We start from the raw sequence: 140646 nt of genomic DNA on the forward strand, positions 1-140646 counted from the left end.
AAGAATGAGGCCTGAGAGGTCATCTCCTCTGAGAGAGGGCTTGTGGGCTTTAGAGTGACCTCAGAGAGCCACCCCCCTCTGCCGGGCTCCCTCCCAGGAACTTAATAGCATTTCATTTAGCCCCTACCACAGCCCTATAGGGCAGAGGTTTCATTCCTATTTTATAGATGGGGAAACTGAGGCTCAGAGAGGTCCTGTATCACACATCCAGTAAGGAGCCATCTTGTTAAGCTCTGGGCCCGAAATTGATTAGGGCCCATCAAGGAGAGGGGCCCTGCATCCTTGGGGCTGGACTTCTGGCTGCACTGGCAGAGGGTGAGTGGCCTGGGACTGGGGCGACAGGGCATGGCTTCTCCTTCCCAAGGAGCTCTTGGTCAGATAGATGGTGTCCTTCCCTCCCTCAAGGAGCCCTCCCTTCTTGAGATGAGGGAGACAAGGAATTGGTGGGAATGCTACAGACAAGTGATTCTACAACGGGAAAGAGCAAGAGGTCCCTACGTATCCCGGTTTTGGGGGTGCAGAGTGGTTCTAGAGGGGAGTGCTACCCTTCACCCTAATCCTAACCCTAACCCTTAAAATAAAAAAGGACTGACTATGCTACATACATTTTTTAATGGAAGTATAGTTGATTTACAATATTGTGTTAGTTTCAGGTGTACAGCAATGTGATTTTTTAATGTATTTTTTTCAGATTATTTTCCATTATAGGTTATTACAAGTTATTGAATATAGTTCCCTGTGTTATTCAGCAAATCCTACTTGCTTATCTCTGACTGTACTGAATATTAGCTGGGATTTGGAGCAATCAGAACTCTCACACGCTGCTGGGGGGGGGGGTATACGTTTACAGAGCCGACTTGGAAAACTGTTTGTCAGGGTCTACTAACTCTAAGCATACGCATATCCTGCGACCCAGCAATCCCGTCGCTTGATTTCCGCCCAAGAAGAACAAGTGCTATGTTCACCTAAAGACAGAGGTGGGAAGGCTCACAGCAGCTTTACTCCAAATAGCCCCAAACTAGAAACCACCCAAACGTCCATCCGTGGTAGAATGGACAAGTACATTGTAACATGTTCCTAGCATGTAATATTACCCAGCAAAGAAGAAGAACAGAGTGCCGCCACACTCAACTACATGGATGCAGCATCTCTTACAGATAGGATTGAGCAAAAGAAGTAAAAAACGTACTGTCTGATTCCGTGTACATGAGGCTAGAAAGGAATGCATGGTGAGAAAAGTCAGAACCTGATCACCTTTGGGAGGTGTCTCTGAATGGGGTCACCAGGGAGCCTTCTGTGTGTGGGAAATGAGCTGGGTGTGGAGTACCCTGAGGTATGCATGCATAGAACTTCGTTGAGCCATGCACAGAATATTTGCTGAACGTACATTATCCCTTAATGCAAAGTCAAAACAAACAAAGGAAGAAGGAGACTGCTACCAGAGCCAAGATCTGGAGGATAAGTAAGTGCTAGCTAGCAAGAAGGGGACCAGTGTCCCTGGAGGTGGAACCAGCATGTGCAAAGGCCCAGAGGCAGGAGTGCATGGTGTTGCTTCTCATCGTGGCTCTGGGCTCATCTGACGATGCTCCTGCCCCTTGCTTCTCTTTCTACTTTCTACTCACTTGAAGGCCGCCACTGTGGAAGAAACAGGGGGGCAGAACTCGCTTCAATGGCTCACTTCTCAGATCAATATTTGACTGTTCCATCTTCGGGTTGTTGAGGAAGAGGCTGGAGCCGGAGCAGGACGGATGGGACTTGGAGTTAAAAGTTGTGTTCAAAGCTCAACTCTGCCAGGAACTGTGTGTTTTGGGGTAGGCCCTTCACCCCCTAAGCCTCAGGCTCCCCATCTGTAAGACGGGTCTTTAACATGTAGAGTTTCAGTGACAGAGTCAGGGTAGAGAAGGTGTTTAACAGATGCCAGTCATGTGGAAATGAAGGAATAAGGCCTGAAAGCAAGGGCCTCCCCAGATTTGTGGCTCCCCCTAAAATGATCCAGCGTGACCCTGCTTAGGCTTCTGCAACCCTCAGCCTTGACTTCCTGCTTCGTGGAGCTCAAACCACTCCCTAGAACGGTGCCTGGCAGGGTGCTGAGGAATGTAGACTCATGACAGCTGGTGCTTAGTATATATGTCAGGTGCTACTTTCAGCTCGGTGGACTTGTTTCATCCTCACGGTAACCCCATGAACGACTACCATCCCATTTTACAGAGGGAGAAACTGAGGCACAGAGCAGTTGAGTAACTTGCCCACAGTCACACAGTTAATTGATTGAGCCTGGACCTGCATCCCCTGCTCGTAACCACACTGCCATACAGCCCAGCTGGCCTTCCTGAGAGAGGCCTTCGGAGGCCTGGGGAAGGTGCTGGAAGCAACCAGAGCTCCTCCAAGGCTGCTGACCAAGATCAGGGAAGTCCACGCAGCCAGGACACTCTGGCGCCCTGACATTGGTGAAACCCACGCCCTTTACGAGGAAGGCAAACCCACCCAGAATAATTGTTGAGCCAACAGGCAGCTTAAGCCGCCTGTAAGCCTGCAGATGTCCAGGAGGGATGAGGCTGGGAAACATGCTGCCGAAGTCACCCTTTCTGCCAGCTTTTTTTTTTTTTTGACTGTTTTTATTGTCATTATTGTTTTTGGGGAGGTGAGATGGGCCATCTCAAGAATTTCCCTGTGCCTTGTAAAGGATTAATTTTCACCTGTAGCATCATGTGGGACTAATAACCACTCCCTTTCCTCTGTGCCATCATGTTTTATTGCTTTCTTCCATTGCACCATGAAGAAACCTGATGGGAATATTCTAGAAGCTGCAGCCTGGGGTGTGGGGATGCGGGACTCAGGGGGAGGGCAGTTCATTCTCCCTGGCAGCAGGACTGGGCTCAGATGCCAGAGAGGGCCACTGGGTGTGGGATCATGGGAGACGCTTATGTTTTTCCTCTGCTTCTTAAGACATTTATAGGCTTTTCACACTGGCATAAGCAAAAAGAATGAAAAAAAAATTATGATGATAATAGCTAATATTTATTGAGCATTTACTTCATGCTGACTTTTTATGCCTTAACTCATTTAACCCTTACAACCACCCTCCGGGGTAACTACTCTTATTAGTCCTATTTCCAGATGAGGAACTGATATGCAGAAAAGTAAATAAGGTAATGAAAAATTCAAACTACCGAAATTTTGAAAGAGATTGACAATAGAAAGGAAGGCCCTCCCAATGCCACAATGTGGATGAACTTCAAAAACATGATGCTTAGTGAAAGAAGTCAGACACGAGGGATCACATATTGTATGATTCCATTTATAGGGAATGTCCACAAAAGGCAAATCTAAAGAGACAGAAAGTAGATTAGTGGTTGCCCGGGGCAGGAGGTGGAAACAGGGAGTTATAGTAAAAGGCGTGAGAGATCATACCGGGAGAGGTGACATATTCTAAAACTGATTTATAGTGATAGCTGTGCAACTTGGTTAATGTACTAAAAACTGTTGAAGTGGGTGAATTGTATGATATGTAAAAAAATGCCTCAATAAAGTTGTCAAACCAAGAAATATAATTAAAATGTGAAAATCTAACCCGTATTGAACACCTCTTAGGCACTTTACAGGATTTTTTTCCAGTGCCAACAGCTCATTCGGTTGTTTACCTCAGTTCATCTTTGTTGAGCACCTATTATGTGCCAGGCACCATGCCAGAACATGGGGGTACAGTGGTGAACTGGACCTGGTTCTTGTTCAAGATCCCTGCCCTGCTGGAAATCACGGTCTAGCAGGTGTTGGGGGTTAGGGCAGGGGTGGGGTTGGAGATGACAATGAAAAAGCCAGCGATGGCAAGAGAGTGTATCTGGGGCTGTCATGTTGTAGGCATGGGGCTGGTATAGCCCAGAGGAAGCAACCCCATTCAGACCTGGCAGGTGCTGGGAGAACTGGGAGGCTGGGACCTGACCTGAAGGATGAGGGGGTAGTTAGCTGGTGAAATGGCAGAGGGCTAGAGGGGGGAAAATTAAAGTTGTTTGACTATTCACTCATTCATTCTTATGTTCATTCATTCAGGAACTGTTAATTGAGAGCCTGCCAGGGGCCTGGCACTTTGACAGGGCAGGTGGCAGAGGCAGAGGGTCTAAGGGCCTTGTGGGTGAAGTCATACCCATTTCACTGATGGGCCTCAGAGAGGTAAAGTGACTTGCCAGTTTACACAGCTGGAGCAGAGATACAAACCTAAGCCAACTTTTGTTCAAAAGCCCATCTCTGGAAGAAGAGGCCAGGCAGGTCAGACACACCGCTGTGAATCTGAGGGCCATGGGTAGGTATCCTGCTAAGAAAAACCATCCTTGATCAGCAAGTGGAGGCTGGCATCCTTCCTGGGGATATTCCTTTGTCTGTTGGAACAACCCCTCCGCCCACCTGGTGAGGACCCATCTGTAGCCCCTTTGGATTATTGATGGGGGAGGTGAGGGTACCCAGGGCTGAAGGGAAGGGACCACTGATTTCACTGTCTGGCTTGGAGTGGTACTGAGCATTGGAGAGGGAGTGGGGGCCAGAATTCCAGACAAGGCTTTGCCACTAATTATCTGGGGCTAGTCCCCACCCCTCTCTGGGCCTCAATTCTCTTGTCTCTAAAATAGGAGCATTGGTCTTGCTGCACTCTGACCTCTGTCTGGCTGACATTGATGACCACAACTTCCGGCTATAGAAGTCTCCGGAACTATATGGGCTGGAGGAAGGATGACCAGCTCATCCCAGTTTGCCTGGAACTTCCTGGGTTTTAGCATCGAAAGCCCCACATCAAGGAAAACTCCTCGATCCTGGGCAAATGGGGACAGTTGGTCACTCTAGCTGCCAAGGGTATTAGGCTGGCATTCCCCTCTCATCTTGCCCACAAAGAGCAAGATACATAGCATCTCGCTTTTGCACCTGTGTGGCCACAGAACTACTTTCTAGCCATTTTGTTTGTACAAAGCATATTTCTAGGACTCAGTTGAAAAGCCCTCCAAGTCCAGGTACCGCTTCGTCCATTTCCTTCGGATCTCCTGGCCTTGCTCAGCCACCTCTTCCCGGTCAGGCTTCCCTCCTCTGCACTTCGTCCCCCATCTCAGGATGGTCCGTTGGGTTGTCTGTCTCCATTAGCTGCCCCAGGGCTCCTGGAGCTGCATTGCTCACGGCTGTTTCTCTAGTGTTAGGGCAGGGTCTGTGCTAAAGCAGGAGCTCACAAAATAATCTTGGAATGTCTGGATCTCTCCAGGCCCAGGACAGGGCTGGGTGCCTCCCACTCCACCCTGCCCCTCCAGGAGGGCTTCACACTCCAATTCCAGGGCAATGCTGTTGGCAGGACAGATCCCTCAGAGGAAAGAGAGCAGGGAACCACTCCCCAGGTGTGGCTTCTTAACCCTTTCTGTGGGTTAAGGCCCCTTAGGCATCTGGTGAAGCCTGTGGATCCACCTCATAATCATTTTTTTTAGTTTTAATTTTATTTATTTATTATTTTTGGCTGCGTTGGGTCTTCGTTGCTGCCTGCGGGCTTTCTCTAGTTGTGTCGACATGCTTCTCATTGCGGTGGCTTCTTTTGTTGTGGAGCACGGGCTCCAGGCATGCAGGCATCAGTAGTTGCGGTGCAGGGGCTCAGTAGCTGTGGCTTGTGGGCCCTAGAGCGCAGGCTCAGTAGTTGTAGCGCCCGGGCCTAGCTGCTCTGCAGCATGTGGGATCTTCCCGGACCAGGGCTCGAACCCGTGTCCCCTGCATTGGCAGGCAGATTCTTAACCGCTGCGCCATCAGGGAAGCCCACCTCATAATAATTAAAAAAAAATTGCATTCGGACAACAGTGAAAACAATTTTACTAAAATACAACTATCAAAGTACTAAAAATTTTTGTCATATAGTACTATGTGTTAATACATTAAGTAAGATTTAGTGGTGAGTCGAATACGATCTTAATTTCAGAGTGTGGTAGCTTAAGTGATACTTTGAGATATATAGAAACTGAAGGTGATGTGAAAATGCCTGTGATTTCTATTAGTGACAGAATCACAGGGACTTCTACTTGTTGCCTGCATTCATGATCAAGGGAAATGCTGAATGTCATTTAGGGGTTAGTGAAAATAAAGATATAATTTTTGTCCATGGCATGGACCTCTCACAATTCTATCCTCATCCCCCCCCCAGGGTCCGTGAACTCCTGTTTTAAGGCAAAGGGTTTTGATTCTTTAGGTTAGATACACAAGAAAATCACCAAGAGAGGAGAGAACAAAGAGTGAAGAGCTGTGACCACATCGGGTTGGGTTAAAAAGAGAAATGTTTCAAGACAGGTGAGTTTCAGCTCGGAGTGTTGGAAAGGTGAGCCTATTTTCGGAAGGGAGCAAGGAACTGGGGTTGAGGGAAGGAAACCTGGGGAGGGTTTGCTTCTGTGACTGAATCAAAAACAGCCGACTAACATCACAGCCATGACCTCACCCCAGAGCATGCCTGTGTCTCCTTTGTGTCTCTTCTGTCACTGAGGTACCCTGTGAGACAGGGTACCTGCCTGCAAGCTTACACACAAAGAAATGGAACAAACACAAAAGTTAATAACAAGACAAAAATTAAATTGCAATTCAAAAAATGCAGCCTGAAGAATGTGGAACATGCCACATATCTGGTTATGTGCTCACAGTGCAAGCCGCAGGCGTCCAAAGTTGCAGGTTATCTCCCCTCTGAGGTATTTTTTTTTTAAACATCTTTACTGGAGTATAATTGCTTTACAATGGTGTTCGTTTCTGCTTTATAACAAAGTGAACCAGCTATACATATACATATATCCCCATATCTCTTCCCTCTTGCGTCTCCCTCCCTCCCACCCCCCCATCCCACCTCTCTAGGTGGTCACAAAGCACCGAGCTGATCTCCCTGTGCTATGCAGCTGCTTCCCACTAGCCATCTATTTTACGTTTGGTAGTGTATATATGTCCATGCCACTCTCTCACTTCGTCACAGCTTACCCTTCCCCCTCCCCATATCCTCAAGTCCATTCTCTAGTAGGTCTGTGTCTTTATTCCCGTCTTACCCCTAGGTTCTTCATGACCTTTTTTTTCTTAGATTCCATATATATGTGTTCGCATACGGTATTTGTTTTTCTCTTTCTGATTTACTTCACTCTATGACAGACTCTAGGTCCATTCACCTCACTACAAATATCTCAATTTCATTTCTTTTTTATGGCTGAGTAATATTCCATTGTATATATGTGCCACATCTTCTTTATCCATTCACCCAATGATGGACACTTAGGTTGCTTCCATGTCCTGGCTATTGTAAATAGAGCTGCAGTGAACATTTTGGTATATGACTCTTTTTGAATGATGGTTTTCTCAGGGTATATGCCCAGGAGTGGGATTGCTGGGTAGTATGGTAGTTCTATTTTTAGTTTTTTAAGGGACCTCCATACTGTTCTCCATAGTGGCTGTATCAATTTACATTCCCACCAGCAGTGCAAGAGGGTTCCCTTTTCTCCACACCCTCTCCAGCATTTATTGTTTCTAGATTTTTTGATGATGGCCTTCTGAGGTTTGTGGTGAGGATCCAACAGGGAAATGGACAAGAGGCCAGCAGCATCGGTAGGCGGGTTAGAGCATGTGTTTGGGGATGGATCACTGTTCCTCTGGTCTCAGTGACCTGCGTAAAATCGGGATAATAACTATGGCACCTGACATATACTTAGCACTCAATAATGGGAACTACTATTAGCGTTCAAAAAATAACCATAGATGTTTGCAAACTGGTTTAAGAGACACCAGGAGACTGGAGAACTTTGTCTTTACGGTGGTAAATCTGAAAACAGATTTGAATGAATGAGTGAATGAATGAATGGATGAATGCGTCCTCTGGTGGGCTCCGCCCTCTGTACCTGTTCTGCCCTCAAGCTGCCCCCCAAGCAGTTCGATGACCCGCTCTGGGGTCAGCTGCATCTCGGCGTATGAGTGTGCGGTGGTGGGGAGGTGGTCATTCAGGGCAGGGGAGCGGCAGCAGCCCAGGCTGAGCTTGCGGGTGTCACATTCCGGGAGGGTCTTCGCTCAGTCTCCCCACTCCTGTCCCCACCATCCGTGCGGCGCATCTTTGGACCCGAGGACCAGCAGGCTCGGCATTGGCGAGGCCAATCTCGGGACGACGAGGCCCGCAGTTAGAGGAGCGCTCCCGGGTCCACCGCGTGGGGGACCTGCCGCTGGAAACGCTGCCTTATCCTGGGAAGGTCGAACTAGGCCGCCCCAGGCTGGAGTGGGGGTGCGCTGCGGATGCACTTTCGGAGGCTCTGGTCCCCCGGCTCTTCCAGGCCGAGGTCTCCCTCACCCCGTGGTAGTCTGGGGCCGGGGAGTTGGGGCGGGGTGGAAGAGAAGCGGGGTCTCCTTGACAGAGGACGTGGGGGAGGGGACTTCCTAAAAGGGGAAACGAGCGCTGCCGAGGCTGCTTGTCCCTTTAAGAGGCCGGGCTGGCTCTGCGGCGGTTCCACCTAACCGCGTGCCTGGTGCAGCTCTGCGGTCTGTGTCCCCGGGCATAGAATCGAGCCGGGCTGGATGGCAGGACCCGGCGCAGGGGAGGGAGTGGTCCAGCCCGGAGCTGGGCGGAGCCAAAGCTGCAGACAGCAAGTCCACCGACCCGAGAAAACGGTGGAGCCCGGGAATGGGAGGAGCCACGGGGCCGTGGGCGGGGCCCGGCGCTGCGGGCCTCGGGGACCCTGCCTCCAGCTTCGGGAGCGCCGCAGAGGAGGGCGGGGTGGGCGGGGCGAGCTTGGGAGCTGGGCCTGTGTCTGCAGTGGGCGGGGCCCGCCGCAGAGGGGCAGTGCAGGCTGAGAGTCCTCTGCGCGCTAATACCGCGGCGCCTCCACAGCGTCTCTGACAGCCCCAGCGCCGGGACCAGCGATCCTCGATACCTCGCGCAAGCCGCCGCGGCCTCCACCGCGGCCAGAGTCCAGTCCCTCGCCTCGGCGCCCACATCCGGGGGCGGTTCGGCTCGCCGTCTCTGCGGAGGCCGCATCTGGCACGCATCTGGAACCGCCCGGCCGGTCGCGCTGGATCCTGCGCCCTCCCTGGCCCGGCCGCGCCGGGAGCCCTGCCCGGAGCTGGAGCCGCACTTGGAACCGCGGGCCCGGGTACCTGAGCCGCGCAGCCGGCGCATGGTGAACTCGCTGATATTCGGGGAGATGGCCTTGGCCTTCGGCTGCCCGCCGAGCGGCGCTGGGGGGACCTGCCCCGGCGCGGGTGGCGGCGGCGGGGCCGGGCCAGGGCCATCGCCGGTGACGGCGGCGCTGCGGGACGACCTGGGCTCCAACATCCACCTACTGAAGGGGCTCAACGTGCGCTTCCGCTGCTTCCTGGCCAAGGTGCACGAGCTGGAGCGGCGCAACCGGCTGCTGGAGAAGCAGCTGGAGCAGCAACAGAGCGAGCGCGAGCGGAGGCTGCGCTACAAGACCTTCTCCCGCGAGCAGGCCGTGCAGACCGGGCCCGAGCTGCTGCAGCCACCCGCGCCCGGCGGCGGTCACGGCAGCGGCGCGGCGGCCGGAGCCAACGCCAACGCCGCGGCCCTGGGCGGCCTGCCCCCCGGCGGCGGCTTGCAGCCGCAGCACTACGGCCGGCTGCCCGGGACCATCTGGAGCTACACGCAGGTGCGGCGCACGGGCGGCGGCGGCGTGGAGACCGTGCAGGGCCCCGGCGTGTCGTGGGTGCACCCCGACGGCGTGGGCGTGCAGATCGACACCATCACGCCCGAGATCCGTGCGCTCTACAACGTGCTGGCCAAGGTGAAGCGCGAGCGCGACGAGTACAAGCGGAGGTGAGTGGGGCCCAGCTCCTGCCCCCGCACTCCCTGCCGGGGGTGGGGGGTCTTCCCTGTCTCCGCGGCCAAGGAATGTGTGCGTTCGGGAGGGGCCGGGGGCGGCAGCTGGTCCTGGCAGGTGGGCTGGAAGCTCTGTTTGCAGAACGCCCTACACACGCTTGGAAAACTCAGTTATCTAGTTCCAAGAATGGGAGCGGGCGCTAACTATGGTGGGGGACACCTCCGCTCCGTCACTGGACCAGGCACATTGTTTTCTAGGTGACATAATGACCATTGGTGTTTTACGTGATCTCATCTAATCCTCATGGCAACGCAAAGTGTGGGGCATTCATATCCTCATTTTGTAGATGAGAAAACCGAGGCACAGAGATGCAAGTGACTTGCCTAGGATGGCTTGGCTAATAGGTGGTGAACTACTACCTGGCTAGTCTTTCTTCTAGCTTAGGTATTTTCCCAAGGATGTAGGAGGTGGGCTCTCCTCTGTTAATGGGTGAAAAGAAATAACTCTTAAGTAATCCACTGGCTTCTTGTTCCTTGAATTAAAAAGTCATGTGTTTAAGAATGGTTGGATCTGTCCACTGAGGCCAGGATCTGCTGTCTTGCTCCAGCTCTGTGAGGTCCAGCTGGCTGGGCTGGATAACCAGACCTACATCAGACTGGCCACGAGCTTTTAGAAACAGCTACCTTCACCTCTCTTCTCCCCACCCCCAATTCTCATGGTTTTTTGGACCCCAACAAACTCAGCCCTAAAGGCCCACAGAAGGAGATAACCTTAGTTTGGAAGACTGGACACTGAATGGATCCTGACCACTGTCTCTGGCTGGAGTGTGGCGCAGACTGCCTGCTGAACTGGCTAGCACATTCCTGCTCAGCCCAGATTCCCTAGCTGGGAAACTGACATTGCTTCCTGCCTGCAACCTGGCTGACAGTATTGTCAAATCGGCCTTCTGATAAGAGGAGAGGGGTCTGTCTGTAGCATCTCAGGCCTGGATGGGGACAGGGCCCTCCGCTGTCCCAGGCATGGGCAACTCTGCATTGGGAGCTGTGGCTCTGAACCTCAGGGCTTGGAGGATGCACTGAGAAGCATCTTTCCTCCATTCCTCGAGTTCCAGTGCTCACATGAGCACAGAGAGCTGGGCATGGGTCTCCTTCCTTTTCTTCTACTGGCAGGCTGGCCACTGGGTGGGATTCAAGTACCAGCTCCATTACCTGCCCGTGAGAACCACTGGCTGAACCAAGTGGTCGCTGAACCAACCACCCGGAAGCCTGTTTACTTATCAGAGAAATGGGAATAATAAAATCCATCCACAGTTGCACAAGGGGTGAGTAGGCTGGTGATGCTTTTTGGAAGGTATAAAGTAATCAACTTGACATTCTTAAAGATGATCGGCTTTGTCAAGCTGTCAGGGAGCAGTTGCCTGGAGTCTCAGGTCTCTCATGCAGGGCTTGGCTTCCTGGGGGGTAGGTCTTGGACCCTGCGGGGAGCAAGCTCCTCTTCTGGGCTGGTTGTTTCTCCTGAGGACTTGAGAGTGGCCTGGTGCTTCGCCACGGGGAGGCGACCTCTCTGCCCCTAGTGGGCAGCTTCCTTGGGGTGGGGCAGAGAAACAGGCACTTGCTTTCGATGGTGGATGGTGAAACTCAGAGGGATGGGCCCTTCTGTCTGCCACTGTTGATTGTGTCGTCACGCCCCAGGCTTGTGCTGTGTCTGTTTTGTTATGTGTGTGCTTTTTGGACCTGGCTACTAAGGAGATGAAAAAACTGTGCCCCAAATCTTAGAGGGAGATGGGTTGGCATTGAGCAATGCCCTGTTCAAGTTGCACTCAGGGTGCGGGGTGTGATGTCAGCTCCTGGCACTGGGCTGGAGTGACATGGGTGCTGCTGAGACAGGTGGAGTGTGGGTGTCTCTCTTCCCGCCCTTCTGGGGCGTGTGTGTACCTTCTCTTCCCCCATTTTTTCCCTTTTTTTTTGTGAATTGGGGAGACACATCTTTTCTGAAGTTGATTCAGGGCTCAAGCTGGATTTTTTTCAAAGCAAGTTTACTCCCTTCTTTGAGCCTCAGTTTCCCTATCTATAAAAGTGAGAGGAGGGTGGTCTAGAACTGTCCTTGAAGCCCCTGGCTGCCTCAGAGATGCCTTAGGCAGTTCCTTGAATATTAAAGAAAAGTTAATATTTAAAAAATGTTAAAATGGTCATAAAAGTGTGCTCAGTCACTTTTAAGTTCTTACTGTTAACTCACGGAAGGCTACTTAACGTTGATTTGTTAGTACTTGGCCTCAAGTTAGAGCCTTGCCCTGCCTTCTCTCTGGCGGAAGAGTACTCTGAGATTACAAAGCAAACTGCTTAAAGCTGGTCCCGTTTGTAGCTACTAATCTGTATGAGTCAGGATTTTCTTGATACTCTGCAGTCAAAACCAGAGATAGAATTAAAGCGAAGGTGGACCTGTCATCCATAATCCCAGTTCTAAATGTTAATGGATCAAAAGAGCCTCATCAACCTCATGGATTGAATTTAGAATAGGTAACTGTTATATCGTTAAGCCTACAATATAAATGTACACAAGTAACATTCTGTTTTTACTTGTTTCTGTATTGGGGTTTATCATAAGAATTTTCTTTGGGGAAGAGGGCAGGCATATGATCAGCTTTTTGAAAAGCTTAAGAACCACTGGGTTAGATGATCTCAAAGGGTCTTCCCAGCCTTGACAATATATAAATCTGAGTTTGAGCTCCCAGCGCACTTCTGATCTCCTGTTCATAAGAGAATGCGGCCAAGGTGTCTACCTGGGCTCTTGGCCACTGAAGGCTTCAGATCCTTCCAGGATGTCTAGCATGGAGCCCCAAGCAGTGACCAACAGAAGGAAAGGAAAGGTTCCAGGGTCTCCTCGGGTCCACCTAGAGGAACTCGCAGCCTTGGAGATGTTCTTTCTGCTTCTCCAAAGGGCAACCTGGGTTGTGTAGCTCAGTGTTCTCCAAGCTGGGGACTTTTGGGGTTCCACCTCCATGAACTGTGGCCATATTCATGTACCACCATCCATATTATTACTTATGTAAAATATTTTATATAGCCTTATGGGGTATAATTTAGATATAAAATTCTCCCATTTTCCGTGTACAAGTCAATGATTTTTAGCCAGTCCACTGAGTTGTGCAACTATCAGCACAATCCAGTTTTAGAACACTTGCATCATCTCAAAAGGATCCTTTCTGCCCTTTGGCAGTGAATACCTGTTCCCACCCCAGACCAGGCACCACTGATATGCTTTCTAGTTCTATAGATTTGCCTTTCCTGGGCATTTCATATAAATGGAATCATACAGTGTGTAGTCTTTTGTGTCTGGCTTCTTTCACTTAGGTGATGCTTGTGCGGTCCACCCGTGCTATAGCTTATATCAGCAGTACATTTCTTTATAATGCTGAATACTATTCCACTGTATGGGTAGACCACATTTTGTGTATCCATTCACATACATAGTCAATGAAATGTAAATTTAAAAAGTCACCCGTGTGCTACGTCCCATCATCTTGTGTGCTGTCAGTGCTACAGGAGCCGTGCTTTGGGAACACCAACCCAAACCAGAGCCCCTGGCCGGGGGTGACTGGGCCCTGGCCCCGATCACTCCTGCTTTGGTTTCCTTTTGGTCCAATCAGCGCTGAGCTCTTTACCGTGAGGGAAATGTGGTCACTGAAACTGTAGCCGACAAGGTTGTCAAGCATTGATTTGAAAACCAAAACAAACATCTCTACCCTGTCACCATGCAGTGCCACCAAAATATCCTGTTCTGAGTTTGCAAGCTTGGGGGACTTTCCCTGGGAGATTCCTACTGAAGCTAGATAAACTTTAGACAGGCAGGGAGTTTTCTAAATGGGCATCCTAGAGACCCAGACTCCAGGTCTGGCTCTACCATTAGGCGCTGTGTGACCTCAGGCCAATTCCTGCCCTCTCTGAGCCTTAGGTCCCCCACCTATACACAACAGGTTTCCTTTAGGTGACCCCTGCCAGCTCGCTCTACATTTCGGTCTGTGACTTGGAGGGCCCCAGTTCAGGGCTGCTCTTTCTGCCTCCTGAGATGACAGTGTGGCCTTTCTCTGTTCCGGGCCTCCCCCTCTCCTGCCTCAGGCCCCGTGTGGTTTGGAACCAGCTGGGTTTGTTGCCTCCCCTTGCAAGTTGCTGAGTGTCTGTGCCCCTGACTCCAGTCAGCCTGAAAGTCTTGGTTTGTTTTCCTTGGAGCTTTGTTTGAGAGCCAGGATGACCACAGTGATCATTTAGCCTAGTGGGTTTCAAGTGGACTCTTTGGAGCCCTGGAGCCTAGAAGAGGGTGTCTTGGGGTGATTCTGGGGACAGTCCGGGGGGCTGACCACCTAGGATTCAGCCAACAAGAAAGAAATCGCTGATTCAGCTTGAATACTTTCTTTTTAGAGTTGGGGAAACTGAGGCCCAGAGGGAGCTGACCCACAAAGCCGAGCCAGGCAGAACTTTTGTCTGCCATTGAGAGCTTTCTTCCCTGCCCTGAGGTGATGCCCGCATCATTTGCCTTCCACTGGGGCTTGGCAGAATTCTCTCCACCTTTTTGTGTGTCTGCCTTTAAGCATTTTTTAAAAAGCCACTTTCAGGGATAGGCGGGACTTTTGTCACAGCTATTTCTGATCATGAGCAGGAAGCGGCTGGGCTGTTGGCCCGAATGGAGGGCTCCAAAAAGGGCTGGTGGGTGAGCCAGCTGGAGCGTCCCTTGCCTTTTCCCATCATGCGCTGGGAGGCCTTTGAGCAGGTGGGTGCTGGCCCCTAAGTGTCCCAAAGCCACAAGACTGCCCCGGAAAGCTGGTCAGAGGGCTTCGTTCCCTGCCACTTCCATTGTTTCCGAAGCTGCTGATATGGATTCTTTATTTCTGATTTTGCCTGGGAGGCAGCCTGGGATGGTGGAAAAAGGGGTTGAATCCTGGTTCTGCCACTTTCTGTGTGACTGTGGGCAATTGCTTGGCCTCTCTGAGCTGCCTGAGCCACTGCTTTCTATAAAAGAGGGAGAATAACTCCCCTAGGGGTCGGAAAGGAGTAAATAAGCTCATGTGTTAAGGCACATGAAGCTCCCGGGACGTCCCCCATCCCAGAGCCCTTCCCCCCGCCCCAGTCCGCCCCTGCAATATCTGTTCCCTTCATTTACAAGGATTTCTCAGCACAGCGCTGGACTGCCTGACACATCCATTTCAGGACCCATCGTCGCTCTCTGTCCCGTGGAAGGCGCCAGAGATGGTGCTGGGGGTAGAGGAAGAAAAGGCTACTTCTTTGTCCAGCATCTAAAGAGGCTGTTCTTCCTACTCTTAGTGGTTGATTTGTGCCTCCGGGAATCTCTGGCCACCCTCTGCCCTTTCTCCCAACCTCCTTTAAAAGAAACACCGCCCCCACCCCGCCGCCCCCAACCCCGCCCTGCCTTCATTTAGCTCCTCAGTATTCCAAGTCTCTTGGGTTAGGCTGGCAGACTCTTTGGGAACAAATTTGGGAGGGCTTTTCAGAGCCTCAAGCTAGAAGGAGGGGAATGAGGTCCCAGAAAAGCAAAGGAAACAGGAAGCAGGAAGCAGGGATACAGCTGACACTGAAGATTCCTTCTCCCAGGAATTTGAGGCGGGGCTTTTGCCTTGGCCACCGGATACAGGCCCCTGGGCCCCACCAGCTTACACACACACACACACACACACACACACACACACACACACGCACGCACGCACGCACGCACGCACGAGCGCGGTCTCAGGCTCTCTCTCCAAGCCTGTGTCTGTATCCCCACACGTGTCGGTATTTGAAAGACATAGAAGGGTAGACCCAGAATTTGCACACATCCTTTGCTGCTGAGAGGTGCGTGGACTTCCAAGGGAATTGATTTGAACCATGCCATGTGTCAGTGATACCGGAGGCTGCGGACTTTGCATGTGGAGTCCTGGCTTTCGATCACATTGATGAGATGCAACTGGGTTGGCGCTCCGCTTTTATTTCCCAGGTCGTAGATGGCAGGAGGCCCACGACAGGGAAGGAGGCAGCCCTGTTGTTCCCTCAGGATCAGGATATGTTGCTCTCCCCTGACTTTTTTTGCATCAGGCATTCCTGAGCACCCACTGCCTCCCCATCACAGGACCGTACACCCTGAATTGAAATTGCCTGGGATGTATCTGCCCCCTCCACTGACTGCAAGCTCTGAGGGGGCCGGCTCCGGGTGTGTCTTCTTCGCCTTGTACACAGAGAACCCATCCAGGGCCTGGGCAGAGTCCGTGCCGAGCAAGTATTTGTGCAGTGAGGGGAGCTCTGTGCCCGGCTGCTGCGTGCTGGTAGGCCTCAGTGAGGCTGGGTTGACACAATAACTGACACGCATGGACTCTACATCCGGCGGACTCGCAGCTTGTGGAGGGCAGGGTCTGGACCTGGAGTCAGGAGACCCGCGCTCTGGTCCTGACACATCAGTTCAACAAGTTTGAATGAATACCTGTCTCCTGGTGCCACATGCTGGGCCGCCAGTGCAGGAGTTAAAAGCTGAACGAGCTTGGGCTATCACTTTGCCTCTCGGAGACTCAGTTTCCTCATCTGGAAAAGGGGGATGCTGAGGTCTGTGTCTCAACATTGTGAGAGCAGTAAATGGGCTCACGGAGCTACAGTGCACTGTAGGTGGTGAAGTTCCAAGAGTTACACAGCCAGATTTCACAGGGCAGAAGGGGTGAGCAGTGCTGGCTTTGTGAAGCGGGCAGAAGTCAAGAACGGGGCTTCGACCTGGAGAGAGGGTAGTCCGTGACCTTGCTGGCAGCATCTGGGGGTTGTGAAGCCTCTTGGCAGGACTGGTGCTTAGAAGAGGTACTTAGAAGATTCCAGGCCAGGTGGGAGGCTGGTGAAGATTTCTGATGCTGCCGCCTGCCTGCCAGGGCAGTGCCCTCCCAACCCCAGTGGGCACCCGTGCTTGGCTTCCTGGGCAGGATGTAGTTTCTTGCTCTAGTTCTTGGTACAAGAGTAGTTGTCACCCAATACTAAATCTGGCAAATGCCTCAGGTTCCCTTGAGGGCCTGTGGCCTGGCTGAGCCCCCTGGGGTGTAGCAGGGGGCACTTAGAGCCCTGTGGAGTCCAGGTCGTGGTCCTGGCTTGCCTGGGGTGTGAGATAAGCTTCCTGTTGCCCACCTGGGAATGGGGACACTGGGAAGATGGGCTCGCCCAGTGCCCTAGGGACACTGTTGTCTCTATAACTTTATTGGAGCGATCTGGAATCTGTGCATATCATTGAATCTCTTGCACCTTGATGCGTTGCTCTATAAAATGGGGATGAGTTTTCTTATGCGTTCTGCTTCCCAAGGTTGTTATAAGAATCACTTGAGGGGCTTCCCTGGTGGTGCAGTGGTTGAGAATCTGCCTGCCAGTGCAGGGGACACAGGTTCGATCCCTGGTCCGGGAACATCCCACATGCCGCGGAGCAACTAAGCCCGTGCGCCACAACTACTGAGCCTGTGCTCTAGAGCCTGTGAGCCACAACTACTGAGCCTGCGTGCCACAACTACTGAAGCCCTGCGAGCCTAGAGCCCGTGCTCTGCAACAAGAGAAGCCACCGTGATAACAAGCCCGCACACCGCAAGTAGGGAAAGCCCGTGCGCAGCAACAAAGAAAGACCCAACACAGCCAAAAATAAATAATAAAATAAAATAAATAAATTTTAAAAATAATAATAAAATAAAATACATCATAGTGAGTTCATAGCCACCATTAATTGAGTACCTACTACGTGCTAAGCTCTGTGATGAATTCTTTAAATAAGTGAGGCTTAATTATTAGAGCATTCTAAGAGGTAGGATTGATTCTGTTCATTTTACAGATGAGAGCTTCAGAAGGGTGAAAAACTCTGCCCCAGATCTCCCAGTGAGTCCAGCCTGGGTCTCCAGACCCCAAGTTCAGTGCTCTGCCCGGCGGAGACGCAGGCTGGCTTCGTCTCATGTGGCCTGGAGGCTGGTGAAGCTGGCACAGGGTGGAGGAAGCAGGCGAGAGGCAGGCTGAGGCGTGGGTTTCCCCGGCGCCTGCGCCTGTCACAATATTGCCGGGTCCGGGTGGCGAAACAGGAGGTGGCCACCATGCAGGGAAGACTTCCTGCTGTGACTTTAGAGTAATTATTTCTGGCGAAGCCAATGAATCACTGGCAACACAGGCAGATGAGCCTCCTGGGCCGCCATAGAGGGCGGGTCAGCCCCCCTGATCTCTGAGGACTGAGCTCTGGGGAGGGGGAGTTCCTGGGTTGGCAAATCTAGGCTGGGAGACCTGGGGCTGAGGGTGGGGGGAGGGGTGGCGAGCTAGGAACAGAATCGTTACCTGTCAGGCACTTTCCACGTGATCTGATTTAAACCTTGTGACAGCCCTGCACGATGGAAACCGAGGCTCAGAGGAAAATTAACTTGCCCCAAGTCACATAGCAAAGCCAGGACTGGATGTGGGTCTCCGACTCTAAGTTTCGACGCTCCTTTTGTCATGCCCAGCGCCTGAGCACTCCCAGGGCAGTGGTCAGGGGCTCTCACTGCCGGATGACGAGCAGGAGAGAGCAGTGGACGTTCTGGTGGCTGGAGGGAAGCTGGCCTCCACCCTGGGCTCAGGTCTGACTTTCGCTTTGGGCTGCTGCTGTGAACTTTGCCCGGGTTTAGGGAACTTGTTACCGTCATTCTGTGCCTCTGGTTGGGGAAGATGAGCTTGCTGGGTGTGGGTGTCTGAGAAACCAAGGTTCTGTTCTCTGGACAGTGGCTGGGCACCCACCGTGTGCCAGGCCCCATGCTGGGCACCGGTGTGAAGCAGACACAGCCCCTGCCCTCAGGAGCTCGGTGTCTGGGGACACAGACAAATGGGACAGTGTCACGTGACAAGTACCTGCCCAAATAGTGCCTATGCATACTAGAGGCACAATACATAGTAATTAATTTAAAAAATATTTATATACCACGTACCCTTTGCCAGGCTCCATTCAAAACAGTTTACGAATATTTTATTTATATGACCTCATGACAACTCTATCACATCTCCCCTAGATCCCAAGTCAAAGGACAAAAACCTTTGGACCTAAACAGCTCGGAGCAGAGCGTTTGTGTGGAACCTGGAAGCTGGGGAGAGAGGAGTCCAAGAGTGTTTCCACTGCTTCTCAGCTCTGTGACCTTGAGAGAGTCCTTGCTTTCTTATCTGCAAAATGGGGATGGATAGGCATATTGCATGGGTGGCATGAGAAAGGGACTGAGGTGACGGCCCTCAGACACTGGCAGCTGCTGTGATGATGTTTTAAATTAATTTTTATTGGAGTATAGTTGCTTTACAATGTTGTGTTAGTTTCTGCTGTACGGCAAAGTAAATCAGCTATACGTATACGTATATCCCCTCTTTTTTGGATTTCCTTCCCATTTAGGTCACCACAGAGCCTTGAGTACAGTTCCCCGTGCTGTACAGTAGGTTCTCATAGTTACCTATTTTATACATAGTGGTGTATATGTGTGCCATGATGATTCTTCAGTGAGACTGGGGGTCCTGGGGAGAGGAGCAAGGGGGCACTCCGGTGGCACTGGGGCCCTGGCCTGGGCTGCGCTGGGTCGGGGCTGTCTCCAGGGCGGCTCTGAGATGCTTGCTCAGCGCTCTCTGGCCTGCGTGCTCTGACTTCAGGATGTGCAGGTGCACACAGCCCCCTGCCCATCTGCTTCGCGATGGAGAGACACCCCCACAGTGGAGACACTGCCTTCCACCCTCTTAATTGGCATTTTTATTACTTGGGTTATTTAAGGAGTTTCTTGGCTCGCTGCCACCTGTTTGCCATCTAGGGGGAGGGGAAGAGCTGGGTCTAAGTGGACCTTGTGAAATTCCCCCAGCAGACAGGCCTCTCTCTGGGCAGAGTCGGTACATCTTCCCCGGGGCCCACTGGCACCCCCGTTTTGTCCCCGCCTGCTGTGGTTAATGGGCAGAAGGCCATCCGGGGGCAGGGTGTGGGTGGAAACTGAGACTGGAATAGATGTGAGGAAAGCTTGTTGCAAAGTCAGAACACTGGACCAGAGAGAGAGAGCCTTGGAGCACTAGGTGGGACCCTGGTGGGACCCTGTAGTGCCTGAAATCCAGGGATTCTGGAAGACAGCTGAGCCAGCTTAGGGCCAGTCAAGGAAGGCTTCCTGGAGGAGACATCAGCTGAGATGTGTTTTGAAGGTCCAGTACGAGTGGAAGAGAAGGGGGAAGGGTGCTGCCGGTAGAGAGAACAGCTCGTGCAAAGACCTGTAGCTGACATTGCCATGCTGGTGCACAACCCAGGCCCGGGCTGGAGTCAGGACACAGCCAGAACCTGGCCTGCTCTTTCTTCTCCCCCATCCTGGCCTACCTCCCTCCTCATGGCCTTCTTGGCTCTCTTTTGCTGTCTCTCCTCCTCTCTCCTTTCCCTCTTGCCCTTCTTTCTTGTTCTGGTCTCTGTTCCCTATGGCTGGAGGCAGGGGAGGGCTGTGAGGGGTCTCTGTCCCCCACCCCCGCCCAATGCCAGGCTTTGGTGGGGGGCTCTTTGTTTGCTGCTGGGGCTTTGTGAGTCCGTGCGTGAGCCCGTGGGCGCACACGTGTGCGCGTGTGTCTGTGAGTATGGGGCTGAGAGCCTCTTTCTACCCCCTGTGGACTTGGAGGCCCCGGGGTCAGGACCCCACCTCTGTCCACTGTGCAGACCCCTTGTACTATGGGCCTGGGGTCTTGACATCAGGTTGGGGGACACGGGAGGTTGCCTGGTGAGAGGGATAGCTGCCAGGTTAGAGGTCAATGCCGTCATGGGGGCCTCAGCCTCCCCCGCCCCCATCAAGGTCTGGGCCTGTGATTAGACACCGGTCGGGGAGTGAGCTGGGGAGGCTAGGCTGCTCACCTTACCTCTCCCGCCTGACTGCCCCACCTGCCCCTTCTCCCTCACACCTGTGCCTTCCTCATACCCCCTGGTGGGCCCAGAGGGTTTGAGACTCTCTCTGAGGTCATTTAATCCATCCCCCTGCTTCTAGGAGACGTTGTTCCCCTGTCATCCCAGATGACTAAATGTGCCCGGTGTCTTTTGAAGAAGACCTTCTGAGAGTTCGTCCCTCAGTGTTTTATCTTTTTCTCTCTACCCCCACCCACATCCCCATGACCATTTTACAGATGAGAAAACTGAGGCCCAGAGAAGGAGAGCAGCTCCCTTGAGGTCACACAGCACACTAGGGGCTAGAACCCAGGTCCCCTAAACAGGGTTCCTTTGAAACCCTTGGGCTAAGGGATCCTTCTGGAGGCTGCTGGTCCTTTAAGGAGGGCTTTGGAAAACTTCCAGAGGCCAGAGAACGTAGAGTGAAGAGGCCTCGGAGCCTGTCAAAGTGGAGCCCACACCGAGCCCTGCCCCTTGGCCAGACATCCGGGTCCTCAGTACTGCAGATGAGGCTCTCCTGGCCTACAAAAGAGACATCTGAAGTCACCTTGGGTTTGTCTCCTCATAACAGGAGGCAGTTTCCTGAGCTCGGCCTGGCGTTGGCGTCTTGGGGTGTTGACTGACTGACCGACTGTCCCGGTCTGCCAGCCGTGTGCTCAGCTGTGCATTTCTCTGTGCCTTGGTTTCCTCTTGTATAAAATGGGATGACGAGACCCACAGGGCTGTTGATGAGCCTGGCCCACTGAGGGGGCCATTCCCATCCCCTTTTCTCTGGGGTGAGCCCTGGAGTTGGACGTCTGAGGACTTTGCCCACAGTGAGGAGTTGGGTGAACCACAAAGGCCGATCCCCCAGTCTTTACAAAGACCATGTTTCTTGAGACCCCAGCCTGGGGCTGGGCCCTAACAAATAGTATGTTTGGATCTGTACACAGTTTTATTATGGAAAGTCTTAATATTACATTGCAACTGGTTTGACACTTGCCTTTAAAGAAAGTATTGATGTTTAAAACATCAGAACTTATTCAGGTTGGGAAAACTGGGGTCAGAGCTCACCAGGCTACTGACAGAGCCACGATTAACCTGATGCTGCGTTCAGAGAAGCTCCAACGTGTAGGTTTTTCCTTTTGGGGCCTTAAGGCATAATACATCCGTGGGGAATTAAAATGAAATTATTTGTTCACTCTTCCTCGGTTGCTTTGTCAGCCTGCGATCGGGGCCTTCACTTGGGTGGGAGCTCTGATCCTGGAGTGAGATCGCCTGGGTTCCCATCACCACCCCAGGGATGGGTGTAAAATGGGGATGACATCTGTAAAATGTCTGTAAAATGGGGATGCCAACCTTAGCTCACGGGTTGTAAAGAGGCTTCAGTGCGGGCTTCCCTGGTGGCACAGTGGTTGAGAGTCCATCTGCTGATGCAGGGGACATGGGTTCGTGCCCCAGTCCGGGAAGATCCCACATGCCGCGGAGCGGCTGGGCCCGTGAGCCATGGCCGCTGAGCCTGCGAGTCCGGAGCCTGTGCTCCGCAACGGGAGAGGCCTCAGCAGTGAGAGGCCCGCGTACCGCAAAAAAAAAAAAAAAAAAAGACGGTAGCAAGAGGCTTCAGTGCGATGGTGCACGCCGAGGGCTGAGCGTGGTGCTGGCCCCTGAGCTGTTATTGCTCTGTCCCTTCTGTCCCAGCCTGGCCCTCACCAGCCCCCAAGGCCCCACACAGTGAGAACTGCCTCTTCCCTCCCCGTTCCGGCTGCACAGTGGCCTTTGTGTTCAGAGCACTTCCTTTCCCCAGCAGAGCTGCCTACTTGGCTGGCAAGGAGGAGGTCACATCCCCTGTCCTCCCCAGCAGACCGTCAGCGCAGGGTCACGGGTAGGGCAAGACCTAGTATTCGAGGCTGTGGCCGGCACAGTGTGGCAGCTGGAGCCTGTGGCTTCCAGTGGCCTTGCTGGAGAGTGGTCTTGAATGGGGAGTCAGTCTGTGTCCCTGCCTCCCTGGGGAGGGGCCCCGTAAGTCCCAGCATCCTTGTGCGGATACGGAGGCAGCCTTGGGACCCGTCCCTGGCCTGAGGTCTCACTGTGAAGCAGGAGCAGAGCTGGGAATTGAACCTGAATCTGGTGGACTCTTCCAGAATAATTCTGGCCACACTCCCAGGCTCAGGTTGAGGCATGGCCTGCACGTTCCTGGCGCTGGCCCTTGGGCTGAGATACAGGAGTTCAAGTCCTATCTTACACCTCAGGGATCACCGGGGCAGCTCTTCCTCCTGAAGGCCATGGGAATATGGCTCCCGGGTTCTTGTCCACCCCACTGACTGTCTCTGCGAGGCCTTGTGGGTGAAGCACCCGCTCCCAGACCTTGGCAGAGAGGTGACGTTGAAGGCTGTCCTGGCATTGTTTTTCCAGAGTTGATGTCAAGGCAGCTGGTTTAGGGTTTCGCCTCTGAGACAAAGGCTGCTTTGTAGCTTCTGCTGGGTTTGAGTCCAGGCATATCACCCTCCCGAGGTGGGAAACGAGGTGGAAGGGATTGCAGAGAAACTCCGGGAGGCTTCACTCACCCTCAGCTCCTCCAGGAAGGAAGCCAGGATCTCATAACCCCATTATACTCCTCTCACCGTTCCCCAAGCACATCCCATGTGCCTGATGCTGTTCAAAACTTCACGGATGTTTTGAACTGCACAAGACTCTTGAAGGATAGCTGTGGCTAATGCCCACTGTACAGATGAGGAAAGAGTCTTGGCAGGTGAAATGACTTGTTACTTGCCATGGCCAGAAAGTGGCAGAGCTGGCATGTGAACTTGGGTCTTAAAAGATCGTCACTGGGTTTCCATCACTGTCCAGTCTCATTTCAAACCCAGCTTTGGGAGGGTGCTTCAGGAGGTTGGGGCGCCCCAGGGGAAGGCTGGAGCCGGTAGGTCTCATGGCTTTTGGGATCCGTAGCTTCTCTTCTCAGGATTCAGAGTTGGGTCACGGCGCTTGGAGCATGTGTTGCATATTCAAGAATGTGTGTGTGGGTTTGAGCACAAGTTAGAGAAGGGGGTTGGACGCTGGAAGGTCTAGAGTCACGGGAAGGTGATTCCAGGGAGCCCTTGAGGGCAAGTGTAAGGAATCATCCCAGGGGACACCTAGGACCTTCCGCTCTTCTTTTTCAGGAATTACTCCGCTTGATCTTTCATTCATCCATCCACCCATCCATCCATCCACTCATCCACCCATCAGTTTTAGGGTGCTTGTGCTTGGCCCTATGCTTGGGCCCTGGGGATGATGCAGCATGGACTGCAAAGGCCGACTCCTATCCCTAGGGAGCTCGCCAAATGACTGTGAAATCAGAGCTGCAAGAGTCCTTAGAGATGTTTGATTTCTCCCCCAGCCCACACTTTTCAGAGGGGTAGTGACTTGCTAAAGGTTACACAGCAAGTTGGTGGAAAACCTAGGACTCAGAGCCAGGTCTGTGGGTCCCAGCCCCACGTTCTTGCCTCTCTGCTGTGCTGACAGACGGCTCCACTCCTGGCTGGCAGCCCTCTCACCTGGCCCTTCCTTCCTTGGCTATTTTGATGTGTTCTCGGGCTTTTCTGGAGTCCTCTGCAGCCTCTCTCCTGAGAGAGAGATCCAGAGATCCTGGTTGGACCAGCATACAGGCTCCAGGCTGGAGCTGGGCCTGGCTGTGCTGTACCCTGAGATGACACCATTGTCTACTTGGAATGTCAGGTTGGCTGGGCACCCGAGTGCAGAGACTCTGAGGCCCTGCTTTGCTTGTGGACTCCAGCTTGCTGTCCCCAGAGGGTCTCCAGAGGTCATCTGTTCCTCCCTCGCCTTGAGGGTAGGACCTCTGCAAATCCCACTTAAAGGTTTTACTGCCTGGGAAGGACATTCCAGGGCCTTCTAGCATCCTTACAGGCTTTTCCATTGGGAAATGCTTCCTGGTCTCTAGCCATAATCCCATGCGCTGCATTTCCCCTTGCTTAGCCTTCCATTGAGTAGGGGAATGGGTGGGCACTGCCTGGTGAAGACCCTTCCTGAGTTCTCCAGGCAGCATCAGTCCCCCACCGAATCTCAGAAGCTTACCTTCTTCCTGCCTGAAGTTCCCTTTGACTCATATACATGCTGTCCTTGGGACATGCTTTTTGTGTAGAAAGGATCTGGCTGGTCCCTCTAGGATTCCACAAGTTCCTGGGGGAGCCGGGGTCAGGGCAGGGGGAGGAGGTACATTCCTTCTCCTGGAGTCATGGAGCCCTCTGAGTCGGAAGTGGCCCTGGAGCCCAGGGATCACCCTGGCCCCACCTTTCCTGGTGAGGAAACTGAGGCCCAGAGAGGTGGAGCAGCATGTCTGCGGCCATTCAGGCAGCCTTCACAGGGCAGCACTGTTTCTGGGCTTTGGGTCGGGGAGTGGGTTTTCCAGCCTGAAAGAGGTAGCTGGTAGCCTTCAGACCTGGCAGTCCCTGCCCAGACGGGTGTCCTGGAAGCGAGGCAGCTGGCTTCATTGTGCTCCGCAGCCAGGAACCAGTACCCGCCCTGCTCACTCTCTGCGCTGGCAGATTCCCGGCGGGCCAGGCCTCCCCTCAGAGCCGGGCGGTGGCACCTCCTCCACTCCCACCTGCTCCGTGGTTCCCTCTCACCCCACTGCCTCGATGACTCCCTTTTGGCCCCTGGGAGGCCTCTCACCTCCAAGGGTGGAGGGCAGGAGGCCTGAGTGTTACGACAGTAATTAAGTTGCCAGGGGGATGCTAGCTCCCGTGCTGGGGCAGGAAGGGGTTAAGCAACTCTGTCTGCCGGGGCAGGACTCCCAGCTGGTGTCCTGGCCCCTCAGGCCAACCAGGCCATCTGGCTTGGCAGACTTCACACCAAGTTTCATCTGTCCCAAGGCAAAGTCACCGGGAGGAAGCCGCCTGCTGCCTTTGTGGGCCTGCTGGGGTGGGCGGGGACCAGCCGTCTGTCCCTAGGAGGCCAGGCAGGTTGGGAAAGGGCCCACCACTGGCAGGATGCCCCGGGGGGTGGCTGGTGGAGGGAGAGCCTGAGCTCCCAGGGATGGTCAGAGCTTGCTTGTGCAGATGGGTCCCTGGATGGGCTGGAACGCAGGCAGAGCGGGACTTGCACCCAGGCCCTGCGGCCCTGCTTGCTGCGGCTTCAGCCCACAAGCTCATCCATTCATCCAGTGCATAAATACCAGTTGAGGGCCTGCATGTGCTGGGTACTTGGTATCCAGGTCTCCCAGACAGCGCCCCAGTCCCAGTGGGGGGGGGAGAGGGACCCAGAGAATGAAGCCTCTGAGGGGCAAAATGGCACATCTCAGCCAAGCCCAGGACCCTGGACCCTGGACCAACCCCCTAGCCCCAGCAGCTGCGAGTGGGAAAGGTGAGCAAAGTAACATGAGATGCTCGGTACTCATGCTCTTGTATAACCTTCACAACCCAGTGCGGTAGGTACTGTTGTTACCCCATTTTACAGATGAGGAAACTGAGACTCAGAGAGGTAAAGTCACTTTTACCAGGTCACCAGCTGGGGCATGGCCATGGCTGAGTCTGTCTCTCTGACTTGCAAATCTTTTGAGATAAAGGGGCAGCAGTGGGGCTGTGTGAGTGGCCTTACCCTTTCCCGCAGGCTTCTCCTCTGGTCCCTCTGTCTTGGACCATCTCCTTTTTGGCTTCTTGCTGAGTCCAGCCCAGGGATTGTGTGGCTGGAGGACCGAGTCTCAGGGGGAGAGAGGCCCCGATTGGGTTGGAGTTGAGAAGGGAATCTGTGCTGGTCCCTTGGCGGGGCTGGGGCTGGTGATCCTCTGCCTCCTCCCTCCTAGGCTGGGCACCTGACAGGATCCAGGCAGCTTGGGGATCTTTAGTGTCTGCAGGATGCCCTGCCCATCTGAGGGTCCTCGGGGCTCGGCCAGGCCTAGGAGAACCTCACTTCAGTGACCCCTCTGTTGGGGCCTAGTGGGGCCCAGGGTAGGGCCTCTGTGCTTCGCGCTTACAGTTTGGAGGTGATGCCACTTGGGGTCCATTCTGACCCCCAGGAGACTGAGGTACACGCTCCCTGACCTTCTCCACCATGACGCCACCTGGCACAGAGAAAGGGGCCTAGGCTTTGGGGTCAGGGAGACCCGTGTTCTACTGCAGCATCTGCGGCTCCATATGGAGAGCAGAGGCAGGCGAGTCTGATGGTTATGAGTCTGGGCTCTGGAGCCAGACTGCCTGGCTTTAAGTCCTGGCTCCACCACTTCTGAGCTCTGTGACCTTGCACACGTCGCTTCACTTCCCCGGGCCTCAGTTTCCCCATCTGTAAAATGGGCATAATAATAGCACCTACCTCATAAGGCTGTTGTGAGGATTAAATGAATTGATAGTGCCTATCATATCCTAACATTTCATATTGTTAACTATTATGATTAGGGAACCTGGACAAGTCTCCTTACCTCTGTGAGCCTCCGTTTCCCCATTGGCAGAATAGGGGTGAGGAAACTAGAAGCTCCAATAAGGTTCTCTGCCAGGGGTGTTACTGTTGCAGAAGGTTCTCTGGGAGTCGGCTATTTTTGACCTCTCTCTCCTCTAGAGGCGTACCCCAGCCCTGTGGATGGATGGGAGGAACGCTGTGTGGGTGCGCGCGCACGTGAGTGTGCGTGTGCCCGTGCGCGCGTGTGTGTGCGTGTGCGTGTGCGCGTGCGCGTGCGTGTGTGTGTGTGTGTGTGTGTGTGTGTGTGAAGTGCCCTTCCCACTGGTTCACATCATGTTGAATGTCAGGCCTGCATGGTGGCAGGAGGCCGGTATTAAGTCATGAGTCCATCCCCTTGAGCTGTGTGTAGTCACTAATCCCGCTCGGTGCGGGTGGCTGGGGTCTAATTACCTGTCCCGGCTGTGCCTGCAGCCTTCCCGGCCAGTGATGACTCTGAGGGCGCTCCGCCTGCAGGTGGTGCCTGCCGTGACCCATCCCTGGTGCACCAGCTGCACGTGTAGTCGGTTCCTGGGGTCCTTGTCACTCTTCCCTCCCGCCTTCCTGGTGATTGCGCAGGACCGTCCTCCTTCCCTCAGCAGCGGCACCGCAGGAAACACACAGGCTCTGGGTTCCAGTCCCTGCTGTGCCGCTGCCTGGCTGTGTGACCTTGGACGCGTCACCTCACCCCTCTGAGCTTCGGGCTTCTCATTTACAAATGGCCTGGGCTTCTGAGGTCCTAGGGGCCCACGTTCTGTGATTTTTTTTTTCCCCCATTACGCCTGGAGCCTGATGTGCTTGCCAGTCCTCATTTAATCCAAGAGGGGGGTCATTCTCCCCCATTGCACAGATGAGGAGACTGAGGCACAGAGAGGTGACCTGCTCAGGGCTGCGGGGCCTTGGTTTAAACCCAGGATGAGGTGTGTGCCAACCCTTGCCTGGTGGGGTCTGCTTGGTTACCCCTCATTGGTCCAGGCGTGCTTAGCTCGGAGTGACATGGCTGTGGAGGGGAGATGGCGTTGAGCTGCAGACCCGCAGTGCCGTGCGCTTACCTGCAGGGCGGCACGGTCACTTGAAATAAACAACAGAGAGATCCAAAGCGCACATTAGGTTTCCAAAATAGCCTTGGGAGTTGCTGTTTTTCCTCAGAGCTATAAACATATCCTTGGGTGGGGCTCCCCCAGCCTCCTGGGCACAGACCCCCTGGGCCTCCAGCTTCTTGGTCTGGTGTCCAGACCCCCTCCTGGCTTCTGGATTTGAACAAGAGATGGAGTCCCAGAGGCTGAGAGCTGCTGACGCCAGGGATGGGGGTTGGGTGAAGGGTCCCCGGGGGCTCGGCCAGGCCTGGGCAGAGAGGCTAAGTCCTGGGGATGGAGAGCTGTGAGCGCTAACGTGCGCATCGGGGACCCCACGGGAGGTAGGCGCAGGCGTCAAGGTGAGGGAAGGGGATTGTTGGAGGAGAGTAGAAGAGCTGGCAGGGACTGTGGAGGTTGTCTGGGAAACCGAGGCTGACTGGGAGGGGCGGGGTGGGCAGAGAGGTCATGTCCAAGGCCACACAGTAAGCTGGTGCTACACTGGCTCCAGATGGGGTCTCCCAAGGAAGGCCCTGGAGGGGACATTCCATGGGCCCTTTATCCAGCGAGCATTTATTTGGTGCCTACTGCGTACCAGGATCTATATACTGCACTCTGGAGTTGCAGCTGGGAGCCAGAGATGGGTCTCATCTTACAAGGGCTGAGTTAAGTAGAGGAAACGAACAGGTGAACAGATAACCTCAGTAGCAAGTGACCAGTGCCTTTGGAGTACACAAGAGGGGCGTTTGACCCTGACTGAGGAGCCAGGGAAGGCTTCCTGGAGGAGGGGGTATACAGACTGAGGCCTGAAGTTGGCATAAGCTTCAGAAAAAGCTTCAGAGAAAGAAATGACAAAGTGGCGTGTAGAGGGAGCCTTCCAGGCAGAGTATACAGCACAGGCAAAGGCTTGGAGGTGTGATGCAGCGTGTCAGGCCTGGGTCTGGAGGTGCCCTGGGGGATGCTGTTTTATCTTGTCCCACCCTAGCACGTGGCCACTTGCTCCAGGGCTCATCACACACCAGGTGGGAATGTCTACCCTTTTGGAAGAGAGGTGATGGGGCCCATTTCTCATATAAGCCTGATCGCCCAGCCCTTGCTCCTTGGGGAAGGCAGAGTGCCACCCAATGAGGGCGAGGAAGGACAGTATTTATGGTGGGGTCTTCCTCCACCCATGGGAGAGGCAGCCTTTTGACTAATGGGGAAACTGAGGCACAAAACAATGTTGCTGCTGAGCTGGAGTCAGGACCCAGGGACCCTGCTTTTCCTTGGCGCCCTTGGCTCCCTTGCTGAGCCCCATGAGAGTACAGCTGTGTCACACCCAGCGCTTTTGAGGGGCACAGAAGCCTTTTCCATGTCCATACCCTTCAGACAGCAACCCACTCCATGGAGGTAACTAGACAAATATGCAGATATGTATGTACTAAGATCCTCTTCGCAGTGTTGATTAGATCGCCAGGACTTGGGAATGACAGTGCAGGACCCATTAGATCAGTGGTGCCACGGCCACCCGCTGTATCACCTGCTGGGAAGGATGCTAGCTATGTGTTGTTAAGTGGGAAAAGCACACTTGAAAATTGCACATGGTCTGATCCCATTTTCACTATTAAAAGATCTCATACGAGAACAAAAAATCTCAAAAGAAAGCATTGGGAAGGATGTGCAGCAAGTGTTAATGGCGATTCTCTCAGGAATGGAGGATTGGGTGGGTTTTTAAGTTCTTTTTTTGTTTGTTTGGCTTACCTGATTTTTTTTTTTTTCTGTTTCTTGTGTAATCGTAAAATACTCAGGCAATTTAAAATAAGGGGAAAACGAATGGGTATTTCTGTCTTAATGGCTTTCGTTTTTTTGACTAGGAGATACATTACATGATTCGAAATTTAAACGATACGGAAGAAATTTGGATGCATGCTACAGCATGGATGAACCTTGGGGACATTATGCCAAGTGCAATAAGCCAGTCACCAAAAGACAAGTACTGTGTGATTTCACTTATATGAGGAACCTAGAGTAGTCAGATTCCTGGAGACAGAAAGTATATAGAATGGTGGTTGCCAGGGGCAGGCGGGGAGGGGGAATGGGAAGTTACTGTTTAATGGGGACAGAGTTTCAGTTTTGCAAGATGAAGAATTCTGGAGATGGGTGGGGTTTACGTAAGAGCGTAAACATACTTAATGCCACTGAACTGTACACTTAAAAATGGTTAAAATGACAAGTTTTATATTATGAGAATTTTACTACAATTTAGAAAATGGTACAGAAGGGGCCAGAATGACGAGGCTCCCTCCCACCCTGTCCCCAGCCTCAAGGCTGTCCCTCTGGAGGCAACCACTGTTTTCAGTGTCGCGGTAGGCGCCCAGATCTTCTAGCCCTGTTGGGTTGGGGGATTGAGGACCCAAGGCTGGGGGCTGGGGCGGAGGTCCTGCCTGGGGAAAGCCCCGGAACTCGCTGTCTCTCTCGCAGTGGGAAGAGAGTGCTCTTAATTCAGTCCTGTGCTTCTAAGTGGGCACTTGGGAAATGTTTGTTGAATCTGTCGTGGGGGAAAGAAGATGGAATCTAAGCCAACAGCCAGAGGGGTTGGGCTGTGGTGGACGCTGAGGCTGCTGGGCTGGGCATCCCAGAAACACCCCACACTCACTCACTGGGGCATCCTTGGTGCCGGCTCTCATGCCAGCGCTGGAGTGTGCACTGGATTGGGCATGTGGGAGGTGAGACATCCTCCTGAGATGAGACAAGCCTCCAGAGACTTGTTTGACGGCCCCATGTGTCACCAGGCGTTGAGAGCAGGGAGTCTGGTTTGGTACCCGGGGATGCTGCCTGGTGCCCGGGGCCCTGACCATCCACTCAGCAGAGCTGCCACCCCAAGCTGAGCTGCCCATTCTCCATGGCAGGAGAGACAACATAAAGACCACGTTCCGTGGCTAATCAGTGTCCACCTATTGAGCGTTTACTAGGAGCTGAGCTCTGGGCTAAGCGCAGAACGGATGCTGACTCCTTTAATACACCAGCCCCACAAGGCAGGTGCTTCCACTGGCCCCGACCTTAAAGATGGGAATCAGGAGCACAGGAGCTTCGGTGCTTTGCCGTAGCCATGTAGGGGTGGGACGGGTGGCAGGGTTGTGGGCAGGTGTGTCTTGGCCAGTGGAGGTGGAACGCTAGGGCCTTTCTCCACCTGGGTTCTAGGGCCCAGGAAGTGAGTAAACAGGGAGAGCAAATGCCCTGGCTAAGCGGCTCTCTTCCAAGTCAGTGACTGTGACCCCAGGGGTGCACATTGGTGCTGACCCCGGCAGGGTAATTTGGGGGTGTTTCCTGAGCAGCGTGTGGACCTGGAGCAAGTCATTCACCTGGGCCTCAGTTTTCTCACCCGTAAAGTGGGAAGGATAACGCCTGGTTCACAGAGCTATGGTCAGAGTAAAGTGACTAGACTAGCACAAAATAAGCATTTTACAGTGAAAGCAAGTCCTCCCTTTCTCCAGAAGAGCAGAGTCTGATGAGAGAGGCAGAGAAGTGAATGTTTACAGCACCTGGATGCCGTGAGGAAGGCATGTACTGGGGCTGGAAATACTAGGATGGGTGTAGTGACTCATCCTGGGGAAGTCCTGAGGGGCTTCCTGGAGGAGGTGATGAAGGTGTCGCAAGCCTAGACGAGGTTGGAAATGGTGTCCCAGAAACTTCACGGTGGCCTGCATTTTGGGACACAGATTCCTCCTCACCATGAGATGCTCATTGAGCCACTTTCCTTCTCGGAGCAGCCTGCTTGGTGGGGGACAGTGCCCACTTGGGTGTGGTTTCTAGACAGAAGCACTGGAAAGATGGCAACCTAACCCTCCCCCCTCCCCACCCAGAGTTCTGGGTTACCGGCATCCACAGAGCTACCGGGTCTCCAAAGGGGGGCTTTCAATAAATGACACCAAAGTGGGAGTGATGCTGGGGACCTGGGCAGATATGGACACTGGGTAACTGGAAGGGAATACTGGTGTAAACAGCTGGAACCTCAGACTGGCATTGGGACAGGTGACCAGGGGCACCTCTGGGCCTGGGAGGATGGCTCTCAGTGCCTCGTGCCCGCTGGGGCGGCCCTATAAGAACAGCTGGGCTCTGGCTGGCGGGACCCCTCCTGCCTCAGTCTCATCTGCTGTCATGGCGGCCCTTGTCAGGACAGACTTCAAAGCCTGAGCACGTGCCCATTCGTTCTCGGGGCACGTCTGGGGGCATGGAGGGCAGAAGCAGGACACTTGGTGGGTTTTGCTGGCAGTGGACTCGGCGGTGTCAGCATCTGGCTCCCTTGGCCACCCCCACCCCCCTGTGCCCCTGGTCCCCCAGCCAGGTGACGGTGGCATCTAACTCTTTCTCATCATCCTCGTCAACATGATGGTTATGGCAGCATAGAGGCTGTGGGGTCAGCCAGTCCTGGGTTCAGGTCTGGCCCTGTCACTTGCAGTGTGGTCCAGGACCATTGTCTCGGTGTCTCTGACCACCTGCCGTTGGGAGATCACGGGGGTGAGAATAATGTCCCTGACTGCACCTGTCATGCACAAGTCCACCGACTATTTGCAAAAACCCCTGTGAGATGGGTGGTCTTCCCGAGGTTCAGAGAGGGCTGGCAGCTTGCACCAGGTCACAGAGCTGCGAGATGTACAGCTGGCCTTTGACCCCAGGACCGTGTGGCTCCAGAGCCCCTGCCCATCCCTCCACTACACACACTGGTTTGGACCCAAAGGCCGATGTCCCAGCTGGCTTTGACACTCCGTGGTTTATCAGATAGCTTTGCTGTCAGCATGGGGTGTTTGTCCAGGCCCTGTGGAAATTGTTTTCTGGCCTGGCTGGGTGGGCCCTTCCAATTTATACAGTTTGACACCGTTGCATTAAGAACGGGAAAGTGATGCTAGAGGAGGGGAAAGGACTTGCCCAAGATCGCACAGCAAGGTAGGGGCAGAGACAGGACCAGATACGGGGCTGCCTGAGGGGGTGTGGATCTGGGGAATGTGGGCCAGGGACAGGCTTGCCAGTCTCTCCCTGCCTCCTCTCTCAAGGCCTGGTGGCTCCCCGCGGAGAGCCCCAGAGGCCAGCCAGCTGTCCTGTAAAGGGTACCCGTGGTCACTGAAACAGGTAGGGAGAGTGAGGATGTCTCCATGCAGCTCAGCCCCCCTGTCCATTGGCCAGGCTTGCGATCACCAACTTGCTGGGAAAATTCATTCGCCACCTCTCTCAGTTGCTTCTAGATCCCCAGAGGGTCAGGGCAGGATGGAGGAGTGTCCCTGCTCAGGTGGTCCGGGCCTTATACACCCACCTGTCCCTGCCTCCCCCAGATAGGCGTAGGCAGGGCAATGCCAGTGATGAGAATGGCTGTCCAGCAAGGGCGCCTGTGTACCTTCGCTCGAGCTCGTTTAATGTCCACGAGCCCTACAAGGTAGGATTGCTGCCCCCATTTCACAGAGGAGGAAACTGAGGTTTCTAGCTAGTGGTAAGCAGGCCTCCCGGGGACCACACAGTGGCAGACGGCTTTCTCAGTTTGCTGCCCTTCTCAGTGGGGCTGGTGGAGACTCCTGTAGCCTTTGATTCTGTCAGGCCCGAGCAGCTCGTGGCAAGTGCTGCAGAGCCAATCGCGGAATGAGTGAGTGGACAGACGTCGAGTCGGTGCATGCTGCCCTCCCAGCCCCTGCCTGCTGGTCCCTGGTGACGAGGGCAGGACCCAGCGGCCTGACGCTGTTACCCAGGGTATCTCTGGATGGCGGTGACGTCCCTGAGGCTGTCTCCTCGTTCAGGCTCCAAGGAAGGGCCACATCCGGGGTCTGCACATCATATCCAGAGGGACTCTTCGAGATCATATGACAGACGGGGAGACTGAGGCCCAGGTGGAGAAGGGTCTTGCTTGGGTCATGCAGTGAATTAGCAACAGAGCCGGGACTTGAACCGGGATCTCCTGCCCCCTCGCCCAGAACCCTCTCCTCCACTGGGTGCTTCCCCATGGACCCTAGACCCCCCCCACCCACCCCGAGTATCCTTGCACAGACCTCTCTGCTGGGATCCCTGGAGGCGCCCGGTGTTTCAGGTTGAGAGCAAGTCCGTGTGCGTGCGTGCGTGCGTGCGTGTGTGTGTGTGTGTGGTGGCAGCATGCTGGGAGAGGTGCACACTTGATATGGTGGCTGCTCAGCCCGGCCCATCACCAGCTCGCAGCCTGTGCTCTGGCCTGCCCGGGCCGTTCCTGCCTGCCTGTAATGGAATCAGCTGCCCTGGTTAAGTGTTCACATTAAATTAATACCTCCTCTGCAGAGACAGTCAGCTGGCATTTAATTTGTGTTTCCTTCTGAGCAGCAAAGTACAGCTGGGCAGCTGGGCCTCTGATCTGCACGCCTGGGAGGAGGTCCCTTCCCCGGATGAGGGGGGGCTGCGTGCCGATGGTAGTAGCACCACAGTCCACAGGGAGGGGGCCGGGAGGTACCCGTGAGAGCGGGGCTTGGGGGATGGAGGGCCTCTCCGCTCACAGGCTGGGCGGCCCGGCCCTCCGTTTACTGGAGAGAGAAGATACAGCAAAGCAGATGAGAGGAGGCAGTCAGGAGATGAGGCTCCATGTATTTCAGCGTTGGGCTGCCCGGGAGGAGGATCTCCCTCAGAGAAAAGTGGGTTCTCATCATGTATCCCTGGCTCCACCCCACTTCCACTGCCCTTTTGCTCAGCTGGATTTTTTTTTTTTCTGCCACAAACATGAATTGTTTGTGATTTTCAACAAGGGTGGTGGCGTGGAATGAGGAAATTGACCCAGATGTGATTTTTGTTTTTGTTTTTGTTTTTTTTTTTTTGTTTTTTTTTTGCGGTATGCGGGCCTCTCACTGTTGTGGCCTCTCCCATTGCGGAGCACAGGCTCCGGACGCGCAGGCCTAGCGGCCGTGGCTCACGGGCTTAGTTGCTCCGCAGCATGTGGGATCTTCCCGGACCAGGGCACGAACCCGTGTCTCCTGCATCGGCAGGCGGATTCTCAACCACTTTGCCACCAGGGAAGCCCCCAGATGTGATTTTTAAGCTCTCTAGGGGTGCTCAGCAGAAGCTAAGGGGTGGGGGCCCGCCGAGTGCCCACTCTGACCTGTTACCCATCGGCTTCTGCAAAACTGCATTTTGAAGGGTCCCCCTGGTCTGCTTCATCCTCCAGCTCGATGTTAAGTCTAGAGAAGGACCTGCCAGTCAGGGCGCCAGCTCAGCCCCAGCTCTGCCGCGAGGGTGGGGCAAGGCACGTCCACGCGGGGAGGGGAAAGGCACCTCTGCATCTGTGGGTGGGCTGGCACAGAAGCCAGGGGCAGCGCAGAGCCCCGGGGACAGGTGGGCGGAGTGGCTCCAGCACACCGCCTGGCAGCCTGCCGCCGGCTGTGCTGCTGTGGGGTGAGCTCCACGTGCCCGGGTGAAAATTGCCCTCCGCCCACCTGCCCTCCGCCAGAGGCAAGGGCCATGCTTGGCCCAGAATGCAGTTTTCCACTGACAGCTCTGGCCTAGCCTCACCTGAGTTTGCTTTCCATCACCTGAGTGGGTCGGCCTGGGCGTGCTGGCGGCTGACCTTCCCTGGAAAGGTGTGGACCGTTCTTGTGAGGCCCTCCCAGCTCTCTGTGGTCTGGCCACTGGAGCCAGCTGTGGGATTCTGCAGTTTGAATTGAGCCTCGGAGCCTCAGTTGTCTGCTGTGTGCCAGAGGTGGGACTGGGTGTTTTCACCCACACCACCCCACGTCATGTAGTTCTCACAACCCACCCTCGAAAGGGGTGGTGTGCTTCCCATATCACAGATGAGGCAGCTGAGGCCCAGAGAGGGTAATTGACTTTCTCAAAGGCACACAGCTGGGAAGCGGCAGGGGCGGTATTCGAACCCAGTCTCTTGCTGCCCAGGAGTCTCTAGGACTGTCTCTTCAGAAGCCCCAGGGCTATCCCAGGAGCCTAAGTTGTTTTCCTGCACTTTCCTCCGGAGCTAGAGCCCCGGAGCCTCTTTCTGTGAGTGCACAGGAAGTGACAAATCTGTGAGTCAGTCCCGCTCCAGTGACTTCAGCTTGGCTTTCCGCCCCTTAGTAGGCCAGGCTTTGTGGCCCCTTTCCGGTGGGTCTGTGTGTCGTCCTGAGCTGATGGGGGAGGGGAGACACTGGCCCTGAGTGTTAGCTGGGGGTGGGGACTGGCATTGAAGCTGCCAATCCCCTCCCCCCAGTGGCTTGCTGAGACTTCTCGTCCATCACGTGGTCCAGCGGTGGCTCCTCAGGAATGCGGGGAGACCACATCTGGCCTCCCCCTCCAGGCCACACCTCTCACACATGTGCTGCTTCTGCTGAGATGGTGGCTGAGCCCCGCCGAGATCTCAGCAGCGGTGTAGGGCCGGGGAGTCATTTCCTCTCCCCGTTCATTGCCCCGACATCCCTGTTTTCCCATCCCATCCCGGGCCCGGAGCTGTGGGAAGTGAGAGAGGCAAGCTTTCTCCTTCTCCCTGCCCGCTTCCTGCCCTGGCCCGCCCTCCCGCCGGCCTGGCCTCTCCCAGGGGAGGCTCAGGAGCCGAGTGGACGGAGCAGCCGAGTCCCCAAGCTGGGGCTGTGCAGATCGAGGCTGTCCAAGGGGCCCTGGCTGGGGAGGGGCAAGCAGTGGGGCTGAGGAGTGATTGCTGCTTGGATCATTCATTCATTCAACAAATCCATTCAGTAGCCGTTTGACTCCTTACCAAGTGTGGGTGGGTTTAGGTGCAGGGGCAACAGCAGTGAGCACGGAAATGGTAATTAGAACCAGTGCTCCGGCTGGGGGAGTGGGCAGACCCCCAGCTTGAGACCCGACTCCTCCGATGACTTGTATGGTGGCAGCCCACCTGTGCCCCTTTTCCCACCTAGAACAGGTGTCTCCCCCATGTTTCCTCTGTGCTCCAACAGGCCAGGGCACCTGGCCTGGGCACCAGGGTGCTACCTGTACCCACATTCACATTCCCGATTTGTGGGCTCCCCAGTCAGAGCCCCTGCTTGTCCTTTGCATTGGCACAGAGGCCCTCCAGGACTAACCCTTGTCCAGCACTGCCGTGGTGTGGATCACACCCAGTGGCTTTGCACGCTGGTTAAGCAGAGGGATTGGAGTGCCTGAGTCCAGGGGCAGGAGGCTGGGCTGGGGCCGGGAGATGGGCCCTGGGTTCCAGTCCAGCCAGAACCAGCCCGTGACTGGGGGCCAGTCACGTGACCGTCAGAGAGTGTGGGAACAGAATGGCTTTTCTGGAGCGAGCCTGGGGTATGCTGGGCTCACACTGTGTCTCATTTACCGGTGGAGAGATCGAGGCTCCGAGTGGGGGAGGCAGAGCCGGGGTTCAGCCTGGTGTCCTTCCACCTCGCTCCTCATGAGCGCTGCTTGGGCTGGGGGAGGGGAGGACACTCTGCTGTCCACTCCCTGGGTGACCTGCACCTCAGTTTCCTTATCTGTACACTCAGAGGCGTGGTCTTGGGGAACTCTGGTCCCCTATTCAGCCTTCGCTTCTGGAGATTCTCCGAGTCTCTTGTTTCTGTAAAATAGAAACACCACCCCCTCCTTGCTGGCTGTGTGATTTTGGGGGGAGGTGCTTCATGCTTTTGGACTTTAGCTTCTTCATCAACGACATGGAGATAATAATAACCCGACTTAGAGGTTACTGTGAAACGAAAATGAGGCTCTGCCTGTGAAGCCCCTGAGGACGGCGCCGGGCACACCGTAAGCACTCAGTCCGTGTTAGCTGCCCTGTCACACCGTCATCATCACGAGCATCCGTATGAACGGTAGTAGCAGCAGCAGCCGCAGTATCACCACCACCATCACCCATCCCACCTGCTTCAGCATCCCTAGACTGAGGGCATTTTGAGGAGCTGGCATGCGTACAAGGCTGTTGTTGAAGGGTGTCTGCAGACGGGGGTAGAGTGAGAGGCTGCTGGGGGGAGAGGCTGGGGGCGAGAGAAGGCCCCTGTGATGTGGTTGGGGCTCGAGCTAGATCTGGGGCCGGAGCACTCTTTGGAGGTGGAGAAGATGGAGGGTGGTCCATCGCTGTCTCTGGCATCGTGGGCCGGCTCTTTGGGTGAGAGCCATGCTTGACGAGATGCCACAGCCAAGCCGCCTGGGAAAGATGGCATCCTGAGGTCTGCTGCCACAAGCCTGAGCTCAAGGAGGGAAAGCGATGGAGGCGGCTGCGGAGACTCAGAGAAGAGATGACATTTGAGACAAGCCTGGGAGAGTGGATAGGTTTCAAGAGGCTGAACAGGAGGGAGGGAAAGGGGAATCAAGTGACCTCTGATTCTCTGTTTTCTCATCTGCAAAATGGGGACCATCCGTAGGGGAGGATTAAGTGATATTTTATCTTGTTTTGATTATTAATTAATTAATTAATTAATTAGTTTATGGCCGCGTTGGGTCTTCGTTGCTGCGCACGGGCTTTCTCTAGTTGCGGCGAGCAGGGGCTACTCTTCGTTGCGGTGTGCGGGCTTCTCAACGCAGTGGCTTCCTTTTGCTGCAGAGCACCAGCTCTAGGAGCGCGGGCTTCAGTAGTTGTGGCACACGGGTTCAGTAGTTGTGGTGCACGGGCTTAGTTGCTCCGCGACATGTGGGGTCTTCCCGGACTGGGGAACGAACCCATGTCCCCTGCATTGGCGGGCAGATTCTTAACCACTGTGCCACCAAGGGTGTCCCTTATCTTTTATATGTATATGAAGGTGCAACATGGTATATACCACCCAGAAGGTGACCAATAAATGTCCCTCTCTCCACTCCCTACGAGAGAAAAGAATCTGGGGACTTCCCTGGTGGCGCCCACCACCAGGGAAGCCCGCGCACCCCAATGAGGAGTAGCCCCCGCTCGCCACAACTAGAGAAAGCCCGTGCACAGCAGCAAAGACCTAATGCAGCCAAACATTAAAAAATAATAAAAATAAATTTTAAAAAAAGAGAAAAGAATTTGGAAGTTTTATGAGCTGGTGGGCCAGGGCGGGCAGGGGTGGATCTAAGTGACTCAGGCTGTCTTGGCCTTGCCTAGAGCTGTCTTTGTGCACTGGGCCTTCATTTTCCCACCTGTAAAATGGGTAGGAGGTTTCTCTGCAGCTTCACAGCCCACTGTGTGAGCTCCTGTGCTCAGCAGTGGGCCGCACGTGAAAGTCAGGAGGGCAAAGGTTTAAAGGACATGACATCCACCAGCCCCTGACCCATAGTAGGTGTGTCCCCTCTTGGTGGCAGCTGGCTACTCCCTGGTCTTCCTGCTGGCCTGTCTTTGCTTATGTTGGTCCTGCTGCCTGAAACTTCCATCCTGCTGAAACCTTACTCCTGTGGGCAGATCCAGATCAGGAGAGGGGGCCGTGCCTGGGAAGCAGGTTTTGGAATGTCAGAGCCCACAACTTGGTTGACCAGCTTTTGGTTAAGCTGCATGCTCCCTCTCTCTGGGCTGAGTTGAAGTAAATGCAGGGCATCTGGGGCGCCTTAAGAAACATCGCTCATCCATCCTTTCACCCCAGTCACCAGAGCAGCTGAAGGGCAAAGATTTTCTGCACTGTCAACACTGAAGCCGGCAAAGCCAAGCTTTCCCGCTGAGGCTGGGAGGGGAGGTCAGCGTAGGCAGCAGGTTCGGTCTGTCAAGCCAGCTGCTGTCAACACACAGGGCTCCTTCTTGGGTCTCCTGGGGGCAGGTGCACCGGCTGCCCACCCATCCAGCTCTGGTAATAAAAGGCCCGTGAAGTCATTTGTGCAAGCTCATCTGGGGTGCAGCTTAGAGAGGCGAGGGGGCCACCGGAGTGCCTTCTGCAGGGGAGCTCATTAGAAATGAGCCCCACCCCAGACCTGCTGAATCTGGTTCTGCACGTGAACAAGCTCCCTGGGTGATTCCCATGCATATCACAGTTGGAAACTGGATGCTTTTAGAGCATGAGCTTGGCTTGAGTCCCATCCTTGCTTACTAGCTGTGTGACCCTGGACAAGTTACCTCACCTCTCTGATCTACAAAATGGGTTTGGGGAAAATTTCTTTACCCGAGAGTGTTAATAATTTGCATGAAAGCCAATAAGATGTGTACAAGGCACTGAGCCCAGTGCGTGGGACAGACTGTGCTCGCCAGTCAGTGGCTGCTGCTACTACAGCTAATGTGTCTGGAGATCCAAAGATGTGGCTTAAGTTCTCGCTCTGAGTTGACTTGAGACAAGTTGCTTTCCTTTGCTGGGCCTCATTTTTCCCATCTGTTCAAAGGGTCTGTTGACCCCTGCCCCACCTTCCTCGCAAGAAGTTTGCTTAAAGGAAAAGTGAGGAGGGGCTGGGCCTTATCCCCAAAAGCCCGTCTTGAAAATGGGTGTGTGGGGGAGAGATGTCCCTGGGTGCCCGCATCTTCAACCCTCACTACCCCTTCCTCTGCTGCCCCTGGTGTTGCTGCAAGATGCGGTGGTGAGGCTGGCCTCAGGAGCCAGGCTGCAGTCAGCGCCACACAGGGCTCACCCTTGTCCCTGCGCTGTTCAGCGGCTTTGGAATTGAGCCCCCTGCCCCCCTCAGGGCAGCGTGGCCAGTAGAGATGATTCAGCTCGGGACCTGTGTTCTGGGCCTTGGCCTCCCTTAAGGGGAGCCCCAGATGCCCCATGCTGCTGGGCGAGGTGAGGGCAGCCTTGAACTTCTCCCCACCTGGGATTCCTGTTCCCCACCCTGGGCCTGGGGCTGGACTCAGTTTTCCTATTTGTACAACGAGGGTGTTCAGTGAGATGATCCCGCCTGGGTTAGACCCTTAGATTCTCTTGCTGCCCCTCCTTAGCTTCCTCTGTGTTCCTCATCCCTGCCAGGACCCCTGTCGCAGCCCCACTGCCCACTGGGTTCTGAACTCTGCAGCCCACAGAAGATGTAGGCCTGGCTGCCACCACTGGGGGCTGGTAAAGACCGAAGGCAAGGGGGGATGGGGGGTGAGTGGCGAGTGCGTCCTCTGGGAGCCCTGGCCGGGGCCGTCGTGTCTTGTGTGGGAAAGAGGAGGAATTTTCCTCTGTGTGTGCAAACAGTATCCGTTTTCTCTTGTTTCCAAAAGCTGGTGACGTAACCCACTCTTCAGCCATCCCTCCCCTCTGGCCTATTTTTAGCTGGCCCTGACAGCATCCTAAAAGGCTTCCAGACCTGCCTGCTCTGAGGCCATGTAGGGAGGCAGCCGTAGGGTGAAGAAAGAGAGAAACTCCTGGTCGGTCTGTCCCAGGATGGGGGAGGGGGAGAAGGACCTGTCCCTCTGGGGAAGGAGGGGCATCTGGGTGGGGAGTGGGTTAGGGCTCTGATGGGTCCTGGGTCTACAGGAAGCCTGGCAGGGTTACAAGCACTCAATCTGGAGTCTCCAGCCTGGGTTTGAGTCCTTCCTGGCCCCACCTGTCCTGACCCTGACCTTGGGTACCTGACTCTTCCTTGCTTTTGCTTCACCTGTAACGTGGGGATCATGGTGGCACCTAGGCTAGAGGGTTGTTTTGAGGATTGAATTATGTCACGTAGAATGGTGCCTGCAGCAAAGTAAGCACTCAGTTAAGGTGGGCTGGTATTGCTGTGGTAACTCTAATTAATATCATCCCATCCTGCCTCCGGTTAACGCTGGGGGTACACTCAGAGGCCCCATGTGCCTTCTCCCCTTTGTCCTTTCCCGTTCAACTTCAGCCCACGTATACACAAACGAGATGACATATGTAACGCCCCTGGAATAGAGCCTGGCACTTAATAAGCATTAAATAAGTGAGAGTTATATTTATATATATATATATTTTTTTCGGTACGTGGGCCTCACACTGTTGTGGCCTCTCCCGTGTGGAGCACAGGCTCTGGACGCGCAGGCTCAGCGGCCATGGCTCACGGGCCCAGCCGCTCTGCGGCATGTGGGATCTTCCCGGACCGGGGCACGAACCTGTGTCCCCTGCATCGGCAGGCAGACTCTCAACCACTGCGCCACTAGGGAAGCCCTATATTTTGTTTTAATGTAATGAAACGGACCTGGGTTTGAAGTCCAGCCCCACCCACTAACTAGCTGTGTGTCTTTTTTTTTTTATATATATATAATTTAATTTTATTGGAGTATAGTTGATTTACAATGTTGGGTTATCTCAGGCGTACAGCAAAGTGATTCAGTTATACGTATATTCATTCTTTTTTTAAAAAATAAATTTATTTATTCATTTATTTATTTTTGGCTGCACTGGGTCTTCCTTGCTGCACGTGGGCTTTCTCTAATTACAGAGAGCCAGGGCTACTCTTCGCGGCGGCGCGCGGGCTTCTTATTGTGGTGGCTTCTCTTGTTGTGGAGCATGGGCTCTAGGAGCACGGGCTTCAGTAGTTGTGGCACACGGGCTCAGTAGTTGTGGCTCATGGACTCTAGAGCACAGGCTCAGTAGTTGTGGCGCACGGGCTTTGTTGCTCCGCGGCACGTGGGATCTTCCCGGACCAGGGCTCGAACCCGTTTCCCCTGCAATGGCAGGTGGATTCTTAACCACTGAACCACCAGGGAAGTCCCGCTGTGTGTCTTTGGGCAAGGCATTTAACCTCTCTGAGCCTCAATTTCCTCATCTGTAAGATAGGGATGATAACAGCTAGGTAGGAGATGTCTTTGTTGGTTAGGGTAGGTTGTAGGACAAATTGACTCCGAGATTGCAATGGTTGGCACAGTAAAATTTGTTTCTTGTGGTTGCAGAGGAGAGCCTGAAAGGGGTGCTGGCTGCAGCCTTGCTCCTGAGAGCAGCCTCAGTACCATGTCTTACAAGAACGGAAGGAGCAGTAGCATTTGTACAGTGCTTTACAGTTTGTGGGGGGCTGGTGGTCCCTCCTGTCGCCATCTCCCAGTGGTGCTGTGCTCATGCCTGGAGCCTGGCACCCGTCACCACCACCTGGTATCATGGGTCACCTGGCTGCCCCACACATCTAGCTCCCTAGACTGGGAGTTCCCGAGGGGCAGGCAAGGATAGAGTCGCTGCTGCCCCTTCCTTGCCCAGCCCGGGGACGGGCCCAGGGTGGGTGCTGGCATAGTGTCTGAGGCTGGACTGGCCTGGGGAGGCCAGCCTCTGACCACCTGTCCCTCTTGGCTCTTGCAGATGGGAGGAGGAGCTCGCCAAGCGCATGAACCTACAGACCATGGTGGACACGCTGCAGGAGGTGAGAGGTCCCGACCAGGAGAGGCTCGCGGGAGAACCACGTGGCCAAGGGGGCAAAGCCGGGGGCAGTTCCCAGCACAGCCTCTGTGCTTTGCTACCTGCTGCTGCCTCAGTCTCTCCTCGATGGAGCCGGAGGCCTCCCCCGCCTCCCCTCCTTCGGGGCTGGGAAGGTACCAGCGCAAGAATTGCAGAAAAGCTTGGGCACAGGAATCCTGGTGCTGCCCCTGGCGCGCAGGAACAGACTCGGGGCTGAGTGCCGTGCAGAGGGTGGGTGGGCACATCATCAGGTGGGCTCCCAGCCGTGGCAGGTGCTCAGCTGCGGGCATGAGGACATTCCTTTGCTCTTCTGGCTCTGAGCCCTGCTTCTCACTTGCCTGCTGTGTACGCCGGGCAACAGACTTTACCTTCTCGGCCTCTGTTTTCCTCTCAGCCAAATGGGCACAAGAATGGCGACCCCATGAGAAGGCATGGAAAGCTCTTTAATTGGCTTCTGATATTTAAAGTATTGATCCTCTAAATAAATAAATAATTAATAACCCAAAAGAAAGAAAGAAAGAAAGAAAATAAACACTGATCTTCTAAGGAAGTTAGAGAGAGATGAAAATAATCTCAGTATGCAGAAGGAGAAGGATGAACGTCCCCCCACCCCGCTTTCTTTTATAAGAAAAGTACTTTTTGCTTTACACACGTAACATGCTCATGGTCAAATACCTGGAAAATTCAGAAAAACACAGAGAAGAAAATAAAACTCACCTCCAGTTCTCCCCCCTCCACTGTTGATAACTTGGTGTGTGACCTTCTGGTCTTTTCTGGGCAGACACACACAAGCCCGAGGTGTGCGTGTTTGGTTAGGTTGGCATGTGTGACATTGCCATTCTGGAGTTCGGAGATGGTCAGATATTTTGGCAGTTTCATGTGAATTGACCTCCTACTGGGATCCTTTTTACATCCACTTTTTCTCTTAATGTCTGCCGTGGATTTTTCCATACAATAAATAATCCCTGGAGAAGTGTTTTAGGCTGAGCGATGCCCTGTGCTGAGGGAGGGCCAAGTGGGGACCCAGACTGGGACGAGGTCCTTGGCACCCCTTCCTTCCCTGGCACAAAGGCACCCGGCTTGGTTGGATGTCAGGTGTCCGGGGCTCTGGACCCAGGTGTCCATCCCCTCTCCTCCAACAGGGAGACCAGCCCCACTAAAACCTCCCCCATCTCCATTCCCCCGTAGGCAGCGCAGGAGGCAGAAGCCATCCAGGAGGAGATGAACGAGAAGATTGAGCGTCTCAAGGCCGAGCTGGTGGTGTTTAAGGGGCTCATGAGTGATGTAAGTGCCACCGACCGCCACCCGCAGGCATCCTGACTTCCCCCCACAGCCATCATGCAAAACGCTTCATTCACTCCGAGGCTCCAGAGCTCGGCTTCTAGTTAGAATCCTGGCTGGCTGCGTTTGACCCGTGAGGATGACGGATGCATCGGAGACCAGGCCCCCCCCCCTCCCTGCCCCCTCCCCACTTCCGCTTCCCTTGGTCTGAGTAGAGATGCATTAATCCGCTGCTTTAACCCATCCTGCCCTCCCTGGGGCTCTTCTGATGGTCTGTGCGTGTTTGCTCCACCTCCTGCCAGCTCACCATGGTGAGGGCGAGCGGTGGCCATGGGCCTCTGTGTCTGGGCGCAGTGGCGGCCAACCGCAGGTTGAAGGAGACCCCGGGTCTGATCTGCGCCGGCCTGAGAGGCTCCCCGGGTCAGCGACCTTCAGCAGGGTTTGCTTTGTAACGTCCGGACAGGCTGGTGTGCGTATCCTTGGGGCGATCGGAGCCCCTCTGAGTAACCGTGGACAGGGGCAGCTGATGGCAGCAAGGGCCTTCTTCCTACTGGGGACCTGGTTTCCTGCCACCTTCAAGCAGCGGGTAGTATGTAGAGAGAGTCTCCACAAAGGAGAAGGAGCCCAGTACAGGTGACTCAGCCTGGAGCAGTTCTGGCCCCGAGAGGCGTGGAGCTGGGGTGGCTGGAAGAGGCCATGTGGCTTCCCCTCACCGGGGTCCAGTGGACCCCCCATCCTAGGCAGCCCCAACCATCAGCCGTGGGAGGAATCTCCGTGTGGGAGACAGGTGGAGCAGGCCTGGTGGGAAAGCAGGGGGGTCTTTCAGCAGTGGGACTTGTCTTTCTTTTTTCTCTGCTCTGACAAACACTGACGCTGTATCTGCTGAGAGGATGCCTTCCAGCCCTTAGGGTGACCAGCAAACACACTGTCCACTCGGCGCCGAAGCCCTAGGCTCCCACAGTCCCTCCGCCCCCTGCCCTGAACCCGAGCAGCTGGCTCGACCCTTCAAATGCAGAAAAGGCTCAAGGACCCCCCCGGACTGCGGGGCCTCCCGCCCGACACCTGGGGGTCTGTCTCCCCACCCCTCCGTCCAGCCGGAGCCTGGGAGCGCCTCCCCACCCCCATGCTTGCTCCATCCCTCGCTCACGTAACCCCCTGCTGTCCTCCCTGCAGCCCATGACAGACCTGGACACAAAGATCCAAGAAAAGGCCATGAAGGTGGACATGGACATCTGCCGCCGAATCGATATCACGGCCAAGCTGTGCGATGTCGCACAGCAGCGGAACTCGGAAGACGTGTCCAAGATCTTCCAGGTGACTAGGGCTGCCCTGCTCACCAGCTGCCACTCTCGGCCGCCCACCGCCCTCCACCCCTGCCTGGCCACCCAACCCCCGTTTTCCTCGCACCCTGCCCACGCCCCTTCCCCCCCGAGGTAGCGTTTGCCCAACCCTCTGGCCTCCCCAGGAAAACGTAGAATCAGGGACGCACAGACTCATAGGCACGTCTGACTCCATCATCAAGGCTGACCGCTTCATCCTAAGGCTGAGGACGCCGCTCACCCGGGCGGGGTGGTGGGCGTGACAGGCTCCAGGACGGACGTGGCAGAGCTGGGAGTAGGACTCAGGTCTCTGGACCCCCCAGGGCTCGGTCCATCCGTCCACCCTGGGTCCACTGCCCTGCTTCCCGCCTCTTCCTCTGGAAGCCGGAGCTGCGTACAAATGCCATGGTCGGGGAGCCCTGGCCAGGCTATGGGAGCACTGGGTGAGCTGGCCTGAGGCCCTGGTCCACAAGCCTCAGAATTCAGAAGAGGAGCTGTTGACTGTTGACTCTTTTTCAGTCCCACATTGAGACTCACTCCATACCCCCCCTCCCCCCTCCAACCAGCGAGGGACGGGGTGTGTCCCAAGCGAAGGCGATGGGTTAGCACTGGCGAATGTCCTCCAGGGAGGGCTTGGGGGCTGGTCCAGCTGCCCAAAGGGCGTGCGTCATTCTCTGAAGGCTGCTGCTTGAGTTTTGGGTTGTGGTTTGGCTTTTGCTTGAGCCCAGGGCAGTATGGTGTGTTGTCGCTTTAAGTATGTGACTCTGGATGTAGTGGGGTGAGGTCTGGGCTTCCCTGGGGCCCATTTTCCACCTCGTGCCTTCTCGCTGCCCCTTTGTGGAGAAGCAAGGGACCATTTCAGCCTTCGTCTGGTTTGTCGTGTCTTGTCTGCTTGGAGTGGAGGGAGCTTGTTGAACCTGGGGCTGCCTGCCTGTCAACTTTGCATGTGAGCCGGATTACTCCGGGGAGCGTGGAGCAGTCTGTGCCTCTGTAAGGGGTTCTCCGTCTCTCTGGCTGCCTCCGAGACATACCGGGCCACTCAGTGCCCCAGTCTGGCCTGCTCTTCTCCCCAAATGATGGGGCTGCCTCTCTGGTGAAGGGGTGAGCTGAGCTAGCCCAACCACCAGGCCTCCCAGGGCAGGGAAGGGTCCAGGCCATCTGTTCCTCCACCCTGCATGTCTCCCCACCTCACGCTTCCTGCGAACGCCGCCTGCTTCTTAGAGGACCCGGCCTCTTTCCAAGCAGTGGCTGCCCCAGCCATGCTCCATCCATCCTATGGGACGCCGGCTCCCTTCCCAGTCCACCCCGCCCTCCATCCCAGCAGAGCCTCCCAGTGACCTTGATCTTTTCCTTTCCGGGTCAGGTGGTCCCCAAAAAGAAAGAGCGTAAGGTGGCTTCGGATGATGACATCTCTGAGCAGGACGGGGAGGTGAACCGGTTCTCAGATGACGAGGTCGGCTCCATGAACATCACAGACGAGATGAAACGCATGTTTAACCAGCTGTGAGTATCCCAGCTGCCTGGGGGCTCCTCTCCGTTTCCCCAGGTTGGGCAGGGCAGGGGTGGCAAACCGGTGACCTGGGCCGGAAGTAGCCTGCAGATGTTTTGTTTGGCCAGCACGGTGCTCTGAAAGAATTTGGATCCGGGGTTTCACATTTTCAGAAAGGGTCCAATTGGTAATGGTGGTCATATTTGTGGGCAATTCTTTTTTTTTTTTTTTTTTAATTGAGATAATTGGGCTTCCCTGGTGGCGCAGTGGTTGGGAGTCTGCCTGCCGATGCAGGGGACGCGGGTTCGTGTCCCGGTCCGGGAGGATCCCACGTGCCGCGGAGCGGCTGGGCCCGTGAGCCATGGCCGCTGAGCCTGCGCGTCCGGAGCCTGTGCTCCGCAACAGGAGAGGCCGCAGCGGGTGGGAGGCCCGCTGCTGTACGGGTCAGTGGCAGAGTTGGGCTGGGTATAGTCAGTGGTGGGCTGGAGCTGGCTTGTACCGGCTTGTGGAAGCTGATAGTATGTCTGTCCGCCCACTCCAGGTTTAGCGATGGCACATTAGTAGCTTAGTATTTGCCACGATGGGAAATGGTCAGGTGCCACCAGTGTGGGCAGCCCTCTCCCACCCCTGTGGACGGCTGATTTACTAGAACCTGGCTGCGTACAGCCATCTGGGGAAGGGATGCATTGTAGCCTTGGTGCACCCAGTGCTATACTTGCAATCCTGATCCATCTTTGGCTCTAATCCGTAGAGTATCCCGGTGTGGGCTTGGGGAGGGTCGGGGTGCAGCTGTGGGCATTGGCTGACTCACCTAAGGGCCTTGAGTCAGAGAGCAGGCTGGGACTGGGTCTCTGGAGTCCACCTTTCCCCCTGCCCCACTGGCCTGCTCTTGCCTGCTCTCTCCCCTGAGCCCTGAGAACTCAGCTTTTGCGCAGGACTGCAGTCCTCCTTCTCCACCCCTACCTCCCCCACCCCTTGCGTCTGAGTCTCGGGGCCCAGCACACTTTCTGGCCTGATGTCTGTTCTCTGGAGTCCTGAGTTTCCAGCAGCAGGGCTGGCTGGATTCGAGTGCTTGCCTCTGATGAGCCATCACCGACCTTCCAGGCCCCCCCAGGAGGGCACCTCCTATCAGCAGGTGCTCCTGCCATCATACTCATTTCAAAAGCCAGGGGCACAGGCCTCTCCTAACGCGTCCTACGATGCTTGGGGCTGGCCTCGCTGCCCAGCCCCTTCATTGCACAGATGAGGCTCAGCGAGGGCTGGGCAAGTCAGGACAGAGCCGGGCCCCTGACTCCCGGTCCAGCACTGTTTTCATGCTCAGAAGAGATTTCCCTCTTCTGTTTCCTTGCCACACCATCCCCACCCTGGTGACTTGTCAGGAAGACGGGAATCGGACCTGGGTGGGATGGGTTTGCCCAGCACTTAGCTATACTTGCTGTTCCCTTGAAACACCATTGAGATGGGGCTGTGTTTGGGGCTTTGCTGTCTTGACGGTGACAAGGAGATTCCTAGACTCTCGATTCATGTTTCACCATCTCCCCCCCGCCACCCAGTTCTCAGAGTCTCATCTTTCGCTGATGAGAGGGGCTTTGGAAGAGGACCCCTGGTCGGGTCTAGGTTTTCTGAACGTTGCTGTGGGCGTTTCTGAGTGTAGGGCAGGGTTGTATATGCCCCGGAGAAACAGGCTGGGTTCATTTGGTTGAATTAAAGGGCTTCTTTGAAGAAACTGTTGTCCCTGGTTTTCATAAAGTCACCAGGAATCCATAGGCTGCCCAGGAAGTGGGGTGAGCTAAAAAGCTGTCCAATGCTGCTAAAATGGGCACCTGAGCGTTGACAGGTCTGAACTGGGTTCAGTATCCAATTAGGTTGATCTGGTTGTAAAGTTGCCTAGTTCAAAAAAAAAAAACGGCCAACCACTGATCACCCCTCCACTCTTGTAGTTCTAGCCAAGGCCACGCAGACGGCACCAGGGCGGGGCCCTGGCCCCCTCCCACTGACATCTCCGCGGGCTTCGGGGGCTGAGACCCAAAGCAGAGCCCCCACTGCCCCGGGCCAGCTCCTCTGAACTCCTTGAATAATGCACCCGTGTCAGGGCTGTTTTGTTTTGATCAAAATCAGTTGCTTGGGCTTCAGGCCGAGGAGAAGGGGAGAAATTTGCTACTTTCTCTGCACGGTGGCCAGCCCTCCTGCTCAGCCCTGCCATCCAGATCTGGGGGGAGGGGGGCGCCTCTTCCGAGCCCTTTCTCTTGTGCAGGCAGCTTCCTATCCTTTCTAGTTCCCCATTACTCAGCTGGGGTTTCCTTCTTGTCCCAGCCTCTGGGAAGGAAGTGAGGTCAGCAGTCTAGTATGTGAGGTGGCGATGGGTCGAGGAGGACGCTTGACACAGGGGCTCGCCCCGGAGCTGTCTTGCTGGTGGGGGCGGGGGGGTGGGCAGCGCCTCACCCTGCAGCCCTGCCCCAGCTCTGGTCCCTGGATGCAGGGAGCCACCTGCAGGCTCCCACAGGAACCGCTTCTTGGTGGGGAACCTGGCTCCCGGGGGTTCTCTTGGGCTCTGCCCAGTGGCTCCAGCCTGGTCCATTGTCAGCAGGTTGGGAGCAGTGCCCTGTAGGATCCAGAAAGTAGTTGAAGGATTGAGCGTGGGCAGTGGGGAGAGCCCTGGGATGGGAATCAGGACTTGGGACCCACATCTTCCTCTGCAGCTGATTCACCGGCTCAAGCAATTTAACTCCTGCAGGCCTCAGCCTTCCCATCTGAATAATGGGCATATTGGGCTGAATGGTTTTTAAGGTCCCCTCCGGTTGGGGTAACCAGTACACCTCCAGAACCCCTTCAGTCCCAGGCACACCTGTATGGTCCATCACCCTACTTCCAGTTCTAGTGAATAGGGAAGCCCAGAAATCACTCAGGCTTTGCATTCAAATCTGATTTCCAGCATGTATTATTCTAGAAGTCCACTTAATCCCTCTGAGCCTCAATTTCCTTACCTGTAAAATGGGACTAACAATCATGCTCACCTCACAGGATTGTTGTGAGGATGGAATGAATTGCATTTTAACGCATGTGTGGTGGCCTGTCCCGTGCCCAGCACATAATAGGTGCTTGGTGATGTTTTGATGGGCAGGAAAAAGCTGTAGGAAACAGAAAGATCTGGCTTTCAGCCCTAGGTTCTTTTTTTTTTTTTTTTAATTTTTATCAGAGTCTAGTTGATTTACAATGTTGTGTTAGTTTCAGGTACACAGCGAAGTGAATCTGTTATACATATACATACATCCACTCTTTTAGATTCTTTTCCCATATAGGCCATTACGAAGTATTGAGTAGAGTTCCCTGTGCTATACAGTAGGTTCCTATTAATTACCTATTTTATATATAGTAGTGTGTATATGTCAATCCCAATCTTCCAATTTATCTCTCCCTCCCTTACCCCCTGGTAACCATAGTTTGTTTTCTACATCTGTGACTCTATTTCTGTTTTGTAGATAAGTCCATTTGTACCCTTTTTTTTTATATTCCACATATAAGCGATATCATAGGATATTTGTCTTTCTCTGACTTACTTCACTCAGTATGACAATCTCTAGGTCCATCCATGTTGCTACACATGGTGTATGCTACACATTATTATAATTATTATAATGCTACACATATAATCATAATTATATAATTATATTAATTATAATTATATAATATAATTATATATATAATTATATAATTATAATTATATAATTATATTATATAATTATAATGCTACACATTATTTTTTTCTTTTTTATCCACCCTAGTTTCTGGTACAGCCTAGCTTAGTGTGGCTTTGGACAAGTGAATTATTCTTTCTGAGCTGCAGTTTCCTCATCTGTAAAATGGGAATAATAATAATACCCACCTTTCCAAGTTGCAGAAAAGGTTATATGAATCACCTCAGGCATAGCAGGGGCTCCAGGAATGAGTTATTAAATGAAAGGAAAACAGTCACAAGATTGGACTCGGGAGGAAAATATCTTTAGTCTCCATTAATGAAAGCCTAGTATCTTTAGGCATATACATTTTAAATTGTATTAATAATATGTAAATACACTCTGCATTTGAAAAGAGTTAAACTCCAAGGAGAAGGCATGTGTCCCCTTTGGCCGCCGCCCCTGCCTTTTTGGATGGCCACCTGGCAGGAGCCCAATCATCAGGGCGGTGTCCCTTGCTCTCCCCTGTCCAGGCCCCTGGAGCCTGGCTCTGTTCACTCATGCCCTCCTGTGTCCCCTCCGACAGGCGGGAGACCTTTGATTTTGACGATGACTGTGACAGCCTGACGTGGGAGGAGAACGAAGACACACTTCTGCTCTGGGAGGACTTCACTAACTGCAATCCGAGCATTGACCTGCAGGGCGAGGTGAGCTGGGCATGGCTTCTTAGAGGCTGGGAGGTAGGCTCCGGGAGCACTTCCTTTCCACGATCCCGCATCCCCCACTCTTTCCCTGCAGCCCTCACCACCCAGCTAAGTTGTCCCCTCTGTTCTGTTTCCCCAGCAAGAGGAAAACCTGGGCAACTTGATCCATGAGACTGAATCCTTCTTCAAGACGAGAGACAAGGAGTACCAGGAGACCATAGGCCAGATCGAGGTGAGGCGTTAGCTTGTTCACATCACCCGGTTGTGACCCCCGAGACTCACGGTGATTAGGTGCCTCTGTGGACAGGGGCTTGGGGAGCGAGGCAGACACAGGATCAGAAGTCAGGACATCTGCTGATTCCCTGCCTAGTGCTGGGCAAGTCACACCCCTCTTAGGGCCTCAGTTTCCTAATCTGTGAAATGGGGGTGGTGATCCATGTTTGCCCCAGGGAGGTTTTTTTTTTTTTAAGTTATTGACTGAGATGATGATCTCAAAATAATGAGAACCGACATTTGAGTGACATCAAGCGACACTGGGCACTCACTGAGCCCTTTAAAAATACACCCTCCCTGGTATCTGCATACCCTACGTATGTACCTAGAAGGACCTGGGTGCCTCCACGCTATGCAGTAGGTACTGTGTGCCCCATTTTACAGAGGAGGAGATGAGGTTAAAAGAGACCAAGTGACTTGCCCAAGGCCCCCCAGCCAGGAAGCAGCCTGTAAGCCCAGTTCTCCCAGCTCTGGAGCCTGTGTGCTGGGCCACATCTATCAGTGAGAGTCGCTGCTGTTGTCACGCTGGAGAGAGAGAAGGCCAGCTCCTTTCCTGGGGGATGTATCACTGGGTAGAGGAGAAGGGTCAGAAACACGAGAGACTTCAGGACTTTTCTAATCCAGTCCACATAAAGGACTGCAGGGATGCTGGACAGGGTGGAGTTGCTAGGGCTGCCCCAGTGGTTGCTAAGCAACCATTCACCTTCCATCAGAAGTGGTTCTAGGGGCCCTGCACCAGTATGTAGAGAGCAGAGGGCAGAGGGAGGGCCCCGAGGGCGTGGTGTCCTGGGGTGGCCCCGATGCTGCCACCACCACTGAGGACGGGCGGTTGCTGAGTGGTCTGCTATGAGGGAGGATGACTTCGCCTACCCTTTGTGCCATATTGGTTCCTCTCAGCTGGAGCTGGCCACGGCCAAGAGCGACATGAACCGACACTTGCATGAGTACATGGAGATGTGTAGCATGAAGCGGGGCCTGGACGTGCAGATGGAGACCTGCCGCCGGCTCATCAAAGGCTCCGCAGACAGGTACCCGGCCTTGTCCTCCCTGGCAATGCGGTGGTGGCATCCTTGGGGTGGTGGCGGGATTTGTGGGGCTGCAACTTAAAGCCTGGTGGTTTCACCTGCCCAGGCCATTGGTCCATCCGTCCATCCACCTGTCCATGCATCCGATGACTTACACATCGAATCTCACGTGACTGCTCACAACAGCCCTGCCCCCATTGATTCGACAGCTACTGTTGAAGGCTTGCTCTGTGCAAAGCCGTGGGGATACAGTGATGAGCAGAACATGCGCAGCCCTGGCCCTCCTGGAGCCCGCGCCCCACTTCCTGCTGAGCTGGTGGGTGGGGGTGGTGGCCGGGGCTCACATGTCATCTTAGGAAGCCATTTTCCTTCCTTTCCCATCTTCCAACCCAAGGCCATATGGGTCTGTCCCCGGGAGACTGACATGCCTCAGGCCTCTTTTATTTGCTGGGGGACACCAGAACCAAGACAGAGCCCCTGCCCTCAAGGTACATGCAGCCTTTCGGGGAAGACAGACATGCTAATAATAAAACGAGATAATACACATAAAATGCTTGGCATGAAGCAAAGATATATGAATTATCATTGTTCCTCTTATCATGACGATATTCTTGCAGGCCGTTGTTTGGGCTGTAAGAGAGGGAGAGGCAGGGGGGAGTTGCGTGTGTGTGGCCCTGGGCTTATTAGCATGTCACCTTTAGCTCACTGATTCCCAGAAGCCACTGTTGTTATTTCCATTGTTTGGATGGAGGAGCGGCCGTAGGCAGGGAAAATAGCTTTTGCACCAGGCCCCCCAGCTCAGCAGCGATAAAGTGAGAATTCAGAACCAGTGCTATTAACCACTGTCCCGTGTGGCCTCTCTTTGGGCTCTGAGTTAATTGTCCAAATGTGTGTTAGGTGATGGGAGTGTAAAAACTGACCTTGACCCGTGGTTTCTGCCCCCAAGGCGCTCTCAGCACCAAGCAATTACAGAGGTGGGTGCAGGGCGTCCCAATAGGTCTCTATAGCCATGTTCAGCTCTGGGCTTTGAAGATTCTAAGGCAAGTGGTGCAAGGGCGGGCCTCGGGGCAGGATCCCCGTCTGAGGCTAGGTTTTCCAGGAATGGCTGCTCCATCTTTCCAGCTCTTTGAATCCCTTCAGAGGTCCTCAGGCTGCCCTCTGATGTCCCCCATTCTCTTGTGCCTTCCAGGAATTCACCGTCCCCTAGCTCCATGGCCAGCAGCGACTCAGGAAGTACAGATGAGATCCAGGATGAGTTTGAGCGGGAGGCGGATGTGGAGCCCATGGTCAGCTGATGACTGAGGTCCCCCAGCCCGTGCCTGGTGGTCTTGGTGACGGGGCCTCTGCCCGCCTCTCCCCACGGGGCCAGGAAGTGGGGCTCCAGGCCTCGCCACGCAGACTTCCTATGCCCTCCCTTCTCTGGAGGCCCCAAGGGACCGCTGCTTCCTTTCTTCCACCCACTACCAACCAGTGCCCCTTCTCCATCCACCCACCCAAGGAATGGTGCTGTCAATTTCTATTGTTCTCCACATTACAAATGCAGACTTCTGTCCGGACGATGCAGTGTTAACTGTGCCTTTTCCCTTAAGCTGAGCCACTTTGAGCTCCAAAGAATTATTCCTAGCAGGTGTTTTTATACAAAACTCTAAGGTGAGGGCAGGGGGCCCCTGGCGTGGTACAATGCCATTTTTCTACCCTCCCACCTGCTCCTCTGATTGGCCATAAGCTCTGCCCCCCCTCCTCTGCTGGAGTTGGACTTGGGATGGCCCACCTCCCCCCAGGAAGGAGCTGTTTGCCTTTGTGAGCTTTCCAGGCCTGGGTGGGGGAATTCCTGAGGGTTTTCCACTTACTGAAAGAGAGAGAAGATGGAAGGAGGGAGGGAAGACAAATTTTTCTTTTCTTTCTGGATCGAGTGGCAAAGCAGAGGGACAAGGCACTGTGGGGGAAGGCGGAACCTCACTGTGTTTAAACTACTATGCAAAAAACAAAACAACAAAAAAAGCAGCTTGCCTTATACCATTGTGGAAGGTAGGCCCTCTCCTAGATCCCTGGTTTTCCCCTGGAGCTGGGAGGGAGGCAGAAGCTAGGGCGATCTCTCTCGCAACCTCTGAGGGTGAGCGCTGACTTGGGAGGGAGTTGGGTCAAGGTCATTCGCGAGGCCTGGGCCCCATAAGGCCCTCGGCCACCTGACTGCTTGCTTTCTTGGGACCTCTGTGGGTTGGGGTTGGGGAGCGGGTCTTTTATTGCCCTGATGACTTGATGTTTTCCCCAGCCACCAGTAAGGGGTTATAGATCTGTAATTTCTCTGTGAGAAAGTCTGGAGGGGGCCAGGCCTGGTATCTACCCCCGCCCCCCCCACCTCGGAGCTGGGTCGGTACTGCCCGCCGCCATCTTGGTTCTCCACTGTGCCGCAGTGGCCCTCTCTTTGGCCACTGGCAGGCATTGGGAAGGGGAGGGGAGGGAGCCAGCGGGGGCTGCTGGCAGAGAGGAGGTGGTGAGAGTAGGAGCTCGAGTGAGAGCCGTCCTTGCTCTGCTCATGGACATAAGCTCACCTTTTTCCATAATTCACTGACTGACCAGTTGGGGAGTTCAGCTGAGCCATATCTCCCCAGACTTGAGAGGGCCTGAGTCAAAGGGCACTGTGTGGCGGCCACCCCCAGATCTCAGCTTGGAGCCAGCAGAGCCAGCTTTGCTCGTTTTTTAAATTTCTTTTTGGACCCACTACTGTGGGTGCGATTGCCGATTTTTGTTTTTGTTGGCCCAGGAGCTCCCCCTGGAGGTCAGAGGAGCAAAATGTGCCCAAGGACCAGAGCTCCTTGCTACCCACTGCTTGTGTCTGCAGGCAGAGGGGGAAGTCTGGCCTTGTGTAGGATCAGGAGCCCTGTCTTTCCTCCCAGGGTACCAGTGATCTGTAAGGACCTCCTCTCTCTTCCATTTCCCCCCACCTGTTTTGCAGTCTTAAAATCATTGTACATAATATTCATATTATATAAATAAAAAAATAAATATATATATATATATATATGGAGAGAGAGGAGATTGTTAGTGATTGTGTGTAATTTTATTTATCAGAACTTGGTGGCCTTTATTGTGAGTTTTTTCCTTTGTTGTTGTTGTTGTTGTTGTGGAGGAACCTCCTGCTGTTTCCCTGTGAAAGTCTGGCTGAAAGTCTTCCATTCCCAGAATCTCTTATTAGCCAAATAGTCCTTGTTGGGTACGTGGAGGGACGAGGTTTCGGAGGAGAGATCACCCCTTCCCCTCCTCCTCACTGACCCTTGTTCTCAAGGTTACAGGGTTCAAACATATCAGATTATTATTGTCATTGTTGTTTTAGTTTTAGTTTTATTTTAACCAAAGTTTATCAGAGCCAGTTGGGCTTGGACCTCAGCTGCTGAAAAGATTTTCCGTTTCTAGGAGGCCGGGAAACTGGCCGCCTCTCGGGCCTCCTCTGCCCAGGGTGAGGGAGGCATTGAATTCCGTGGACAGGTAGGCAGAGTGGAGGCCTGCCCCGGGTTTTTCCTCAAGGTGGTGGGAGGGTGACAGACCTGTCTTTAGAGTTAAGACAGTTAGGCAACAATGTAAGTATTTGGGGGTAACTAAGGTTACCATGGTGATTGCTGTCCAATGGTATTATTTTTGCTTTCCCCCTTGGATGCATAGGATGATATTTGTCTTTGGGGACTAGCGTACTCTGAATTCATCTGGGGAGTATGCAAATGGCAGGAGCCAGAGTCAGATGCTGGCCAGAAAGATCCATCTTGCTGGTTTTCAATAGCTGTTCTCGCTGGGGAGCAAGGACTCGGGGCTGGTGGATGGGGGGACAGCAAGAGTGTTAGTGACCTGCCTTCAGGGTGCGGTCCTGGTTTTGGCCTGGCTGCCTCCCTCCCCACCAAGTTCTTTTTTGAGTTAGTTGCCAGTGGGCCTCGCTTGTACCCTTGCCATGGGCCCACAGCTTGCCGAGAAAGACCCCAACGCTTGCTGGGGCAGCACCAGGTCCAGTTGGGATGAACTGGTCCATCCTTTGTAAAGATGTAAATACTTAATTTTGGTTTTCTATTTCTCAGCCCAGTGTCATATTGACATTGGTATTTTAGAATTGGTCTCAGATGGGCTCTCCTGTGCTGCCCTCTCTCACTCTCCTATTTTGGGGGGTTTTATAAAAAGAGAGGATTGGGGAGGGACAGGGAGAGTAGCTTCCTTTGGGCTCCCTGGTTGTGGGAGCGTGCGCGCGCGCGCGCGCGCACACACACACACACACACACACACACACACACACACACACTTCTCTGAGACTCTGAACAGGGAAAAAAATGATTGGCAAGTAAACACATTTTGTTTTCTTGTGGCAGTGTGTCTAGAGGTCTCTGATGGGCCTGTCCATCATGGATTTAGCTCTGTGGATGTAGCTCAGATGACCTGTGGAGAATCAAACCACTTTGGCTTGGGATGGGAGAGAGGGTGTGGGGCAGGGGATCATATAAAGTGTAACTTAAGCTAAATGTAATCAATTTATAAAGCAAGAGACTCTCATCTATTTTTATGAAAGTTTTTTTAAATCTAGGGTAGGCAGTTATGGTAGCCCAGCATTTTTCTGTGGACAAGATGCATGTTGCTGCTGGATTTAATATAATCAGTACCCCTCACCTGTCTCCGCATCCTCACCACATACTCATCCACACCCACGAGCGGCTTCAGCAGAGTTCAGGTCACCCCTCACCTCATTTCCTTGTCCCTTGATCCCCCAGCTCCTTGGTCCTTGGAAGTCCAGGGGGGTGGGCACTTGTGGGAGTGGGTGGGCCGTGGGGAATTCAGAACGGAGGTGGGTGGTGGGAGGGAAAGGGGGCACTAGGTAGGGGACAAGCTCTGCTTCAGAGGGTGGGCTCCGATTCGTTGCTCAGACTCTGGTCTGCCAAGATCCATTGCCAAGTCAGCTGTATTTGGAGAGAGCTGAGAAGCAGTAGGGTGTGGGTGGCAATGGGCTGTTGGTTCAGGGAACCCACAGCTTCCTTGGGGCCTGGGCCTCAGTGGGTCCAAGGGTGTCAGGCAGCTGGAGCAGGAGTGCAAATGCCATGAGATGCCTATAGCCCAGCCCTGGCTGAGCCAACCCCAGGCCAAGGCCTGGGATGTAGTCCTTGCTGTGCTCTTCCAGGGACCTGGATGAGGAACTAGGGTGCTGGGAGCTTCCTGGGTCCTCCACCTTGAGACACTAAGCTCTGGTTCTAGAAGGGCCCTCTCCTAGAGTGGGGAGTCTGGAAGCAGCCAGGTGGGTGTCGGTAAAGGCAGATTCTCTCTGGAAGGGAATTTTCCATGAGTGGAAGGAAGATTTCCAGGCAGGGTGGGCTGCGTGTGAGTCTCAGGCTAAATCCCTCACCATTCCCTCTGCCAAAGCCCTCAAAGAGATGAGGCAAAGGCAACCCCACCCACAGACCCCTTTGTGGACATTTTAGCATCTACCTGATTTTTAGCCCCATCCAGGGAGACTTTCTATCCCGAAGTCCCATCCCACCCCACTGTCGCTGTTTGTCTGCCAGCTGGGTCTAGCGTCAAGGGGAAGGGGGGGTTTATATTCACTGAAAGACTACTGATCCTACCGGAAACCAACCTGTTTACTGTACTGTTGTAAATATCATGCCCTTTATATCCTGTATATTGGCTTCTTTTAAATAAAGTGAAATGTCTTAGAATTGATAGTGCCTTTTTTTTTTTTTTTTTTTTTTTGCGGTATGCGGGCCTCTCACTGTTGTGGCCTCTCCCGTTGCGGAGCACAGGCTCCGGACGTGCAGGCTCAGTGGCCATGGCTCACGGGCTCAGCCGCTCCGCGGCATGTGGGATCTTCCCGGACCGGGGCACGAACCCGTGTCTCCTGCATCGGCAGGCGGATTCTCAACCACTGCGCCACCAGGGAAGCCCAGATGGTGCCTTTTTTAAAAAATTAAGGATAAAATAAATTAAGGATAAAGAGGTGATGGGGAGGGGCAAGAGGACGGTGGGCCACATAACCACTAAAATAATTAGCTGATTAGTGATCAAATAGGGAAATTTCACATCACCTGTTATATTTGCATCTCACAATAAAACCTTCAGAAGTAGTTAAAGCAGGAATTATTATACATATTTTACAGAAGGGGAAGAGAGCCAGAGAGATCACAGACTGAATAACTGGCATAGCCTGGTTTGGAGTTGAGGTCCTATTTTAATCACTTCGACCCCATTTCATAAACCTCCTCACAGTACCCTTGAAAGGCTACCTCCTAGGCTCTGGATTTGACACTGTCCAATATTCTAGTTTCTTTCTGTTAATGGCTGAATTCAGGGAGACATTGACCGTGTGAACTGGGCCCATGACTAGGGTTTTCTTCAAGGATGAAGAAAAACAGCCACTACCAATTCCAATTAACTTTTTACCATCTCTAAGACTTGTGCTTAACGTACAAATGGCTCTCCGAATCTGCAAGTTTCTCATCCTTGGATAGGGAAGGCTGACTGTACTGTGCCATCTTATGTAAGAGACTTGAGCATCATGGATTTGGTATCTGTGGGGGCTCCTGGAACCAATGCCCCACCAAGACCGAGGGACGACTGTAGTTTCCTTTCCCACTCCCCACTCTGTTTAAATTCTCCAAAGTGCCTTAAAGAGTGTGCCCTCCTGGAGAGAGGAGTAGCATGATATAATGAGGGTGTTCTAAGGTCGGTATTATTACCCCCACTTTACAGACTTGGAAACTGAAGCCAAGGAAAAATTACGTATTTCGCCCTTGTCATAGGGAGAAACCATGATCAGCAGCTGAACTCTGACTCCTAAGCAAGTTCTCGGTATACGCTGCTGGAGGAAATATAAACAGATATATTAGAAGAGAGCGTTAGAAAAGCTATAACAGTACTTTAGGAATCGAATGGGTCCCTAAGATTCCCTCCTCTGGAAGACTTCAGAATCTGAGTTTTAAATAACGTTCACGTGCTCATCATGCAGAAAACTTCCCCCAAAATTCAAATTTTGGTGCGGGGCGCAAAAATAAAGCACAGGAGCAACTGGTTCCGCGTTCATAGGCTTTGAAGGAAAGCCTGAGCATAGACTGGCTCCGGTTTTATCTTTTATTGATGGTAATCTGCAAAGAAGCAGGCTGATTTATCTAAGCGCTAGGCCTCAGGAAGCTGGGTGGCCCCGCGCCAGGCCGGGAGGTGGAGGGCGGCTGAGTCCCAACCAGGAGGCTAGAGCCAGGAGCAGCAGGCTCATTCCAGGGGCTGCAGCCCCCGAGTTGAGGTAGGGGGCTGGCCGCTATGCGGCCCTACACGGTCGAATAGTCTGGCAGCCACTGGCCACGGACAGCGAGAGTGGTAGGGCCAGCTGCACCTGACTGGCAGACCCGCTGTCCTTCCGCGCCGCCTCACACGTGTCCCATTCCCGCTCTCTTATTGGCTGCTTCAGCCCCTCTATCCCGGCCTAAGAAGGCTGTTACATGACCGACCCTCTGATTGGTCCAGGAGCTTCCATGTATCATTCTGATTGGTCGATGGAGCTCACTCCCTTTTGCCCTCGGCCCCCTTTGGAGGGCGACTGGGTCATACCATAAAGAGAGGAGGGGGAAGTGTGTACATTTCAAGGCTTCTCTTTTGGGCAGTGTTTCCCTATGTCAAATAACGTCCTTTATCATTCCCTAAAAGTGGAATTATTTTATTAGCAGAAGGTGAGTACAGAGGCGTTTCGGTTGAGCCTGGCTTGGAGGACGGCTGGGGTGACATGTTCCCCCCGCCAGCCGAGGTGGTGCGCTCAGGGCGGGGCAGCGCAGTAGAGCCGCTCCGGGGGCGAACGGTCCAGCGAACAGTAGGGCCGAAAGATCAAGATGCTGCTGCCGCCGCCGGCTCTCCGCCGCGCCCTGCTGGCTCGCCCGTGGAGGGCTGCCGGGTGAGTGAGCACCGGGCCTGGGGAGACCCCTTGCGGCGCCTGCTGGCCCGGGGTCCCGGGAGTCGCTGGGCGCTCCCTCGTCCCCGAGCCGGACTCCCTCCCTGCCAGACCCTCGCCGGGTTTTCCGGGGGCTCCCCTCCGCCGGGGGGTCACTTCCTCTGATGCCGCCCGACCCCCACGCAGGCCTTCCTCCCATTGCTTTCCCCCCGTCTCCCAAAGGTCTTCCTTCAGCTAGGGGGACCCCCTTCCCGAATCCTGCGGCGGGGTGGGGTGCCTCGGTGCCCTGTTGGCTCCCACGCTTGGAAAGTAGCCGCTTAATCACTCGTCCTTCTGATACTGGATCTTCGAAATTTGCCCACCGCCGGAGTGCAGTGCCTTCCTCCCAGGGCACCTCTGTTTTTAGCACACCCCGCTTCTCACCTCCCCACCCTCGGTCTCACATTCAGGACCCTCCCTGGGTCTTCCCCCTCTTCTGTCTACCGGCATTTCTATTTCTCTCTTTTCTCCTTCCCCTTTTTTCAAGTTGTTTGGGCAGCAAAAAGGACTCCTTTCTTCTGACAGCCAGAAGGAGTGAGTAGAATGTGCCAAACCTGTGCTACGCACTTGGGGTAGGTGCCTTATTGCGATGATTAATAAATAAGTTGCTACATGTAAAGTGCATTGAACAATGCCTGGCACATAGGCAGAGCCCAGTTACTATTAATCATGACCATCATTATCACTCTTATTTAAACTTCTCCTGTGGGTAGCTATTATTCCAAATTACAGATGAAGAAACCAAGGTGCAGTTTCAGAGTGGAGCTGCCCTGCAAACCCAGATTTGCAAACCCCTGCACTGTGGAGTTGGGTTCCTGGACCCTTGCCCACTCAGCGACAAGTATTCTCAGAGCCCCTTTCTGCCTCTGGGCTTGGTAGAGAAGGTAGGTAACACACAGTTCCTGCCCCAGAGGGGCTCACAGTCTGGTGAGGCTGCACCCCTATGGACCTGTGTTTCTGTCCACCTCCCTTTCAGAGCTGGGCAGCTCCTGCCCCCAGTGTTTGCCTGACCTCTGGGACTCACCAGTTACATCTCGCCTGCTGAGCTATGCCCTTTCTGAGTTAATCAGTGTCCTAAGGGATGGTGCAGGGGTGCCTTGGGCACGGATGAGTCCCAGCACTGCTGTGTATTCTCTGTGGTGGAGTGGGATAGGGAAGAGGACATGGACAAGAAGGGCTCTTTTTCCAAACTGAGGACGGGGGCCATGCTCACTACACCCTCAGCGTGGTGCCATTTGCAGGCCTCTCCCTGCACTCTGAGACCATCCCTCTCAGACCCTAGATGGAAGCCACATAGATTCACCTGTTTACTGAGTACCTACCGGGTGCACGTGCTTTGCTAAACACTGCAGGGGCGGGTACCCAGGGGATTTACACGTGGATGGGAGCCTTCCAAGAGTTTTCAGTGTAATGGGGAAGAAAGCCTTAAACATTAAAAAAAAAAAAACCAAAACAAACCCTCTAATATCTGGTAGAAAGAAATCCCTATTCTGAAAAAAAAAAAAAATGCTCATAACAGCAATAGTTATCAAGCAATCAAGTACCATAGGCCTGATTGTGCAGATAAGCCCTGTATTATTACCATTTTACAGATGGGAAACTTATCGGCCTGTTAAGACAAATGTGAGACTAAAATCGCAGTCAGTCTGACTCCAGACTCATGCTCTTAATTACAAAGCCTCCTGAGTGGAGAAAAAGCATTTTGCAATCAGAGAAAGCGTTTTGCAACCAGATCTGCCGGTTCAGGTTACTTCTTCAGATACAGCAGCTGGCCCGCTGCCCCAGACCAGGTTTCCAACCTCGGCAGTATTGACATTTGAGTCTGATAATCCTTTGCTGTGGGAGGTGCCCTATGCATTGCAGCATGTTTAGCAGCATCCCTGGCCTCCACCCACCAGATGCCATCGCATCCCCCAGCCGTGACAACAAAATAGTGTCTCCAGACATTGCCAAATGTCACCTGGGGGGCAAAATCACTCCTAGTTGAGAGCCATGGTTCTAGAAGAACAGTTTTGGTGTTTGGTCACTTGTTTATTTAGTCGACAGATACTTAGAACACTCCTGTGGCATGCCATGTCTGCATTTATGGAGAAACAGCTTTAGGACATTTTTAGTGATATCTCTCAGTGTCCTGTACGTGAAGCGGAGAAAAACCATGTCTAGGGGAAGTGAGATGGGTGATGTTCTGCAGTGTTTCCCTTTCTGCCTGGAGTGCCAGGAATCTCAACCAGTTTTTAAACATACTCTTGATTGTGCATTTCCTTTTTATTTAATTAGCAGGTGTCCATTGTACAAAGTACAGATAAAGCAAAAAAGGGTTACAAAAAATCACCTGGCAGCTCACCACACAGAAGTAACCACTGCTGTCACTTTGATTACTAGCCTTTTAATATTCCAGGAATATATGTGCTTTAGAAAAACAACATAAAAATGGGCTCCCCTGCAAATCCTTTTTTTTTTTTTTTTTTTTGTGGTACGCGGGCCTCTCACTGTTGTGGCCTCTCCCGTTGCGGAGCACAGGCTCCAGACGCGCAGGCCCAGTGGCCATGGCTCACGGGCCCAGCCACTCCGCGGCACGTGGGATCCTCCCGGACCCGGGGCACGAACCCGTGTCCCCTGCATCGGCAGGCGGACTCTCAACCACTGCGCCACCAGGGAAGCCCCAAATCCATTTTTGTAGCTTGCTTTTTCACTTGAGACTTATCTACCTTATTATATGTCCCCAGGGCCTAGAACTGTGACTGCCACCTGGTAAGCCCTCAGCAAACATTTGGTGAATGAAAGAATGACTCCTTACTTGCCACCAGAGATTTATCACAACCAGTCTGGGAGACAATCATGACAAACACCTGGCCTTTACGGATGGCCCAGGGATGGTCACTACAGGCTACTATTTACCTTTTATGTGGATGATGTTACTTAGCTCCTCAGCAACCTATGATGTGGGTGTTACTATCCCCACTTCACGGATTAAACAGCTGAGGCCTGTGGAAGTTAAGGAAAACTTGTCCAAGGCCTTCAGCTGGTCAACACCAGACCTCCCACTTGATTGCCTTTTGTCTCCTTTGGCCCTGACCTGCCTGCCCTTTTCTCTATTTCATTAACTTTGTCATGGGTGTCCTCTGTAAATTCTCTTTGGAAAGAGCCAAGATGTACATTTATGTATAAATTTAATAAATAAAAGAACTAACCCGGGCTCATAGGAAGCTCACAATAAATGTTAATTTTTGTCCCTTACCTACTCTTTTTTTTTTTTTTTTTTGGCGGTACGCAGGCCTCTCGCTGTTGTGGCCTCTCCCGCTGCGGAGCACAGGCTCTGGACGCGCAGGCTCAGCGGCCATGGCTCACGGGCCCAGCCGCTCCGCGGCATGTGGGATCTTCCCAGACCGGGGCCTGAACCTGCGTCACCAGGGAAGCCCCCCTTACATACTCTTGTATCAGACCTCGCTGGGTGCCGGGGTCCAGAGGTGACTCCAGTTCAGCACCCCCTGACCCCCAGTGTCAGGGGGCTTGCGGGCTGGAATTCTCCTGCAGAAATCCTGGTAAATTTGGACCCCTCTCAGCCCACCAGCCTGTCTAATTTTCCCAATTTCAAAATACCCCAGTGCTTGTCCCAGGCTGCCCGCCCCTGGGATGGGCAGAGGCTGTGCTGGGCGGGGGCCTGGTACCTCCCAGCATTCCCTGGACATACTCTGCCCTTTCACTCCTCCAGGCGGTGGCCAGGGCAGTGCCTCTTGCCTGGAATGTCCTCCCCTGGTGAACCCATGCTCACCCAGCACTTTGTGGCCTCGCCAAGGCAGCTCTCCTTTGGCCCTTCAGTGCCCTGTCTGTAAAATGGGAATAATCCTATTGACAGGCATGTAGTACAAGGATTAGAGATGACGTGACAAGTGGCTTGGTGGGGGCCTGGGACTCAGTGTGCGCTCTGTGAATAAATTGAGTAAAAGAAAAAGTAGAACCTACAGTGATCATAGTACTTGCTCCTAAAGGTATCAAAATCCTCACTCAGGCAGCATTTGGCATCAGCACACGGACCCGGGGGAACTTGGCTTCCGGTGCCCAGCACCTGGCTCAGCACACAGCAGGTGCTGAACAGTTGCCGTTGGAATGGCCCACAGGACAGCCTGGGGTGGATCCTGGCTCTACCTCTTAGCAGCTGTGTGGCCCTGGGCAGGTTGCTCGACCTCTCTGTGCTGCCTCTTGTTCCCAGGTGGAAAAGAAAGATCATAGTCGCTACCATGTGGAATTGTCTTGGAGAATAAAGGAAGTCATATGCGAAAAGCACTTTGAAGAGTGGCCAGCACCTAGAAAACGTAATGTGTTGCTTCAAGCATTATTTTGATCCCCTCCCCCACTAGCGGGCATTGTTATGCAGTGAAAGCCCTGAGCTTCACTCCCCACCTCAGGGTGGCCTCTTTGCTCAGGTGAGAAAAGAGGAGGTGCCAGCTGGGCGGTGAGGAGGATGAACCTGTCCCATCAGCTGGTCAAAGGTGTCTGAGATGCTCCCCATGCTTCTGCCAAAGCGTGTCTCCTAAGTGAGGAAACCTGGGTTCAGATTCTGCGCCGTCACTCCACCAGCTGTGACCATGAGCCCTTAATCTCTGAACGTCAGCTTCCTCCCTGTACAATAGAGGTAAGAAGAGTGTGCAGGGTAATATAGTTGTCGGGTGGATTCAATAAGGTCATCACTTAGCACTATGTCAGGCATGCCATAAATGCTTCAGAAAAGTTCTTTTGAAGTTTTCCAGGGCAGCTCATCCTGGGCTTCAGGCCCCTCCCTTCTGGCCCTGCCCTGGGCTCTGTACTTTCTCTCGGCTCACCTCCATCACTGGTCCCTTATCTCAGTGATAAGGAGGATTGGTCTTATCAGGTCCCAGATAACAGCCGAAAAAGCCTGGAAGCTGAACGAAGCAAAGGCAATTTCCTTTCTAGTCCTCTCCTTGGCCTTGGCTGCCCTGACCCCAGCCGCTGGGGACCTGCTTGCAGCAAAAGAACATTGGCCTGGGAGTCCCGTCCGTCCCGGGGGCCTGGTGTCCACTTGTGTGTTAATTGTTTTAAAGGTATTTCTCATATGCTTACTGTGGTCTGGGCAGTGTGGGAGCACAGACAGTCAGAGCTCTGCAGTGAGGGTTGTCACCTGTGAGATGATCTGATAGGGGTCCCATCCAGGCAGGGCGAGGCTGGTATCCCCTGCAGAGGGAGATGGGGGTGGGGTGGAGTGGGGAGACCAGGGTGTCAGGATTGCAGCAGATGAGGTGGGAGGGGGTGGGGGTGATGGGAAATGAGTCTGGAGGCCTCAGTAAGGATTCTGATTCTTTTCTTTTTTTGGCCGCACCATGTGGCATGCGGGATCTTAGTTCCCTAACCAGGGATTGAACCTGTGCCCCCTGCAGTGGAAGTGCGGGGTCCTAACCACGGGACCACCAGGGAAGTCCCAGGATTCTGATTCCTTATTGTAGAAGAAATGGGAAGCCACTAAGTAATGAGCTGAGCACTTACCCTCCGTCTCTCTGTATTGATCATGTTTTCATGTTAAGACTATGAAAACCAGTAGCTGCTACCTTTTGAGCTTCTGCCGTGGGTGGGACGCAGGACTAAGTTTATTCCAGCAGTTTTGAGAGGAGCTTGGAGTCAGTGCAGCCGGAATGACTGTTGTAGTTGTCCAGGCAAAAGCTGATGGTGCCTTGGACCAGGGTGGAGGCCGAGGGGTGGCCTGGGAGCTCAGCCCCTGGCAGCTCAGCCCCTCGCAGCAGCCCCCTCAGTTTTCCCCTTTGTAAATTTCAGAGCTTGCAGGCTCTAAACTTCACCCATCGCAGGCCTTGTTTTGGTGTTGCAGGCTTTTTAGCTCAGATCCTGGTACCTGCTGAGGATGGGGAGGGGCAGCTGGGGTCTCAGGCCCAGGCCGTGAAGTCCCCAGGTGAGCAGAAGGGGACCCCCGGGTTGTTAGGGGAAACTGAGTCAAATTCAGGCACTGCCTTATGCTTCTTTCCTGAAGCGGGAGGGCTGAGAGCCGCCGTAAGAAGGTTGGGTCGGATTCACCTCTGTGTCCCAGAGCCAGGCACCTGCCAGGTGTGTTGAACACACGGTTTGGGTGAGCCGTTTGACCTCATCTGACCTATGTCTGCATCCTTGCCGTGAGGGATAGATATGTGCTGACTGACTGACTGAATGAATGAATGGGGCCTCGCAGATCCTTGTAGAGGCCGCAAGTCCTGTGAGTGGGTCACGCTGCCTTTCCCTGAGCCAGTGGAAGGGTGCTCATGTTATCCCAAAGGGCACATGAGCCAAAAAAAAAAAAAAAAAAAAAAAAGTTTGTCAGGCATCCTTGGATTATTTTTCGCTCTAGTTGACTCAGGCTGAACTTTGAACTAGTCTCTGTTCCCTGAGCTACGTTCGGACTTAGGGACGTATGGACAGTGGGGCCAGGGCCTGGAGACTTTCCAGGCAGAGGGAAAGCCGTGGGGGCATGTGATCCTGAGGTCACAGTGGACCTCTGCCCTGGGGAAGGTAGGTGGAGACCTGTAGGATTTCTGTTTCTGACCTTGCTTGGGAGGGAACAGGGAGAGGAGGGCTGGTAGCTGCTACCTTTTGAACTTCTGCCCTGGTGGGACACGGGGCTACGTTTATTCCAGCAGTGTTTACTGAGCCCCCAGGCCAGCCCCTGACCCTCAGGGGTGTCTGGGAACCAGTTTGTCTTTGAAAGCCTGGCCTGGTGGAGTAAACATTCTGGAAGACCTTTACAGTTTCTTAGGAAAACCTAAGAGCAGGAAGGGTGAGGAGAGGCAAGCCTTGTCATCCTTACAATGACCCTGTGAGGAACATGGTGTCACTCATTCTTCAGGTGAGGAAACAGAGGCCTGCGGAGTTTGTAATAATGTGCTGAGGTCTCGAGCAGGTGTGGGGGTCCGTCCAGGCTCTGTCTGCTTCCAGAGCCTTTGCTTTTCACACCCGCCAGGATTTGGGGTCAAGAGAAGGCTTGGGTGGCCCCGCTTCTGGCTCCCAGCCCAGCACGCAGCGGCTCTCTCCTGGCTTGAAGAGAACCAGGTGATATCTGATTCACTGCTTTGTGGTGGTGTGCTGCTACTGAGGCCCAGAGAGAGGCATCTGGAACCTTCCAGATGGTGGGGGGTGGAGGAGTAGACGCCACCCTCCCGTTTCCTGCCGGGCTGTTGAGACCTGTGGCCACTGAAATGTTCTGGCCTCTCCATTCTTCCCCACTGCTGTAGGTGGGAGGGGGCCGTGTGGATTTTCAGTTTGGGGGCACACGTGTAGCTTTGCTTTATTATTTCTTCAGATCTCCAGAATAACCCGGGTGATGGGTGTCTCCGTGTTATACCGAGGAATCTAGTTGAAGGTCACACAGCTCCACAGAGGGCCGAGGAGCCTCACATTTCTTCCTCTGTTTGGGGAAGGGTGGGGCCTGAGGCTTGCTGGCTTCCTTGGGTGTGGTGGGCAGGGTTGGGGTGGACCTGGAGGGAGGGGCAGGAGAGAGCGCCCCAGGGCTCCGGCCCTGCTCCCTCCCCATCCGTTTCCTCCCCTTCCACTGCACAGGCCCCTTTCTGCTCTTCCTGACTCATGTTCCCTGCTCTGGGCCTTTCCCTTTGCTTGTCCCTCTGTCTGGAATGCTCTTTCCAGCTCTTCTCAGACCTTGTTCAGGTCTCTGGCAGAGGTCATCTCCTCCGAGAGGCCGTCCCTGACCACCCCCGCTGAAGCAGCCCTGTCCTTCCCGGTCCTCATTTTCCTGTCCCCTTTGTCACCTCTGTGTTCCTTTCCTACCCGCGTCCCCCACTGGAGGTCAGCTGCATGCAGCCACAGGCCTTGCTGTCTTGATCACCACTGTGTCTCCAGAAAAGGAGCAGGTGCCCAGTAACCTTGTAGAATTAATGAAGGACCCGCTCTCACGGCCCCTGGTTTTGTGTCCTTCCTCCTGGCCTCCCAGGCTGGGTCTTCGAGCCCCCAGACCCGGTCTCAGTGAGAAAAAAAAAAAAGTGCCCAGTACTCGTAGCCGTTTTGTTTGGATCTCTTGGGCATAAACAACCTCGCAGAAACCCAGCCTCAGACAAGGTCACCGGAGGCCATGATGAAATGGACAGAACAGGCCCTCTTTATAGTTTTGTCTAAGCACAGAGGTCACCATGCCACCCACAAAGTACCAGGCATCCCCCACCACCTCGCCGAGTGAGGAACTGCTACTCTTTCACCCCACCGTAGAATTGCTGAGCTTCCTGATCCAGAGCCAGCCCCAGCTGCCTAAACCCTCCCCAAATTACCCCTCTATAACCCCAATCCTATGACAGGTTCTTTCCAACACCTTCATCCTGGAGGTGCTATGGACCCCCAGGTGCGTGTCCTCCCTACCTCGGCGACCAGTTATCTGTTGACACCAGGGGGAGATACGTCTGGGTTTTTCTGGATTCAAATCCAGGTTTCTCTTGATCTTGATCTTGACCTAGTCCTTTTACTTTTAGGATCACAATTACCTTCTGTCACCGTGCCACGGGCGAGGCCTTTCGGATGCCAGGATGGTGTTATCAAATCTGATGTGCCCCCTGAGCCCTAGGTGGGCTTTGTCCTCATTACTGTCCTCATTTACAGATGGGGAAACTGAGGCCTGGAGGGGAAGTCCCACCCCTGGGGTTCCTCCAGCTCTGGAATGACTGACTCTTTTGTCTTTTTTTTTGTTTTTGAAAAATTTTAAGGCTGTATTTATAACTCTTTTCATTTAAGTATATGTTATTTTGTTTGTGTACCATTTTTACCAGTATTAAGACAATAGAATACTGTGTGACTTACTTGGGATCACTTGTGAACAATAATTCTTCATTAACAAAAAAATTTTTTAATTGAAGTATTGTTGATTTACAATGGTGTGTTAATTTCTGCTGTACAGCAAAGTGATTCAGTTATACATATATATACTTTCTTTTTTTAAATATTCTTTTCCATTTGGCTTATCACAGGATATTGAATATAGTTCCCTGTGCTCTACAGTAGGACCTTGCTATTGTTTATGCATACGGTAGCTCGCATCTGCTAATCCCAACCTCCCACTACATCCCTCCCTCAACCCCCTCCCCCTTGGCAACCACGAGTCTGTTCTCTACGTCCGTGAGTGGAATGACTGACTCTTACCCACCTGACCTCCCACCTTGGGACCCCCAGATACATTCGGGGTGGGGGCCACTGGTGGGCACTCATCAGTGAGGTCATACAGGTTAAGACTGCATGGGGTCTGCAGAACAAGGAGTTCTTGGAGCTCAGTACCCAGGAATCAGACCCCATACCCCAACAGCAGCTCTCCCTGTGTCTGTAAACAGAGCTCAGAGCACTCCTCCAAGTTCACGGCCCACCTCTTGGCCCTTCTTGCCCACCCGGAGCTCAGCTCTTTGTGCCAAGGGAGTCTCAGCTGTTTCACATTCTGATGACACTGAGCTCTGGAATGCTCTGACTTTCCTGCTTAGAGAAAGAAGTAACTTGGGTCTGTTTGGAAGAAAGTCTGCATTGTGGGGAAGTAAATGGAGAATAAGCCTTCTCTATGTGCAAAACACTAAGCCATGGCTTTGCACCTATGAATTTAAACTTCAGGCAACCAGGGACTTCTCTGGTGGTCCAGTGGTTAGGACTCTGCGCTTCCATTGCAGGGGGCACAGGTTCGACCCCTGGTCGCAGAACTAAGATCCCATGGGATGTGCAGTGCGGCCGGGAAACAAAACAAAACAAACGAAAACAAAAAAACTTCAGGCAACCATGTGAGTTTCTATGATTATTCTCACTTGCTAGGTGGAGAAACATGCCCGAGGACACAGAGTGGCAGGATCTGGACTTGAACTTGGGTTTTGGATCCCAAGGCTGGTTCTTGTCCCCCAGTTCTATAGTTGTCCTGGATTTCAAGAGGCTGGGCCAACCTAGGAGCCCCTGTCAGAGACAGAAGGGCTGGGGCTGGTGGTGGCCGCTGCTCACCTGTCCACCTCTGTTCCCCACCCTCGCTCCCCAGGCTGTGTTGGAAGCACGTCTCCTCCCTGAAGGTGGCCAATGAGCCCGTCTTGGCATTCACGCAGGGCAGCCCTGAGCGAGATGCACTGCAGAAGGTAATGGGAGGGTGGGGAGCACCCAGTGGTGTAGGGCCCGGGGCAGAGACGGCCTTCAGCAGCCCCCATCATACCTCTCCGTGCCGACAGCCACACACGCCCTCCTGCCCCTGCTCCCAGCCCCGGGAGGAAACTGGGAATCTGGGGAGAGCTGTGCATCTGGAGGGGGGTGGGGGACCTGGGAACAGTAGGGTGGCAACCTGGGTCTCTTTGGGGTGCCAGGTCAGGGGTCATAAGTCCACAGATATTTTATGCCTAAACACATTTTCCCGGGAATTCCCTGGCAGTCCAGTGGTTAGGACTCTGCGCCTTCACCGCCGAGGGCGTGGGTTCAGTCCCTGGTCGGGGAACTTAGATCCCACAAGCTGCAAAGCCGCAAGGTGTGGCCAAAAAAAAAAGAATTCTCCCATTAATTGCCAGTGTTCTAAAATTGTGAGATTTCACATAAATTTCAGACACACATTTTTAAATCTTTTCTCTAATGGGAAGACCTGGCAATACTGGCCTTACCTTCCTGCAGGACAGGAAGTGACAGTGTGGGAGCTGAGTCTGCCCCCGCCTCTGGGAAGCAAGCACAGCGTCTCTGACCACAGACCCCGCCCAGCCCCCTCCTCATTTCTATTCCTCCTTGGGCATCCGCGTTGGCAGACTCTGCATCGGTGTTTTAGGCGGGCAGTAGAGGGGAAGGAATTGCTCATCTGACCTCTCCTCCTCTCCCCAGGCCTTGAAGGAGCTGAAGGGCCAGACGGAAGCCGTCCCGTGCGTGGTGGGGGACGAGGAGGTGTGGACTTCGGACGTGCGGTACCAGGTGTCTGTAAGTCCAGTGGGCGGACAGGGCTCAGCCTCTCCCCTGAATCTGGGGTCTGTCTCTCGGGCAGCACATAAGCATGCAACATGGGGTCTGTGCCTCCAAAAGGACGTAGAGTCCCTGCAAGATTTTGAATTCCGTGCACTGGTATAAATCTTCCAAAGGCAGTCTTAGGGGACTCTCGTAAAAGGTGCCAACATCGCGCCTGCCAAGAAGAAGTTAAAAACAGCAGCTGCCCCCAGCTTTGCCATCGCTTTGGAAAAGTTGACCCACTCGCCAGCCTAGGGAGTAGGAAGCAAGGATAGAATCAAAGAATCCTTCTGTTAACAGATACACACTACTATATATACAGTAGATAAGCAGCAAGGATTCACTGTCTAACACAGGGAACAATATTCGATGTCTTGTAATAGCCTGTAATGGAAAATAACCTGAAAAAAAATACGTATAACTGAATCACTTTGCTGTACACATGAAACTAACACAATATTGTAAATCAACTATACTTAAAAAAAAAAAAAAAAGATAATCCTTCCAAAGAAAGACAGTCACCAAAGTCCTGGTCTGTATTTGGGAACCAGTGGTCTAGCTGACAATGAGCTCAGCAGAGGTAAGCACCCAGGGCGTGGCCGGGTGTCACCTCCTCCTAGAAGCCCTCCTGTTGGAGCCCAGACTCCATCTACAGACACATCTGTTGAGACTCTGTCCCCTCTGCACAAGCTCCTCCCTCAGTCCCTGCCACCCCCTTTGGAGGCTGGAAGAGCAGGAGGTTAGCTGCCCATTTTACAGATCAGGGGAGAAGCTCAGAGACAATCAGTGACCCTCCTGGGGTGGCACAGTTAGATACGAACAGGGATGATGGATGCAGTTTCCCCAGAACCATATCCCCTTGATTTTGATTCAAATGAATTCATTCACACCCTGACTATTTCTAAAGGGGCTTTCAAAGCAGAGTGTTAATTAGCATATGGCAGCAAGATAATGTTCCTGCTGTGACCTGCTGGTCACAAAATCCTGAGGCCCTAGGCACTTGCTGGAGATGGCCACAGACTTGCCTTTAGGCCTCCTGGTCTACAGTGGAGAGGAGAACACATCACTTACCCTAGTCAGAGTGTTGCTGAAATAAATCCCCCACTGTGTGGTAGGAGAACCACAGCCATTTCTTTTCTTTTTTTTTTTTTTTAACATCTTTATTGGAGTATAATTGTTTTACAATAGTGTGTTAGTTTTCCCTCTACAACAAACTGAATCAGTTATACATACACACATGCTCCCACATCTCCTCCCTCTTGCATCACCCTCTCTCCCACCCTCCCTATCCCACCCCCCCAGGCGGTCACAAAGCACAGAGGTGATCTCCCTGTGCTATGCAGCAGCTTCCCACCAGCTATCTAATTTACATTTGGTAGTGTGTATATGTCCCTGCCACTCCCCCACTTCGTCACAGCCCACCCCTCCCCCTCCCCATATCCTCAAGTCCATGCTCGAGTAAGTCTGTGTTTTATTCCCGTCCTACCACTAATCTCTTCATGACATTTTTTTCCCTTAGAGTCCATATATATGTGTTAGCATACGGTATTTGTTTTTCTCCTTCTGACTTACTTCACTCTGTATGACAGACTCCAGGTCCATCCACCTCACTACAAATAACTCAGTTTCATTTCTTTTTATGGCTGAGTAATATTCCATTGTATATATGTGCCACATCTTCTTTATCCATTCATCTACTGATGGACACTTAGGTTGCTTCCATGTCCTGGCTATTGTAAATAGAGCAGCAATGAACATTGTGGTACATGAGTCTTTCTGAATGATGGTTTTCTCAGGGTATATGCCCAGTAGTGGGATTGCACAGCCATTTCTGATACTGGACCCAGAGAAAAATTTCTCCTGGAAGTGTCAGAAGGACACAGTGATGTGACAAATCCCCACAAGAATCACACATCTCATGCACGGATGTTTCGTGGGGCTGCTTCTCACACACTGTCGTGCGGGCTGAGGATGTCATCAAAGCCCAGTGCCTGAGGATGCCCAGAGGTCGCCCTGCAGGCCCCATGTCCACTGCTGGGGTGAGTTTTCCATCCAGAGCTCAGGTTGCAAATCGATAGCTGGTAGCTTTGTTTCCAAAACCTAAACATGGGGCGATTTCATGTACAAATTCAAATGTCTGGCTTCTCTTGAGAGAAGGAAGATGTGGCCACACAAGTGGCCTTCCTGTGAGCCCGCCTGTGGGGTGACCCTCTAGTGGCTCCAGTCCCCAGCCTAGCCCTCTCCACTCCTCCCTCTTGCCTCTCAGAGCCAGAGCAGTAGCTGTCTGCATGTCCCTCCTGCATTCTCTTTAAGTCTTTCTCACAGCAGGGATTTTGCTGGATAATGGGACAGCGATAAGACAGCCTGCCTTTCCTAGCAAGTCGCTGGGAGGCATCTAGTCTGGCTTGACAGTTAAGAAATGGCACCCATACTGGTGCCTCAACTGTCAGTCTGTTCAAGAGTGAGAGTGACATTCTTTGGTGACAGTTGGGGATCTTGACCAGGACTCACGGCTGAATGGAAGTCTGCGGTGCTTCCCCACAAGGTGGCCTGAGGGTGAACCCCTGGGTCTGCTCCAACCCCAGGCAGAGGCACCACCCCATCCCTTTTTATCCCTTGTTATGGCCATGACAATTTTAGCCCAGAAGGGCTTAAAGCAAATATGCATCTTGGCTATGAACAAAAGGGAAGTGTATGTGTGTCTTTGTGTATGTACACATATATATATACGGTTTTTGTTTATTTATTTATTTTATTTATTTGTTTTTGGCTGTGTTGGGTCTTTGTTGCTGCACGCGGGCTTCCTCTAGTTGCAGCGAGGGGGGACTACTCTTCTTTGCAGTGCAGGCTTCTCACTGCGGTGGCTTCTCTCATTGCGGAGCACGGGCTCTAGGCGCGTGGGCTTTGGTAGTTGCGACACGCGGGCTCAGTAGTTGTGGCTCATGGGCTCTAGAGCACAGGCTCAGTAGTTGTGGCGCACGGGCTTAGCTGCTCCGCAGCATGTGGTGTCTTCCCGGACCAGGGCCCGAACCCATGTCCCCGGCATTGGCAGGCGGATTCTTAACCACTGCGCCACCAGGGAAGCCCCACGTGTGGTTCTTGTTGGCTGTGGTTAAGAGCCTCTTCCAAGAGCCCAGGAAGCCGTCGGAGGGGGTTAAGGAGGGTGAGACTCTCTGAAAAAGCCCATTGCTCACTGGAATACTTTCTGATTTCAGGATAGAGGAGGGATTAGGAGTGTGGGCTTGGCAGAAGAAGTGAGTCCAGACATAGATGTTTGGAGGGCCAGGTGCCCGTGGGCAGCCAGGGAGCTGGGATGGGAAGGTGGGTGGAGGGCCACGATGAGGAGTCCACAGCAGGTGGGGGGGCCTGGGAGTCCGGGGAAGGCGTCGCTTGGAACAAAGCACTGAGGATTCCATGCGAGGTAGAGAGGCGCAGTGGCGTCTGGGTGCGGGGGCGGCGTCTGCTGAAATTGATGAGCTCCTCGCCTGCCCCCATGCGGTGAGCCAGGGCAGCCTTTGAACTCATGTGGTGCTGCTCCCTGAGGGATGCTGGGTCCAGGGATGGGCACCTGACCCCAGCTGGGCCAATTGGAATTACCTGTCCTGGAAACTTGGAACCGACAACAAGCATCTTTCTCTGCGGGGCTGGGAGCTGTGGGGAGGGCATTGAACACCTCCCCACAGAGGACAAGAGAAACTAAGGAAGCGGGTCTGTTGAAAGATGCAGGCCACCAGCTCTCAGGAACAGAGGCAAAGGAGAAGGAGCCTCAGGGTTTTCAGGCTGTGGGCCTCTCGAATCTTCCTAAGACCCAGCTGCGTCCCACCCTAGTCACCACGAGGAGGCCCCTTTCTGCCCACTTGCTGGTTATGTATCTTTGAGCTGCTTGACCTCTTTGTGCCTCAGCTTTCTCATATGTAAAATGGGGGTAACAATCACGCCACGGAGGGATGTTGTCAGGGTTCAATGGATTAATCCGTGTCAAACACTTGGCGCCTGCACGCAGGAAACTGACTAATGTTAGCTTGACGGTAACTATCACTGTTCCTTAACCAGGGGCCTGCAGCTAGTTCATGTAAAAAGGAGCTAGTTAAAAAGAAGTGAGAGACAGAACTGTTTTTTTGTTTGTTTGTTTTGTTTTGTTTTTTTGCGGTACGCGGGCCTCTCACTGTTGTGCCCTCTCCCGCCGCGGAGCACAGGCTCCGGACGCGCAGGCTCAGCGGCCATGGCTCACGGGCCCAGCCGCTCCCTCCGCGGCGTGTGGGATCTTCCCGGACCGGGGCACGAACCCGCGTCCCCCGCATCGGCAGGCGGACTCTCAACCACTGAGCCATCGGGGAAGCCCCAGAACTGTTTTTAACCGCTGGAAGTTGTTCACTACCTTGTGAAGAGACTTTCTGCTAATCCACCCGGGTTCTCACGCAGGTGCCACGTGGGGTTTTGTGATATCACTGGGTCCTGTCCACAGTCAAGAAAGATCCTGAGGGGTCCACACAGCATCTTCTGTTATTCCTGATGGAGTTCTCCACAAGGCGGTTTAGGGGCTAACGGTGGGCTAGGGCGGAAGCTGGGCTTCAAGCGCCATCATGACATTGGCCTAAGAAACTCGCCTGCTTGGAGTTCATGAAGCCGGGAACTGGCATGTGCTTTGGACGGATCAGGAAACTCACAGGTCTTTGATTTAGGGGAGTGAAGGGCTGGCCCTTTTGCAAATGGGCTGAGCACACATCTGTCCAGATGGAGCCCTGAGCAGCATGTGCAGGGTTGAGGGGGGTGGGGTGCCCAGGGCCCCTACTCTGAGGGTTCCGAAGATGGCCTGGGGCAGGGGTCACCCACAGAAACATCCTAGGGCCCCTGCAGCTGGATCAGCAACCAGAGGGCCCACACCTGGAGTGTCGACACAGCCTGGGGTTTGCAGGCTCTGCTGTGTGCCAGGTGTCAGCCCAGAGCGGCCCCCACGGCCTCGCTCACTGGGTCTCTGTAACCGCCCAGAGCCCAACCTCACCTGCAGCTCCGCCGGCCTCCGTGGCCACTGCAGCACCCGAATATTTTTCCAGACACTGGGATTTTGATAACCCCCTGGTGGGCACTTCTGGTTTTCATTTCCCATACCGCCTCACTGACCTGGCCACGTGTCATCCTTGGAGTCCTGGCATTTGGGGCCGTGGCGGCGTGAGGGCAGGAGCTCTGTTACCGGGATGTATTGCTGACTTGGGGTGTCCGCAGTCCACTGGGATTGGATGTGCTGAATAGAATGTCCCGGGTCCCCAGCTTCTCGGCCCCTGAGGGTCACAGGCCAATCTCAGGTATAGACAGGATACAGGTGACCATGCCGGGGTGGGGGTGGGGCACTTTGCACTCAGACCAGACCAGTGCTGCCCAGTAGAACTTTCTGAGATGATGGTGGAAATGTTCTGAATCTGCTCTGTTCTCTTCGGCAGCCACCAGCCCCATGTGGTTATTGAGCACATGAAACCTGGCTTGTGCCATTAGACAGGAAGGCTCTAAACAGTCCATTGGAAGACTTACAGGTGGCGAAGTGCTGATAATTATGGTGTAATAAATAGGTTGGGAAAGAAGTGGTGTTTCCCCTGCCTTGTTGCCCAGGCTGACGTTCAGCACTGCTGGGTTCTGTTTGTAAACATCTGTTGGGGTTCATCCCTTTTAGACACGTTAATCTGGGTCCCAAGCATGGGGCTCGAGAAGCAGTTGCTCTGTTCCTTTAGGGCCTTGTAGGGGGGGTGGTGAGAGAAATCCTGAGTGTTTCACAACGCAGTGCATCGCCTAGGGCCTCCCGTGGTGACAGCCCACCACCGAGCCTCAGACCAGACCCAGGTGTAAGGGCAGGAGCTATGCTGGAGGACTTTTCACCTGTGACCCCATTTTGGTCCTCCTCTCCATGCTTTCCCTGATGGGGAGACTTGGAGAAGGAAAGTCAGTTTACAGAAAGCTGCACAGCTAGTAGGGGGCAGAGCCGGCATTCGAACCTGTGTCTGACCAAAACATCCATGCTTTCCCTCAAAGACTGTTCTGTTCATACCTTTCTCCTGCACCGTGAACCCTCCAGAGCTCATCAGACAGCAGGTGCCCCTGTAACTCTCAAGGTGGAGAGGTCAGCGTGGGCCCGGGCAATTGGAGAAGGCATCCTGGGATTGGAGGGCAGAGAGCAAGTGGGCTGCAATGCCAGCTCTGAGCCCGGCTCCATCCCCACCTGCCCTGGCACCTCCCTCCTGGACAGTGACCTCACTCTTCTCTCTTTCAGCCCTTTGACCATGGACACAAGGTGGCCAAGTTCTGCTATGCAGACAAGGTGAGTCCCTGGCGACTTTGGGGTTGGGGTGCTACCCCGTCTTGTCCGGTTAGTTGCTGCCATGGGAGCAGAGGTCAGTCACTGCTCCCCTCCCGGGCCATGGAGGGTCGGGGCGTCCGGGGTGCGGCTGGCACTGAGGGCGTCCCCGGGCACGTGTCTTTGACTGGGCCAGGCGTGCCAGGGTTAACTTGTGCCTAATGAGAGCTGCTTTGGCCAGGGCTGGGACATCCCCACACATGCCCCTTGTGAGGCTACCCTGATTTAGGGAGGGGGAGGGGATTCTGGAAGGCTGAGTCAGGGAAATTGGAGGCATCATGCATGGAAAGCCAGGCAGAGAATTGGCATCAGGGAGGGCCAGCGAGAGGCCACGGGGTCAAGGCGCTGGTGTCACGTGGTGATGAGGGCAGTTGGCAGCTGGGATGTCAGCGGCAGGTGTCTGTCTCTGACTGCAGTTCTGGCCTGGCAAGGGCAAGGTCAGGCCCGGATCTCAAGGGCTGGAGGCTCTGGACAGCGTGTTCAGGAGCACCAGCCCCCAGGAGTAAGTGGAGGCCCTGATGAGACCATGAGAGAGAATGGAGCAAGTCCTTGGCATGTTGCCCTACCTGGCAGGCCCCTTGGACTCCTCCAGACTGTAGCAGGGCAGGCTCGGAGCCTGGGGCAACCCAGCTGGCCGTGGGGCAGAGCGTCTGCCGCTGCAGTGGGAGGGGGCTGAGGGCCGAGAGAGCCAGGGGTCTTCCCCGGGTGAAGAGTGACCTCCCGATCTCTCCTCCCTCCCTTGCTCCTCTGGGACCCTTCCTGCTGCAGGAGGAAGCCCCCAACCTTTCCCTCTTCATCAGGCCCTGCTCCACAGAGCCATCGAGGCCTCCTTGGCTGCCAGGAAAGAGTGGGACCTGAAGCCTGTTGCAGACCGGGCCCAGGTCTTCCTAAAGGCGGCAGATATGCTGAGTGGGCCGCGCAGGGCAGAGGTCCTGGCCAAGACCATGGTGGGACAGGTGAGATGCCGTCCGGCACGACCGGGGATGTAGGGGAGGCAGTCGTACCCCATCCAATTCAGCAGGCGTCAACTGAGCGGCTTCTGGGTGCCCAGACCTGCTCTGCGTGCGGGAGCCCAGGAGGTGTCCTTGAGGGACCAGGCCTCGGAGAGGGGACAGACCTATATACTTTGTAGACAAGGTGGATTGAACTACGCTTGCGTGTCCTACTCTGGAAATGGCCCCTCCCATCCACTCTGTCCCCGCCCTGGGCCAGGCCCTTGTCGTGCTTTGCCTGGACTGACAGTTGCCCTACGCGGTCCTCCAGGCTCCATCAGACCTATGCAGCCCTCAGAGTGGTTTCTGTGACACCTCCAGCAGGTGTCACAGCAGCCTTATGAACCACCGAGATCTCTCTCTCTGGCTGAGGGTCACGTCCCAAGTCCTGAGCCAGCCCCCAGAGCCCTTCCATTCCCACCTCTGTCCAGCTCACCAGCCGCTCTGCCCTTTCCTGCCAGGCCATCTGCCCATGATGTCACCAGCCTGGACCTAGCAAGGCTCCTGGACACCTCAAGCATCCCATCTCCTGCCTCCGCCCCGGGTCCCCTGCCTGGAATTGCTCCCTGTCTTCTCTGCCTCATGAACTCTTAACTGTCAAGGTCTAGCCCAGATAGCACCTCCTCTGTGAGGCTTCTAGAACCTTCTTAGTCCATAACGATCTGTCCTACCTCTGTGCCCGCCCCCCTTCTCCAACATGCTGTTCCTCTGTCGGTGATAGCTCAGATTCCATCGGGGTGTAATGACTTCCTTTGTGTTTGTTTCCTCTTTAAAAGGTTTTTGGGCACAGTAATCACATGCTAGTGTTCTGTCTTTCTGTGTCTTGCACCGTGTCTTCCTGGAGCCACAGAAGTGCCTGATAGATGTTTTTTGAGTTGAACGCATGTTGAGTCAGGGAGTGGCATTAGCAGTTGAGAGAGGGTTAATTTCGCCTTACGGGGGGGTTTGGGTGACCCCGGCGCTCTTCCGGTTCTCCATCACGTAGTGAGGGCGCCCTCTGCTGCACGGAGCTGGTATGACAGCTCCACACCCGGCTAAGTGTCTCCTGATTCAGCAGAGCCCCTGGGGTGGGTGTCGGGCTCCAGAGTGTCCCAGGTGAGCCACACCTGGGCAGGAAGAGGCGCACACACTCCAAGACCAGGTGAAGGTGCCTCTTTATTTGACTTAAGACTCAGGAGCTTGTAGGAAGCATGGTGGCCACGCCGAGCAGGAGGCAGTGCATCTTAGCTCAGCTTCCCCTGCTGTGCGTCCTGAGCAGGGTGAGCAGCTGCCAGTGTGACCCAAGGAGGGCCCGCCCGATCCGAGAAAGCCCGATTCTTGCTGCCCAGAGTCCTTTCCCCGCGGCTCACGTTCGCTGTCAGGAAGAACAGACAGTCTAAGGAAATGTTTACAGTCCTCAGGTCTCCTGGTTCTTGGCCCAAATGCACCTGCAACCCAATGTCACCGTGGGCTCAGGGTCCAGTGTCTTAAGAGGGCGATCGGGAGGCACGTCCTCCACCACTGACCCCCCCCGGCCCTCCCGCCTCGCAGGGGAAGACGGTGATCCAAGCAGAGATCGATGCCGCGGCCGAACTCATTGACTTCTTCCGATTCAACGCCAAGTTTGCCGTGGAGCTGGAGGGGGAGCAGCCCATCAGCGTACCGCCCAGCACCAACAGCGTGGTGTACCGGGGCCTGGAGGTACCCCCAGGTGGTGGAGCAGGGGTTGGGGGCTGCTGGAAGCCCTGGGCTTGGCCTCACCACCTCCTCCCTCCCCAGGGCTTCGTGGCAGCCATCTCCCCCTTTAACTTCACTGCAATTGGCGGCAACCTGGCGGGGGCGCCGGCCTTGATGGTGAGCTGTTGGCAGCGGGTGGGCGTGGCGGGAACGGGTCATCACTCCCCTGTCAACAGACAGGAGGCCACGCCAGAGCCTGTGGGGTCCCAGCCCTCGTCGTGGGGAGAAGCACGGAAAGTGGAGGCAGCTGGGGGCTGTGGAAAAGGCTTGGGGGTCAGAGGCTGGTCTGGGTCCCAGCTCTGCCCCACTCTGTCTGGGTGGCCCCAGGCAAGTCCCCGCCCTCCTCTGAGGCAGTTTCCTCATCTACAAAGTGGAAGTAAAAGAAAAGCTTACGTTACAGGGTCATGAGGAGCAAATGAGACCATGCTTGTGAAGCATCTAACGCCAGGCAGGTCTGGCCCGGTGCAGGCTTGGCATTATATAGGGGCTGCTACTAATGATGATACTTACAGCTCACCTTTGAGTGCTTGCTCTGTGCGTGGTGACTTATTTGTCAGGGTTGCAAGGCTAGCAAATGACGGAAAAGGCATGGATGTGGGCTTGGTCTGTCTCTGGGCAGGCGGTCTCGAAGTCGGTGGGCTCCACTGTCGTGATCAGGGTGAAGGTGGCCATCGGCTCCCAATCGATGGGGGAGATGCAGCCCTACCCTCGGAGGTCCTGGGTGGCTCGGGGCGCAGCAGGAGGAGGGCTGACAGCTGTCAGGGGCAGCTGGGCGATCTGGAAGGGTGCTCGTGCACAGGGCCATCCTCGTGCATCTGCACTCAGACAGACGCACACACACCCGGCACTCACGTGCCCTCGTCCGGGACACGTGCAGGCAGAGCCCCGTGAGCACTTGCCCAGCCTCGCCCCGTGAGCGCCCAGCGAGTTGGAAACTCCCAGAACAGACCTGCCTGAGGGGTGCTGGCAGGACCAGTGGGCACAGGCTTCCGGAGGAAGGGAGCCTTTCGTGGCCAGAGTGTGGGAGCAGACAGGGCAGGGTGTGAGCTCACTGACAAGGGCTTCTAGGGCCTGGTGTGCAGCACCTGGGCACCTGTAGGAATGGGGTTGGGTAGGGGACATCCTGGCCTGCATGGGGTCCTGGTGGCTCCAGGTAAGGGATGGCCATGCTTCAGGGTAGGGTGGGAGTCGGGGCTGGCGGCCCCTGACCTCATGAGTCGTCACCGTGCCTCCCGGGCAGGGCAACGTGGTCCTGTGGAAGCCCAGTGACACTGCCATGCTGGCCAGCTATGCCGTCTACCGCGTCCTCCGGGAGGCCGGTCTGCCCCCCAACATCATCCAGTTTGTGCCAGCTGACGGGCCCACGTTTGGGGACACTGTCACCAGCTCGGAGCACCTGTGTGGCATCAACTTCACAGGCAGCGTGCCGTAAGTCCCCGAGGTGGGGTGGGCAGGGTGGCCTGGGGGCGCTCACCAAACCTCGTGACCTCTGTCCGGGAGCCGGGGCTGTGAGCCCAGAGGTCAGGTACCGTGGGGCCCTGGGCGAGCTACTTCACCTCCCTGAGCCTGTTTCTTCACCTGTATGACAGCAGTCATGATTCTTACCTTGCAGAGTAATCATGAAGGCCAAACTAGTCAATGGACAGGAAGGAGTGTGACAGGCTGGAAGTGGCCTACGGGTGTTTGGTGATATGTATCTCGATGCCACCACTGTCCCTGGAAAGGGCACAAGGGAGCTTGGAATAAATTGGAGGAGGAGAGTCAGGAAGGCTTCCTGGAGGAGGTGGCATCTAAGCAGACGAGTAGGCCAGGCAGAGGTGGAGGAGAGCGTTCTAGGAGGGGGAAACAGCACATGTCGAGGCATAAGGCTGAAGCTGTTGGGCTCTGGGCGGTAGACGTGGTCCCGTGGGGTGGAGTGTTGGGCTGGGGGCCGAGGGTCAGAGGGTGGGGGCAGCACATGGTTCCATCACAACTGCTCATTCACTCACTCACTCAGCTGGTGTTGATCGAGCCCCCATGTGTACCAGGCTCTGCCGGTGCTAAGACTGCGCAGTGAACACGTGGAGTGGGCGAGGTCCTGCCTCTTGGGGGATTTAGTCTTGTGACTATAAGGCCCCATGAGCCTGCTAAGGTGTCTGGACTTTATCCCGAAGATGATGGCCGCCACGGAAAGTTACATGCAGGGGGCGTGGCTTAATCAGACTTCTTTTGTTTCAGGCAGGGATTGCAGATGGTAGCTCTCCAGCTGGCCCTGGCAGGTGGCCCTGTGTTCTTTGACTCCTAATAGGGATGGACCAACCTTGTACCATTGGGACAGTTTCATGTAAAAATCCAAATATTGGGCCTCTCTTAAGAACCCGGTCCCACTGGGCCTGCATTTCCATGTGGCACCATTGGCTGGAGGCGGGCGGGAGGTCTCTGGTTCCCCCCGTCCTGACAGGCCCTGGGTCTCTGCCTACGTGGACAGCCTCACTCATTCTCTGCCCGGCCCCTCCGGGCCCCTGCGTGTGCAGCCTCTGATCTAGATGATCGCTCTGGCTCTTCTGAGCACACGTCTCCAGTGGGTGGAAGCAGGAGACAGGTTAGGAGGTGTCCACGGCCGGGGAGGGATGGCGGGAGCCTAAACTCAGGTGGAGTCGTGGGAACGGGCTGAGGTGGGCTGATTCAAGTGAGGAAGTAGCAGGGAGACTCGATCACCTGTCCGTGGGGTCAAGGCCTCGGGGGGTTCAGTGGGAACATCGAGGCTCGGGGCAGGAGGTGGGCATCGTTCACCAAGGTGGGCAACCCAGATGGCTGGGCACCTGGGAGCCTTGGGAAGAAGATGAATCACACGCTGGTCACTTTGAGTTTGAGGTCCCCATGGGTCATCTGGGTGGAGATGTTGGGGTCTGCACTCCGGGCCTTCCAGGTGTCCTAGGGACACCTGCGGTGGCTTCTCGCCCCCTCTGCCTGGCCTCAGGCTCCCCTGCAACAACAACCCCCGCTAAGGTTTGCCGGGTGGCGATGGCAGCGTTAGAATCGCTGAGGAGGGCTGTTTTCCAGAAGGCACGCTCTGCCAGCCACGGGCCCCATGGGTCTCTGCCTATTAGCGGGCGGAGCGGGCCTGGCCCCCATTTGCCATGCTCTGATGAACAGCGGGCCTAAAGGTAGGAAAGTCATAAATTAGTATTAGCTACTGTGTCGCCAGCTCCCTGGTGATTAGCATTTTTATTGTTTTGTGGTGCTGAGGTTGGTCACACTTGGAGCCCCGGGAGGAGGTAGGGGCCTGAGCTGCCTCTCCCAGGACCCTCCTTGGTTCTCTGGAGCCTGGGCGTGAGCTTGTGGTGCCCCTCGCAGACCACGGTGGTGTCTGTCCCCCATCAGGCACCCATAGCACACCCAGCACTGTCCTAAGCACTTGACTCACATTAGAGCCAGCACAGAACAGCCCTGCCAGGTGGAATTGTCCTTTCCAGTTCCCAGATGTGGCACGGAATTTGAGGCTCACAGGTTAAGCGATGGGCGCAAGATCACACAACCATGTATGCCCGAGTCAGGACATGAACCCGGCATCGCCTGGCCTCAGAGCCTGGCCCTTCTCTGCACTATCTTGCCGCCAGGCCTCCCCTTGCTCCCTCCTTGTAGGCCCGGAATGCAGCCCATTTCCAGCTGCTACCACCTACTCAGTTCCTCATCACCACCACCACCACCGCCGCTGTGACCCCTGCCCGCCTCCCGCGGGGCTGCTGACCCTAGCGCTCCTCCCTGGGCTTTCCAGCCTCTTCCTCTGGTAGGGCCTGCTCCCTAACCCCCAGGACCCCTCACCCTCTCAGGTGCCTGAGCCCGGCTCCCTAGTCACTGCCCCATCCTCTGGTTTTTAGCACCTTCAAACACCTGTGGAAGCAGGTGGCCCAGAACCTGGACCGGTTCCGCACCTTCCCACGCCTGGCCGGAGGTAAGGGCCCCTCTCCCCGTGCCCTGCCCTACAGCCCTAGGGACCCCTCCCTGCCCTGGCCGCCATGAAAGAGGAGGAGGCGGAGGTGATGCCCCCAGAGGTGGGGCGGCCCTGCAGACGCAGAGAACTCCTTCAGGGTGGAGCCCCTGCCCTGGCACTTATACAGAGCATCTATGCCTCAAGGGTGTGGGTTTTTTCCTTCCTTCCTTCCTTCATCCATCCATCATTCAGCAAGTAAATTATTAAGTATGTTCGTAGGTACTTTTTGGACGCTGGGGATGCAAAGGCTGATGTGACCCAGAGACCCAGCCGATACGAACCTCTATTCCCACAGAGGGAGGCAGACAGTGAACAACTGGATAAATGATGTCAGGGAGTGAGAAGGGCTGTGGATAATTAAAGGAGGGCAAAGAGGTGACAGGCAGGGACCCTCAAGGGCTGGGCGTGGTGGGACTGTGACTTGGGGTGGCTGGTGGGGTGGGAGGCCTCTTCAGGGAGGGAACATTTGAGCTGAAACCTGAGCAATGAAAAGAAACCAGCTTCGCAAAGGTCCGGAGGATGGACCATCGTGGGCGCCCGCACTGTCCGGTAGAACTTTCTGCAGTAATGGACATGGGCTATATCTGTGCTGTCCAATAGTATAGCCACTTGCCATGTGTGGCCGCAGGGCACTTGAAACTTGGCCGGCATGGCAGAGGAAGTGAAAGTTTTGTTTCATTGAATTTTAATTAATTTAAACTTAAATAGCCACGTGTGGCTGGTGGCCGCCCTGTCGCACAGCCCAGATCTAGGCCAAGGAAATGGCAAACGCAGAGGCCATGAGGTGGGAATGAGCTTGTGTTTGAAGAAACAAGACCAGTGTAGCCGGGGAAGGGAGGGAGGCGGGTGGCAGGAGATGGGGCTGAGAGGTCAGCAGGGCCAGGTCTTGTCAAAATAATAATTTTCCCACAGAGAAACAGTTTCATGGTCAAGGACATTTGGCGGGCACTGTGTTTAAAGTAAAACGGATTGCTCACCTGCAGGACTTCTCAGAGGCTTTAATGCACTAATATATGCATTGCTTATCTTCAAGAGCAAGGGCTGATGTGCAATGTTTCCCAAACTCTTTGGACTGCACAACCCTGTTTTGACAGAGGACCCCCTGGACCATGTTTTTCATGGAACACACTCTGGGAAAATGCTGAGACCTCTCGAGAGGGAGGGCTGTCCAGGCTCACACAGTGCAGTAATGGCAGAGCTGGAGATGGTTCAACGTTCTTGCTCCTGGGGGTGACGTGGGGGTGGTCACGGGGAGACTGGACCCCACACCTGAGCGGGTGGGAGCTTTGTAAAATTTTGTTGAAGTGTAGTTGATTTTATAATACTGGGTTAATTTCCACTGTACAGCAAAGTGATTCAGTTATACATGTATATATTCTTTTTCATTATGATTTATCACAGGATACTGAATCTAGTTCCTTGTGCTATACAGTAGGACCTTATTGTTTATCCATCCTATATATAATAGTTTGCCTCTTAAGGTGGTGGGAGCTGTGATGGGGGTGTCGGGGCAGGTGCCCCTCCTCAGGGCCAGCTGTTGCATCTGCAGTTTCCCGTTCCCCAGTGTGCCCCAGTCCAGCCTTCACGAGATGGGGAACAGTGAGTCCCTTGTGTGAGCTGTCCATGGCTTTCTGTTCTGTCTGCTTCCCACCATCTCCCTGAGGGAGAGAGACTGCTACTTACTCTACCACTTCCCCCCTTGAGTATGAGGCTTTAATCTCTCGGTGCCTCAGTTTTCTTGTCTTTAAAATGGGATAATAATGGGAGGTTGCTGTGAGGCTTCAGTGAGACGGAGCTCAAAGTGCTTTGACCTGAGTCTGGCAGTTAGTGCTTTGCAACGTGAGCTGCTATTAGCTGATGTTTAACCGAGTGAGGAAACCGAGGCCCGGAGGATGGAGTGATCTCTGCCGAGGCTCCCTCACGCCAAGGAGATCGAGGAGGGGTGTCCCCACCGTGGATCAGGAAGAGGGGCCAGCCCTGGCCATGGACCTGGGGTGGCCCCCTCTCCTCTCGCTGGGTGGGGGTCAGGGGAAGGCTCAAAGGAAGCCGTGCCTACGGCAGGGAGTGGACCAGCTTCGGGGAGCCTTGGGTTCTGGTCCCTCCTCTGCCTTTATGTTGGGCAGCACCCCCAGGGCTCAGTTTTCTCCTCTGTGAGATGGGGGAGCTCGTCCTGATGCCCCCTGGTGCCCTTCGCCCTTGCCTGGGCCTCCGTTTTCTCCTCTGTGGGGTGGGAGGACAGGCCTGGCTGATCCGTTTCTGGGAGGCTGTCGGGCTCCGACTCTGCCTTCTCATGCCCTTGTCCTTCCAGTACTGGGGCTGGCCGCAGGGCCCTGCGGAAGGGTGCAGGCAGTGCGTTGGGCCCCCGGGCTGGCCTGGGGGGCCCACCCCCTACTCACGCTCCCCCACCTCCCCGCCGCGCCCCTGAAGAGTGTGGCGGGAAGAACTTCCACTTTGTTCACCGCTCGGCCGACGTGGACAGCGTGGTGAGCGGGACCCTGCGCTCAGCCTTTGAGTACGGCGGCCAGAAGTGCTCGGCCTGCTCCCGCCTCTACGTTCCCCGCTCGCTGTGGTCGCAGATCAAAGGGCGGCTGCTGGAGGAGCGCAGCAGGATCAAAGTGGGCAACGTGAGTGGCGCCGGCCCCCCCGCCACGGCCCAGCGGGGGGCTGATGGGATTGGAGGCTGGGGGGGGGGGGTGCGGGGAGGGCGCTCCCTTTGTCTCCGACTCTGTCTCCTCCCATGTCTCCCTTGCTTCCAGCCTGCAGAGGATTTTGGGAGCTTCTTGTCCGCCGTGATTGATGCCAAGGTATGAGCAGGAAGCAGCCCGTTCCCGGGGTCCCATGCCTGGACCGGGCGGGAGGGGTAGGAACAGCTATAGGGGCGACCCAGAACTGCTGCTTCCAGCAGGGCAGCCCGATAGCCACGCATACACCCGCACCACCCCTGCCAGCTCTGAAAAGGGCAGAGGCACCCGTACCCAGAGGGCAACTCGCCTCCCGCACACGCTGCCCCAGGCTCGACAAGCCCCCTCTAAAGTGCCTGTGTTCATACGCACACGTACAAATAGGCCTGCACACCGCATGCATCAGCCCGAACACGCACGTACACGCACAGCCGTGAACACGTTCATTTAGATCTCTGAGTGAGAGCGTGCCTGTAGATTCACCCACGTAAACACACGCACACCCACCTACACACATATCCTATACAGAAACATTCGTGTACAGGTTCATATGTGTATGTAGGCGCACTTGTGGGTCTGCACGCACAAACACACACGTAACAAACACATCCGTATAATGCAGGCATATGTGTGCCTACGTACGTAAACCTAAAAATTCATGGCCATACGTGTATATGTGTGTTTGTGATGTTTGTAGTTCTAACACGTACATACACACACACACACACACACACACACAAGCGTGCACATCTGCCCTTGTCTCTGCCCTGGCTCAGCCAGGCCCTGACTTTTGCTGTCAGGGCCCCCTCCCCTCCTCCCCCCCCTTCAGAATTTGGGCCCTTCAGGGATAGGTGTTTGGGGTGAGTGTGTCAGGGGGCTGCTGCTGGGAATGGCCTCCAGCCAGCCCTTGACGCCCCCTACCCCCCCACCCCCCAGTCCTTCAGCCGCATCAGGAAGTGGCTGGAGCACGCCCATTCCTCGCCCAGCCTCACCGTCTTGGCCGGGGGCCAGTGTGACGACTCCGTGGGCTACTTCGTGGAGCCCTGCATCATCGAGAGCAAGGACCCCCGGGATCCCATCATGAAGGAGGTGATGGGGCGGGCGGCCCGGGGCTGGGAGGAGGCAACTTCTCCCCCGAGCATGGCACACGCACGGGGCCCTGGTGCTTCACGGGGCGTCATCCCATCTCACAGATGTGGAAAGTGAGGCCCTACGAGGGGACCGTCTCACACCCAGTGAGAGCAGAGCCAGGCCCTGAGCCCGGGCCTCCTGACCCCAAATCCAGTGCTCTGTCTCCGACACTGTCGACCCGGGCTGGTGTCATGGCACTTGCGCTGTCCACAGCCACCGAGATCCCTGTGGCCATCTCAGTGGCTGACACTTGTAGACTCTTAACTGTGGGTCGGGCATTTGACAGAGATGAGGTGGGCATATCGTTCCCATTTTACAGATGAGAAACTGAGGCTCCGAGAGGTCAGGGCACTTGCCCAGGAGGACAGTGCAGGGGTGGGGGTCTTCCCCCAGACCCTCGATGGCAGAGGGGACAGGCAATTCCTGGGCCGGCTGTTGCCAGAAGTCTCTCCTTTCGAAGGGCCTGGGCCCTTGGCTCTGGGTCTGGGTCTGGCTGACAGGGAGGCCAGAGACTCCTTGGATCTTCTGCCAGGTTGGGGTGGGGTGGGCCGGGTGGAAGCCATCCCCGAGGGAACCCAGAGGGAGGCAACGCCTGGCCTTTCCTGCAGGGGCTGAGGAGGGGGATGGGGAGAGGCGGAGGCCAGAGTAGGGTGACGGGAGGCCTTAGGGTGTTGGTCCAGGTGGGGCCTGACCCTGGGGCTTCTCTCCCAGGAGATCTTCGGGCCTGTGCTGACCGTGTACGTCTACCCGGATGACAAGTACAAAGAGACGCTGAGGCTGGTCGACAGCACCACGAGCTATGGCCTCACGGGGGCAGTATTTGCCCAGGATAAGTGAGTGGCCGCAGCCCCTCCACTCTAGTCCCGGTGTCCTGTCCCCACAGGACACTGCTGTCCCCGGAGACTGCCCTCCTGGCCGCTGATTCTAGTAATAATGCTGCCCTTGCTTCTCTCCATTCTCCTCACCTCTGCCCTGACCGGCAGGTAGACACAGGCAGTGGGCTCTTTGTTAAAATGCAGATTCCGGGGCCCCACTATTGGCTGCTGGATGTAGGTGTCTAGGGGTGGGGCCGGGGAGTCAGTGCCTTTGACCTGCTCCCCGGGTCTGATGGGGCTGCAGAGTAGAAGACAGAGGCTCGGGCCCAGGGGCCCTGCTTGTCTGGCAGAGGCAGGATTCCAGCTTGAGCACCGGGACACTAAACCTGAGGCTTTGCCCTTTCCTTTCTCCGTGGTACTGCTTGTCTCCCCGTGTCTGCCTTTAAGAGTGGAGGCGGGGGCTTCCCTGGTGGAGCAGTGGTTAAGAATCCGCCCACCAATGCGCGGGACACAGGGTCAAGCCCTGGTCCGGGAAGATCCCACACGCCACGGAGCAGCTAAGCCCGTGCGCCACAACTACTGAGCCTGTGCTCTAGAGCCCGCGAGCCACAACTACTGAGCCCGCGTGCCACAACTACCGAAGCCCACGTGCCTAGAGCCCGTGCTCCGCAACAAGAGAAGCCACCGCAATGAGAAGCCCGTGCACCGCAACGAAGAGTAGCCCCCGCTCGACGCAACTAGAGAAAGCCCACGCGCAGCAATGAAGACCCAGTGCAGCCAAAAATAAATAAAATAAATTTTTTAAAAAAGAAAACATTGAATTGTTTAAAAGAAAAAGAGGAGGTGGGATTGGAACCTGAGGGGCAGGCTGGGGGTCTGGAGGTTCCCCAGCTCCCAAAGGCAGGAAAATTGGACCGAGATGGGCCACTCCTTCGAGTACGTACAGCCTGACCCTCATCCAGCCCTCACAGATGCCCTGCGAGGGAGGCATGCTAACCCGCTTTTCAGAGGAGGAGGCTGAGGCTCAGAGACTCCTGGGAGCCTGTCAAGGGCCCATAGCTGGCGGCTGGCCTCATGCTCACCAGGGTGGCCCATGTGGGCTGGGATGGGGTGTTGGAGGTTGGCCCTGGGTCTGGAACGAGGGTGAGCTGGCCGCCCTCTTACCGCTGCCCTGCCTTGTAGGGATGTTGTCCGGGAGGCCACAGAGATGCTGAGGAACGCTGCCGGCAACTTCTACATCAACGACAAGTCCACTGGCTCGGTGGTGGGCCAGCAGCCCTTCGGGGGGGCCCGAACCTCTGGTGAGTGGGGCCCCCTTTCCAGAGGGGGGCCGAGTTCCTGGCGGGAGACCCCCGGTCCTTCATCTCAAGGGTGTGTTTACAGGAACAGCAGTAGCACCATTTACTGAGCGCTGTGGGCCGGGCCCTGTGCTAACTCAGTCCTGCCAGCAGCCTCCTAAACTCAGGTGCTGCCATTCTTCTTCCCATTTTATAGAGGGGGAAACTGAGGCCCAGGGAAGTGAAGTGACTTGCCTAAGGGCACATGGCTAGAGCGTGCTGGAGCCGGGATCTGGGTCCCAGTGCCCACACCCTTTACTGTCCTATCCAGGCCACCGTAGTCCATCCCCTCCCGTTTACAAATAGGGAAACTGCGGGGCGGCGAGGGGCGGTGACTTGCCAGAGCTCCCAAGGGCCGGAAACCAGGTGTCCCGACTCCCAGTCCAGTGCCTCCACGGTGCTCCCCTGCCTCCCAGACCTCTTGCAGGTGGGGTGCAGGGACCTGGGGAGCATGGGCGTCCTGCCTGCTCGCCGGCCCCTGCCTGGCCCCACCTCCGGCTGAGTGCCCTCCGCACAGATGCGCTCGGGAAACCCTGGCCGCTGTGACTGTGTTAGGGTTAGTTCGGCAACGTGCGCTGCCCGTGCTGGTGCCCCTTTATTCCATCAGCTCCTCCCCGCTCCTTTTCCCTTGCCCAGAGCCGTTGTATCTTTTGGGAGATCAACAGAGCTGTCTTTTCCACAGGGACTAATGACAAGCCAGGAGGGCCCCACTACATCCTGCGGTGGACGTCACCCCAGGTCATCAAGGAGACCCACAAGCCTCTGGGGGATTGGCGCTACCCGTACATGCAGTGAGCCCCCCTCGGCGCCTCCGCCGTCCACTCGTCTGTGTCCAGACGCCTGACAGTGCACTGACCCCGCCCCAGGCCCTCCACCCCGCTCCCCACGGGACGACCCCCTTTCTAGGACTGAGGCCTGCCCCCTGCCCCCCACTGGCCTGTCCCACCCTTGGAGTCAGATGCCAGGCTCTGGTTTGAGATCACGCTGTGGGGAGAACAGGACCGCCACTCTTGACCCCATCCGCTGTCCTAGAAATTCCATCTGGTAGGTGTGACCTTGGTGCCCTGCTGGTTCTCCATCTGTCCCCTTCCCTTTCCTCTACGCTGTGGCCCAGTGGCTCAGGGACCTGAGGAATGGTGGTAGAGTAGCTCACGGATCCGTGGAGGAAAAGGAGGCAGCTCTGGGACCCCTGGCAAACCTCGCCACCCACAGAGGCCCCTGGCCTTGGCCCCGGCTTCTCCGGGTCTCCAGGATTTCGTGTGGCCACAATGGCCTACAGGGCTGGCAAGTTGTGGCTGCAGGGCGTGGGGCACCGGCTGCCCTTGCCCTCTTTAGCCCGGGCGGCTCACCAGCTCTTTGCCCAGATGCACCTGTACCAGCAGGTACCTGTGCCCAACCAAATGCCTTAGACCCCGTGTGCCTTGCTCCACAGTGCCTGGGCTCACCTGAGACCCACGGATTCCTGGCTATCTCCGTTTGGGGGTCTGGGGGGACTGCTGCAGGCCACCTGCCAAGGTGTGGGATGTGCTGGTCCATCCTGTTTGGGCTGTGAGATTGGCAGATTTTGGGGGCGGGCCCTTCCTGCTGCTTCTTAGCTCTCGGGTCCTGTTTCTAGAGCCTGGGGTTTCCTGCAGGAGCTTAGCACCCACTGGCTGTGGTTGAACAGGCCCGGGTACATGTTGCTTCCACCTTCCCCAGCACCCTGAGACCTCTCCTTGGGTCCCCGTCCAGCCCGGGCTGAGGCTTGCCTCTAGAATCATCCCTCCTTTGCATGTTAGTGGCTCTGTGTGGGCTGGCCCCTAGGAGGCCTGTTCCTTGACGCAGCCAATCGGTGGACACTTGCAAATGCATCCTGGGTAGACTCTGGGTGGCCAGGGAATGAGAAGTGGTGACTTTGGAGGACAGTTTTTAGGGGGCCCCGAAAGGGCTGGGCCCTCCTCGAGCACAGCTGGCACGGGGCCCCCGTGGGGCTGGAGTGGCCATTCCCCAAGTGCACGGTCACACACCTTGGCCCCCGGTCAGGGGTGGGTGCTGATGCCACCCGGGTTGTTTCCCACAAGGGGCCAGGTCAGGCGGCGGGGGGCCGGAGGTGTTCCTGATCCTACTGGCTGTACACTGTGAGGTGGCAATAGGATCTGCCTGATGCCACCTAATAAAATGCCTCTTACTTAACCAAGTCGGTGGTCTTTCTGGTGGGGTTGGTGGGACTGGTCACTTTCTACATCCGACGGAGTTGCCAGTGTGTCATTAGGTGTCAGGAGGGCAGTGCCCTTGGTGTGATGGAAGGAAAGGTGAGCACTGATGGCCGAATCCCTGCTGTGGGTGGCAGAAACTCTGGTGCCGGAGGGCCTGGGTTCAAATCCCGGCTCCAAAAAGTTGTGCAACCTCTCTGACCCTCTGTCTCCTCACGTCTTAGATGGAAATAAACACACACACACACACACACACACACACACATGTGCACACAGGTTGTCTTGAGAATTCAATGAGTTAATTCATATGAGTGCTCAGAGCAATGCCAGATAGGTTATTAATGATTCAACAATGTAACCCATTTATCCATTGTTATAACAACCACTGTTATGTGCTGTGATAGTTAAGTTTATGGGTCAACTTGGCTGGGCTGTGGTGCCCAGATATCTACTTAAGCATTATTCTGGATGTTTCCATGGGGGTGTTTTTTTTGGATGGGATTAACATTTAAATCAGTGGACTTTGAGGAAAGCAGATTACCCTCCATAATGTGAGTGGGCCATATCCAACCAGTTGAAGGCCTTAACAGAACAGAGACCGGTCTCCCCCAAGAAAGAAGGAATTCTGCCAGTGGCTGCCTTCGGACTCAACTGCAACTTCCTGCGTCTCTGGCCTGCTGGCCGACACTACAAATTCTGAACTTACCAACCTCCATGAGCACGTGAGCTACTTCCTTACAATAAATCTCTCGGGCTTCCCTGGTGGCGCAGTGGTTGAGAGTCCGCCTGCCGATGCAGGGGACATGGGTTCGTGCCCCGGTCCGGGAAGATCCCACATGGCTCGGAGCAGCTGGGCCCGTGAGCCATGGCAGCTGAGCCTGTGCGTCCGGAGCCTGTGCTCCGCAACGGGAGAGGCCACAGCAGTGAGAGGCCCGTGTACCGCAAAAAAAAAAAAAAAAAAATTAAAAAATAAAATAAAAATGGAAGTTCTCAATAAATAAATAAATAAATAAATAAATAAATCTCTCTCCCTGTGTCTGTCTCTCTCCGCGCCTCATAGAGGTCCCGCTTCTCTTCAGAACCCTGAGTCATACACGTGCCAAAGACCAGGCATATATTTTTTTTTACTCACAAGTCTTATGAAGGAAGTGCTGCTGTGCTCCCATTTTGCAGATGAGGGTACTGGGGTGTAGAAAGGTGAAGGGACTTGCCGAGGGTATGCTATCAGTGGGGTGGAAACCCAGGTCTGTCTGATTCCAAAACCCATTCTCTCTCTTCCACCCAGCTGTCCACACACGACTCGCAAAGATCTGCTCAGTTGGCCAGGTGACATGGCAGGGAGCAACTGTGGCCAGTTAGCTTGAGCCTGGAATCCGTGGGTCTAAACCCACCTGGGCCAGCTGACTTGGAGGGGAAGACACGTGTGTCCTGGCCTGTCTCCACCCACAGATAATGTAAACCGAGCTGCTCCTGAACCACACAGACGCCACCCTGTCCGAGGGTCCATTGGTTAGGGCTGTTGGCTGGAGGATCTCAGAGCTGTGGGGAGGGGAGGGGACTCATCCCCGGGCCGAGCCCCTGCCCTGGCTCACCCAGGGGCTGCTACTGATTTGTGCCAAAGGGGGCTTGAGTCAGGGACAGAGGGCAGCACCCAGAGTGCTCTGGCCGGAGCTCACGGAAGGGAAGGGAGGCAACTGCCTTTTGTCTTCGGGCGATACAGAGGCCCCGTTAACATTGCCGAATGGAGTGACTCATTCAAGGTCACACTGAGACAGCCGCAGGGATGGCTGATGACTGGTAGTGTTTTACCTACCTAGTCTCAGAGCCTTGACATTGACCTTGCCAGGTAACTATTACAGCATTCTATGGAAGGGCTAGTGGAGGTCAGAGGTAGAATGACGAGCCGAAGGTCACATAGCTGGTTAGTAAAGGGCTGGGTTAGAACCCAGGGCTATGGGTGCCACAGGCCACGCTCCTCGCCACCTGCTCCTTCAGGTCCCCGACTCCCGGCTATGCCTTTACCAGTGTCATTTTATCCTGGTGCCTCTGACTCCACTGAACAAGGTCAGGGGGTGGCTCAAAGCTGTCGTTCACTCCGTTCTGTCTGCCCTCCCTTGTCCCCCAGACTTGGGGCTGGTGGCTCCCGAAGGCCCAGTGCCCACTTGGTGCCCGAGGCCTCTCTGCATGGTCACTGCAGTAAGTCCCCATGTCCACGGTGGCCCAAGGAGCCTCTTCATTTCCCTGCTGTGGCCGGGGGCCCAGCCGCAGGCCTGGGCTGGAGTGTGAACCAGTTGACTGAGGCTGGATGTCTCTGCCACCGCGGTGCCGCCAGTGGGGCATGCACGCTAAGGAAATGAGGGGCCACCTGTGCCCTGGTCGCCAGGCAGACCTGGAGCTCCTGGGGGGCAAGAGGAAGCCGCAGGGTGCAGACCCACACTCTTCACAGAGTCACGCCTTCATTTTCATTAATTCCCCTACCGACACATTTCTTATCACAGCTCCTGTAGGTCCTTTGTCTAGAGGCGGCACAGGAAATAGTGTCACCATTACTTGAACGCGGGCTGTGTGCCAGGCGTTGTGCTAAATGCTTTAGACGTCACACCCTCGGATCCTCACCGCAACCCCCGAAGGTGCATTCCGTTAGTCCCATTTTACAGATGAGGAGACTGAGGCACACATGGGTGAAATAACCAGTGCACCAGTAGGAGATGACTGCCTGGGTTTCTGTTCCTCATGTCTGCCTGCCTGGGCACTGAGCACAGCCCTGATGTCCTGCCTTAACCCCTCTTACCTGTGCCTTGGCCTCCCCAATCTCAGAGTTGACGTTTCTGTGGGAGCTGAGGATCGAATGACATGAACACAAAGTGCCAGGTCCCGTGCCCTGCACAGAGTGAGATGCTCAGTGAATGAGAACTTACCTTCACCCACCCTCTCAATACCCTCATCCGGGATGCCTGTGCCCAGGAAGGAGATGAAGCTGGGCTTCCCTGAGCACCTATCCATGGGCAGGCGCTCCTGCTAATTAGCTTGGACCACACCAGCCTGGGAGGGAGGTAGTATTATTTTAGCCCCATTTCACAGATGAGGAAACTGAGGCTTAGGGAGCCTCGGGGAGACTTGTTCAGTAAGGGACAGGTACCGGGGCAAGAGCTGGCTATACCAGCACACCCTTGTCCTGGTCCCTCGAAGGAATGCAGCAGCTTCTGGGTGGGAGCCATCCAGCAGGTAGATGGGAGTAGGTGTGGCTGACACTGGCTCCAGACATGGCCAGCCTTGTCCCCCTCCCCCGGGTTGCCGCCCTGGATGGTGGAACAGGTACCATATGACCCTAGGTGCTGGGATACATGAGCATTCTGTTCTGGGGCTCTGCCATGCCCTCCCTCCAGGCCCCCGTGCCCGGCAGGTACTCCTCAGCCCCGTGGGCATTTGGCACACAGAGGCCGGGGCGAAACGAGGGAGCTGGTGTTCTGCTGGGCACCTGCTTGGTGAGGTGCATCCAGGCAGGTGTTGTCGGAAGGAGAGTGAGGCTTGTGGAGAGATCTGAGTCTTAGGAAGGAGAGTCATACGGGATCGTAGACCCTAGCCCTTTACTGGGCCTAGAATCGAGGGTCCCATGGCAGGTCCACACTAGGACAAAAGCCATCAACACTGTAACGTAATATTCACTATCATTTATTAAGTAGGTGCTTGATGTATTCCTCCCGTTTAATCAGCCTTGTTTGAGGTGGCTGTGTGCATTTTACAGGTGAGGAAGCTGAGCGGAGCCAGGGCCTGCAGGTTGGGCCCTGTCCGGTGGTGCAGGCGGGGCCCTCCAGAGCCGCACAGAACAGGACCAGCCCCCTTCCTCATCCCAGCCCTTAATGTTCCCTGTAGCGACGATCACCTTTTTGGCTCTTATTGGGCTTGTGGTCATTTGGAATCTTCAGATCTTTTTCTGAATGAGACACAGCGGGCTTGCGTGGATCTCTGGACTCAAGAAGGTGTCCCAACCACAGCAGAGTCCCTCCTTCAGGCCTTAGCTGACCCCTATGTCCCCAGCTTCTAGGGATCATCCTACCCACTACACTTTTGACATCTCAGAGGGGTGACCAATGAGGCTGGGTCCTCTGGAAACCAGCTCTGAGGCCTCCCCTGTGCCCTCTTCCAAGGTGTCTCTGAACCCAGCCAGCTGGCTTAGGGGCTGTGTAGCTCCCAGACCCTCCTTGGGGAAGCCCTGCCTGCCTACCCCTGCTCTACCCTCAGCTGGATTGGAGCTAGGTTTCCAGTGGCCCAATTTTGTCCTGGAGGAGGCAGTACAGGTAGGAAAGAGACAGGGAAAATGGGGTGGGGGCCGGCAGAGAAGCAAACAGAGGATGTACAAAGGTGGGGTAGGGGAGAGGAGCCCATGCAGCCCCCAGTCCCTGGGGTCATGCCCCTCTTGGGGGCTCCCCCCTGTGCTCCAGGCCCCTCCAACCACCATGGCAGGGGGAGGAAGGAAGTTCCGGGCAGCCCCCTCCAGCCCAAAGCAAACATGGCCTGTTCCTTTCTGTAAGCACCCAGGGAAGCAGATGTAAGGCAAATGGGCAGCATCTCCCGGGCCCCTATTTCCATGGCTCGCCCCTGCCCCATGAACTTTGCATAAGTCTGTCATGGTTCTCCATCACCTTGGCAACCAGTAGCCACACAGGTGTGATCATGGGGACCTCGGGCCCTGGACTGGGCCATGAGGATGGCGGTGTGTTCAGCCCGGGCCACCGTGGGGCATGTGCTCTGGGTACAGCCCTGAAGGAGAACCGCAGGGCCTTGGTGTTCCTGGATATTTGTTCTCAGGGCAGCCAGTGCCCTAGCCTCACCCACTTGCCCTTCTTAGGTGATGTCAAGGCTAGAGGGGACCGCAGAGATCATCCAGCCCAGGGCATCTCAAGGGTCACGGACTGAGCCTTGTGTCATCCTGGATCCGAGCGCACGGCTGCATTTGTCCGCGTGTGCATTAGTGTTCAGGGCTTTCATCAAAATTTCTAAAGGACCCTTGCCCATGAAATGTTAAGAAGCACTGAGTCCATTTTACACATGGGGAGACTGAGGCCCAGAGAATGGAAGCCACTTGTCTGAGGGCAGCCTTCAGGTTGGGGCAGAGCTGGACCAGAAGCCAAGACTTCTGACTTTCCATCCAGGGCTCCTTCTTCAGATTTGAGTCTTCAGAGAAGATCATCCATCTGGACTAGTAGCCCCCACTAAGCAGGGGGCCCCCATCATTCCTTCCTCATTGGAGCACCTTGGTCAACACCATTCCCATGAGCCCCCATTAGGGTCTTGGATTCCTCCAATCCACGTACTTGTCATGTGGCTTTGAATAAGTTACTGTCCCTCTCTGAACCTCAGTCTCCTCATCTGAAAAATGGAGAGATAATAACAGCGCCTCAAAAGATAGTGAGAGTAAAATGGGATGGCAGCCTGGCGTCGAATGAGCCCTCCAACCGTGTTAATGATAGAAATACCTTGTGCTCATTATCACCGTCTTCCTCCCATTCTTCGTGGCACAGACGCCGCCTGCCCCATGGAGCTCTTGGCTGGCCCACGCCTTCCCTCCTCCTTACCCCTTCTTGGCAGCCAGCACAGCGTGGGTCATCACAGAGCTGTCCCGACGTGCTTTTGACTTGATTGGAGTCCAGGGGAAATCCACCTGCTTTTCTGGCCCTTTGGCGACTGGCCCTCTCTGGGCCTCAGTTTCCCCTTCTGTATAATGGGTAGGTTTGTGGAGCTCTGCAGGCCCTCTCAGCTCTGATATAATACGCCACACTATGGATGGCCCTGGTGCCCCTGGCATCTTCCAGCGTGTGCTGCCTTCACGAGCGCATGGCCCTGCTTTCTGTCTCCAGACCGCGTGCCGTATCCCTTGTGTGTCCTGACTGTGTCCCTTGTGCCCCACCCAGCCCTGGCACATAGTGGGCTCTGCTAGTGCCCTCTGGATGCATGGCTTTCTCAGCCACTCTTGTCCTCCACCACGCCACACCCAGGGGGCTCCAGTTAACTTAGAGGATCTTTTTCTCTACCATCCCCTTACCCCCAAGCTTTGCTAAATAATCTGACTTGACTGGGAGTCTCCAGAACATTGCAGGGCCACCCAGCAACTGGCATCTTTATTCTCCCTCTTCAAACTGACGCACACACTCATTGTGCCTGGAACTGGTCCTTCACCAACACCTTGACCTTGAGGTGGGACCTGCATTGGGAGAGGGCGGCACCAGTCCCCTCCCCCGTGGTGGGTGTAGCGGTGACAGCTCCTGAGGGAGAACACACCCAAATCAGACAGTACAGGGTTGAGAGCTTGGCAGCCTGGGTCTAAATTCTAGTGTCATTAGGAACTCCCTGGCAGTCCAGTGGTTAGGACCCGGTGCTTTCACTGCTGTGGGCCCGGGTTCAGTCCCTCATCCGGGAACTAAGATCCCGCAAGCTGTGTGGTGCGGCCAAAAAAAATTAAAATAAATAAATAAATTCTAGCATCACTACCTATTAAATGTGTGCTTTTCGGCAAGTTGCTTAACTGTTCAGCCTCCGTTTCCTCACTTTAAACATGGGAGTAATAATGGCTGCTTTGCAGGGTAGCTAAACGATATGATGCATAAAAAGTGCTTGGCACTGTGCCTGGCATATAATACACCCCAGAAAAGAGCTATTTAGTTATTGTCCTCACGACTCCCTAAGTATCTGGCAGGGCAGAGGACAGTGGTCTCGGGGGCTCCTAGAACGCCACCAGGGACCGCGTTCCAAGGAGGGCAACGTGGCTGTAGTTTGGGGCACACAGTGCAGGAGAGGGCAGGTGGGGAAGGATGGGTGAGCTGGGGCCAAGCTGGGGAGGCCTTGAAAGCCAAGGCCAGGAGCTCAGCTGTGATCCTGCAGCAATGTGGAGTCCCAGGGGTTGTTAGAGCCAAGGTATGATAGACTCAGAGCTGTCCTTCAGGGATTTAAACTGTCAACCTGAGGCAGATGGGGAGGTCCAGACAGGAAGTTATAAGGGTCTGAGCTTGGGGTGTGGCAAAAGGGGGAGGAGTCTGGAGAGAACCAATAGACACTGTGAATTAGTGCTGGGGCTTTTGACCTGCTGACACGGGGGGTGAACAAGGGCAGTCCAAAGAGGACCTCCCCATTGTACAGATGAGGAAACTGAAGTCAGGAGAGGGGAGAGCTAGGACCAGAACCCCCACCTCCAGACACCCCGTGCAGGGCTCTTCCTTTCATTCTATGGGTTGGGTCTCCCCCACCCCCCACTGGTTTGCATACACCCAGAGAGGGCCAGGGCCACGCCCCAAATCACGCAGCAAATCCTGCATCTTTCTATAGCACCCAGAGGCCTCTCCCTGTTGTTTTCGATGTCTGTGGGTTGACTCCACCCCAGGGGAGGTCAGGATTGAGGGAGGGGGTGCTCCCTCTAGAGTTGCTAAAGACACAGCCAGTATCTTTCAGGGTAACTTCGAGAAGATTTGGGCTCTTTCAGCTGGGCTCAGAGCCCGGGGTGCCCCCCCGGGGGCAGTTCATTTCATTACAAGAAAGGACAATTTTGCACTCTGGCAAATTCACCTTTCTCCAGGATCTGCCCTGAACCCCGCAGCTCACACATGTCTTTTTATTTAATCCCCACACCGATCTCATGAGGCTAGAATTATTATTCCTATTTCAGTAGCAAAGAGAGGCTCAGAGAGGCTAAGTAACCTGCCCATTCTCACACAGCACCAGCTGATGTCCAGTCCAGGCCGGCTGGAGTCATGCTGCCTCAATGTTCCTCGAGTGTAGACACACACGTCAGCAGGAGCTGGTCAATGATGTAGGTCTGTTACCAGGGGCGCAGTGCTGATACGGATGGGAGAGTCACTGCAGCGCAGGGCAGAAGTGGTTCCCGTGAACTGGCACCAGGAAAGCGTTCTAGGAGGAGGTGAGGCTCCAACTGGCCCTTGAAGGAGGATCAGGGCTTGGCAGGGGTGGGTAGGGGTCAGTACTGGGTTTCCAATCCCCTTTTTGTCCCTTGGAGCCTCGTCCCCGCATGAGCCTGGGCCCCAGGAGCAGCATTCAGGCCTGTGACATATCCGCCCAGGCTGGGCATTTTATAGCAGGCCCCCAAGGCTCCTGCTAGGCCATATTGTTGGGGCATATTGTTCCGTGGACAAGGGTCTTTGACTAAAACAGGTCCCTGATTTGCTGGAGCCGTCTCCCTCCATTCCACTCCTTGGGGGTAGTCACCTTCGACATTAGAAATTGTCAACTTTCCTTTCTGCCAACACCCCTGCCCCTGGGTCCTGGATCCAAGGGGGGGTACCTAGAGGGGGCTCCCTCTGCAGAGGTGATGATGGATTATTGGGCTGACAGATGGCCCCCCTCCCCCACGCCCACTTCCCAATCTCTTTGCTGCTGTTCTGCTGCTTTTACCAAAAGCGAGGTGCTCGCGATGTAATATGGCATATGGAGGTTAAGAGCCAGGCCCTGAGGTCTGGCTGTGTGATTTGAATCGCAGCTCTGCTGGTTGTGCAACCGACACTGAGTTTCTTAACTTCTCTGTGCCTCAGTTTCCTCACCTGTGAAATGGGGTTAGCAATAGTCCCAGTTACTGTGAGTGTTAAATGAGAGCGTAAGTGACAAGCACTCAGCGTGATGCCTGGTTCTTAGTATCAGTGGCTGCTGTTTTGGAACAACTGCTGTGGGTCAGGGGCGGGACTCATGACCACGTGCCAGCCCCAACTTGGTCAGGCTCTGGAGTGTGGGCTCCATTTGCCCCCCTACTCTGTCTGCTGATGGGAGCCTCTATGTCCTTTACTCCCAAATGTCTGAAACATCAGGGAGATGTGACCTGACCTCATCTAAATGGCAGAAGGCATAGGTGTGGCCAGGTCAGCAGGACATGCTCTGTCTACTGCCAAATGGGGCTCTCCTGGACCTCCCAGGCTCTGCTGTGCCCTAAGAAGGGATCATCCTAATTCCAGCCTCCTCCCCTTCCTTCAGAGCCCTCAAACCTCTCTACCTGTCCCAGGTGCTTTCCTGCTCCACGGACAGCGACAGGACCCATATGTAAATGTCTGTGCAAATCCCCTGCTGTTAGGTTGCCAGCTCTCCAGGGAGGCAAAGCCACCTCTGGGACCCCCACTTCCCAGCCATGGGAGCCCAGGGCAGGGTGGTCTGCTCCCTGATCTTCCTGCTGCAGGCCCTGGCTGAGCTGACTGAGAACTCGGAGTTCTACTTGCTTGGGGATTACCTCCTGGGTGGCCTCTTCACCCTCCATGCCAACGTGAAGGGCATTGTCTACCTCAACTAGCTGCGGGTGCCCAAGTGCAAGGAGTGAGTCTCCAGTGTGAGGCTGGAAGTGACGGTGGGGGCGGGATGGGAGCCGAGGCTGGTCCTGTGGCCCTGGGGAGGCCAAGCCAAGACCAACAGGTCAGAATGCGTCTCCTCATTCATTGCCAAACCCCCATCCTGGATGCACCCCACTGGCTCTCAGGGAGGCCCGGCACAGTCCGTGTTATTAAAATCTATGGCGACTATGTCCTGAAATTTTGAAACCTGGTCTCAATGTCACGTCTCTTACTAAAGAGTTATGGGATGTTTGAGCCTAGAGGGGTCTTAGAGACCATCAAAACCAACCCCCTTCCCTCTGGCAGCAGTGGGACCCCCAGTGAGTCCATGCCAAGGCCCAGCTGTTATACCGTTAGGAGGCAGGTTCTCAGACTGGAAGGAAGGTTTGTATTTTCCCAGGGCCGTGGTTGGGTGAGCAGGGGTGTTTCCAGGACCGGGGCGGGGGGGGCGCTTTCCTCTGCACTCCATCCCCTGTGAACCCACTGGGGTGGCAGCATCATTCAGAGATTGAGTGGGCCACCTTCGGGCAGGCATGAAGGCTGGGATGCTGCAGCCAGCCTGGGATTATAAAATAGTGATCTTGTGCAGAGAGGGCGAGGCATTCTGAGAAAGAGAGAGAAAGGAAGGAGAGTGCAAAGATGATTAAAGCCTGACTATAAGAAATGAACCATTTATACGATGTTGGGGAAGATTATATGTTGGCTTGAGAATGGTGAGGGTGATGGTACTAAGCGTGATGTTGGATATCTTGATGCTTGTGATGATGGTGGAGAGTCTAGTGAAATGATGGTGGTGATAGAAGTGATGGTGATGTTGATAATGTCGGTAGTAGTAATATTGGTGATAAGGAAAACAGAGAAGGTGATGATGGTGGTGGCAGTGGTGATGGTGATGGTGGTGGTGATATTGAAGGTGGTGGTGGTAATGATACTGGTGGTGGTGGTGGTGGTGGTGATAGTAGTGATGGTAGTGGTGGTGGTGGTGGTGATGGTGACGGTGATGGTGGTGGTGGTGATGGTGGTGATTGTGATGGTGATAGTGATGGTGGTGGTGGTGGTGGTGATGGTGGTGGTGGTGGTGGTGGTGGTGATGGTAATGGTGGTGGTGGTGATGGTGGTGATTGTGATGGTGATAGTGATGGTGGTGGTGGTGGTGGTGGTGATGATGGTGGTGGTGGTGATAGTAGTGATGGTAGTGGTGGTGGTGGTGGTGGTGGTGATGGTGATGGTGGTGGTGATGGTGACAGTGATGGTGGTGGTGATGGTGACGGTGGTGGTGGTGATGGTGACGGTGATGGTGGTGGTGGTGATGGTGGTGATTGTGATGGTGGTGATGGTGATGGTGGTGGCAGTGGTATTGATAATGATGGTCACAGACATGGGGTGACTGTGATGGCAGTGGTGATGACACCCATAATAGGAATAGTAGGTGAGGATGGTCACAGTGATGATAGTGATGATGGTGGCCATGGTGGGTAATGGTGGTCACATTGGTGGACATTGATAGAGTGATGACGGAGGTCATAGGGCAGTGGTAGTGACTGATGGTGGCCACAGAGATCAAAGCATCAGAGGTGGTCATAGGGTCAATGGTGATTTCAGAGCGGTGGGATGGTGAAAATGATGTGGTAAAAATGCCAGAACCCTCTGGAGTGGTTCCTTCTCCGGTGGTGCCTTGGCTTTCTTACTGCAGGCAGGAGGGACAGGCTGGCTCTCCCCTCCCCTCCCCTCCCCTCCCTTCCCCTCCCCTCCTCTCCTCACTCTGGACCCGTTGCCCACTCCACCCTACTGCGGCCTCTCCAGGTACAAGATGAAGGTGCTGGGCTACCACCTCATGCAGGGCATGCACTTTGCAGTGGAGGAAATCAACAATGACGGCAGCCTGCTGCCCAGTGTGCTGCTGGGCTACGAGATGGTGGACACCTGCTACATGTCCAACAACGTCCATCCTGTGCTCTACTTCCTGTCACAGGATGACTATTTCCTGCCCATCCAGGAGGACTACAGCCACTACATACCCCGCGGGGCGGCCATCACCGGCCCTGACAACTCCAAGTCCCCTATGACCGTGGCCCACTTGCTCTCCCTCTTTCTCCTTCCACAGGTGAGGCCCCTGGGCCCTGGGAGAAGGGGCTGGGGAGGAGGGCAGCCAAGCGCTTTTCCTGAGGGGTCACCACCCCCACCCGTCCCGGGGGTGTTGGATTGGGTAGCAAAAGCGAGGTCAGGACAGCCACCCCAGCCCTGGCAAGGTAGCCGGCCTATTGGCTAAGAGCTCAGGCTTTGGAGGCAGAAGGACCTCGGCGTGCATCTGGCCTCTGAGTCTTGGCCATTGTGAGATCTTGAGCCAGACTCTTAACTTTCCCAAGCCTGTTTCTCCATCTCTAAAGTAGGATGATGAGAGTCCCATCCTTGGACTGTCTGAAGATTAAAGCATTCATTTAGGTAAGAATTTCTAGCACAATACGTAGTCAATAATGTTACTGCTGGGCTTCCCTGGTGGCGCAGTGGTTGAGGGTCCGCCTGCCGATGCAGGGGATGCGGGTTCATGCCCCGGTCTGGGAAGATCCCACATGCCGTGGAGCGGCTGGGCCTGTGAGCCATGGCCGCTGAGCCTGCGTGTCCGGAGCCTGTGCTCCGCAGCAGGAGAGGCCACAACGGTGAGAGGACCGCATACCACACACACACACACAAAATAATAATAATAATGTTACTGTTGTTACGTAAAGCATCTTGCACGAGAATAAAAACTCAGAAAGCGCTCAATATTATCCTATATAATTGCCTAGCACAGAATCTGCGTCACAGCAGGTCCTCAGAAAAGTACTATAGAATCACTACTGCTATTCTAATTATTTTCACCATCATGATCAAAAAGGCGTAGTCCAGAACTGGCGTAAAATATCTGCTCATTAAAGAACAGCTAGCCCAAGACTTGGCCCACAGCGGGTAGCTACAAATGCTGTAACTTTTGCTGTTGTTTTTATTATATCAAGCACCAAGGATCTGACTCAGAGTCGGTGCTCAATCAGTGTTAATATTCTTATGTGAAGAAACTAGTCCAGGACTGAAGTAATTCTTTCATTCATTTAACAAATAATTATTGAGCACCGACTGTGCCAGGTATTGCTGTAGGTGTTGGGGATGCAGCTGGGGAAATGCACAGAAATTTGCCCTCATAGAGTTTATCTTCCAGTGGGGAGAGACAGACAATCAATGTAAATAAGTATGTGATATAGGATGATAGGAAATGAGAAGTGAAATGGATACAAGGAAAAGTCAAGTCAAGGTTAAGGGAGGTGGGGCACGCCTGAGGGCAGGCGGAGTGGGTACAGGGAGATGGGATGGGGGCTTGAAGGAGGTAAAGGAGGAAGAAGAGCACCCACCATCCACGACAAGGGGTCAGCAAATGCAGAGGCTGGGAGGTGCCTGGTGTGTTCATGGAACTGGGTGAGCAGAACTGGGGCCCGTGGGAGAGAAGGAGGTGAAACCAGAGCGGTGAGGGCTGGGGTCGATGATGGAGCCCCTCAGGGACCACTGATGGGCTCTGGCTGCTCCTGAGTGGCAGCAGGAACTGCTGGAGGGTCTGGAATGTGTGACTGGTGTGTGTGTGAGCAGGATCGCCCTGGAGCCACGCTAAGTGTAGACTGTAGAGGGGAGAGGAGAGAGGATATTGGGGAAGCTCATAGCAGGAATGATGGTGGCTGGACTAGGATGGTGTGGGGAGGTGTGGGCACTGAGTGGACACACTTTGAAGGTAGATCCAATGGGATGTGCTGATGGCTTGAAGGTGGCTTTTTTTTTTTTTTTTTTTTTTTGCGATACGCGGGCCTCTCACTGCTGTGGCCTCTCCCGTTGCGGAGCACAGGCTCCGGACGCGCAGGCTCAGCGGCCATGGCTCACGGGCCCAGCCGCTCCGCGGCACGTGGGATCTTCCCGGACCGGGGCACGAACCCGCGTCCCCTGCATCGGCAGGCGGACTCTCAACCACTGCTCCACCAGGGAAGCCCAAAGGTGGCATGTTTGAGAGAGACAAGCCAATGAGAACTCTACAGTTTTGGCCTGAGTAACTGGAAGGATGGATTCACCCTCAGGGGAGATGGGGAGATTGTGGGTGAAGCAGGTTCGGGGGAGACAGGAGTTCAGTTTTGGCTACGTTAAGTTTGAAACATCAAGGAGGCAGTTGCAGGTCTGAGTCTGAAATGTAGCAGAGAGGTCCAGGGCGCGGCTATGGGCGTTGTCAGCGTGGATATGGTATTTAAAGCCAGGAGCCTGGATGAAGTCACCAAGGGGAGGGGAGCAGATGGAGAAGACACAAGGACTGAAGGCTGAGCCCCGGGGTCCTCCAAGGTCAAGGGGTCATAGAGAAGAGGGGAAGCAGCAGCCAGTGAAGGGGCAAGAGAACCGAGACTGTGCCGTCCCAGAGGCTGCGGAAGGAAATGTGACGAATCTGAGGAGGATGATGGTGAGGAGGAAAGCTTTATGCTCAGGGACACACAGTAGGCACTCAATAAATGTTAGTAGATCATGAGAATGATAATGATGGAAATCACCTAGCCTAGGGCTTGGCACACAGTAGGTGGTCAACAGTGTTGCTAAAGGATGAGGTGGGGCTGACGTCGATGAGAAGCATCTTGCCCGGGGCCTGGCATGTGGTGGGTGCTCACTAAAGGACCAGGCTGATGACCATCGTGAGATGGTGTACATCACTTAGCCCAGGGCATGGCACACAGTAGGTGCTTGGTAAGTGTTACTACAAGGATAATCATGAGGATGTTAACGTAAAGCACCTAGCCTAGGGCCAGGCACGTGATAGATTCTTTTTTTTTTTTTTAAGATGTTGGGGGTAGGAGTTAATTAATTAATTTTTGCTGCGTTGGGTCTTTTCTGTGCGAGGGCTTTCTCCAGTTGTGGCGAGTGGGGGCCACTCTTCATCGCCGTGCGCGGGCCTCTCACTGTCGCGGCCTCTCTTTTTGCGGAGCACAGGCTCCAGACGCGCAGGCTCAGGAGTTGCGGCTCACGGGCCCAGTTGCTCCGCGGCATGTGGGATCCTCCCGGACCAGGGCTCGAACCCGTGTCCCCTGCATTAGCAGGTAGATTCTCAACCACTGCGCCACCAGGGAAGCCCCATGGTAGATTCTTGTGAAATGTTATTTCTGTAATGACCACGGTGATGATGGAGTAAACCACCTAGTTCAGGGTCCAACACATAGTAGGTCCTCATTCATTGTCATTACTGTGATGTCTACGATGATGGTGGAGTAAACCACTTAGCCCTGGGCGTGGCTGGCGCTGTGTGCTCCTCAAATGCCGTAAGGATGATGGTGGTGGGTGGAACCCCCCCTGAGGGGGGGACCCTGTGAGGCCCTCGCTAATACGCGAGGGACGCGCTGGACGCGCCCCTTCGGCAGATCGCCTACGGTGCCGTCAATGACCAACTGCATTTCCCAGCGGTGCTGCGCACGGCGCCAGGTGCGCATCGTCAAATGGAGGCCACCGGGCAGCTGATGCTGCACTTCCGCTGGAACTGGATCCTTGCGTTGACAAGCAGCGATGACCATGGCCGCGGCAACAGCCAGCTGCTCAGCGAGCGCCTGGCCCACCATGACATCTGCATCGCCTTCCAGGAGACGCTGCCCATGCCGCAGCCCAACCCGGCAATGACGCAGCAGGAGCTGGAGCGCCTGGAGGCCATCACGGCAAGCTGCAGCGGAGCATGGCGCGCGTGGTGGCCGTGTTCTCGCCAGACCTGGCCCTGTTCAACTTCTTCTGCGAGGTTCTGCGCCAGAACTCCACGGGTGCAGTGTGGGTCGCCTCCGAACTCTGGGCCATCGAGCCGGTCCTGCACCACCTCACCCAGCTGCGGCGCACAGGCACCTTCCCGGGCATCACCACCCCTGGCAGAGCGGGCCCATCCCGGGCTTCAGCGGGTTCCGCGTGCGCCGCTTCCAGGTCCGCCGGCCCGCGCTCAACAGGAGCAGCCTGGGGGCCACCTGCAACCAGGAGTGTGACACCTGCATGGACACCACTGAGTCCTTCGACACCGTCCTCATGCTCTCCGGCGAACGCGTGGTCTGCAGCGTGTACTCCGCCGTCTACGCCGTGGCTCACGCGCTGCAGAGCCTCCTGGGCTGCAACCAGACCAGTTGCCACAAGGAGGTGGCCTACCCTTGGCAGGTGAGGTCTGGCCTGTGGAAAGCCAGGGCCCCACCGAGCAGGCGCAGAGTCCGTGGTTGCCATGGAGACCGCAGAGCTGCCCACTGCTCTGCTCTATCCTCCCCTTCCCTTGGTGGGTTCTGGGCAAATGGGTGGGAGACGCCATGGATCACGCCCTGCCTCCAGACACATAGGAGTCCTTTGTGGCGACAGAACAAAATTCCTTTAAAAAAACAAAGTAACTTAATCATCACCATCCACGATAGTCTGTCCTTGGAGATTTGGGTGAAATTCCTTAGAATGAAGCCCCGCAGGCCAGAGCCCCCAGTCTCCCCGCAGCCTCTCCAGGGTGGAGGCCCTGGGGATGAGCTTGTATATTCTCATCAGCTCTCAGGTTCATTGTCCCAGTCCTGCATCACCTAGATTCAGGCCTGGAATTTAAAGCTGTGTTTTCCTGGTTTATGCATAGGCACACACACACCCTCCCTTGGACCTATGGAAGGTGTAGAAGGTTTTTTTTTTTTTTTTTGCGGTACGCAGGCCTCTCACCGCTGTGGCCTCTTCCATGGCAGAGCACAGGCTCCGGACGCGCAGGCTCAGCAGCCATGGCTCACGGGCCCAGCCGCTCTGCGGCACGCGGGATCCTCCCGGACCGGGGCACGAACCCGCATCCCCTGCATCGGCAGGCGGATTCTCAACCACTGCGCCACCAGGGAAGCCCAGTGTAGAAGGTTTTACTGAGGATCCAGAAGAGCAGAGGAGATATACACCAGAGATGCATGCTTTCTACTCATCATTAGACATCTCTGCTTAAACAGTTCACTGACTTTTTCATAGTTTGGAACCAGCTGCCTACTCTATGGCTCAGCCACTCCCCATCCCTGTCTTTATCCTCCCCTGATGTCCCTCAGGCATCTCTGATACAGCCCGTCTGTTAGGAGGCAGGTGGTGATGATCTGAGCAGAGCTTTGGAATCAGGCAGCCTGGCTTCAAGTCCCAGTTCTGCCACCACTAGCTGTGCAACTTTGGGCAAGTTATTTAATATCTCTGAGCCTCAGTTTTCTCATTTATTAAACAGAAGGAGTAATATGTATGCTGCTGAGTTATTATGAGGATTAATAATAATGTATGTACATTACCTGGTGCAGAGTAGAAGCTGAGTGTCTCCTTCTCTGTTTCTGACACCAGTGTCAGGCCTTAGGAGAGAGGCTGGGGCTTGGGGGTAGAGCCACTGCTGGGGTTGGGGGTGGGGCTAGGTGAGGAAGGGAAATCAAGGCTCAGATCCAAAAGAGGAGCCCGGAGAGACCCAGGCCCCTGCCAATAATAGGCCCTGCCTACTCAGGAGAATTACAGGGAAATGCTTTCTGGCCCCATGTACTGGACCCCTGGAATCCAGGTTCCTCAGCCCAGCTTGGCCAGGTCGCTGCAGGGGTGTGACATGGGCACTAGTGCTGGCTCCTCAGGGGCGGTTGCCATCCCCATCCTCATCCTCAGGCTGACCACTGGCACGGAGCCTCCCCACTCTCAGCTCCCAGGACCACTGCTCCCAGACCCAGCAACCTGTGCACACGCGAAAGAGACTTCAGTCGGGTCCTCACTCTCCCGGCAGGGCAGGGAGAAAGCTAGAGATCAAATCCCGGGGCTATCTGTCTGTCAGTTCCTGAGGTGAGGCGAGCTCTGGGCCCCCAAGATGTAGTCCAATAGACTCTCTCATTTATGGAGGAAAGACCTAGGAGTCAGATTGATTTGATAAATAAGCAGGAAGCCCTTTTGAGATCAGTCCAGAGAGGTTCAGTGACTTGCCCAAAGTCACACAGCAAATTTAGGACAGAGCTAGGACTGGAATTCAGTCCAAAGGATGTCCTAGCATGCTCTTGTTCATACCAGCTTCTGCATAGTGAGAATGATGGGGGATGGGGTGGGGGAGAGACTGAAAAGAGAGTTGGCTCCAAAGTGTGGGGCAGCAGGCAGGACCAGGGGGCAGGGGAGACCCCAGTAGGTGGCAGAGACAGTGGACTCTGGACCCCCCGTATTGGATCCCAGAGGGATGGCCAAAGTGACTTCCAGGGAAAAGGAATAATATTGACATCTCAGTAGGAGGTGAGAGCTGACTATTTTCCAAGCACTGTTCTGAGCCCCTAATGGAGATTCACTCATTTATTGCTTCAGAGCCCAGAAGGTCAGGCCATTTTGGCCCCCACTTTGCAGAAGAGGAATCTGGGGTTTATAGAGGTTAAGTGCCAGGTCCAAGGCCTCACGGCAGGTGGTAGATCTGATGCCTAAACTCAGGTGCATCTGACTCTAAAGCCAGAGCTCTCAGCCACTTCCTCCAAACTGCCGCATTTTCCAGAGTTTTGGAAATCAAGGCCTGTGGGCTGGTAGCGTTGCTCCCAGGTCTGGGCCGACCTCTGATGCCCGCTCCACTTCCCTTCCCTCCACTCCTTTAGCTACTTCCGGAGATCTGGAAGGTCATCTTCACCGTCCTGGGCCACCCGATCTTCAGTGAGCAAGGGGACCTTCCCCTGCACCTGGAGGTCATCCAGTGGCAATGGGACCTGAGCCAGAACCCTTTCCAGAGCATCGCCTCCTGCCAACCGTCGAAGTGGCAGCTGAAGGACACTTGTGACATCTCCTGGCACACTCCTAACAGCATGGCCAGCTCTCAGGAGGGGGTAGGGGAGGGGGCTGGAGGCCGGGCCCCAGAGCTCATGCTGGGTTGGCAAGGACCGTTTTACCTGGGATTCGTTCTCGACAGCTGGTGGTGTCTCTGTTTGTGGGTGTACTGTCTGGGGGTACCAGCCTTTGTCCTCTGATGGAGAACTGTACAAGTTCAGGGCTTTCTGGCTTCTCAGGACCGAGGGGCTCAGGACATGTGTGTGTTAAAGACTTCAACTCTCATTCCAACCCTGGGAAGTAGATGCTACTCTGCTTCCTATTTTATGCGTTAGAAAACTGAAGGCACAGAGTGGTTGCGTGACCTGCCTAAGGGCACACAGCTTGTCTGTGTCTCTCTATACAGCACTCAGGCTACACCCTATCAAGGAATACTCACATTTGCGGGGATGATAGCTCTGCTTTCCACCGTGTCCGACAACTGTCAGTCTAAAGCTCCTTTGTTTTACCCTCTTTCTATAATAAGCTGTCAGAATGCTGCCGGGGAGGGGGGGGCGGAGGATAGAGACCCAGCCCTGTGGGGTGAGGGAGGGAATCTAAAAACTTTTCAGAGTCTTCATCACTTTCCCCACCCCCACTCGACCCCTGTTCCAGAGGCATTTGCTGCTGCTAGTTTCTGAGCTTCTTGGGGATTTTTATGGAGTACATTGGGTTGGTGTCTGTTCAGTTTGCTAAGGTGCCATCACAAAGGACCACAAACTGGGGGGCTTAACCAGCAGAAACATATTGTCTCACAGTTCTGGGGGCCAGAAGTCCAAGATCAAGGTGTTGGAGGGTTGATTCCTCCGGAGAGCTGTGAATGAGACTCTGCCCCAGGCCTTTCTTTTGGCTCCTGGTGATTTGCTGGTCCCTGTTGGCTTTCCCTGGCTCCTGCTGCATCACCTGATCTCTGCCTTCATCTTCACATGGTGTTCTCCCCGTGGGTGGGTCTGTCTCCAAATCTCCCCCTTTTATAAAGACATCAGTCACGTTGGAGTCGAGACCCACCCTCCTCCAGTGTGACTTCATCTTAACCAATTACACCTGCAGTGATCCTATTTACCAAGAAGATCACATTTTTAGGTCCTGGGGTTAGGACTCTAACATAGGAATTTTGAAGGGACACGAGTCAACAAATAAGTGTCTTAGCCTGGCTTTCCCCCAGGAAGCAGAGCCTGAGACAAGGGCTGATGTGCAGGTGGTTTATCTCAGGATATGGTCTGGGGGAACAAGAGTAGGAGGCTGGGGAGTATTCAGCAGGGAAAGAGGGAAAGTCAGTATGAGGGAATGTTCTCGAGCTGGACGCTGCTGGGAGCCATGGGACCTCAGTCTTACCTGAACCTTCTCAGAAGTCACTTTAGAACGGTCCCCAAGGGTGGGAAGAGGATGGCACTGGTCCACTGGCTCCGTATCTCCCAGTGGTCAAGGGTTGTGCCGGGGGTATGAATTCCCTGGCATTTCCAGCTCGCGCTCGTGGGATGCCCAGCAGCCCCCTGCGGGCGTCTCACCCTGCAGCCCCTGGGCAGAGAGCGGCCAGTTTGGTCTCTGCACGAGGGGAGTCGAGTGAACCCAGCCACGGACCCCGCTCCTGCCCCGGGCCCCGGGTGGACCTGATTCGTTCCTCTCTTTCTGCCACCGTCCATTCTGGATTCCTTCACCCTCAGCCATTGGCTGCTCTAGGTCACTGGCATGTGGGGGTGATCCAGACATTCAGCCCCAAGATGTCAGAGGCTGTTGTCACCTTGTCCCTGCCGGCGGTCCGGTGGCTGTCCAGTAGCCGTCATCACTGGGCTGGAAGCACCAAGTGCCATCTTGGGGCATCGCCTGGATCCTTCCTACCCCTGACAGCACTCCTAGCCCCTCCCGCTAATCCAAGTCTTTCACCTCTCCTTTCTTGGCTTTCTCGTTCGCTGGCATGAGACCCCCTAAATGACCAGGTGGCAACCATAGAGCCCTATTGTGTCTGCTGGTGGGAGGATTCCCCCTTTGGAGACCCTGCTCTATGCTAGCAGAATCTAAGGTTCTGGAGATGAGAAGCCCTGATTCTACAATGGGCCTCTGCAAAAAATGGTGAGTGTGGCCAATCCTTTTTCCACCCTGTGGTTGCTGGACCCACGTCTTCTAGAGCGATCAAGTTCCATGCGGATTCTGCCATGACAGACAGTAGCAGAGTACCTAACTCTGCAACAAGGTAGTGAATGTGATTTGAGATCTTTCTTTTGTCATGTGGGCATTGACAGCTAGACACTTCCCTCTAAGTACTGCTTTCATTGTATTTCATAAGTTTTGTTACTTAAAAAAATTATCTTTAACTATGGTAAAAAAAAAAACCATAAATGTTACCATCTTAAGAGATTTTTCCCAATGTTTTAATTGTGGTAAAATACACATAACGTAAACTTTACCGTCTTAACCGTTTTTAAGTTGACCGTTGAGTAACGTTAAGTACATTTATACTGTTGTACAACCATCACCGCCATCCATCTCTAGAATACTTTCATCTGGCAAAATTGAAACTCTATGCCCATTAAACAGTAACTCCTCCTTCATTCCTCTCCTCCAGCCCCTAGAAACCACCATTCTACTTTCTATCTCTGAATTTGACCGCACTAGATACCTCATATAAGTGGAATCGTACAGTATTTGTCTTTTTTATTACTGGTTTATCACTTAGCATAAGGTCCTCAAAGCTCATCCATGTTGTAACATGCATCATAATTTCCTTCCTTTGGGGGCTTCCCTGATGGCGCAGTGATTGAGAGTCCGCCTGCCGATGCAGGGGACGCGAGTTCGTGCCCCGGTCCGGGAAGATCCCACGTGCCGCGGAGCGGCTGGGCCCGTGAGCCATGGCCGCTGAGCCTGCGCGTCCGGAAAAAAATTTCCTTCCTTTTAAAGGCTGAATAATATTCCATTTTATGGATATATAATATTTTGCTCATCTATTCATCCATAAATGGACACTTGGGTTGCTTCCATATTTCAGCTATTGTGAAATTAATACTGTTATGAATAGGAGTATACCAATATCTCTTCAAGACTGCTTTCATTTCTTTTGAGTATATACCCAGAAATGTAATTGCTGGATCATAGGTTAATTCTATTGTTAATTTTTTGAGGAACTACCATGTTTTCCACAGTGGCTGTACCAGTTTACATTTCCAGCAGTGCACAAAAGCTCACCGTTCCAATTCCTCTACATCCTCGCCAACACTTGTTATTTTCTGTCTTTTCGATAGCAGCCACCCTAATGGGTGTGAAGTGTTCTCTCATTGTGGTTTAGAGTCTCACTTTCCTAATGATTACTGATATTGAGTACCTTCTCATGTGCTTATTATCCATTTGTATATCTTCTTTGAAGAAATGTTTGTTCAAGTCTATTTTTTTCATTTTTGAATCAGATTGGTTTTTTGGTTGTTGTTGAGTTTTAGGAGTTCTCTGTATTCTGTGTATTAATCACTTGTATATCTTATTTGCAAATATTTTCTCCCACTCTATAGGTTGTCTTTTTACTTGGTTGATAGTATTTTTTGATGCATAAATTGAACATTTCTCATTAAGTCCAATTTGACCATTTTTTTCTTTTGTTGCCTGCGCCTTTGGTGTCACCTCCAAGAAACCGTTGCCAAAGTCAGTGTCGTGAAACTTTTGCCCTGTGTTTTCTTCTAAGAGTTTTTATAGTTTTAAATCTTCCATTTAGGTCATGGATCTGTTTTCAGTTAATTTTTATATATGGTGTTAAGTACAGGCCACTTCATTCTCTTGCCTGTGGGTATCCAGTTTTCCCAGCATCACTGGCTTAAAAAACTATCTTTTCCCCATTGAATGGCCTAGAAACATTTGTCAAAATCATTTGACCATATATGTGAGGTTTTATTTTTAGACTTTATTTTATTCCATTTGTCTGTGTGTCTCTTTAGTCTGGTACCAGGCTGTATGATTACTGCCACTTTGTAGAAAGTTTTGAAATCAGGAAATGTGATTCCTCCAGCTTTGTTCTTTTTCAAGATTGTTTTGGCTATTCAAGGTCCCTTGAGATTCCATATGAATTTCAGTTTTTGTATTTCTGCAAAAACACCTCATTGGAATTTTTTTTCATTGGAATTTTGATAAGAACTACATTAAATCTGTAGATTGCTTTGGGTAGTATTGACATCATAACAATATTAAGTCTGCTAATCTGTAAACATGGGATGTCTTTCCATTTATTTATGTCTTCTTTAATTTCTTTTAGAAATGTTTTGTAGTGGTCATTGTACAAGTCTTTCCCTCCTTGGTTAATTCCTAAGTATTTTATTCTTTTTGATGCTATTGTAAATAGAATTATTTTCTTAATTTCCTTTTTGAATTATTCACTTTTAGTGTATAGAAAACAACTGATTTTTTTGTTTTTGTTTTTGTTTTTGTTTTTAATTCTTTATGGTATATACCCACAAGGGGAATTTCTGGGTCATATGGTAATTCTATTTTTTTTTAACATCTTTATTTGAGTATAACTGTTTTACAATAGTGTGTTAGTTTCTCCTTTACAACAAAGTGAATCAGTTATACATATACATATGTTCCCATATCTCTTCCCTCTTGCATCACCCTCCCTCCCACCCTCCCTATCCCACCCCTCTAGGTGGTCACAAAGCACAGAGGTGAACTCCCTGTGCTATGTGGCAGCTTCCCACTAGCTATCTAATTTGGTAGTGTGTATATGTCCCTGCCACTCTCTCACATCGTCACCGCTTACCCTTCCCCCTCCCCATATCCTCAAGCCCATGCTCTAGTAGGTCTGTGTTTTATTCCCGTCCTACCCCTAGTCTCTTCATGACATTTTTTTTTCTTAGATTCCATATATATGTGTTAGCATACAGTATTTGTTTTTCTCCTTCTGACTTACTTCACTCTGTATGACAGACTCCAGGTCTATCCACCTCATTACAAATAACTCAGTTTCATTTCTTTTTATGGCTGAGTAATATTCCATTGTATATATGTGCCACATCTTCTTTATCCATTCATCTGTTGATGGACACTTAGGTTGCTTCCATGTCCTGGCTATCGTAAATAGAGCTGCAATGAACATTTTGGTACATGACTCTTTTTGAATGATGGTTTTCTCAGGATATATGCCCAGTAGTGGGATTGCGGGGTCATAAAACAACTGATTTTTGTGTGTTGACTTTGTGTCTTGATACTTTGCAGAGTTCACTTATTGGTCCTAACAATTTTTTTGCAGAAACTTTAGGATATTTTACATATAAGATATCATCTGTGAGCAGGTAATTTTATTGATTACTTTCCAAGTTAGATGACTTTTTTTTTTCTTCTTGCCTAGTTGCTCTGGCTAGGACCTCCAGTACTGTGTTAATAGAAAGGGTGAAACTGCACATCTTTGCCTTGTTCTGATTTTAGAGGAAAAGCTTTCAGTCCTTCTCCATTGAATATGATATTCACTGTTGGCTTTTCACATAGAGCTTTTATTATGTTGAGGTAGTTTTCCTCCACTTCTTGTTTGTTGAGTGGTTTTTTATGATGAAAGAGTCAAACACTTTTCCTTCATCAATTGAGATGATCATGTGTTTTATTAAATTTATTTTATTTATTTATTTTTGATTGAAGTATACTTGATGTACAATATTATATAAGTTACAGGGGCACAATATAGTGATTCACAATTTTTAAAGGTTATACTCCATTTATAGTTATTATAAAATATTGGCTATATTCCCTATGGTGTACAATGTTTCCTTGTAGCTTATTTTATACATAGTAGTTTGTACCTCTTAATCCCCTACCCCTATATTGACCCTCTTCTCTTCCCCTTTCCCCATTGGTAACCACTAGTTTGTTCTCTATATCTGTGAGTCTGTTTCTTTTTTGTTATATTCACTAGCTTGTTGTATTTTTTAGATTTCACATATAAGTGATACTATACAGTATTTGCCTTTGTCTGACTTATTTCACTAGCATAATACCATCCAAGTCCATCAATGTTGATGCAAATGGCAAAATTTCATTCTTTCTTATGACTGAGGAACATGTGGGTTTTTTTCCCTTCATTTTGTTAATGTGGTGTATTACATTGATTGATTTTCATATGTTGAACTATCTTTGTATTACAGGAATAAATCCTATGTGATCATGGTATATAATCCTTTTAATATGCTGCTGAATTCAGTTTGCTAGTATTTTGTTGAGAATTTTTGCATCAATATTCATAAGGGATATTGGTTTGTAGTTTTCTTTTCTTGAAGTCTTTTTGACTGGCTTTGTTATCAGATTGATGCTCGCCTCACTGAATGAGTTAAGGAGAGTTCCTTCCTCTTTAGTTTTTGGTAGAATTCACCAGTGAAGCCATCAGATCCAGGACTTTTCTTTGTGGGGAGATTTTTTGATTACTGATTCAATCTCCTTACTAGTTATAGGTCTATTCGGATTTTCTATTTCTTTATGATTTAGTATTAGTAGATTTTGTGTTTCTAGGAATTTGTTTCATCTAGTTTATCCAATGTGTTGGTGTATAATTGCTCATAGTACTCTCTTATAATTGTTTTTATTTCTGTAGAATCAGTAGGAATGTCCTCACTTTCATTTCTGATTTTAGTAATTTGAAAACTCTCTTTTTTTCTTAGCCATTTTAGCTAGAGGTTTGTCAATTTTGCTGGTCTTTTCAAAGAACCAACTTTTGGCTTAATTGATTTTCTCTAATATTTTTCTATTTTCTAATTTGTTTCACTCTGCTTTAATCTTTATTATTTCCTTCCTTCTGCTAGTTTCGGGTTTAGTTTGATCTTCTTTTTCTAGTTCCTTAAGCTGTAAAGTTAGGTTGTTGATTGGAGATCTTTCTTGTTTCCCAATGTCAGTGTTTATAGCTTTAAATTCCCCCCTTAGCACTGCTTTGCTGTATCCCATGTTTTGGTTCATTGTGTTTTCATTTTCATTCATCTTTAAGTATTTTCTAATCCCACTTGTGAGTTCTTTGATTCGTTGGTTGTGTAAGAGCATTGTTTAATTTTCACAAATTTGTAAATTTTCCAGTTTTCATTCTGTTATTGATTTTTAACTTCATCCTATTGTGGTCAGAGAAGATACTTTGTGTGATATCTATCTTTTAAAATTTATTCACACTTAATTCATGGTTTAACATAAGGTCTGTCCTTATCTGGAAAATGTCCCATGTGCACTTGAGAAGATGTATATTCTGTTGTTGTTGGGTAGAGTGTCCTATGTATATCTGTTAAATCCTTGGTTTATTGTGTTGTTCAAGTCCTCTATTTCCTTACTTATTTTCTGTCTGGTTGTTCTATCCATTATTGAGAGTCAGGTATGGAAGTCTTCAATTATTACTGGGGAATATTATGTGTTGAATTGTCTTTTCTCCCTTTAATTCTGATGGTCTTTGCTCCATGTATTTTGTGGCTCTCTTGTTAGGTGCATATCTGTTTATAACTATTATATCTTCTTGATCTATTGACCCTTTTATTGTTATAAAGGTCCTCTCTTTCCCTAGTAAACTTTTTTATTGGTATTTCACACCCCCCCGGCTTCCTTTGAGACTTTATCTTTGTTTTTTTTTTTACATTTTGAATATTGTATACCTAAGAGTAATTTTTTAAAAGTATTTATCCCACTTGGTGTTCTCTGAACTTCCTGGATCTGTGATTTGGTATCTGTCATTAATAATTATAAAATTCTCAGCCTATATTCCTTCAAATATTTCTTCTGTTTCTTTCTTTCTTTTCCTTTGGGTATTCTCATTATATGTATGTTACATATTTTGCAATTGTTCTATAGCTCTTAGGTATTCTGTTCTCTTTTTTTCACTTTTTTTTCTCTTTGCTTTTCATTTTGGGATGTTTCTATAGCTATATCTTCAAGCTCACTGGCGTTTTCCTCAGCTGTGTCCAGTCTACTGATGAGCCCATCAAAGGCATTCTTTTTTTTTTTTTTTTTTTTTTTTTTTGCGGTACACGGGCCTCTCACTGTTGTGGCCCGTTGCGGAGCACAGGCTCCGGACGCGCAGGCCCAGCGGCCATGGCTCACGGGCCCAGCCGCCCCGCGGCACGTGGGATCTTCCCGGACCGGGGCACCAACCCTTGTACCCTGCATCGGCAGGCAGACTCTCAAGCACTGCGCCACCAGGGAAGCCCCAAAGGCATTCTTTATTTCTGTTACCATAGGTTTTTTAAAAAATGTGTTGCATTTCCTTTTGGTTCTTTCTTTCAGTTTCCATTTCTCTACTTACATTACCCATCTTTTCTTGAATGTTGATCACTTTTTCAGTTACAGCTCTTAGCATATTAATCATAGTTATTTTAAATTTCCTGTCTGATAATTGGAAAATCTCTACCATATATGAGTCTCATTCTGATGCTTGTTTTGTCTCTTCAGACTTTTTTTTTTGTCTTTTAACATGCCTTGTAATTTTTTGTTGAAAGCCAGACATGATGTATTTGTTAAAGGAACTGAGGTAAATAAATTTTAGCATGAGGTTTTATGTTTATTTGGGTAGGACTGAGGATATGTTTACTCTTTGCCATAGCTGTGGTGTCAGAGGCTAAAATTTCCTCTAATGTCTCCCTTTTTTGGTCTTCCCTGCTGGCTTTGGGTTTCCCTAGAGACTCCTTCTTAAACAGAATTTGAGCCTTGCAGTTCTTTTGGTTGTGATCCCCTGTTATTATACAGGAGCCTGAATGATATGGTGGTGAGATGTGGAAGGAGGGGAAGAATTCTGGAATCATCTGTGACCAGGTTTTATTCTTTTGGTAAGTCTGTGCCCTGGACTGTGCCCTTCACAATTGCCTCTCAGCTCTCCCCACCTTCGGTGAGACAGGAAGGCTAGAAGGGGGCTGCAGTTGGGTACTTCCTTTCCCCTATGTCAATTCAGCTGTGGTAAAATAGTTTCCCTTGAGGGCAGGCCTTTGTTAAGGAGAACAGAATGCTCTGGGTGTATTTCAGAATGGTTGCTTTTTCCTCTCCCCTTGCTGGAGAGCAGCCTTTACCCTGAGAAGCTGGTGGGGCTCCTGAGGTTAAGGATGCACCCCTAGAGGTCTCTCTCAAGCTAGTCTGAGCTCAGTCCTAGCAACTGGTCATTTGCTCTCTAGCTGCTCCTACCAGTTGCTGCCTCCAGCAGCATTTCCTCCTCCTGCTAAGCTGTGACTCTTTGTGTGCACCTGTGTCCCCAGTTTTGGGATCTGTAGTTTGCCCCATGACCCCAATTCTCTCATGGACCTAAGAAGGGTTGTTAATTTTTCGCTTGTTCAGCCTTTTTCTTGTTGTGAGGATGGAGGTGATGACTTCCAAGCTCCTTACATGCCAGACCAGAAACCAGAAGTTCCCCATTCTCTCCTGAATCTACACCAACAAGGCTTTCCACCACATCACTCTTCTGAAACCGCTTTTGTGAAGGTCACTGAGGTCTAGATATTGCCAATCCAACCATCATCATCGTAGTCAAACTGTGAACAGATGTGACACAGCTGATTACTTCCTCTCTTTGGAAACAATATCTTTACTCGAATTCTGGGCCAGTCTCTCTCTTGGTTCCCCTACAGCTATGACTACTCCTTCTAGGTCTCCTTTCCTGGTCCCTCCTTATCTCCTTGACCTTTAAACCCTGGAGGGTACAAGAGTTCAGCCAATGGGCTTATTCTCTTCTCCGTCTACATGGCTGGAAATATGATCCATAGGTTTATAACTTCCAATTTTATATCTTCAGACTGGACTTCTCCCCTCAACTTTAAGTCAAATATTCACCTGCTTATGCAAAGTTCCTCCCCCAAGGTCTTCCCATTCCAGTAGAAGGCAACACCATCTTTCTGTTGTTTGACCAAAAGCATTGAGTCATCCTTGACTCCTTTCTTTCTCATCCAACCCAGCAGTAAATCTCGTCCAGCCTACTTTCAAAACACATCCAGAATCTGACCATTTCTCACCTCTTCCATGGCTCTCTCTTTAGTCAGAACTGCCACCATTTCTCAGCTGGGCTATTACAATAACACCCTGCCTGGTCTCCTGTTGTGCCATTACCCCTCATGATCTATATTCAGACAGGGAAATACTGTTAAAAAGAAGGTCGGATCCTGTCACTTCTCTGCTTGGGATCCTCCAGTACCTTCTCATTTCATTCATAGTAAAAACCAAAGTATTTTGACTCCAACTCTTTGAACAGATCCACTGTTCTTCCTCTTGCTCATTGTGCTAGAGCCACGCTGGCTTTGCTGCTCCTCGACTATGCCAAGTCTCCCAACCGCAGGACCTTTGCACATGTTGTCCCTGCTGCCTAAACAGATATCTTCATGACCTGCTCCCTCCCAGCCTTTACATCTTTGCTCCGATGTCACCTGCTGGATGAGGCCTTCCTTCCCCTCTCACCCAATGCGAAAGTGAAATCAGCTCCTCCATCATTTTCCATATCCCTTGCATGGCTTTATTTTCCTTCACAATATTTATCACCATCTGTTGTATCACAAATTTATATGGGTGTTGTCTCTCTTCCCCATGAAAATATTCATTTCATAAGAACAGAGACTTTGTGTCATTTGGCTCACAGCTATATTTCCAGTGCCTGGCATCGGTATGTACTCAACAGCTTTTTGAATGAATGAATGTGTGAATATCAGGTTGAGACTCCATGGGTAAGAGGTAGGATTAATTTGGTTACTTAGGGGCTCAGAGTGAGTGAAGAGATGAATTTGGAGGAGGGGGAGAATACATGGCAAAGGAGTGGTGGGGTGTAGGTCTGGATAAGCGGTGTGTGTGTGTGTGTGTGTGTGTGTGTGTTGGTGTGCATATGACTGCACATGTGTGTGTGGTCCCACAGGAGGCAAAAAAGACCACAGAGGGAAGGCTGGCAGGGGATCAGACTTAACTTGGCTGATGGAGAGGCTCTTCCATGAGGTTTCAGGGAGCGAACAAGACATCCAGAAACATCATCTGATGCAAGTGCAAGAGAGACTAGAGGGGTGGAACAGGAAAGCAGGTGATCTCTGAGAGGCCAGGAGAGAAGGGCTCTGGGGTCGAGTGGTCCTACCATGGCTCCTCTTGTCTGGTCCTTGGTCCTTTATCTATGTACTCTTGCAACACCCTTCTCATTGGTTGTCAGAATGATTTTTATATGACCGAAATCTAATCAGGCCACTCCCCGCTCAAGAGCCATGGCTGCTTCCCACCGCCCCTACATTTTTAGTGTCATAGTTCAGTCTTCCACCCTCTCCCACCCTCTCCCCATGCAGCCTGACTTCAGCCAGGCTCAGACACACCCTCTTCCCCAAAATGCCATCCCCATCCTCTCCTCCACCTCATTGCTCTTACTGTTTCCTCTACTTGTCATTCATTCATTCATTCATTTAATAAACAATCATTGGAGGCCTCCTCTTTGCTGGGCACTCTTCTAGTTTCTAGAAATATAGCAGGGACTTCCCTGGTGACACAATAGTTAAGAATCTGCCTGCCAATGCAAGGGACATGGGTTCGATCCCTGGTCTGGGAAGATCCCACATGCTGTGGAGCAACTACTACTACTACTACTACTACTACTACTACTACATGTGCCACAACTACTGAGCCTGTGCTGTAGAGCCCGCGAGCCACAACTACTGAGCCCATGTGCCGCAACTACTGAAACCCGCATGCTTAGAGCCTGTGCTCCGCAACAAGAGAAGCCACCACAATGAGAAGCCTGTGCACCGCAATGAAGAGTAGCCCCTGCTCGCCACAACTAGAGAAAGCCCATGTGCAGCAATGAAGACCCAATGCAGCCAAAAATAAATAAATAAATAAGTAAATTTATTTTTTAAAAAAGGAAGAAAGAAATATAGCAGTAAAAGCAATAGACATGGCCACTGCCTACCTGCTCTTGCTCACCTGAAAACCCCGCCCCTCCATAAAAGTTGTGTTGATTAGGACTCTTGGTGGTAAGTGACAGAAAGCAATATAAGCAAAAAGTTAGTTTATTGCCCCACATCATTGAAAATTCCAGGAGTTGACCTGAAGGGGAAGCTTCAGGCAAGGCTGGATCCAGGGTCTCACTCTCTCCATCTCCCAGATCCTTCCTCAGGCATGTTCTCCCCCTGGAAACCAGTGGGCTGCTAGGAGCTCCAGAGTTATATCCTATTCACTCAGCAACCTCAGAAAGTCTCCATCTCAACAGCTGGGTGCTGTTACCCAAACAAGGTGGATTAGGTCTTTGCTGGGTGAAACTAAGAAGGTGCCTACAGAGGTCCAGTTCTAATGGCAATCCCAGCACCCCTCCCCCTCCCAGACAGAAGCCAGTTCCCCTCCCCTGAGCATCCTGCTGGGGATGAGTTAGAGAGGGTAAGGGAGCCCCCAGAGAGTGGGAAAGAGGACTCAGTGTCTTTTGCTCTCCTCCCTCCAGATCCCTGTGTCTATGTGTTCCAAGGACTGCCAGCCTGCGCAAAAGAAGAAGCCAGCTGGCATCCACCCCTGCTGCTTTGAGTGTATTGACTGCCTCTCTGGCACATTCCTCAACTGAGCTGCAGGTATGATTCATGGGCCCACATGCTTGCCTTGCCACTGCCCTGCCCTGGCAGGGGGGCGGTCTCCAGGGCCCTTCAACTTTGGCAGGATCTCTGGGGTCTCCCCCATGGTACACAAGCGTCCAAAGGCCAAGGATTATGTCCTTCCCACCAAAGGGTGAGGTCTTGGGAGGAAGGAATTATAGTTATTAGACTCTGAGTCAAGGAGTCCTCTGTTCACATCCTGCCTCTATAACTTCCTGGCTTTGTGACTTTCCCTGGCTGAGCCTCAGTTTCCTCATCTGTGAAATGGGGTTGCTGTGAGGAGTTGATGTAAGAGACTCAGTGAGCGTTGGTCGCCCTTAGCTCTCTTTCTCTCTTTCTCCTGCCGGGGCCTGGCCCAATGCAGGCCCAGTGGATGTAGATGCTGAGAAGGCAGGTTCGGCTGATGGGAGTTGCTGTGGGCTCTTGCAGGTGAATTTGACTGACAGCCCTGCCTAAGTTACGAGTGGTCCCGCAGGAAAGACACCTCCTGCTTCAAGCGGCAGCTGGCCTTCCTTGAATGACATGAGGCACCCACCGTCACTGTGGTCGTGCTGGCTGCCCTGGGCTTCCTCAGCACCCTGGCCATCTTGATAATCTTCTGGAGGCAGTTTCAGACGCCTATGGTTTGCCCGGCTGGGGGGCCCGTGTGCTTCCTGATGCTGACGCCGCAGCTGATGGCATACATGGTGGTCCCCGTGTACGTAGGGCCGCCCATGGTCTCCACGTGCCTCTGCCTCCGGGCCTTCTTCACGCTCTGCTTCACCGTCTGCATCCCCTGTATCACCGTGTGCTCTTTCCAGATCATCTGCATCTTCAAGGTGGCCAGACGCCTCCCTCGTGCCTACGGCTTCTGGGTCCGCTACCACGGGCCCTACGTCTTCGTGGCATTCATCACGGTGCTCGAGACGGTCATCGTGGGGAGCAGTATACCGGCCGTGGCCACCAACCCCGCTGCCCGCCCTGACCCCGATGACCCCAAGATCACGACCCTGTCCTGCAACCCCAGCTACCACCGGGGGTTGCTGCTCCACACCAGCCTGGAGCTGCTCGTCTCCATGCTGGGCTTTGGCTTCGCCTACATAGGCAAGGAGCTGCCCACCAACTACTACGAGGCCAAGTTCATCACCTTCTGCACGACCTTCTGCTTCACCTCCTCCGTCTTCCTCTGCACTTTCATGTCTGTCTACGAGGGGGTGCTGGTCACCATCCTGGACCTCTTGGTCCCTGTGCCTCACCTCCTGGGCATCACCCTGGGATACTTCGGCCCCAAGTGCTACATGATTCTCTTCTACCTGGAGCGCAACACGCCAGCCTACGTCAACAGCATGATTCAGGGCTACACCATGGGGAGGGACTAGCACTCCTATCATCTGCCCATGGGGATGAGGGCCTCAGCGTTGGGAGATGAGGCCGGGGGCTTGCTTGTTCAACCCCAGATGGATGCAAGGAAGCCACCCACGATTACCACCATGCCCTGGTATCTGATTTGGCGTTCCTCCGAGGTTCTCTGCGTCCTGGCCATTTTTACCCACCTAGCGATGGATGCCTAGAAACATTTGCCCTTCGTCCCTTTCCCTCGAGCTGTTTAGCTTGCCAGGCAATGCCACCCCATTCTAGAAAAACAACCCAAGGTGACCTATTGGTCTCCAAGGTCGTAGTCCAGTTTGGCAGCCTACAGGCGCCATCTGGTGGTCACTGTGGGTACCTGCAGGTTCACGGTGAAGGAACGCCTGCTGGAGGGCTGGGCTGGGGTTGGAGGATGTGAGCTCAAATAATGCTGCCCTGCCTCATTCACCCGCTGCCCGTGTGTCCGCGTCTCATCCCCGAGATTCCCCCAGAGCACGAATCCCTGGCTTCTCTGTTGTCTCTGAGTGCGGCTGAGCCCATAAATGCTCGAGAATAAACCTCGCTTGGGTGAAACGCATGAGTTTCCTTCTTGTTTTCCGGAGGTCCCCTAAGAAGATGTGGAATCGGAGACCTCGGTTTCAATCCCAGCATTGCCACTTCCGAGCTGTGTACCTTGGGCCAATTATTTACTGCCCTTGAGCCTACACTTCCCCGTCCCTAAAACGGGAACATTGAAGGATCAGAGATAAGGGGTGCAAAGTGTGTATATTAGGTACTCAGTATATGCCAGCCGTTGCAAATCCACATGTCCCTGGAACCATCAGGGGCAAAATAAGACTGTGTTTCCTTTTTACACCCTGGTGTCCATGGCATATCTTCTAGTCCATGGCACTAGCCTCTGTTGGAAACTGGCCCCCACCCAGTAAATTCTGGGTGTTGTTATGGGCGCTCGAGCCTCTCACGTGCTCCAGAGCCACTGTGTACCATGGCACTGCCAAACCCGGGAGAGGCTGCTCTGCTGGGTGTGGCCATATGCATGTCAACCACCCCGGATGGTGGGCTCCAGCTGCAGGAGGGGCGCTGTCTTCCCTGTTCAGGGGTCAGACCTGGCCTCTGACAGCTCACCAGGGAGCCACAACTTCCATACTGAGGCCTCCAAACTGCTGCCTGCCCAGAGAGGTTGAGTGACTGGCTCAGGGGCACCCAGCTCCAAGTTGGGAGAGGGAGTGTCAGAGCCTCAGTGCACTCAGGCAGAGAGATGGGGGCCCTGAAGAATCCATAACTGCGGTGACATGGTGGCCTTCTCAGAAATCCCCTGGGAGTGATCGAGAGCTTGGCCAGCGCCAACCCTGACAGGAACAACTGCCTAAGCTTATTTGCTGCTGGGGGGGCAGGACTGAGTCCTCCTTGTCCTGAATTTACCTCTTTCATGCTTCAAGGCGGTGGGTGGCAGGATCTTGGCTTGAACCATCTGGGATTTGGGGCAACAGCCTTCATATTTTGGGCCGCTTCTCCGTGGACGGTCCCTGTTTCTCTTCCCTAAGCCTCTTTCTGGAGCCTGGCATGGAGCAGGTGCTCCATGGATACTGATGAACCGCTAGGTCACTGTCGGCTTCCTCCACCGCCCACCGCCCCTTCCCCGAACCATCACATCATTCATTCAGTTCATCCTTCATGGCCTGGGGTACTGGAAGGACGCAACAAATACTTGAACTTACAGTTGATGGGGACAACAGCTAACATCCCTAACTGTAATTTTATCCATTTATTCCTCACCCAACTCTATGAGTTGGGTGCTGTTAGGGTCCTTATCTTACAGATGGGGAAAAAAAGAGACTCAAATGGGTTATGAAACGTCCCCAGCTCCACAGAGCTCACCCCCGGAACCACGGCCCTCTGTGGAGTGAGACCCAGACAGCCCCGCCTGGAAAGCTGGTGCAGGGGAATAGCGATCACGGTTGGGTGGAGGGGTTGCAGTGTCCCCACCAGGGCACTGTGGTGTGCTGCGGGCTTCAGAGTTTAGAGAGACGGCTGGTGGATGCAGTGACCAGGGAAGACTTTGGGGGAAGCTGGCATTTGAAAAGAGCCTTGAAGGACAGAGAAGCTTGGGAAGGCAGGAAGTATGAGTGATGGGGGAGGAGCGGGGGTGGGGGAGGGGCGGGGTGGGTGGGGCCGGCAGCGGAGCAAAGGCAGAGTGGAGGGAGGCCCGCAGGAGCAGGCGGCTGAGGGTGGCGGGGTTGTAGAACCGAGAGTGGAAGGATAGCTGGGGCTACATGTGGGGGACCCTGACCTGGGTATCGGGACCTTCTCTTCCCTGGTGGCCACCGTCGGCGTCCCCTGCACAGGCTGGCTTGCCCTGCTCCTGGGGTTGCCTGAGGTGCTGTCCCTGGAGGTCCCGGACCTCTGTGACCAGCCTCCTCTCTGGCTCCATCCTCTTCCCACAATCTTGGGTGTTGGCCTTGTGGGCTAGAGACTCGCTGGGACAAGACCCCAAGGACGGAATGTTGGTGTGACCATCCCTTTTCGGTCCCCTCCGCTTGCCTCGCAGGGGAGCCCAGAGCCTCGGCTGAGACCCCATCCAGCCCTGAGTTTCTGGGGAGCAGATCTGTGCAGTCTGTTCCTGGATGTGCCCGTGTTCCGTCCCCCTCGCCCTTGGGACCAGCTTGTCAGAGGCTCAGGGAGTTTTAAGCTCTTAATTCTCTTTTCTTGCAAGCTTCTGATGCCTTGGTTTAAACATTTTTTTTTTTTAAGAGATAATGACCTCATTTTCTTGCTTCTGCCTCACAGACCACCATTAGAGAGGGAATCCTGGAATCTCCCTGACCTCGGAGGCATCTGCTCCGCACCGTCTTCTATAGCCACCCCGAGCTGAGAGCTTAATCCCTTCTTGTTCCCCTCCAGTGACAGGAGGCTCACTGAGGACAATGCCAGTTACTATGTTGATAACATTCTTCTTAGACTGAATCAAAACCTAACTCCCCGGGATTTCAAAACATCTGTGGCCACTAGTTTTATTTTTGGGGACCACAAATTAAATCTCATTCCTCTTTCTCATGAAGCTCTTGTATATGTAATAACACAAAGCATATTGCCTTTGAAGGAGCGCCTACTGTGTGCCATGTGCTTCAGACACATTATCTCTAATCCCCATGATGACCCTGCCTGATGGGTACCTGTAACCCTCGGTGGCCACGTGCTGATACCTCCCAGCATCCCCTTCCTCCCTCCCTCCCTGGCAGCCCCTGCTATCCCAGAGGGAGATCTATGTGGTTATAGGGAAGCTGCCTCCCGTGTCCTGGCTCCAGGGGATGGAGCAGGTGACCCAGGCCAAGCCAATCCACACACACCCTTCCTATGGCTGCAGTGATTGGCTCAGGGGTGGGCACATGACCTGGGTTGGTCCAATCAGAGCGACTTTCAGGATGCTTGCTGGGATAGCTTCTTTCTGAGGAACCAGCAAGGCTGTTGACCCAGGAGCTGGGGGCAGCTCTTGCAGGACCACAAGGTAAGTCAGCCTTAGAGGCAACGTGGAAGGATGGAAAAACTGGGTCCTTGGAAACCTTTGAGATGATGGATCTTGCGGGCAGGCAGCCCCACCTCTGAAATCTCCCATTTCACGAGTCCGTTAGTGTCCACTATTGCTCAAGACAGTTTGACTTGGATTTTCTGCCCCTTGCAACCCAATGCGTCCTTACCCTAGGGAAGAGGAAACTGAAGCTCAGAGATGCTGATTAACTTGCCCAGGGTCACCAGCTCATAAGTGAGGGAGCTAGGATTTGGGCTCAAGGGGTAATTGGGGTGGGGTTCAGCTATTGTGCTCTCCTCGGAGCATTTCTTTTTTTGGTCTAAAGGTTCTCAGTTGCTCTTAGGACCTGATTGTGACCACCGACCCGGACCTCTCCTTTGGTCCTCTCCTTACTCTCTGACCCGTAACCATCTCTCCTAGAGCACCTCTCCAGCTTTCCTCTCCAAGGCTCCTGTCATCCTTCCCAAATCCACTCTGGCCAGCTGATTGACGTCCCCGTATTCCAATCGCAGTCACAGGTCTGCCCTGCTCAGTGCCTACCCCATCCCGCTCCACCCTCTCCGTGTGCCAATCAGATCCTTCAAAATCTGGACCCTGCTCGCCTCTCCAGCTTCATCTCCAGCAGCCCCCCGGCTAGTCCCCAAACACACTGCTTGGTTTCACACCTTTACTCAGGCCCTTCTGTCTTTTCCCCGGTGGACTTACATTTGTCCCCTAAGGCCCAGTTCAAATGCCTCCTCCCCTGGGAAGACTTCCCTGCCTTAGGCAGAGGGCTTCCTTTGTGCTCCCATAGCTGCTTGAGCTTAACCTTTGTTGGTCCAGCACTTGCGACATGGCTGCTGCCTTTCTGGTCTGCTACCACCTGCGGGGGAGGGCAGGAACTGTTCTCTGTGCAGCCTTTTTCTCCCCTGTGGGCTCATCTCCAATGCTTTCGTTGCTCAAGGCATTGTTGGCGGAGCAGTGAGATGCCCGGGGCCTTACGCGGAGCTGGAGTGGACCTGGTGGGAGCTGGCTGTGATCTGGGGCCGGGCCAGGAGAAAGGTGCTGCTTTCCCCGGTGGCAGGGGCTGCAGGGGGCATGGAAGGGGTGACAGAGAGGAGCCAGCAAGCTGGAACTGAGCCTCCCAGACAAGCACAAGTCTCTAGTGCTTCCTAGTCTCCAACAGTTTACTTACCTCAGGTATACTTTATATAACTCTTAACTTGGAAAGAGAAAATCCCAAAGACTAAATTCCATTGTTTTCAGAAAGAAAAAGCAAATATCTGTCTCAGTTTCACCAGTTAACAGTTTTACTTGGGAAATTTCATAGAAATGGTAGGATATCTTTCTCTAAATCTCACTTTTCGAAGAGAAACAAAATGGCAGCATCTCCATCACTCACACCGGAACCCTCTGCATCATCCTGACTTCTCTTTATCTCTCATCCTACATCCTATCTGTCAGCAAAACTGTTGGCTCTACCTTCAAAATATATCCTGGTTTAAACCTGTGTTCCAGCAACAGCCTTCTAATGGCTTCTGCCCTCGTCCCCATAGTGCCCCAAATGGTTCTCTAAAAACCTAAGTCAGGAGGCTTCCCTGGTGGCGCAGTGGTTGAGAGTCCGCCTGCCGATGCAGGGGACACGGGTTCGAGCCCCGGTCCGGGAAGATCCCACATGCCATGGAGCGGCTGGGCCCGTGAGCCATGGCCACTGAGCCTGCGCATCCAGAGCCGGTGCTCCGCAACGGGAGAGGCCACAACAGTGAGAGGCCCGCGTACCGCAAAAAAAAATCCCCAAAAAACAGAAAACCTAAGTCAGTTGATCGCCTTCCTCAGCTCAGTACCCCATGGCTCCCCAGCACCCTCAGAGGAAGAGCCAGAGTGCTTATGTGGGCATGTGTCAGACCCACAGGGCTCCCCGCCACCTCCCTCCTACACTTCTCTGCAGCCACAGTGCCCTCCTCACCATCCCCCAAACATGTCATGTTTCTGCCTCAGGGCCTTTGCACTGGCCGTTCCCGCCTCTTTATTTTTATTTTATAGTTTTGGCCGCGCCGTGCAGCATGCGGGATCTTAGTTCCCCGACCAGGGATCGAATCTGGGCCCCGTGCATTGGAAGAGCAGAGTCTTAACCACTGGACCGCCAGGGAAGTCCCTGTTCCCTCTTCTTGAAATGTCCTTCCTGATAGTCACATGGCTTGTTCTCTCATGTATTTTGTCTTCCTGTTTAAATTTTTTTCTTTAACACTGGCCACTAACACACTATATATTTTACTTCTTTGTCTTGTTTATTGTGTTTCTTCCCCAATAGATTATACATTGCACAGGGGCAGGGAATTTTGTCTGTTTTGTTAACGGACGTATCTCAAGCATCTAGGTAAGTGCCTGGTACAGAGTGGGTGCCGAACAAATGCTGATGGAATGAATGAGTGAAAGAAACAGAACTATAATGGGTTGTGAGGTCAGAAGCCAGAGAAGCAGGGGCAGGTGGGGAAGTGTGGATGGTGACGGTCAGGCTGAGGAGTTCAGGTCTGTGAGTGAGGTGCAGTCACTCGTGCACCCCCTCTCTCACTCCCTCGTTCATTTATTTACTCCACAACTGCTTACAAAACACCACTAGGGTCAGGTGCTGCGTGGCCCCGAGGAGACACCACCCCAGACATCAGTCCCTGCTCCCGGGCACTCCTGTTCCAGTGGGGGACCCAGGACTCCATGTGACACTGTGTGAGGGGTAGGCTCCAGGTGCTTCGGGGGCACCCAGAATAGACGCCTCGCCTTGGGAGGGGGAGGAAGGTGCCCCGAGAAGGTGACATCGGGCCAAGACCTGAAGGGTGTGCAGCCGTCGGCCCAGCAAGGGGGGCTCAGAGGGCGCACCAGGCAGGGGCCAGCCTGAGCAGAGGAGGACCCGGTAGGTCCAGAAAATAGAGAGAGGGGACGTGGAGCTGAGCTTGAGAGTGAGGGTGAGTTGTGGAGGGGGGAGGGGAGAGGAGGAGGGAAGGAGATGGAGAAAGAGAGAGAGGGAGAGGAAACTAAGAGGACAGAAGAGAGGAAGGGAGGAAGGGAGAGAGGGAAGGAGAGAGAGAGAGACAGAGACAGAGAGATAAAGATAGAGACAGAGATAGAGGGATAGAGAAAGACAGAGAGTGAGACAGAGACAGAAAAACAGAGAGACAGAGACAGAGAGACAGAGAGATAGAGGCAGAGGCAGAGAGACAGAGACAGAGAGAGAGACAGAGGCAGAGACAGAGACAGAGAGACAGAGACAGAGAGAGAGAGAGCACACCTATCCAGCTGTGTGGCTCTGGGAGAGTGAACTCCCCCCTCTGTGTTGCAGTTTCCTCTTCTGTGAAATGGGGGGATGGTCACAGGCCCTCTGTGAAGATGACCCGAGCTGCCCTCGTGAAGCACTCAGCAGGCTACCTGGCAGAGTGCCCGGCCGGGGTGAGCCGTTTGGTCCTAAGAGGGAAGTTAGAAGGGTTTCTGAAGGGAGAAAGCAGACCGTGTGGTGTGAGACGGGAGGCGGGGAGGGCCCTTGGGCATCAGGTCCAGGTGAGTGAGGACACAGGTGTGGACCTGCGGCCGCCGTGGACGTGGGGACAGCTTGGCGCTGGAGGGAGGAGGGGGCTCCTGATTTGGGCAGCCGCTGGCTGGGGAGGCTGTCAGGTGGGTGGGTCCGGCCTGCTTAAGAGTCAGAAGGGACCCCAGAGGGCATTCACAGCACCCCGTTGCTTCTGGGCAGGCCTGGGGCCCGGCCTGGTGGCCAGAGCTGACCCGCTTTACAAAGGTCTCCTGGGCAGGCTTAGAGCACTAGATGCAGAGAACTGGCAGAAAGAAGCTTGTAATATCCGGGAACTTGGGACCACTTGGGTGGGTCCCCACCCTGGCTCACTGCATAACCAGAAGCAATATTTCCTCCATCTCTCTGGGAGCAGGAGATGAGGTGGATTCTCCTTGGGCCTCAGATCTCCCCCATCAGACCCCCAAAGGAGACCCTCAGAGCAGCGGCCATGGGGGATGTCCGGGGTGGGCCGGGCCCCTGCTGCCCCTTCTGCAGGGAAGATGGAAGTGTGGGGTTTTCCATACAATAACGCATAGGCCCATCTGCTTCCAGTTAGCAGCTCCGGGGGGAGCCTAATTGGCAGATCAAACCATTCGATGTTCCACATTAGATAAGTAGTTAGAAGAGCCCCAGCAGAGTCTGATACTTTTTGGACAGAGCCCAAGCCCTGTGTTGACCACCATGGGGCCTGGGGTGCTGATGCAAACCAGATCCTCATGCGCAGAAGTGGCAGGATATTAACAAGTGTCAAAAGGCTTTGAAGAGCCTGGGCGGACGCGGCTGTGCCTCTGCCCCTGCGCTGAGAAGGGGCGCCTGGGCTCCTGAAACTTACGCTTGAACTTCAAGGAGGAGGGAAGGGCTCTTGGAGAGCGGCGTCCTGACCCTGGCTGTGGCAGGGATGTCCGAGAGCCAGTGGGTCCTGCCCTGGCAACGACACGTGGTGGAAGGCTACGGGCTCAAAGAGGGGAGACCTTGGTTCTCACTCCGTGCGTGACTTGCTGTGGGCCACAGGACATAAACGGACTGGCTCTAGCTGTGTGACTTTGGGCAGGTGGTGTTACCTCTCAGAGCCTCAGCTTCCAAATCTGTAAAATGGGAGAAAACCGTCTAGGCTTATCCAAGGTGGATGGATTCCATTCAGATCCCAGCTTTGCTTGTTACTACCTTGGACATGATACTTAACCTCTCAGAGCGTTACTACCCGCATCTGTAAAACAGGGTTAATGACCGGAACCATCTTATCAGGGTTGCTGTGAGGGTCAAATGAGATTTACACATGTAAAGTACTCAGACTGCGCCTGGCCCATGGTTACTGCTGTATAAATGCTCGCTGTTGTATCAGTCAGTGTGTGCTAGGTTATGCTAGCGTAACAAACATCCCTTGGATCTCAATGGTTTACAGAAGCAAAGATTTCTTTCTTTCTTGTGTGGGCTCACTGCAGCGCTTCTCCATGTGTCTTCTTTCCAGGATCCAGGCTGAAGGAGCAGGCCTGCCTTGAAACACCCTGCTCTCACAGCAGAGGGAACAGAGCGATGGTAAAGGCACGTCATGCCTCTGAGGCTTCTTCCTGGGGTGTCCTATGTCACTTGTGCTCACATTTCATGGGCCAAAGCAAGTCACATGACCCGGCCTGATGTTGATGGGCAGGGAGATAAATCCTCTCAGGGGGCGGGGCAGTGAAAGCGAGGACAGGCAATGTGATGGATCAGGGCCATGACTATGGTTAATTCAGGGGCCGTGGGGATGTGGAGGCGACGATTGTCATTACCCAGATAGTTTATCTCAGTTTGGTTCGAACTGTGGCAAAATGGTGAGTTTTTCAAACTTTGTTGTTAGCCTGCCTCCCCTCCCTTGCTGGTACACTCACCCAATCTGTCTGCTCCCTCCTGATCCCTCCTGCTGAAGGGAACACCTCACCGAATAAATTCACCAAAGGTGAAAGTCAGTATTCATCTGAGAGGAACACTGAGGGCGATGCTTGGCGTGCTGCTTATGGTGGAATTAGGCATCAGCCAGAAGGAAGATACTTCTGCCAAGGAGGCCTCTCAGCACATGGGCAGAAGGACGAGGCTGAAGAGGATGGATCGGGCTTGGCTACACCAGGCATCTGGCCTCAGAGCTGAGCCATCCGTAACACTGAGGCCTGATTGGAAGGGTCACCCCCTTGATTTTGCTTTGAACCATGAGCTGGACTGTCCCAACCAGAGACCTTTAAGACCTGCCTTTAGGGGGACCTCTGAAATGCACCTGTGCATTCTGTAGCTCCTTTCCTTATGGCTGGAATCACAGGCTCCTGGGGAGGGGCAGACTTGCCCACCCGTGGGCTCTGGACTGTGCTAGTCCTGCCTGGTGCCTGATCCCAGCCCTGGGGCTCCTGCCCAGCTGTGATGTCGGGGCAGGTTCCTTGAACATGAGTCATGAGCCCCCACGAGTCGGGTATCTTGCATCCCACCCAGCACATTTCCAGCCCCAGGGAGGATCTGGTTCATGGCTTTCTCGTGTTGGTGAACTGAAGGTGTTTGAGGAAGGTAAATGGCAACCATGATAGTGACAACAGGTGCCATTTATGGTGTTTCCTGTGACCCAAGAGCTGTGTGGAGCATTTTACACCCATCATCCCATTTCCTCCTCATAGTCACTACCTGGGGGTTGTTATTATTCCCATTTTACAGATGGGAGGACTGAGGCTCAAGGGAGTCTTGAGTCATTCATTTGATAAAGGATGGAGTTGGGATTGGGATCCAGGTCTTCTGACTCTAAAGTAAAAGTGGAAGTGACGCTTCTAGTGGGTAGGTTGGGGATAACATTGTAGTGGCCTTCGTATTGATGCTGTGTTAACAAGTAATGTAACAGCAGTACAAATCGCCACCGAGGAGACAGCTGTGGATTCAGAGCTGATGGGGAGGTGTGGAGGAGGGCAAACCTTGTATGTTAATACCTGGGGTTCCTTCACACATAACATCATTTTGTTTCATCCTTATGACACCATTGCAATGTAAACAAAATTATATATTATAAATTACATATTTTCTGAAGAGGAAATTGAGGTCCAGAAGGGTATAGTGACATGTCCAAGGTCTTAGAGCAAGTGGGCAGCAGAGCCAGGGTTGAACCTGGAGTTGAACTTGGTGTTGGTGATGGTGGACACAGTGGTTATACTGTTGTCAGAATAGTAATGTAGGTGGTTGTTACTCAACTGGGGTAAAGGAGAGTAGGCTACAACAGAGAGACCCCCCCAAATGCTTATACATGGCAGAAGTTGTTTCTCTGCCATGTAACAATCTGGAAGTGTGCGGGTGAGAACTGGTGGGCAACTCTGCCGCACTCCACATGTGGATCCAACTCTGGGCCCAGCGTGGCTGCTCCAGCTCCCACCATCACATCTGCATCTCAGCCAGTGAGAAGGTAAGTGGGAAGAGGATTACATGCTCATTCCTTTTCAGGCACAACCTGAAAGTGGCAGACATAATTTTCTCTTCCATGGCATTGACCAGAATTTAGCCATCTAGCCACACCCTGCTACAAGGGAGGGTGGGAACATGGTATTTAGTGGCATCTTTGGTGGACACGGAATGCATCACCCAGATCCCCTTTCAGGACTGAAGAACTTCTTCCCCCCGCGTCTCGGAGCGCTGCTGGCTGATAGTCCTCAGTCCTCCCTAGAAATGGCTCTTGGCTGGAGAGAGCTGTCTCGCCTAAAGTACATCCCCATCCAGTGGGGAGCTTACAGGCGACAACTGTAGGCTGTGGGAATCTCGAGGAATGCCAAGGCCAGTCTCTCAACTGTAGAAAACCATCCAGTCTTCAGAGGTCCTTGTGGGATCAGCCAAGGCCTTTGCTGAGCTGGCTCTGCACCCAGCTTCTCCCTCTGCTCAGTCCCATTTCTTTTGCTTCCTTCCCACAGGTGTCAACCTTGAGGTCACTCCCCAGTAAACCTGCCCACTAATCTCAGAGTCTGCTTCTGGGAGAACCCAACCTGCATCCATCCAACATACTTGGGAGCGCTGTTGTAAGGGAAGTGGGGGAGAAGGCCTACTGATGGGCCGCAGAAATCTGCTTCGGGGATGGTGACGTCACGGTGGGACTTTTTTTTTTTTTTTTTTTGTGGTACGCGGGCCTCTCACTGTTGTGGCCTCTCCTGTTGCGGAGCACAGGCTCCGGACGCACAGGCTCAGCGGCCATGGCTCACGGGCTTAGTCGCTCCGCGGCACGTGGGATCTTCCCGGACCGGGGCACGAACCCGTATCCCCTGCATCGGCAGGCGGATTCTCAACCACTGCGCCACCAGGGAAGCCCCACGGTGGGACTAATTGTGGGGATGTGAGAGTGTTGATAGCTATGATGGTGTCATTCATGAGGCTTGTTGCCATGGTGATGGAAGTCATGGCCATGATAGAGAGTGGGAAGCCATGGTGTTACAATGTTGATATTCATTCACATGGGGGTAGGCTTACCCACCTGCTGGACCCCAATTCTGAGAAGCTGCTCCCTCCTGGCCTTTACCTCACGAGCGGACTCCTGTAGGGGCTGCTCTCTTCCTCTCTCTGATGTTCCATGTAGATGACGCGGTCCACGTGCTTCCTGGCTCGTCAGACTCCCTAGTCCCTCTTTCTTCTAGCCGGCCTTGAGAACTACCCCGCCCTGGATGGGGCCCTGTCTACTGCTTCTAACCTCCCGCCCCACCTCTAGGTCCCCCCCCCGCCCCGTCCTCCCAGCTCTACCTCCCTGATGACTAACTGAGCCGTTTGGCCCTCTCTGGGGGCTGAGACTCAGCCTCACCCTCTTCAGCTAGATTTCTGAGTTCGGTGTCAGCTGCAGGGGATCCCCTTTCTTCCCTGGTGTAACCCAACCTAGATCTGGCTCAGTGGGGGTGGTAGAAAGGTTGGCGAGGGGTGGTAGGTAGTGATGGTGATGATGGTGGTAGTTACGGTGATGGTGGTGGTTTGCTTGTGATGGTGCTGTTGTTGACAGTGATAAAGATGTTCATTCTGGTCCTTTCCTTTCCAGCTGAATGCCTTCATTAAGTCTCTTTTTTTAGAGGCCAAACGCCAAGATCACTTGTCCTTTCTTATACCAGCAATAGGTAGGCCTCTCTCTTTGTCAGATCTGGGTCGTTAGGGGATCCATCGAGATTCTGGCTGAAGTGGAGCAGACCATGGGGTAGAATAGAGTGGGGGTGGAGTCTGGCAGATAGAGCTATGTTCCTCTTCAGCCCCTCGTCATCCACCCCCTTCTCTAGAAAAGGGTGGGCGGGTCTGACCGGGCCCCTGACCCTCTGTCACCACAGTCCTAAGGGGCAGGCCTTGGGCTTGTGGCACAATATAGAGAGAGCACTGGACAGGGAGTCAGGAGACTGGGTCCGCTTCTGAGTCCCTGAGTCACCGCGACCGAGTTTGCTGCTCTGAGCCTCAGTTTCCCCACTTGCATAACGAGGGGGTTGAACAGGAGCCAAGGGTTTCGGCTGTTTCTTACAGTGGCACAAGGACTGCTTCTGGGGCCGCAGTGAAGCAGGACGTCCATGCCGGGGTCCCTTAGTGACCCTGCCCGGGTGGGTCCAGCTGGCCCTCCGCCCTGTGTGCAGTTTAATCACCCAAGGGACCAGGTGGGAGAGCATGAATGGTTTGGTGTAGCTGACTCCTTTACAGCTGAGGGTGGGTTCACTCACAGCTTCGCGCGTGCACGTGCGCGCGCGCGCGTGTGTGTGTCTGTCTGCCTTCAAAACAGACCACAAATATGACCTCTTCCGGCCTGACCCATCCTGATCTTACCCTGGGTTCCTGGGTAGCCCCTCCCTGGTCTCCGACCTTCTGCCCACGCCGCCTGTATGGTTTATTAACTACATATTGTCCAAAGTGCCCTTCAAAACTTAAATCAGATCTTGCCACTTTCCTGCTCGAAATGACTCCCATCCCATCAGAGGTAAAGCCACAGTCCTGCCAGGGACCCACATGGCCCTGCCCGATCTCCTTGTTCCCTCCCTGACCTCCCTCCTCCTCCTCCCGCCTCTGCTCGGTCTGCCCCAGCCACACCGGCCGCCTCACTGTTTCTCCAACACGTTAACCTGCATGGCCCCACCTCAGGGCCTTTGCACAGGCTACTGGCTCAGCCTGGAAGACACATCCATGTACCTGGTTCCCTCACCTCTTTCAGGTCTCTGCTCAAACATTCCATCTCAGTTACACCTCCCGAGCCTCCTTCTCTTCCTAGCCGCACCCTCCATCCCATACACACACACTCCTTATCCTGCCTCTGTGCTCTCTTTCTCTCCACAGCCTGGTGAAATCTGGCGAGATGTGTCTTTTGCTAATTCACCTTATTTATCTGTTTCCTCAGTAAAAGGGAGTTTTATTTGTTTTATTCTCTGCTGTATCTTCAGCATTTGGGTGCTTGGCCTATAGTAAGTGCTTAGTAAATACTTGTTAATGAACTCCTGGGTGTTTTCGCATCCGTGTTGCTGTGGGCCGTCAACACTGCTGAATGGATTCAAGATGCAAACACTGCCCTGGCCAGTATCTGGTAGTGGGGGCAGAGGAGAGGGGCTTGGGCCGGGGGCCACCGTCCCAGGGGTGAGACCTGGGGCAGTCACTTGGGGGTGATGTGAAGTTGGGCAAATTAGGGCACTAAGCTGAGCCTTGTTTTCCTCATCTGTAGATGGGATAAAAAGGACCCACCCTGCAGGAGGATGGCCCCAGGCTCCTTAATAAACTGTTAATAGGGGCTTCCCTGGTGGTCCAGTGGTTAAGACTCCACGCTTCTACAGCAGGGGGCACGGGTTCAATCCCTGGTCGGGGAGCTAAGATCCCACATGCTGTGTGGCGCGGCCAAAAAACCCCAGAGAAAACCATGATTCAAAAAGACACACTAGGGACTTCCCTGGTGTCACAGTGGTTAAGAATCCACCAGCCAATTCAGGGGACACGGGTTCGAGCCTGGGTCCACAACTACTAAACCCACGTACCATAACTACTGAGCCCACGAGCCACAACTACTGAAGCCTGCGTGCCTAGAGCCCGTGCTCCACAAGAGAAGCCACCGCAATGAGAAGCCCGCACACCACAGTGAAGAGTAGCGCCCGCTCGCCGCAACTAGAGAAAGCCTGCAAGCAGCAATGAAGAACCAATGCAGCCAAAATAATAAAATAATAATAATAATTAATTAATTTTAAAAAAAGACACACGCACCCCAATGTTCATTGCAGCACTATTTACAATAGCCAGGACATGGAAGCAGCCTAAATATCCAACGACAGAGGAATGGATAAAGAAGATGTGGACATATATACAATGGATTATTACTCAGCCATAAAAAGTAAAGAAATTGGGTCATTTGTAGAGACGTGGATGGACCTAGAGAGTGTCATACAGAGTGAAGTAAGTCAGAAAGAGAAAAAAATATGACATATTAACACATACATGTGGAATCTAGAAACATGCTATAGCTGATCTTATTTGCAAAGCAGAAATAGAGACACAGACGCAGAGAACAAATGTATGGATACCAAGAAGGAAAGGGGGCAGGGTGGGATGAATGGGGAGATTGGGACTGACGTATATACACTATTGATACTATGTATAAAATAGATAACTAATGAAAACATACTGTATAGCACAGGGAACTCTACTCAGTGCTCTGTGGTGACCTAAATGGGAAGGAAATCCAAAAAAAGGGGATACGTATATATGTATAGCTGATTCACTTTGCCGTACAGTAGAAACTAACACAACATTGTAAAGCAACTATAATCCAATAAAAATTAATTAAAAAAATAAAATCTACCTCACTGCAAAAAAATATAAACAGTAGCTACTAGGATCTGACCATTACTATTATGAAGATCTATAACATCCATGACTTAAAGGGAGGGAGACAGGGGTAGGGGTTGGCCTTGGGCTTGGCTCAGGAACCTGGTAGAAGCCATGTTGCCCCAGGCATCCTGCGCCTCCTGCACTGCCCTCTGCTCTGGGAGGAAGGCCTGACAGACCCTTTCAAGGCCTAACTCAGCCACATCCACCAGGGATGTGAAAAGAGCCCCCCACCTTAGAAAGGGTAATTCTGGGCCCAAGGGGATGAAGGAGCCGGCCACGGGGGAGACGGGAGTGCTGGGCTGGGACACAGAGGACCTGGCCCAATTCCTAGTTGGCCATTGGCTCCTGTGACCTCGGAGATCCCCTCTCCTTCTGGGCCTCAGTCTCCCCATCTGTAAAATGGTGGACAGGTCACCTCCACTCTAAGGCTGCTTCCCTCCTGCATCGAGCAGGGGTCCGCCCGGTGGGACGGGAGCATGGTGGCCAAGCCAGCCAGGGACACCTTCCCAGCCCCCGGTGGTCTCACTCACAGCCCTCATGCCTTTGCAGTTTCTTGCCTGGGCCTCCCCGCCTCTGCAGCCCCCTTTCACAGGGGGTCAGGTGTGGGCATTCGTGTGGGAGGACACGCGATCTGTACAGTGGGCCTTCCCGTCCTGGGCAGGACTCAATGTGTCTCCCATTGCTTCGCCCCAAGAATTTGAGAAAAACACTCC

General features: G+C 53.6%; 3 protein-coding genes across 3 annotated transcripts; all 3 read left to right on the plus strand.

Moving 5' to 3' along the window:
• The first annotated feature begins 8802 nt into the window (after nucleotides 1-8802).
• IFFO2 (intermediate filament family orphan 2) lies at nucleotides 8803-58724 on the plus strand. Its single transcript, XM_059054316.2, has 9 exons — nucleotides 8803-9790; nucleotides 43180-43240; nucleotides 44464-44559; nucleotides 45730-45870; nucleotides 47239-47378; nucleotides 51625-51745; nucleotides 51882-51974; nucleotides 52913-53043; nucleotides 54230-58724. Exons 1-9 carry the CDS (start codon nucleotides 9135-9137, stop codon nucleotides 54333-54335), a joined length of 1545 nt encoding a protein of 514 aa, XP_058910299.1. The 5' UTR covers nucleotides 8803-9134; the 3' UTR covers nucleotides 54336-58724.
• Nucleotides 58725-60812: 2088 nt separating this feature from the next.
• On the plus strand, nucleotides 60813-93069 carry ALDH4A1 (aldehyde dehydrogenase 4 family member A1). The gene is made up of 15 exons (XM_059054302.2): nucleotides 60813-60943; nucleotides 70974-71067; nucleotides 71789-71881; nucleotides 78165-78212; nucleotides 79049-79204; nucleotides 80771-80920; nucleotides 80999-81073; nucleotides 82197-82384; nucleotides 84817-84890; nucleotides 87357-87553; nucleotides 87686-87733; nucleotides 88547-88699; nucleotides 89453-89574; nucleotides 90739-90857; nucleotides 91576-93069. Exons 1-15 carry the CDS (start codon nucleotides 60882-60884, stop codon nucleotides 91686-91688), a joined length of 1692 nt encoding a protein of 563 aa, XP_058910285.1. The 5' UTR covers nucleotides 60813-60881; the 3' UTR covers nucleotides 91689-93069.
• A 9137-nt stretch (nucleotides 93070-102206) lies between these two features.
• On the plus strand, nucleotides 102207-125074 carry TAS1R2 (taste 1 receptor member 2). Its single transcript, XM_067019379.1, is given in 8 exon segments — nucleotides 102207-102388; nucleotides 104206-104506; nucleotides 107811-108096; nucleotides 108099-108295; nucleotides 108298-108576; nucleotides 111003-111209; nucleotides 123572-123695; nucleotides 124146-125074. Coding segments are annotated over 8 exon segments (2505 nt in total).
• The last annotated feature ends 15572 nt before the right edge of the window (nucleotides 125075-140646 follow it).

Source organism: Kogia breviceps, chromosome 1 (assembly GCF_026419965.1).
Source record: "Kogia breviceps isolate mKogBre1 chromosome 1, mKogBre1 haplotype 1, whole genome shotgun sequence".
In the NCBI taxonomy this organism is placed as follows: domain Eukaryota; kingdom Metazoa; phylum Chordata; class Mammalia; order Artiodactyla; family Physeteridae; genus Kogia; species Kogia breviceps.

Bases quoted from the DNA above. Each gene is read 5' to 3' on its own strand.
- IFFO2 (XM_059054316.2), top strand. From the start codon at position 9,135: ATGGTGAACTCGCTGATATTCGGGGAGATGGCCTTGGCCTTCGGCTGC. The intron at 43,241-44,463 runs GTGAGAGGTCCC...ATTCCCCCGTAG, and splicing joins TGGTGGACACGCTGCAGGAG to GCAGCGCAGGAGGCAGAAGC. The intron at 53,044-54,229 runs GTACCCGGCCTT...TGTGCCTTCCAG, and splicing joins ATCAAAGGCTCCGCAGACAG to GAATTCACCGTCCCCTAGCT.
- ALDH4A1 (XM_059054302.2), top strand. From the start codon at position 60,882: ATGCTGCTGCCGCCGCCGGCTCTCCGCCGCGCCCTGCTGGCTCGCCCG. The intron at 60,944-70,973 runs GTGAGTGAGCAC...CTCGCTCCCCAG, and splicing joins CGCCCGTGGAGGGCTGCCGG to GCTGTGTTGGAAGCACGTCT. The intron at 71,068-71,788 runs GTAATGGGAGGG...TCCTCTCCCCAG, and splicing joins AGCGAGATGCACTGCAGAAG to GCCTTGAAGGAGCTGAAGGG.